Source organism: Raphanus sativus, chromosome 8, assembly GCF_000801105.2.
Source record: "Raphanus sativus cultivar WK10039 chromosome 8, ASM80110v3, whole genome shotgun sequence".
In the NCBI taxonomy this organism is placed as follows: Eukaryota; Viridiplantae; Streptophyta; class Magnoliopsida; order Brassicales; family Brassicaceae; genus Raphanus; species Raphanus sativus.
Genome location: NC_079518.1, coordinates 2986458 through 3110474, shown reverse-complemented (window position 1 = coordinate 3110474; position 124017 = coordinate 2986458). Strand labels below are relative to the sequence as shown.

General features: G+C 35.8%; 24 protein-coding genes, 5 non-coding genes and 3 pseudogenes across 34 annotated transcripts; 14 read left to right on the top strand and 18 right to left on the bottom strand.

Moving 5' to 3' along the window:
- Positions 1 to 44: 44 nt before the first annotated feature.
- LOC130499217 (D-3-phosphoglycerate dehydrogenase 2, chloroplastic-like) lies at positions 45 to 3238 on the bottom strand. Its single transcript, XM_056993251.1, has 2 exons — positions 2562 to 3238; positions 45 to 796 (listed from the first exon to the last, which is right to left on the bottom strand). The coding sequence occupies exons 1-2, from the start codon at positions 3181 to 3183 to the stop codon at positions 291 to 293; spliced, it is 1128 nt and encodes a 375-aa protein (XP_056849231.1). The 5' UTR covers positions 3184 to 3238; the 3' UTR covers positions 45 to 290.
- Positions 3239 to 5155: 1917 nt separating this feature from the next.
- On the top strand, positions 5156 to 9901 carry LOC108819563 (serine/threonine protein phosphatase 2A 55 kDa regulatory subunit B beta isoform). Its single transcript, XM_018592625.2, has 14 exons — positions 5156 to 5612; positions 6190 to 6293; positions 6402 to 6497; positions 6598 to 6717; positions 6873 to 7058; positions 7375 to 7466; positions 7689 to 7807; positions 7972 to 8095; positions 8290 to 8413; positions 8517 to 8585; positions 8669 to 8760; positions 8849 to 8926; positions 9028 to 9095; positions 9184 to 9901. Exons 1-14 carry the CDS (start codon positions 5489 to 5491, stop codon positions 9318 to 9320), a joined length of 1533 nt encoding a protein of 510 aa, XP_018448127.1. The 5' UTR covers positions 5156 to 5488; the 3' UTR covers positions 9321 to 9901.
- Positions 9902 to 10955: 1054 nt separating this feature from the next.
- Positions 10956 to 12343, top strand: LOC130498383 (inorganic pyrophosphatase 2-like). Its single transcript, XM_056991713.1, has 4 exons — positions 10956 to 11192; positions 11295 to 11416; positions 11515 to 11716; positions 11841 to 12343. Exons 1-4 carry the CDS (start codon positions 11046 to 11048, stop codon positions 12228 to 12230), a joined length of 861 nt encoding a protein of 286 aa, XP_056847693.1. The 5' UTR covers positions 10956 to 11045; the 3' UTR covers positions 12231 to 12343.
- An 806-nt stretch (positions 12344 to 13149) lies between these two features.
- Positions 13150 to 18739, top strand: LOC108820978 (protein NUCLEOLAR FACTOR 1). The gene is made up of 24 exons (XM_018594023.2): positions 13150 to 13484; positions 13563 to 13695; positions 13844 to 13959; positions 14125 to 14284; positions 14392 to 14536; positions 14623 to 14746; positions 14834 to 14934; positions 15051 to 15182; positions 15278 to 15358; positions 15570 to 15760; positions 15860 to 15932; positions 16021 to 16080; positions 16279 to 16317; positions 16402 to 16490; positions 16594 to 16658; positions 16793 to 16839; positions 17089 to 17148; positions 17214 to 17285; positions 17401 to 17430; positions 17569 to 17663; positions 17761 to 17866; positions 17962 to 18024; positions 18113 to 18187; positions 18477 to 18739. The coding sequence occupies exons 1-24, from the start codon at positions 13361 to 13363 to the stop codon at positions 18549 to 18551; spliced, it is 2256 nt and encodes a 751-aa protein (XP_018449525.1). The 5' UTR covers positions 13150 to 13360; the 3' UTR covers positions 18552 to 18739.
- Positions 18740 to 19297: 558 nt separating this feature from the next.
- TRNAV-AAC (transfer RNA valine (anticodon AAC)) lies at positions 19298 to 19371 on the top strand. The gene has a single exon. It is a non-coding gene; the product is annotated as a tRNA-Val (tRNA).
- Positions 19372 to 19446: 75 nt separating this feature from the next.
- Positions 19447 to 19520, top strand: TRNAV-AAC (transfer RNA valine (anticodon AAC)). The gene has a single exon. It is a non-coding gene; the product is annotated as a tRNA-Val (tRNA).
- Positions 19521 to 19675: 155 nt separating this feature from the next.
- TRNAV-AAC (transfer RNA valine (anticodon AAC)) lies at positions 19676 to 19749 on the top strand. Its single transcript has one exon. It is a non-coding gene; the product is annotated as a tRNA-Val (tRNA).
- Positions 19750 to 24617: 4868 nt separating this feature from the next.
- LOC108820702 (NDR1/HIN1-like protein 13) lies at positions 24618 to 25582 on the bottom strand (annotated as a pseudogene).
- Positions 25583 to 27279: 1697 nt separating this feature from the next.
- LOC108819693 (disease resistance protein TAO1-like) lies at positions 27280 to 30984 on the bottom strand. Its single transcript, XM_018592743.2, has 4 exons — positions 30403 to 30984; positions 29170 to 30253; positions 28517 to 28828; positions 27280 to 28398 (listed from the first exon to the last, which is right to left on the bottom strand). The coding sequence occupies exons 1-4, from the start codon at positions 30858 to 30860 to the stop codon at positions 27280 to 27282; spliced, it is 2973 nt and encodes a 990-aa protein (XP_018448245.2). The 5' UTR covers positions 30861 to 30984.
- Positions 30985 to 34951: 3967 nt separating this feature from the next.
- Positions 34952 to 35033, bottom strand: TRNAS-AGA (transfer RNA serine (anticodon AGA)). Its single transcript has one exon. It is a non-coding gene; the product is annotated as a tRNA-Ser (tRNA).
- A 2916-nt stretch (positions 35034 to 37949) lies between these two features.
- On the bottom strand, positions 37950 to 41251 carry LOC108822345 (protein phosphatase 2C 7). 3 transcript variants are annotated; one of them, XR_008937222.1, is made up of 6 exons: positions 40073 to 41251; positions 39591 to 39947; positions 39406 to 39511; positions 38976 to 39316; positions 38436 to 38727; positions 37950 to 38208 (listed from the first exon to the last, which is right to left on the bottom strand). XR_008937222.1 is itself a non-coding variant. In XM_056991597.1 (5 exons), exons 1-4 carry the CDS (start codon positions 40745 to 40747, stop codon positions 38982 to 38984), a joined length of 1473 nt encoding a protein of 490 aa, XP_056847577.1. In that variant the 5' UTR covers positions 40748 to 41251; the 3' UTR covers positions 38298 to 38727; positions 38976 to 38981. The 3 variants fall into 3 exon arrangements, 2 of the variants coding, with proteins under 2 accessions (XP_056847577.1, XP_018450894.1); XM_056991597.1 differs by lacking the exon at positions 37950 to 38208 and having other exon boundaries at positions 38298 to 38727; XM_018595392.2 differs by lacking the exons at positions 37950 to 38208; positions 38436 to 38727 and having other exon boundaries at positions 38741 to 39316; positions 40073 to 41249.
- On the bottom strand, positions 38415 to 38496 carry TRNAS-AGA (transfer RNA serine (anticodon AGA)). The gene has a single exon. It is a non-coding gene; the product is annotated as a tRNA-Ser (tRNA).
- Positions 41252 to 41514: 263 nt separating the features above from the next.
- Positions 41515 to 44784, top strand: LOC108822344 (U-box domain-containing protein 35). The gene is made up of 8 exons (XM_018595391.2): positions 41515 to 41987; positions 42060 to 42160; positions 42237 to 42358; positions 42458 to 42676; positions 42750 to 43002; positions 43091 to 43168; positions 43251 to 44001; positions 44084 to 44784. The coding sequence occupies exons 1-8, from the start codon at positions 41828 to 41830 to the stop codon at positions 44518 to 44520; spliced, it is 2121 nt and encodes a 706-aa protein (XP_018450893.1). The 5' UTR covers positions 41515 to 41827; the 3' UTR covers positions 44521 to 44784.
- Positions 44785 to 45349: 565 nt separating this feature from the next.
- Positions 45350 to 46095, bottom strand: LOC108822347 (mitochondrial import inner membrane translocase subunit TIM23-1). Its single transcript, XM_018595396.2, has one exon. The coding sequence runs from the start codon at positions 46048 to 46050 to the stop codon at positions 45490 to 45492; it is 561 nt and encodes a 186-aa protein (XP_018450898.1). The 5' UTR covers positions 46051 to 46095; the 3' UTR covers positions 45350 to 45489.
- Positions 46096 to 46265: 170 nt separating this feature from the next.
- On the top strand, positions 46266 to 48557 carry LOC108822346 (telomere repeat-binding factor 4). 2 transcript variants are annotated; one of them, XM_018595394.2, is made up of 6 exons: positions 46266 to 46569; positions 47143 to 47369; positions 47495 to 47579; positions 47691 to 47777; positions 47915 to 48203; positions 48296 to 48557. In XM_018595394.2, the coding sequence occupies exons 1-6, from the start codon at positions 46420 to 46422 to the stop codon at positions 48325 to 48327; spliced, it is 870 nt and encodes a 289-aa protein (XP_018450896.1). In that variant the 5' UTR covers positions 46266 to 46419; the 3' UTR covers positions 48328 to 48557. The 2 variants fall into 2 exon arrangements, with proteins under 2 accessions (XP_018450896.1, XP_018450895.1); XM_018595393.2 differs by having other exon boundaries at positions 47691 to 47798.
- A 1048-nt stretch (positions 48558 to 49605) lies between these two features.
- On the bottom strand, positions 49606 to 51710 carry LOC108819692 (developmentally-regulated G-protein 1-like; annotated as a pseudogene).
- A 716-nt stretch (positions 51711 to 52426) lies between these two features.
- On the bottom strand, positions 52427 to 52876 carry LOC108821243 (uncharacterized). The gene has a single exon (XM_018594290.2). It carries the CDS (start codon positions 52874 to 52876, stop codon positions 52427 to 52429), a length of 450 nt encoding a protein of 149 aa, XP_018449792.1.
- Positions 52877 to 54339: 1463 nt separating this feature from the next.
- Positions 54340 to 54789, top strand: LOC130498773 (uncharacterized). Its single transcript, XM_056992369.1, has one exon. It carries the CDS (start codon positions 54340 to 54342, stop codon positions 54787 to 54789), a length of 450 nt encoding a protein of 149 aa, XP_056848349.1.
- Positions 54790 to 57436: 2647 nt separating this feature from the next.
- LOC108820719 (uncharacterized) lies at positions 57437 to 59180 on the bottom strand. Its single transcript, XM_018593727.2, has 4 exons — positions 58311 to 59180; positions 58142 to 58231; positions 57755 to 57822; positions 57437 to 57610 (listed from the first exon to the last, which is right to left on the bottom strand). Exons 1-4 carry the CDS (start codon positions 59043 to 59045, stop codon positions 57499 to 57501), a joined length of 1005 nt encoding a protein of 334 aa, XP_018449229.1. The 5' UTR covers positions 59046 to 59180; the 3' UTR covers positions 57437 to 57498.
- Positions 59181 to 60827: 1647 nt separating this feature from the next.
- LOC108822761 (lipoxygenase 3, chloroplastic) lies at positions 60828 to 65088 on the bottom strand. Its single transcript, XM_018595920.2, has 8 exons — positions 64563 to 65088; positions 64142 to 64422; positions 63667 to 63904; positions 63069 to 63398; positions 62525 to 62718; positions 62132 to 62433; positions 61765 to 62031; positions 60828 to 61669 (listed from the first exon to the last, which is right to left on the bottom strand). The coding sequence occupies exons 1-8, from the start codon at positions 64951 to 64953 to the stop codon at positions 60913 to 60915; spliced, it is 2760 nt and encodes a 919-aa protein (XP_018451422.1). The 5' UTR covers positions 64954 to 65088; the 3' UTR covers positions 60828 to 60912.
- Positions 65089 to 72838: 7750 nt separating this feature from the next.
- On the top strand, positions 72839 to 74034 carry LOC108831448 (probable nucleoside diphosphate kinase 5). 3 transcript variants are annotated; one of them, XM_018604997.2, is made up of 5 exons: positions 72839 to 72992; positions 73143 to 73352; positions 73432 to 73539; positions 73670 to 73779; positions 73868 to 74034. In XM_018604997.2, the coding sequence occupies exons 1-5, from the start codon at positions 72922 to 72924 to the stop codon at positions 73900 to 73902; spliced, it is 534 nt and encodes a 177-aa protein (XP_018460499.1). In that variant the 5' UTR covers positions 72839 to 72921; the 3' UTR covers positions 73903 to 74034. The 3 variants fall into 3 exon arrangements, with proteins under 3 accessions (XP_018460499.1, XP_018460498.1, XP_018460500.1); XM_018604996.2 differs by having other exon boundaries at positions 73649 to 73779; XM_018604998.2 differs by having other exon boundaries at positions 72860 to 72992; positions 73151 to 73352; positions 73649 to 73779.
- Positions 74035 to 78116: 4082 nt separating this feature from the next.
- On the top strand, positions 78117 to 79781 carry LOC108821627 (protein LAZY 2-like). Its single transcript, XM_018594626.2, has 5 exons — positions 78117 to 78219; positions 78430 to 79025; positions 79100 to 79286; positions 79367 to 79434; positions 79526 to 79781. The coding sequence occupies exons 1-4, from the start codon at positions 78153 to 78155 to the stop codon at positions 79384 to 79386; spliced, it is 870 nt and encodes a 289-aa protein (XP_018450128.2). The 5' UTR covers positions 78117 to 78152; the 3' UTR covers positions 79387 to 79434; positions 79526 to 79781.
- Positions 79782 to 82576: 2795 nt separating this feature from the next.
- LOC108819691 (protein TIFY 11A-like) lies at positions 82577 to 84296 on the top strand. Its single transcript, XM_018592741.2, has 4 exons — positions 82577 to 83026; positions 83328 to 83433; positions 83512 to 83808; positions 83938 to 84296. The coding sequence occupies exons 1-4, from the start codon at positions 82855 to 82857 to the stop codon at positions 84143 to 84145; spliced, it is 783 nt and encodes a 260-aa protein (XP_018448243.2). The 5' UTR covers positions 82577 to 82854; the 3' UTR covers positions 84146 to 84296.
- Positions 84297 to 89501: 5205 nt separating this feature from the next.
- LOC130498705 (COP1-interacting protein 7-like) lies at positions 89502 to 93655 on the bottom strand (annotated as a pseudogene).
- Positions 93656 to 96407: 2752 nt separating this feature from the next.
- LOC108821537 (auxin-responsive protein SAUR77-like) lies at positions 96408 to 97172 on the bottom strand. The gene has a single exon (XM_018594544.2). The coding sequence runs from the start codon at positions 97079 to 97081 to the stop codon at positions 96680 to 96682; it is 402 nt and encodes a 133-aa protein (XP_018450046.2). The 5' UTR covers positions 97082 to 97172; the 3' UTR covers positions 96408 to 96679.
- A 1438-nt stretch (positions 97173 to 98610) lies between these two features.
- Positions 98611 to 99072, bottom strand: LOC130498890 (alanine aminotransferase 2, mitochondrial-like). The gene is made up of 2 exons (XM_056992671.1): positions 98825 to 99072; positions 98611 to 98727 (listed from the first exon to the last, which is right to left on the bottom strand). The coding sequence occupies exons 1-2, from the start codon at positions 98966 to 98968 to the stop codon at positions 98611 to 98613; spliced, it is 261 nt and encodes an 86-aa protein (XP_056848651.1). The 5' UTR covers positions 98969 to 99072.
- Positions 99073 to 100220: 1148 nt separating this feature from the next.
- Positions 100221 to 103583, bottom strand: LOC108823135 (alanine aminotransferase 1, mitochondrial). Its single transcript, XM_018596406.2, has 14 exons — positions 103281 to 103583; positions 102854 to 102904; positions 102706 to 102756; positions 102566 to 102631; positions 102421 to 102482; positions 102231 to 102309; positions 102049 to 102153; positions 101850 to 101960; positions 101629 to 101766; positions 101340 to 101535; positions 101097 to 101251; positions 100938 to 101012; positions 100651 to 100854; positions 100221 to 100548 (listed from the first exon to the last, which is right to left on the bottom strand). The coding sequence occupies exons 1-14, from the start codon at positions 103500 to 103502 to the stop codon at positions 100432 to 100434; spliced, it is 1632 nt and encodes a 543-aa protein (XP_018451908.1). The 5' UTR covers positions 103503 to 103583; the 3' UTR covers positions 100221 to 100431.
- Positions 103584 to 104132: 549 nt separating this feature from the next.
- LOC108818783 (O-fucosyltransferase 5-like) lies at positions 104133 to 106465 on the top strand. Its single transcript, XM_018591718.2, has 3 exons — positions 104133 to 105480; positions 105733 to 105982; positions 106187 to 106465. The coding sequence occupies exons 1-3, from the start codon at positions 104234 to 104236 to the stop codon at positions 106361 to 106363; spliced, it is 1674 nt and encodes a 557-aa protein (XP_018447220.2). The 5' UTR covers positions 104133 to 104233; the 3' UTR covers positions 106364 to 106465.
- Positions 106466 to 106556: 91 nt separating this feature from the next.
- Positions 106557 to 111458, bottom strand: LOC108818782 (ATPase 10, plasma membrane-type). The gene is made up of 21 exons (XM_018591716.2): positions 111228 to 111458; positions 111017 to 111136; positions 110823 to 110921; positions 110606 to 110743; positions 110385 to 110519; positions 110125 to 110304; positions 109842 to 110048; positions 109632 to 109751; positions 109442 to 109561; positions 109239 to 109361; positions 109048 to 109152; positions 108822 to 108966; positions 108557 to 108718; positions 108221 to 108459; positions 108110 to 108142; positions 107941 to 108022; positions 107678 to 107838; positions 107433 to 107606; positions 107159 to 107341; positions 106927 to 107069; positions 106557 to 106825 (listed from the first exon to the last, which is right to left on the bottom strand). Exons 1-21 carry the CDS (start codon positions 111291 to 111293, stop codon positions 106729 to 106731), a joined length of 2832 nt encoding a protein of 943 aa, XP_018447218.1. The 5' UTR covers positions 111294 to 111458; the 3' UTR covers positions 106557 to 106728.
- A 509-nt stretch (positions 111459 to 111967) lies between these two features.
- On the bottom strand, positions 111968 to 113415 carry LOC108822461 (CASP-like protein 2A1). The gene is made up of 3 exons (XM_018595548.2): positions 113088 to 113415; positions 112495 to 112615; positions 111968 to 112393 (listed from the first exon to the last, which is right to left on the bottom strand). Exons 1-3 carry the CDS (start codon positions 113303 to 113305, stop codon positions 112118 to 112120), a joined length of 615 nt encoding a protein of 204 aa, XP_018451050.1. The 5' UTR covers positions 113306 to 113415; the 3' UTR covers positions 111968 to 112117.
- A 1451-nt stretch (positions 113416 to 114866) lies between these two features.
- LOC108822460 (glutathione S-transferase U26) lies at positions 114867 to 116189 on the bottom strand. Its single transcript, XM_018595547.2, has 2 exons — positions 115743 to 116189; positions 114867 to 115395 (listed from the first exon to the last, which is right to left on the bottom strand). The coding sequence occupies exons 1-2, from the start codon at positions 116055 to 116057 to the stop codon at positions 115051 to 115053; spliced, it is 660 nt and encodes a 219-aa protein (XP_018451049.1). The 5' UTR covers positions 116058 to 116189; the 3' UTR covers positions 114867 to 115050.
- A 269-nt stretch (positions 116190 to 116458) lies between these two features.
- On the top strand, positions 116459 to 117934 carry LOC130498772 (uncharacterized). Its single transcript, XM_056992367.1, has one exon. It carries the CDS (start codon positions 116459 to 116461, stop codon positions 117932 to 117934), a length of 1476 nt encoding a protein of 491 aa, XP_056848347.1.
- The last annotated feature ends 6083 nt before the right edge of the window (positions 117935 to 124017 follow it).

The window sequence follows — 124017 nt, the reverse complement described above, 5'->3', positions numbered from 1 at the left end:
TTCTCGGTCTTTGGCTCGGTAATCGGTTAGTTAGGTTTTCCAATAAAAATTATAAACCAAATTTCGAACTGAATTAACTAAAATATCAAACCGAATTAATCAAACTAATCGAAATCAATTTACTTGACTTTAAACCAACATATTGAAACCAAAAACTTTGGTTAGTTTTGGTAAAAAGAAATTAAAAATCGAACTACCTGAATACCAAACCAAATCGAACCAAACTTTTTCTGGTTTAATTCAGTATGATTTTGGTCGAACTAAATTACCCGAAAACTGAACCGGCATGCCTAAGTGTATGTATATACCTGTGCCTCTTTGGTGCTAGCTCCGAGATGAGGTGTGACTGTAACATTCTCATGTTGAATCAATCTACTCTCTTTCGATGGTGGCTCCTCACAGAACACATCCAACGCTGCCTGGGCCACAACTCCCGAGTCAAGAGCCCTAACTAACGCATCCTCATCGATGACGCCGCCTCTAGCTACATTAACGAGACGAACACCCTTCTTCATCTTGGAGAAGGTTTCGTCGTTGAAAACCTTCTTCGTGGCGGGAGTTAAGGGCATGTGCAGGGAGATGAAGTCGGCGGTGGAGATAGCTTGGTCGAAAGAGACGAGTTCGACGCCGAGAGCTCTGGCTCTGTCTGCTGGAGCGTAAGGGTCGTGGGAGATAACGTTCATGCCGAGTCCCTTGGCTCGCCTCGCTACCTCTGTTCCGACTTTTCCGAAGCCCATTATGGCTAATGTTTTTCCGACGAGTGATACTCCGACGTACTTGCTCCTCTCCCATTTTCCTGGAAAGAAAAAATGTGAACTTTCAGTAACGTATTCGACACGTCATCTATCACTCCACAGAGAAGATTGTAAAGCTCAAGTCAACTTAAATTTACACACCACAAGTCAATTTTAAGATTTTTTTTTTTTACTTTTTGTCAAGATTATTATTTTTACTTGTTTTGGTGGGGTACTTTTTCGTTACTTTTTGTTTTTAACTTTGAAAAAAAGAGTTATTGTGATGTACTTGTTCACTCTATTTTATGTCACGGTCGGATGTTAATGCTTTACCAGAATCAAATAATTGAATATGGACAATTATAATGCATGATTAATTTTCAAAGCCCCACTTGTTGTGCAGTGTTGTTAAATCTACGATTATCATATTATCTAAGCATCAGAGAAAAAGGTGTATTATTGATCAAAGAATATTCTTCCGCCACTCTCCACGCCGAATCAATTTAGGTGATTAAAAATGGGTAATAAAGCAATAATAAGTATAGATAATGGTAAGAAGAAAAAAAAGGACCAAAAAGTTATATATTGCCATAATGTTCCAAATTCCAAAATGAGTGGAAGTCATGAGTTGTGACATAAAGGTGAAAAAGAAAATACAGTATCAGGTAAGTGAATGATTGCTTCAACTTAATCATGTTTTGGGACTAAAAAAAGCAAAGGAGACTCCAATAATCTTTGGTGAATGCTAAGAGACTGAGAGAAACCAAAATGAGTAAATAAGACTGACCATATGAGAGAGGTTCTTAGTGGCCCCAATCATTTTAACTCAGGGGCCAGACTATCATTTTTATAGTAACCGGGACCAAATTTTACTGTTGACAGTTCTTATGTCTTGTCGGGTTAAATTTCATTTGTCAAGTTGCCACACTGACCACCTATCTTAAAATAAATCATACATACACCAATGGTAAACCTAGCCATGACCCATGAGAAAAGTCACGTTTGATATTTTGTTCTACTTTTTTTTTCTTTTTTCTTGTTCAGAGATATTTTGTTCTACTTACGTGAATGAATTTTATGCTTGTTTTTGCTACAATGACTTTTCTACTACAACACAACGACAGATTACCACTTAGTTGAAAGTTTCAATTCACCAATAATTACAAAAGACACACTAAAATTGTCTACTATTCAAAAGGTGGACCATGGTTGCTCAAGATCTGATGACGCCCTCCACAATGAAATATAATATACTTATTTTATATTTTTAAATTTAAACCGATATAGTAAACCACTGCTTCGCAGTTACTACCGAACCAACAAAGTTAATTAATCAGAGTATGATCAGAAAGTTATTCAATTAACATAACTATGTTGTTCAAATCTTGATCTAGTTCGTATATATTTTCACCAATATGCTGCTCAAGATCTGATGACGGCTCCATAATTAAATACAACTATATTAATCTAATTTTTAATCGAAATAGTAAACAATTATTTTCCCAATTATTAATGAACCACCCTAAGTAAATTAAGGAAAGTATGAACATAGAACTATTCAACTAACTTTTATTTGTATACATGTTAAAATCTAGATCTTATTCAAGTTTTTACCAGTGCAGTTCTAAGCGTACTTTCACTTTGCCTCCCTATTTCAAAGAATTAATATACACAAGTTTCGTGATCTCTAAATTATCAAAAAAATATTTAAATTAAATTATACTAAACTGTTTATAATCCTTAAAATTCTCAGCCCTAATCTTTACTAGAATCTCTATATCATAACTTTTAGAAAAAGTGAATTGTTTTTTTTTGTCTTGAACATACCGGCTTTAATGGAAGCGTCAGCCTGAGCGACGTTTCGTGCCATGGAAGCAAGCAAAGCGATACCGTGTTCAGCTGCAGCCACCGTGTTAGCCGTTGGCGCATTAACCACCAGACAACCGTGCTCCGTCGCAGCTTGCAGATCAACATTGTCGATCCCAACTCCGGCTCTTCCCACCACCTTCAACCTCCCCTTCGCCGCCTCGAACACTTCCCTCGTCACTTTCGTTCCGCTTCTCACGATCAGCGCGTCGCTCTCCGCCACTTTCTTCTTCAGATCCTCCGGCGAAAGCTCGTAAGAGCAGTCCACGTCGCCGAATTCACGGAGGAGGCTCACCCCGGCTTCTCCTAGCTTCTCGGCGACGAGGATCCTCGGCTTTGGAAGCGAAGCTAGATCCTCCTGGTCAGATCCGTAGGCAGAGAGTTTCTGATCCTCAGTTAACGTCGTTTGCTCGACGGTTCTCAAGGCGTTAGTCGCCGTTAGCTTGACGTTCGGTGTGTAACGGAGCTCTGGTAACAGAGAGTGACGACGGAGGGCGGCGAGTTTTGGTACTGGTGATGGACGTGGAGACGTCCACCGTGAGTTAACGGCTTTGAGCGTTGAACAAGAGGACGAAAGTGCCATGATTTACTTTTCTTTTTTTACTTTGTTTGCTTTGTGTGAGAGTGTGGCGAACCTAAACGTGCGTATTAATAGACATGTTATGGATAAATTTTCATATTTTTGTTTTTACTCTGCGGTCAAAATTATAAACAAGGCTACCAAAACAAATGTATATTCTTTTGGATTGTTTATTTGGTAAGATAGTATATAAAACGAGAAGCACATGCACCAAGTATGGCGTCAGTCATTTGTCTATATTGCATCGTTGTCTCAGAAAAAAATATTTATATAAGGATATAAGTAAAACACTACTAATTGGTAATTACTATTGTACTATATAAATAGGGAATTGTTAGGTAATGAAAAGCTATTTTAGTATAAGTGTGATAAACTTTGTAATTAATCAATTGATCTAACACGTGAAAATAGAATTATTCAATATGATTTTGGCACTATAATACATTGTCGTCTATATTATTACTTTAACGGTTAGGTATCTATCGCCATGTGCATCCTCAATAATCTAATTTAAATAACTGTCGACCAATCTTTTTCGATGATTCCCCACTAACATCACTGAATTTTCAAAAGCACCTTTAAACCAATTCTTTATAAATTTTCTTTTTGCAGTAAAAACTAGATTCGAACTCCCATTTTACATAGTCATATTACTACACTATACACTAAATTATTTAATTCTTTGATAAGAAGATCTTGCAATAAACATAGACTTCTAAGACTTTGACTGATCCAACGACACACCAATGATCAGTCCGATGAGATTATACCTTAAGTCGGAAACCCTCCAATGGGCAACATCACTAGTCCAGACTTCACAACTCAAAACTCTAAATACCGTAAATGTAAATACCGTTTGAAATTTCCGAACGCAAATAATTCGTAAACTCGAGCGAGCATCATTTCACTTCTTTCAACCCCTCAACACAATGAATAGCTAATTCCTTTATATATTTTTATACCTAACCGACATATAGCTTGCAATAACTTTCAGATACTTTGGCAAGAATGACAAGAATAGATGAATCTCTCCTGCGACTGCGAGCTAGTCCTCTTGCTGATGCCAATAAGCTTGCATTTGTTGGTTGATATATATAGATGATGACTTGATGAGTGTCACATGTGAGTTAGATACCTAATAGTAGTCCTTGTTTTACACCATTTTCTTACAAATGAATCGGTTAAGATATGTAAATCAGGATATTATAGGGCTTCTTTGAATCTGGGAGAGATCAGTCCAAGTTTCTCCCGCATATGAGGCAGGGGGACGTTTTAAACTAGGAAGCTGTGAACACATTTCCTAAATCAAAATGGACCGACTGGTTCTGCTGTTCGGTTATATCCGGTTTAGCAGAGTCACTGAGTACCAATTTTCCTTTCAAGTGTCATTTTTCTATTCACCATCCAAAAATAAAATAAAATAAATTTTATATTACTGGTTTGAGTACTAAGACTTCTAGATTCGTCTGATTAGTATTGGTTTTATACATTACATAAATATAAACTGGTTAAATTATCTTTACATTACATATGTAATCTTTTTTTTTCGTGACAACATTTTTTTTTGTGACGACATTACATATTTAATCATCAATAGAAATTATGTAAGAGAAATGTTATATTGTAAGTAAATGCTCATAGCATCTCCTATTATAATTTTGTTTATCATAATCACAATGTTCTTTGCATAAAGCAAACACAATGTGCAATGGAATCTTATTTAGGATAATAGGCAAAATGAATTAGTTATAAACATTACTAGTGATATTTATATACATCCACCCATCATAATAATAATATAACAGTGGCAAGCGCACCTCCACAACAGACCAATGACATGCGAGATTATATGTCACCGTTCACTCGTATTTACTGATGGAATAAAACAATGTCACCGCCTGTAACTCTAACGATAACCTCGCTAATCAGGACAAGAACATTATAGTATTAGACATAAAGCTTATACGATTTGTTCCTTCGTGTTGGTCCCGAAGAAAGAAAGAAAAAAAAGATCGTAATTCCGATTTTATCCTTCTAGAGAAAGAGAGAGAGACAAAGGTGAAGGCGTTTTCTTCTTCTTCTTCGTTCCTCCATTTTCTACGAAATCAATCATCGATCAAAAGTGGTTTCAATCGATGAGTCAAAACTATGGAATGGAAATGGAATGTGAATCGATGGATTTGGTGATATGGTGATGACGCGATCTTCTTCTCGGTGATTGAGATTTGGAAGCTCAGATTCTTTTTTTTTTTTGTTTTGTTTTCTCGAAGCTCGGAGTTTTTACTTTTATTTTTTAATAAGAAGAAACATGAACGGTGGTGGTGACGGTGGTGCTTCCTCGGCCGCTACTAGTGGTGGCCCTCCTCCGTCTCTAGAGTGGAGATTCTCTCAGGTCTTCGGCGAGCGAACCGCTGGAGAAGAAGTCCAGGAAGGTAATAATAAATACACTAATAATAGTTTGCGTTAGGGATATGAGTTTTAGATCCGGAGAGTATTTCAGGATTTGATTTGTGGTTTTGGATCTGATCTGCTGCTTAGTCTGTGTCATTGATTGAATCTCTCTGTGACTTTAGGTTCCTAAGTTTTTTTTTTGTTTTGTTTTAATTGCGCTGTTAGTAAGGTTTGTAGCAATGCCATAGCCATGGATTGGATACTGTTTCCACTGATTAGAATGCTTTCTCACCTCTGCAAAACAGCAGAGGAAAAAGCATATGAGTGTGGGAAGTGTCAATTGTTGTAAATTGAATTGAATTTTTTTTTTTTTTTAAATTGAGTTGGTTTAAAGTACTTCTCCTGGAGTATTATTAGTGCAACGAGGTGGTTTTCAGATGCACTTTCAATATGATACATATTTAGTCTGGTGTGGTGTCTCTCAACATTTTTTTTCATGTTATTGTACGAACTCTTCGAGCTGCAGTTTATGGTTTTTAATGTGTTCAGCTCCCTACAGTTTAGTCATTCATTATTTATGAAAATGATCTTGTTTGCATACTTTTTTTTGTTCCGCAGTTGACATTATTTCAGCCATTGAATTTGATAAAAGTGGAGACCATCTTGCAACTGGTGACCGTGGGGGCCGAGTGGTTCTTTTTGAAAGGACTGATAATAAAGATGTGCTGTTCCTTTTCTCTTCTGCAAGATTTCATTTTCACTTCAATCGTCTTTCAAAAAAAAAATGTTTTGCGCTCTAATGCATATTCTTGTGCGATGTTATTTTCCAGCATGGTGGGTCCAGGAGAGATGCTGAGCAGATGGACTACACAGTTAGGCATCCTGAGTTTCGATATAAAACAGAGTTTCAGAGTCATGAACCAGAGGTATACATTTACGAACCCATGTTCACCAGATTTCACTTCTGCATAGTTCTGTTGCTAGTGTAGTGATGTAAAATAATCTCGGTCTTCAATCGCTTTTCAGTTCGACTATCTCAAGAGTTTGGAAATAGAGGAGAAAATCAACAAAATCAGGTGGTGTCAGCCAGCAAATGGTGCATTGTTTCTGCTTTCCACAAATGATAAAACCATCAAATATTGGAAGGTAAGACATCTGGATTGGCTCTTTTATCTTGTTTGGAAATATTATAGGTGTTGCATCGCATGTGAAGGTGGTCTAGAAACTGTTGGTTATACTCTGTACTAAACAAAAAAAGATGAAGAGTTCTTAAACCCCCTCACTCATTTTTGATTGAACAGGTACAAGAGAAGAAGATCAAGAAAATTAGTGAAATGAATATTGATCCGTCGAAAACTCCAGGTCAACCAAGTTCAAGTAGCCCTCCTCTACTAGTTGCTAATGGAGTAGATGCCGATCCAGCACATGGCTACATGAGCAATTTTTCCTTCCCGCCAGGAGGGATCCCATCTCTGCGTTTGCCTGTGGTATGCAAATTTTTTTCCCCTTTTTTGGTGTCAAATGAAGTTTTTTAGTTTCAGAATTTTTGAAAACAACGTTCATATAGATATCCATTAGCTTTTCTCCAGTAAAAAGAGTTGATCTAGTAAATCTATTTGATTGCTTTGTACTTTTTGAGACTGGAAGATGTGCATATTTTCTTACTACTCGAGTTGTGAAATGTAGGGAGTTTACTACTTGTCCATCCTTCCTTTTGTTTGTAACTAAAGCTCAGTACCAAATTTGTGACATGTATTAGTCATTTGATACTTGTCTTGGAATAATGGGTCGTTCTATATTTAGGTGACTAGCCTGGAGACGAGCCTTGTGGCTAGATGCCGAAGAGTGTATGCACATGCTCATGATTACCATATTAATTCAATCTCAAATAGCAGGTATTCCTTTCCCTAAGTTCGATATATATATTTATAACCACATTTCGACTGTCTTTCTCCTTTTGATTTTCCTTTATATTACATGTTTTTGTTACGTCTTGTCGTGCTACCATTCTCATTATTGAGTTTAGTTGATATTAACTTTCACAACTTGTACATACATGCCTCACAGTGCATTGTTTTCTTTCATTACGATAATGTATGTTCCCCTATATTTTGAAGCGATGGAGAAACCTTCATTTCGGCTGACGATCTGCGCGTAAATCTCTGGAATTTGGAAATCAGCAACCAGAGCTTCAACATTGTCGATGTTAAGCCCACAAACATGGAGGACTTGACTGGTATGCTTTCTGTTCATGTTTTGCTAGAAGTTATGTTTTGTATTGTCTTAACATTGATGCATATGTTAACAACCTCCTTATTTTGAAGTTCTCTTCGTTTCACGTTTACTGTATAAGACATATGCTTGTTGAGCATATTTTTAAATACTACATGGTCTCTGCAGAGGTTATTACATCGGCTGAGTTCCATCCAATCCATTGTAATATGCTCGCATATAGCAGCTCAAAAGGCTCCATCCGTTTGATTGATATGCGGCAATCAGCTCTGTGCGATTCTCATACTAAATTGTAAGCTCTGTTCTCCTCATCCTTTTCGAGTCTTTCCATATGTAAGCTAACCTCATGTGAAATTCTAAGTAAACGAGATAGGAATAAGTAGGTTTGCTTCCCATGTTTCTCTCAACTTGTCACTAATGACTTGGAAGTGAAGACTATTAGGCTAAAAGTTTCAGACCACTGACCATTGTTACTTCATATCACAGATTTGAAGAACCGGAAGCACCTGGTTCGAGATCATTTTTCACAGAGATAATTGCCTCAATTTCAGATATTAAATTTTCAAAGGATGGGAGATACATACTTAGTCGCGATTACATGACCCTCAAGGTTTGAAAATCATCTGATTCCCTTGTGTATAGATTTTTTGTTTTTGGGCCAATGTAGTGTGATCCTTTAGTGTTTCTGATATCTACACTTTCTGACGTTTCAGCTGTGGGACATAAACATGGATTCTGGCCCGGTTGCATCTTACCAGGTTCATGAACATCTGAGACCCAAGGTAAGCATTTCTCTCTGTAGGCACCTCTCGTTTGATGATTATGTCTTGAAAACTAACAATATTATGTTTTTACCCGGTTGCAGTTGTGCGATCTATATGAAAATGACTCCATCTTCGATAAGTTCGAGTGTTGTCTGAGTGGTGATGGACTGAGGGTAGCAACAGGCTCTTACAGGTTTGCTTGTCTTCTGGTCAATTCCAATACTATTCTTATCTTATATAAGAGATGAACAAATGACTAAACTTATTGTGCTTGAAACCAGCAATCTATTCCGTGTATTTGGAGCTTCTAAAGGAAGTACTGAAGCTGCAACTTTGGAAGCTAGCAAAAACCCGATGAGGTAAACCGAAAGACATAGAACCTTGATAGTTTAAACCCCAAGTCATAGAAGTTTATATATTGACGACTTGTAAATTTTTTTGCATCGATGGTTTATATTAGGAGGCAAATCCAGACACCTGCAAGACCTTCCAGAGCTATTAGCAGCATGACACGTATGGTTAGACGAGGTTAGTTGGTGGTAGTTAACACAAGACTTATTCCAGCTTTTACTGTTTTTTTTTCTTCTGGAGTGAAAAATTGTGTGATTGGACGCAGGATCAGAGAGTCCAGGAGCAGAGGCGAATGGGAACGGATATGACTTCACAAATAAGTTGCTGCATATGGCTTGGCACCCAACAGAGAACTCAATTGCTTGTGCAGCAGCAAACAGCTTGTACATGTATTATGCATGAACTGGAGAGAGAGATGGAAGAAGAAAAAAGAACATGGAACCAGCTTGCTCCAAATTTAACTTTCCTTTTCTCATTTTTTTTCAGACGCTCTCTCTTTCTCTCTCGCTTTCTTTTAACTACCAAAGTGATTATGTAACCAGAAAAAAAGGTGTAGTAGTAACAGAGTTATGCTGGGTCCAAGACCAAAGCCTGACCAGTCACTGCAACGAAGTTCATGGAAGAAGCAACAGTATATTAGACGGTAAAAAATGTTGGGTTGGGGAAGAAAAGAAGAATGAGACCTTTTTACCGTGAGGGTAATTTTCTCAAAATATCTGTCCTACTTAGGTTGTCTTTTTAGTTTCGGATCTATTGCACTTTTTTAAGAAGAAACAGCTTATGGTTAGTGGGATTTTCTTTTTTTTTTAGTATGAGACGATGGGAAGGGTTTGTGTTTCAAATTTGTTTATTGATTCTTTTGTCATATCTTTTTCTTCCTGAACACACCTTATGCTCTCTCTCTATGCCTCTTTTTCAATTGTATTTTCAGACACCCTGATGAGATTTTTACCGTTGCCCACAATAAAAAAAAAAGTTGTATCCTTGTATCTTATATATACTACAGTAGTTTTCTAAAGACGTGAGGAAGTGGAATAAACGGAAGAGTGTTTGCTGATAGCTTCTGATAAATTCCAGAATATAATGAATATTTAATATCCACATACAGTGTTGTGTTGTCATGTTAAGGCTTGGTGATCGGCTGAGATTGCTTTCAAATTTTAGAATATAATTAATTGAAGAAATCAAATTGATGAATATTTGAAAGATGTGGCCACCAAATAAAGATGATGATCCTAACCTTAACTCCAAGAATATTCCTTTTATCTTAGATTTGTCACTCAATATTCTCATCCCTACTCGCTAGTGCATTCTGATGAAATTCCCATCGTTAGTTATTTGCTAAATTCAATGTTTTATGGTTTAATCCTACCGATTCATAACTTTGTCGACAAAGCATGTGACCTAATCGATAAAGCCACCCACTAACCATGCAAAATTCTTGTTTCATTCAAAATTTGTATCAGTTTTATAAAATGGTTTTGCCTAAAAAGAACGTTATTTCGGAAAATATAAAATAAAATGTAAATGAGATTTTTCATCAAAAATAATTCATATATAAAAATGTAACCCCTCAATAATGAAATGTTATCCATATCAATCAAAGAAATGAAAAAACAAATATGCATTGTGTACACTTTTTTGGTTGAGTTCTGAAACATTTTGTAAAAATATTTCTTTCCTATTAATAAAACGAAATTTGAGAAACGGATTAATAAGTGGAATATTCTTTTGATCTCATTCTCGTGTCTTCTCATCTGCCTAAAATCCCACTTTAAACAAACTTTTAATAAGCCAAACTAAATTAAATAATATTAACACCCAACAAAATAAAACCAAGAGGCGTCAAACACCGTCGGATCAGCGCACCTAGTCAACATCTGACCTAAACCATCGTCAGATCCAACGGTTAATAAAAATAAGAACCAAATACCAATTCTTCTTAGCACATTACCGTCATAGTAATATTCCAATGGCATCTTCTGAGAAAATCCATATCCGTTTCTCTCTTCTCCACTTGTATATAAACCACATTCATCTTCTCCACATTCAATATAATAATCATACAGATACCTAACAAAGTTTAAGGTTTCTCACAAGAGTGTCTTTCTCTGTTTTGTCGGAAAAATGGCTGACAAGAACAACATTGTCATCGTATTCGATTTCGACAAGACGATCATCGACGTGGATAGTGATAACTGGGTCGTCGATGAGCTTGGCTTCACCGAGTTGTTCGAACAGCTTCTCCCCACAATGCCTTGGAACTCTCTCATGGTTTGTTCATCATCTAACTCTCTCCTCTGTTAGGGCATTTACCGTGTTGGTCAAGATTCTCGAAATTTAAGCGAAAACATATTTGCTTTTTCTACGTAACAGGATCGTATGATGAAAGAGCTTCATGATCACGGTAAAACCATTGAAGAAATCAAACAAGTCTTGAGAAGGATCCCTATTCATCCTCGTGTCATCCCTGCCATTAAGTCCGCTCATGCCTTAGGGTAAATCTAAATTTTAAAATTAATTAATTTAATTAGAGATTAAAATACACACAGTAATGATAATCAATTATGATCTTGGTTATATACTTATATTCCAGGTGCGAGCTGAGAATAGTGAGTGATGCCAACACGTTCTTCATCGAAACGATCGTTGAACATCTCGGGATTAGTGAGTATTTCTCAGAGATTAACACAAACCCTGGACATGTAGATGAACAAGGAAGGTTAAGAATCTCTCCTTACCATGACTTCACCAAATCTTCACATGGTTGCTCTCGTTGCCCTCCTAACATGTGCAAGGTACTCTTTACATGAACCTTTTGTTACTATCAACACATGTCATGTGCTGAATCTATATGGATGTACTTGTCTTTGTGTTTCTAATGTTATAACTAATATTTTTTTTTTTGTTATATAATTATAGAGTTTAATAATTGAGAGGATTCAAACTTCTTTTACTAAAGAAGGAAAGAAGATGAAGATGGTATATCTAGGAGATGGTGCTGGTGATTACTGTCCGAGTCTTCGACTCAAAGGTGAAGATTACATGATGCCAAGGAAGAATTTCCCGGTTTGGGATTTGATTAGTCAAAATCCCACCTTGGTTAAGGCTACGGTTAGAGATTGGACCGATGGTGAAGCTATGGAGAGGATATTAATGGGAATTATCAACGAGATTATATCATCGGAAGAAGAGGAGGAGGAGAAAGAGAAGGTGTTGATGAGCTCTGATCATCGCAAGATATCTGTTGGGATTGTTCATGAACCTTTGTTGCCTCTTTCTCTTCCGGTTCCTCTACATCTAGTCAAGTGATCATTGATGAAGAGAACAAAGAATCTAAGACGTTTTTTTTTTGTTTTGAAATATATAATGTTACTCTTCATGCAATCGAGAGAAAATGTATAAGATAAGATACCTAAAGTTGATTATAGTGGTTCATGCACGTAAATGCAAGTATTTTTCTTTTCACTGGCCTTGCTTCGGAATCTTAACATAACCATTTAGTTATATATTGATCATGTTGGAGATTATATCATTCTTTAAGCCTAGAACACATAACGGAGTTAGTTATATTTTATACTACCAAATTACAGAGCCTAAAAATGTTTAAAGGATGGAGAAATCTTGAACTGATGAGAAGAAAATAATATATAGAAATATCAAAGATGAAGGTTATGGAACATTATAAAATTAAGATAAAGATAATTTCGAAGTTCAAAAAAAAAATTATCTAGAGAAATGTATAAAGATTTGAGAATACTCTGAGAATAGTGAATGAATGTTAATTAGGAAGAAAATAACAATGGTATTTTGATAGCGATGATGATTTTGATGATAAGAGATTTTCGCAATGAACTCTCGGCGGAGACAGTCGGAGTTGGTGAGGCGGTGGCTGGTTCTCTGTATGTTTGACGCGTGGCTTTACACGTGCAGGTTGATTTGAGAGATAAGCTGAGCTGTTGCACTCATCTGGGTTGTATCTTGGGCCTTGTTTTATTATAAACTTGTATCTGCTTGTACTAAAATTGGCTTTAGAGCCTTTTAATGAAATTATCAGTCGACAAAAAAAAAAAAGAAGAGATTTTCGCAATGAGAAGTTTTGGGTTAGAGATAATCGAGTGAGTGAGGGAGTGTGACACCGAGCAAAATAGTATATGTTTGGTTTGTTGTTCTAAGCCTATGATTTATTTCGATTGGTTAGGGTCCGGTTACGCTCAACCGAGAGTGTAAGTAAAAAGTTTTTAACTGTTTTTTTAACCAGTGTAAAACTCTCGATAAACCCTAAACCCAAAAGAGCTTTTTCACGGCGTTAGTATAATTGTTCCTCCTACGAAAAGAAAAAAAAAACACCGTCGTCTTGTTCGATTTCACAGCGCCTCTCCTCGAAACCCTAGTTTCGGCGGCAATCATCAATCGACTCTCAGCTTCGCCTGTAATCTCAGATGGCTCCAACAAAGTCCAACGTACTGTCGAAGAGGCACAAACCACATGAGAAATTCGATAAGAAACGAGATACGAAGAAGGCTAAACTTGCTGAGAAGGCGGTTCCAACAGAGGAGGATCTAGGTAATGTTTTTTAGCTCTTGCAAGTAGCTCTATATCGTTGTCAACAACTCAAAATCAACTATTCTGGGGGTATTGTAGATTCGTCTGAAGAAGAAGACACTATTGAGGAAGAACCAGAAGCAGTGGTTTACAGAAAACCGACAACGTACGATAATTTGCTGGCGTCTCTCGGTTCGTCTAACAAAGCTGTTGCTGATATGAACAAAAGAAGGTACCTTTTTATCGAATCTTAAGCTGTTTGGTTGATTTGTTACTCTTTGTAACTGTGTTTATATGTCATGTCTTTAGGTGAATTTGCATTTTGAACTTTTTCAGTTTTACTTTGGTAAAATTTTATCCTTTTAAAATCATTTTAACAGGCAGAGAGAGGAGGAAGGCAAAAGTGACACAGAAGGAGAGGAAGATGAGGAAGAGGATGATGACAGTGGGTCTGAGGATCAAATCTCTACAGACGAAGAGAATGATGAGATTCAAGGTAACTTTTCTTTGAAAGTTATTGTTGGTTTCTCTCATTTATGCCCACTTGTGACGAGGTTTTGGATATAGTCCTGTAAACTTGAATATTGTTTCAACTCACTTTTAGTTTTCTCATCTCTGGCAAATTGATCTCAATCATACTTCTTTGTCTTGTTAAATAAAGGAGACGATCAGGAAAGTCTCGGAGGTCTTACTGACAACACAGAGAAGGAGAACGATGATAATCATAGCAAGGAAGAAGATTCTGACGATTATGAAACTGATGAGGAGCTTGATTTGAATACCAATGGCCAACCTTTAGTAGATGCTTCTTCATCTACTAGGTATATTTAATTTTAGATTGTGGCTTCTCTAAAAGTTTCTTACAGTTTGTCCTGCTTGTTTAATCCAGTGCAGTTTTAAAATTCATGCATGTGTTGTTTTTGTTCAGTGCATTTAGTGAGCACCTTAGTCACACATTATCAAGTGAACAAGTGAAAACCTTACCCGAAGGCAAGTGGAAATTTAAATGGGAAGCACCGGCCATTGACATGCCAAATTGCAAGTGGAAAGGAACTAGACAAAATTTCTTCGATGTATGTGTTCACAGAAATATATGGTTGCAATATTCGCCTTCCAAACTTGGGAATTATCAGTAACATTAAAAACTTAATTTTTGCAGGGTGTTCAGAGTGATGCACCTTATGACCTCAAGCCGAAGTTATTCAAGCACTGGCTTCAACTATACCAGAAATCTGGTGGAAAAGATTTTGACTCATCTAAAAGAAGAAGATTCTTCTCCATCTGTACGTATTATATTTTAACATTTATAATGTATCTCGTTCATGTTTATTTTATGGCTCTGTCGTTGATCATAGTATTTTCTTTTGTAGGCAACAGCTACCTGGATATTTTGCATTCTAACAAGAGACCCTTTTACAATAAAGGCCGTGAAGAAGACTCAAGTGCCATGGACGCTTATCTTATGCATTCTGTGCGTGCATACTCGTATTCCTTTTTCTTAAGATCATTTTATTGAGGTTTTCTGTTACTTTTCAATCCACGTCACATTTCTCCAAGTTTTATTGAAGTCATTTTGTCTTTATGCAGTTGAATCACATTTTTAAAACGAGAGATCTTGTGAAGAAGAATGAGAGTAAAATTGCAAAGCATCGAGAGACGTCTGAACAAGAAATTCTTTCTGATGATGGATTTCTTGACCAAGGATTTACTCGTCCAAAGGTGACCCCTTCTCGTTTCCTTCTGCAGTTGCTTTGTGTGTAAATATGTCTGTTGCTCGTATTTGACAGTTGGCCTTACGATTCTTGTATATCCAGGTTTTGATTCTACTACCGATGAGGAGTATTGCCTTTCGCGTTGTCAAGAGACTCATACAACTAACTCCAGAGGCTCAAAGGGTACATAAATTTATGAAATTCAGTCATTTAATTTTTAATTGGCATCTGCTTTGTGACTGCGTTTCCTTATTCTGTGATACTTGACTTGACTTCTCACACGGATGAGTCATATAATGTAGAAAAAAAGGTTGCTCCGCGTTGATATTGTCTCGGTTGCTGATTATGTCTTGAGCTGCTATTGTTCTCTTCAAATACTATTCATTGCTTTCAGGTTAAGGTAGAACATCTTGACCGGTTTAATGCCGAGTTCGGATGTGAAGACGAATCCGATGACGATGATGAGAAGACATCCAAAAATGGGAAATCGACAGCCCACAAGTCTTCAAAACCTTCTGATTGGCAAGCCCTTTTTGGTGAGAAGAACAGTGATGATGAGTTTATGCTAGGCATTAAGCATACTAGGTATTTCTTTTGCATACATCCTCTTCAAAATTGCAGTAAGTTCTTCTGCTTGTAAATAATTGCAGTTACCTGAGACTTGAATTCTACTGTCGCTTTCAGAAAGAGCATTAGGCTGTATGGTGATTTCTATTCCTCGGACATGATTATTGCTTCCCCTCTCAAGTTACATATGGTATCTACCCTTACCAATCTTTTTGTGAGATGATTTACTTGTGTAAATTTTCTTGATTCAGTCTCTTTATCAATTTTACTCTTTCTAGGCCATTGGTCAAGCAGAAGAAAACAAGGAAAGGGATGTCGATTATCTCTCCTCCATTGAGGTAATTTCGTTTATCATTGATTGAATGAGATACATTTAATAGATATCAGATGATTGATGCCAATATACTTTCAGTTACATAGTCTACTATTGTTTTATCTCTTAAACCTGGTCTATCACGGCCTGTAGTTGCAAATATTTGAAATTGTATTCTGTATCTCCTTATTAACTTATATTTCTTTAATTTACATGTGGATAGGTTTTGGTTATCGATCATGCAGACATAATATCTATGCAGGTTGGTTTTGTTGTAAATGTATAGACTTTGCGAAGATGGATTATTGTATCTTAATTTCTTATATTCTTTATTATAATGTTTCAGAATTGGTCGTTCCTTACTACAGTCGTCGACCACATAAATAGATTGCCATCAAAGCAGCATGGTACCAATGTCATGCGGATCCGGCCGTTGTATGTAGTTCTTCGACTTCAAGTTTTTCTATCTATTACGGTTTATGTGTGGTTGCAGAGCCCAACTCTGGCAGAATCTTAAACTATATCGTCCTATGTTTAGGTATTTGGATGGACAGGCACGGTTCTACCGACAGTCAATAATTCTAAGTTCCTATTTAACCCCAGGTATTGCTCTGCCCACTGCCTTCTTTCACATGTGGCTAAATTCTTCGTTTTTGCTATATTTTCATAAAATTCTGGAGTGTGGTGATTATTGAAGTTTCATAACTCTTACTAACCCAAAGAATATTTAATTTCAGAGATGAATGGTCTATTCAATCGCCAATGCTTGAACTATAAAGGAAAGGTAGGCATCCGTTTCTTAGCGTGTTTTCCATATATATATATATACATGCATTTCTGGTATGTTTTCGTTGCTAATGTTATGAGGGTATTAAATGATTGATGGATTGCTATAGGCTAAGATTACTACTCTGATTTGAATTGAATTATCAAGTCTTTTCCAAACCAAGACTCTAGATATTAGTTAATCTCTCTTTCAGTGTTAGCTTTGAATTAAAACTGTCCCATCACATTTATAGTTGAATTGATGCAGGTGAAGCTGGCGTGTGAATACAAAGGTGTTCTCGAGAAAGTGTTGCTCCCTGTCCGTCAGGTATAATCCCATCTTGCTTACACTTGAAAGTTCTGGACATCTTATCTCTTTAGTCTATGTTGCAGATTTATGAAAGATTTGATGCAGACTCCATGACCCAAGCAGACGATGCACGTCTTGAATATTTTACCAAAAAGGTAGTTTTGATTATTTGCTTAGTAACCTCATTTTCATGGATAAAATATTTGATATTTTTTTTGTTGTATTTCTGCTAAATGAATCTTTGCTGATTCTTTTCTTTTTTTTGTTCAGATATTCCCGAAGATCAAAGATTCTTTTCAGGTACTCCCTTCATTCAGAGGCTGTTTGCCATACAAAAAAAAAATAGAATGAACAACAATACAGTTGCTCAGAATAAAAACCTTGTTGCTATCACTTAAGTTTGAGAGCCTGATTGTCGTATTTTAATCCTGTTTCTAGGGAGGAGTAATGATCTTTATCCCTTCTTACTTCGATTTCGTAAGGCTCAGAAACTATCTGAAGTCGCAGAATGCCTCTTTCTGTCTTCTTGGAGAGTAAGACCATTTCCTTCCTTGTACCAAAGTTTGCTGTTTCATTGCTATCTAGATTTCTTTCATCGGTTGGTAGCGTAATCCTTACTCTTGTTTTCAGCTACACAAAGAATGCAGACATATCCCGTGCACGAGAATGGTTTTTCGCAGGGAGCCGGAAGATCATGCTTTACACTGAGAGGGCATACTTCTATCGGAGATACAAGGTTTTTTCCCCTTCTTCTTAATATGTATTGTAATCTCTGATTAGGTTCTATGATACAAACACAGTTCTGATCAATGTCGGCTTATGGTTTTTCAGATCCGTGGCATAAAGAACTTGATATTCTACTCTCTTCCGGAGCGGAAGGAGTTTTACCCTGAGGTAAGAGCATCTTAATCGAACTAGTTGCAACACAACTCTTATCAGGAGAAAGACAGTCGGATGCTCATCATTGTAGCTTTAACTGCAGATTGTGAACATGCTTGATGAAGGATCGTATGACATGATGTCCACTGCACTTTTTTCTCGTTTTGATCTGCTTAAGGTACTTACACAATTCTCATTTTCAATCCTGTGATGGTTCTTACACACTTGAGAGTCATACTTAGCCATTTTGTATCCACTCCATAACAACGCTTAGAGGTCTATCACAGAGAAAGTTTATGTAGTCTGGTTCTGTCTTTTCTTAAGTAAAACTCTTAACTGGTTTGCTTTCATCAGTTTCTTAGATATAAAGTGTTTTTTTTTTAACTCTAGTTAGAGTTAGCTGCTACTCTCAGTAGCAGTAATGTGATGAGCGAGTTGTAATGGAAGTATTGTGATGTTATTTGCAGATGGAAAGGATCGTAGGGACTGCTTCCGCAAAAAGAATGATCAGTTCTGATAAGAGCATCTTTGCTTTCTGTTAAGGAGTCGAGAATGTTCAAGCATCCCAAGCCTCTTTTTTTTTGTTTTTTTTGGTTCCATTAGAAATTCAAATGGTGATCCCAATTTAGTATAAACACAAATGTTGCTATTTATTTTGTTGATCTCAAACTCCCCAGTTTTGTATGGTCAGATATACAGTGAGCCGATTTAAACCAGTTTTCATAATCAATATTGCCTCCTTTTTCATATAAACTTAAATGGTTGAAGTAATAATCTTGGCAATTATTTTTTTTAACTTGAAATATATACCTTTTGATGAAGTATTAAAGGTGAAATTAAACAACTAATCACCCTCAAGATGTTAAAAATCTAAAACGCCATGACTTATCTATAAGCCTTCAAGAAAAACAGATACCAAGGTTCGGTTAGGAGATTAGTAGCTCCTTTTATTTGTTGTCTCAACAGGGCAGCATTGTGGCGTCCAATCTACGAGAGCCATATTAACTATCTTCAAAGCTTCCCAATATCTTTGCAGGGATGCCAAAATGCCTTGCACAACTACAAGAGCAATCTCAATAGTCATGACAAACATAAAGTAGGATGGCATCAAAGAATCATTTGTAAAAGCAACGATATAGATTCCAACTACATCCACAAACCGGAAATACAGTTTTCCTCATCTCCTCCCACCAGGACCGGAAGCAAATTGCTTAATTACTTATATGAGATTGTTTCCCTCTAACGTCAAATGAGATTGTTTATTGCATTAGCTTATGAATCCAGCAAGGGTTTCGTGGTGTAGTCGGTTATCACGTCAGTCTAACACACTGAAGGTCTCCAGTTCGAACCTGGACGAAGCCATCGTTTTATTTTCTCTTTAAACACCATTTTCGACCATTTTTGACTTGTTTTGCATTAACTTATCAATTATATAAAGGTTTCGTGGTGTAGTCGGTTATCACGTCAGTCTAACACACTGAAGGTCTCCAGTTCGAACCAGGACGAAGCCATCATTTTATTTTTTTACTTAAACATTACGAAAATAATCAAATTTCGTATTATTAACAAAAGGTAATCGCCGTTGCCGGAGATCGAACCCGGGTCACCCGCGTGACAGGCGGGAATACTTACCACTATAGTACAACGACCTTGTTAATTACACAAAGGTTTCGTGGTGTAGTCGTTTATCACGTCAGTCTAACACACTGAAGGTCTCCAGTTCGAACCTGGACGAAGCCATCATTTTATTTTTTTACTTGAACATTACGAAAATAATCAAATTTCGTATTATTAACAAAAGGTAATCGCCGTTGCCGGGGATCGCACCCGGGTCACCCGCGTGACAGGCGGGAATACTTACCACTATACTACAACGACCTTGTTGTTTGCTAAGTAGACTTGATTCTTATTTTCAAAACAGTAAGAGTTTCTCTGTATTAATCTGAGAATCAGGTTATGTATGATCACCATACTGGAAAGTCAAGAGGGTTTGGTTTTGAAACCTATCTGACTGAAGATTCTGTAGACAGACTTTTCTCCGATGGAAAAAGTTCATGAGCTCAGTGACCAACAGTTAACCCTCTCTTTTACTTATGCTTTCAAATTTAATCTAAAGGACCGTAAGCGATCTCAAGCACTTACAATGACTAATAGGTCGATATAAAAAAAGGATGAAACAAAGAGAACCTGAAGAGATAACAGCTTTAGCTAATTAGCTCCTATGGTGCTAGTGGAAAGTACGATCAGGAAGATATTGTTATGGTGGGAAAGCAAATGAGGATAACAAAATGTATTCCGATAATGGGGATTGTAATGGTTTTGTAGCTTATGCCGTCTGCGTTAGTCTTAATCCAAGTAACTTGATGGTTCACCCTTGACGTTGCATGTATGTTTTAATTCAACCAGCCCTTGATAATGAAGCTCTAATTATCATATTTGTTACATATGTTTACAATAAGTTAGTGTGAAAATGAATTTACGTCTATAGAAACACCAAGCCTTTGTGACTGACTATCTCAAAAGTCAGCTTGGACATCTTATAACATGTGGTGGTCACTGGTCACATGGTTCCGAAAGTTCTGTGGCTATGTGGCAACTATCATTTTGATTCCAAACACTTATTGACCTTATCAAGACTATATTTTTCTATATTTTGATTCTACTTATTTATCAGCTTCTTGCTATCTAATATTTCAATAGTTTATTTTTCTTGCTCTATTTCTGTGTAGAGATTTTTACCGAAATTTCTTAGTTTCTTATGAATAAAAGAAACTTAGTCAGTTTTAATGTAGTTGAAATTTTGGAATAGTGTATTGTTAACCGATTAAACCAACCAAATAAGAAGATCTTCTAGTGCTTCATTTTTTAATTAATTTGTTGAAAAGGAACAAATTCAATCACATGTTAGTCATCGTTTTACACCATAACACCTATTTTTTTCTTTTGTCGTTGATAATTACATGACACCTGATTTTGAATCATTTGTGTCTTTGCTTTTTCTTGTTTAAGTTGAATCGAAAAAGAAAAAATATAAACATTTCACCGACACCTTCTAGACCTTAAGCAAATTTGAACCCAAACTTTGTTAATAAATCCACTACAAGAAAACACGCAGATACTGAGGGACTTTTTCTTCAGTATGTCGTCAGAATAATCGTATTCCAACGACATACCGAAGAAAAAGGTCCTCGAAAAAAATTCCTCGAAATTTCATTTTCCCTCGAAATTTTCTGATGGAATTTCGAGGAACAGTAATTCCGAGGAAATTGTGAGGACGAGGGTTCGTCACAAAAATCCTCAAAATTTTTCTAGGGACGTGGTCGTCGAAATATTCTGACGGAACCTTTTTCTCGGAATTTTCAAAAAAATAAACAAAAAAAAAATATTAATTTTTTAATGAAATTCGAAAATATAAAATATAAAATAAAAATTGAAATTGAAAATATATTAGATAATATTATTCAAAATTGTACAAATTAAAATATATTAAAAATTAGTTTTAATAAATAAAAGTTTTAAAAATCCAAAAATAGTTTTTAATCACAAAAATATAAATATATAAAAAAATAGTTTAATAATTACTATATATAGTTTTTAGTATACATGATTTATACATATATATATTTATATTTATAAAAAATTACAAATCGTTTTATAAATATAGAAAAAGGTTTTTAAATATTTTTTAAAATTTATAAAAAACGTTTTATTATTACTGTAAACTTTAAAAAACGTTTTAATATATATATAAATAGTTTAATAATTACAAAAATAATTTAAATACATAAAAAAGAGTTTAAATATATAAAAATAGTTTAGTAATTACAAAAACGTTTAAAAAATCATATACACATTTTTAAAAATCAAAAAACGTTTTAAAAAATCAAAAAACGTTTTAAAACATGAAAAACGTTTTGAATTTTAACCAAAGACAAAATAAATCGGAAAAATAAAACAACAATTTCATAATTACAAAAAAATTTTAATATATATAAAATAGTTTAATAATTAAAAATAGTTTAAATATATAAAAAATAGTTTAAATAAGTACAAAATAGTTTTAATATATAAAAAATAGTTTTAAAAATCAGAAAAAATGTTTTAAAAATTCAAAAAAGTTTTAAAAAATCATATACACATTTTTAAAAATAAAAAAAAAACATTTTTAAAAAATCAAAAACGTTTTAAAAAATCATATACACATTTTTAAAAATCAAAAAACGTTTTAAAAAATCAAAAAACATTTTAAAACATGAAAAACGTTTTGAATTTACCCAAAACACAAAAGAACTAAAAAAATATATAACAACAATCCAAACTTGAAAATCCTAAGCTATCCATTCAATCCTAGAATTTTTCCTCCTAACAATCTAAATTTCGAGATCTAACATCCAAAGAATCGATCTATGAAGAGAGAAAGAGAAGAGAGATGAACTTACATGATAGGAAGAGAGGAGAGGAAGAGAGGAGAGGAAGAGAGGGGATTTGCCGCGCGAGAGGAAGAGAGGAGAGGAAGGAGGCCGCGCAAGAGAGGAGAGGAAGAGAGGAGAGGCAGAGAGAAATGGGAAGAGAAAACGTAAAACCTAATTTATGAGACGTCCGACGGATACTGTCCGTCGGAATTTCCTCACAAAATTAATAAGGTTCCTCGAAATTTCCTCGAAATCTTCTATCTAATTTTCGCGAAACGTTTGGCGGCTAGGATTGTCGGGTTAATGAAAAATATTCCGAGGAAAGCAGGTTCCTCGAAATTTCCTCACAATATTGTGAGGAATTTTGAGGAAACAAGGTTTGAAAGCAGGTTCCTCGAAATTTCCTCACAATATTGTGAGGAAATTCCGAGAAAACAGGGTTTGGGGTTTTGAAAACATCGATTTTTTTCCTCTATGTCATTTCTTATACAAATGTAATCATACTAATGAGGTTTCTTTGTATAGATGATCATAAACAATGAAATAATAACACAATTACAAAAATAATTGTAAGTATTCCCTTTAAACGTTTTATTAAAATGTATAAGTGTTTCTCTTATGTTGTGTGGTTTCCGTTCAATCCGCAAAACATTATTTTCGGTTTAAAAACCCTAAAGTTTGACTTCATAATCTTCCTAAGACACTTAATGAAGGTTATATACGTGTTATTCAATCCGCAAAACGTTGTTTTTCGGTTTAAACCCCTTATTCCTCGAAATTCTCTCGGAATATTGTGAGAAAATTTCGAGGAAACAGGGTTTGAAAGCAGGTTCCTCGAAATTTCCTCACAATATTGTGAGGAAATTTCGAGGAAACAGGGTTTGGGGTTTGAAAACATCGATTTTTTCCTCTATGTCATTTGTTATACAAATGTAATTCATACTAATGAGGTTTCTTTGTATAGATGATCATAAACAATGAAATAACACAATAAGAAATAATTGTAAGTATTCCCTTTAACGTTTATTAAAATGTATAAGTGTTTCTCTTATGTTGTGTGGTTTCCGTTCAATCCGCAAAACATTATTTTCGGTTTAAAAAACTAAAGTTTGACTTCATAATCTGCCTAAGACACTTAAATGAAGGTTATATACGTGTTATTCAAATCCGCAAAATGTTGTTTTCGATTTAAAACCCCTTATTCCTCGAAATTCCCTCGGAATATTGTGAGGAATTTCTAGGAAATACCGAAAATCATTTGTTTCGTCGAAATTTCCTCGAAATATTTCGAAGGTATTTTCGACGAACAAGAGTTTTAAATCAAACCCCTCAACCGTAAAGGGACATTCCAAAGAAATTTCGAGGAAACCCATATTGTTTCTCGGTATTCCCTCAAAAAATACCGAGAAAATGTGTCTTCCTCGCATTTCCTCGAATTTTTTCGAGGAAATACCGAGGAAACCATATTTCTTGGTTCCTCGGTATTTCCTCGATTTTCGTCAGAAAATTCCGAGGAACTCATTTTCCCTCGGTATGTCCTTCAGAATACCGATGTTTTCTTGTAGTGATCAACAATACACAAAGACTTTGTCATTTGAACCCAAACCTTCTAGACCTTCTAGACCTGACGCAAATTTGAACCCAAACTTCGTTAATAAATCACAATACACGAAGACTTTGTCATTTGCCAGCATGCAGCAGACCATGAGATTAATATGCAAGTAACATTCATAATAATTCATAGGTTCTTAGACCATCATTTTGGTGTCCCTTCTCTCTCTCTCTTAACTAAGGACTCTTTTTTTTTGTTCGATAGAGAATAAGGTCTAGCCCTTAAATAAGGGCTTTTCCATTCTCTTTTTTCTCGGTCTCCGTATTTTTTTCCTTACGGGCTTTGCTAAGGACTTTCCAATATTGATGCTTAGAGTATGTACCACATGGTAGCTTAATTAATTGATCCAGCTAACAGAGAAAAAACTGCAGCTAGCTTAATTGTCTATTTATAGATTAATTGACCAAAGCACTTGCACTACTAGTGGTTCAACCTCACACGCATTACTATACTAGTACAATATTAATTGCATTTCATCATCACTGGTAAATGGTAATGACCAATTGTTACTATAATCAATGATTCAACATTTTACTTTTTTGTATAAGCGGATCAACATCTTTTTTCTCGAACAAACAACAATATTCGGACCGAACACAATGTATATATCTTCATTTACATAAACAAAAAAAATAAATTCTTACCGGAAAATCGAAAAAAAAACTGTATATGAAATCAAATTAAAAAGAAATGAAACAATGGATTTATATAACACAAAAAAATGGAATGTAGATTTTCACATTGCTCACCCCAGACGATTTAAAAAGTGAATTTCCAGACCTTGAACCTGAGATCAACCTTACACTTAGCGGCTGTGGTAACAGCCGTCGTCGCCTTCTTCCCCGTCGGAGTCCGTCGCTCTAATCCCTTCACAAGTAACCTGATCCCCGACTTAGGTGTTTTCACAGAGCCATCTTCACTGTCACCTTCGTGTTCATAACAATCTTAACCGCCACTCCTATCTTCGCCTTTAAATCTCCCTTGAGCTTACTCGCCGACAGCTCATCAAGATCTCCCGGAGGACTCCCGACAGTAGATTTCAACAGAGTCGTGTTCTTCTTACCGTGCACAAACGAAGCGATCGAGCCTTTACCGATGACGACGTCATCGTCTCCGGGGGAGACTCTGTAGACCGTGACGTCGGTGGCGTCGTAGCTGAAACCGACGTTTTTGTTCGCGGTTCTTGGCCACGACGGAGAGGGATATGGCAGTGGCGAGGCGCGTGGCGGAGGTGAGGTTGAGAGAGGAGACTTTGAAGGACGAGACTGGTGAAGCTCGGCCGCTGAGGACGGTAGATGAGGTATACGACGGCGGATGCGGCGGCGACGAGGAGGAGTAAGAGGATGATCACGAAAATCGTCCAGCAGCAGCAGCAGCGGCAGCCATCCACGGCTGTGCGTGCGGCGGTGGCGTGGGGCTGGTGGACGGTAGGCGGGGCGGTTTGCGCTGTAGAGCTGAGCTTTAGTCGCGGGGAAAGTTGGGTTGGCGTTGCTCCACCGCCGACAACGCCGGGAGGTTTAGAGGCTGGGTAGACTCTGTCATCTGTCATGTCGGATTAGATGAAAATATGATTAGTGGAACAATATGGGTAAGGTTTAGGAGAGCGTGTTTCTTTTATAAGAGGGTGATTTACAGTGAACGTTTAAGCTTTAAGCTTCTCTTAATAGCTGATTAGTGGGGAGAAAAGGAGTTTTGATGATAGTGTGGAGAATGAGAGAGGAAGGAAGCCAAAGAAACAGCGACGGAGACTGACAAAAGAGAGTGACAGCTCAACGCGGGAAAGAGAGCTTACACGCGTCACACCAGCGCGTATATACACGACGTGGAATAAACGGTGCAAAATCACGAGAGTCCAGTTGTTCTTTGCTAAGCATTTTCGCAAAAAAAAAAACTCCGACTAGTTATTATTCATGATATTGATCCGTTTGGAAAATTTATTCTATCTAGTAGGTAATATTAGTGCATATATGAATATATACATTTTCCCAGTTGACGAAAATATATATTTTTGTTTTAAAGATATATAACACTAAACAAGAAGACTGAGATATGTTTTAGTCAAAAATAATAATAATTGAGATAAGTAGTTTTTTGAGTTAAAACGTGAAATCGTACACCAAACATAATTTCCTTTGTATTGAAGCAAAGATATATGAAAGTTCCTTTGAAATAAAAAAGGGTAACAGATGCTGAGTCCCTTTCCATTTTGAATCTGATCTAAAACAATCAAATTCATATAATCAAGCATGTTTTTTTTTTGAGTAAAATATAATCAAGCAATGTTAAAAATAAATTTATACAACTAGATTTATTTAGATATAAAAACGTGACGAAAAAAAAAAAATTCCTTTAATACATAAATTATTTTTATTTCATACTTTCCCCACTAGTAAAAAGAAGCATTTGTCACTACATTTCCACGAAATAATACTTGAACGCCGTAGGTTGGTTTGACTTTTAATTATGACTTTTTAGAATAATGTGAGTTTCAACGAAAAGCTGTGTGAGCAAACAAAAACATAGTAGATCAGGACAAGGCGCGTGAAGCCGGTGGTGGAGCGTGGTCGAGGTGGTAACCAACTAGTCCATAACTATTAAAGGTCCTCAGTTGATAATCAACGGTCACATTTTTATTTTCCTGAAATTAGGCTACTTGATAACACACAACACGGTTCAGTGTAAGAGAAAGCCCTACATGTTCATTGGTTAATTTCTTCCCTGCAAGCAAGCAGAGAGATTGCCTAAAGAGTTGCAGCCTTGCACAACTCATATCGGATCACTATGGTTAATACATAATTTGTTGCTACTCTTCCCAAGTTGTCAGTGTAGAAACTAATGAAATTAATCTTTCAATAACTCTTCTGGTTCAGTAACTGAAACAATAAAGTGTTAATGAAACACTCATACACCTCCTTTGGAGTTTCTTACAACCTCCGATACAAGAAAATCATTAGTAATGTAGTTGCGGTGAGAGGATCGGTTATCACCAGAAGCAGAACACAGAGAAACCAAGCCAATATGCACAGGAAGAAGTTCCACAGCATGACTTTAAACGCCCCAAGAAGATTGACAAGTGACTACAAGTCGCATGTTTATCCTCACTCCGTGTTGTTGTTTCACGGAAAGAAGTACAAAGCACATACTGGAACTAAAGAAAAAGGAGATTAAACTTTAATTGCATATACTATATATAGAGAGAAGATAAGATTTTGTTTACCTCTTGACTGCGTTTTCCCAGCTGGAAACCTAGTGGAATGTACTATAGTCCTTCCCCCTGGGGCAAGGGCTAAGATCTAGGGTGATCAATAGAAGCTCCGCCAGATAGGAATAAGTTTTTAGAGACTTGCAGCCATGTGCATTTATGCACTTGAGACTCAGTGGAAGCATTGTCAGTGATTCGAGGTTGTTGCAGTAATTGAGGTTGAGAGTTACCAAGGAGGTCAGGTAGTATATTGGTATTATCTTGAAATCTTGCCTGCTGAGATCTAAATACGTCAACTTGGTGCATTGCTTAAGCTCATTTGGTAATGACTTAATTTTCTTGCAGTTGTCAAGCCAAAGCTCAACCAGATTGTATGGTCCTTGTCCTTGATCTTTCTTCACCAGAGTTCGTAGGTTGGTGCAGTCAGAAAGAGTTAGACTCTCCACCTGAGATAGTCGTGGCAATACTTCAAGGCTGCGGCAGTTGGCAAGCGTCAAATGCTTCAACTTGGTAAGGCGACTCATTGTTGTAGGTAACCTCTTAAACATATTCCCACTGAGGTCCAGTTTCTCTAGGACTTGCATGTGGTCAATGTCGTCTGGGATCTTCTTGATGTTTAGGTTGATGAGATTTAACTCCTGTAACCAGGGAAACCTTGAAAAGCTATTACATTTGAAATCACCACCGTACTCGCTCCACTCAAACCGCAAGATGTCCAGTGATTTAAAACCGTAGGGAGGTCGCTTGAGCTCCAGTTCATGAGAGACGTGCTCAGAAACAAAAGATAGATACTCTGCAGATCCTTCAAGAAGCTCCAAGTAGATTTGTAAGTTGCCGCTGATTGATGGGTCTGTAAGAGAGCATCCCTGAGTATTACCCACAAACGGCTCCGTGCCAAAGAAAAACATGTGGACTGATCTAAGGCACATGCTTGTTCTGTCTTTAGATTCTGATATACTGATTTTCAGCTTTTCAAGCCCATCACAGTTGGACACATCAATTTTCTGCAGTCTAGATAGTTTGCATATGGATTGTGGAATCTGTTCCAAGGAGCTGCAACCTTTCAGTATCAACTCCTCTAGATACTTTGCTTCCTTAAGAATTGGAAGTTTTTTTAGATCCTTAGACCCGGTCAAATCTAGTTTCACCAGATTCACAAGTTTCTGAAAAGTATGAGACACAACACACATGGAAATGTTAATTAATATGTTATTACAAGAAAGCAAATTTAAAAAATAATTATATATATGAAAGGGGAGTAGAAAAGTAGAGGATATATACCGGTGTGCCACTCCAAAGGGTTTTGAGCTTACTGTTACATAGCTTAAGCTCAACAAGACAATCTGGACTGATACTGGTAGGCAAGGTTGTAAAAGGATATGCATCCCAATGTAGTAACCTAAGCTTATGTACACTCAAATAGTCCTCTAGAATCATATCTTCCTTCTCAGGTTCTAAACCTCTCTGTTGCTTAGAGTTGTATATCTTAAGAAAACTGAGATTATGCATCGGCTTGAAAACATCCCAGTTGATGTGAATTCCAGCTGGCATTTCACAAACATCTAGCACCACGCCTTCAATTAAGTGCTTACTCTGACATATGATCAATGTTCAAGAAATGTTAGGCGGTGGTTAAGTTTAATATAGAGGACATATGATTCTGAAGAGACCGATTTTTTTTTAAATAATTTTTTAGAACATTGTTATGGTCATTTTTTAGAAAAAAAAATTAACTAAAAAAAATCGATTTGAAAAAATCTTTCCGTTCAAACACGATTTGTCGACTAGTCAGATGCGTAAGCTCCGCCTAAACAAAATTTTAGAACATTGCATATGATAGATAGTGACGTTTATCGGTAACAAGAGGAATGGTGGCAGAGCCTAGCCAAACCAAAAAGGAAAGAAAAAGAATTAAGAACATTGCTTGTACTTACTGTATTGGTTACAAGTACTGGACGGATGTCGTCATGGTGCCACAAGATACGTTGCTGAGAAGGGCTGTTCTCTGAATCTTGACGCACAATATGTTTCCCCATCTGCTCGAACAAACGGTGCATAGATATATGCTCATCGACAGACACATTGATGAGAGACTTTTCCTCTAAAACTTTCATCCCTACTTCACCTTGTTGAAGAAGTTTCCTGACTCGTTGGACAGGTTCTCCATTAAAAAGGCATGCTACATGAAGAAAAGCAATCTTACCAACTTTATCCAAACCATCATAGCTACTTTTCAAGGCCGCCATGGTTTTCTCGAGAGGAGCTTCCTCAAATGATCTCAAAGCATGTTGCCACTCCTCTTCTTTCTTCTTGTTAACGAGATAAGTGCCGAAATCCTTAAGGGCGATGGGAAGACCTTGAGCAAGCTCAGAGACCCTCTTTGAAAGATCGTTGTAGCAGCCAGCACTAGGTTTTTCGTCTAGAAAAGCATATCGCTGAAAGATCTGGAGACCCTTATCATCCTTCAAGCACTCAACTTTGTACAGGGCACATGAGGAGTTGAGCAAGCTCTTGTCTCGCGTTGTTATGATGATTCGGCTCCCTGGTCCAAACCAACTAGGCTCTTTTGCCAAGGCATCCAGCTGTTTCACATCGTCCACGTCATCAATAACAATTAGAGATTTTAGGTTTACGAGCCTTGACTTGATACAAGAAGCTCCCTGAGCAAGGTTCAGTGACTTGAAATCTTTTTTCCGAAGGATGTCGGAAAGAAGCTGTTTATGTAGGTCTAAGGTACCCTGTCCTCTCACCTTTTCCAAGAAACAGTGATGAGTCTTGAAACGGTGTTTATGCTTTTCATAAAGATTCTTGGCTATGGTTGTTTTGCCAATGCCTGGCATTCCCCATATTCCTACCATACGAACCTCACTGGTCGTAAACGTCATGTCCAAGAGATGTTCTATTTGGTCCATGTCAGCTTCCATGCCAACAATATTCCCAAGGTCCATTGGCAACATAGACAACAACTTGTCTGAAACAAGTTCAACAACTTCCTCAACCATCGTGGCGTCGTCTTTGCTAACAAGATCAGTAAAAAACAACAACAATAAGGATTTATTCAAAAAAAAAAAACAACAATAAGGATCCTTTTTTTTTGTTAGGTAACAATTTGATAGTATGTGATATAATCCATCTCTATTTCTTTATTCAAGGGAAAAAAGGCTTACAATTTTCTTGACTCATTGGCTTGTGTGTTTGCGATTTTCTGAAGGGCGTCTTTCCAGCTGGGAATCCTGGGACTTTGGTTGTGGCATATTAAAGAGAAACTTCTTTTATAATTTCTAACATCAGAGATATCCACGTCGTAGAAAATGGGAAAGGCATCAACCTTTTTCTCCGATTCAAGCTTCATTATCATTCGAAGCTCTTCCAAACACCATTTTGAAGTAGCGTAGTTCTTTGAGATAACCACAATGGCAAACCTCGATGTGTTGATGGCTTCACGGAGTCTTTCGGGAAAGCGGTCTCCGGGTTCCAGCGTTTCATCGTCTTTGAAAGTTCGTATTCCTTGTCTGACAAGTTCTTTGTGCAAATGGCTAACGATGTTTTTACGGGTGTCTGCACCTCGGAAACTGAGGAAGACATCGTATTTGAATTGACGACGGGAAGGACCGCACCCCGACATTTGCTCTCAGTTTTGATCACCGATCTCTCTTTCTCTCTGGACAACAAACCAATCAAAAGTGTGAAATGATGTTTAGGAAAACCCACACTTCAAACTCTTCCAAGTCAGGGTATTCATCTCGATATCATTTTTCTACTGTGAGTTTACATCTCTGCCATGTTAGACAAATTATAAAGGCCTAATTATTCAAGATTACCCCAAATTAGAATACTCGATCCATTTTATTTTACCAGTTGTTATAGGTTTGTGCATACAAATTATGAAAACATTTATTTTATAATATTTTAATAAAAATATTATTATAACAACATTTTAACCAATAAAAAAGTAAAATATCATATGAAATCAATAAACTTTACAACGATAATTAAATTGAAACAAAATGAATAATTATTAAGGGAATCTCTCCATGAGTTCACTCTTCTTTTGTTTACTACAACTTGTACCGTGTCACGTGCAATGTTAGCAAAATCTTTTACGTAAGATCGACAAAATTTATATTTGATTCGACACTTTTTGTTTCTTTTGGTAAATCTGACAAAATTTATATTTGTATTTAAAAAGTATAATCAGATACTAATATTAAATATCTGTTAAAATGATAAATTATAAATCCTAAAAAAATAAAAAGATATATCTAACCAAATATTTGTATATACGCACACATATATTTATTTTTATTTCTATATTTCTACATTATTTTATTTATTAAATTAATAATTTAATTATTAAATTATGAAAATAAAATATTTTATTGTTTTATAATAAAACATTGTTGTTTGACATTAATTTTTACTTTAAAAATAAATAAAATCCATTTATAAAAAATTCGTCAAATTATGTAAGATAGCAAATAAATACAAATCATAAAAATATTTATCCGGACCACAAAGACTTTCTAAATCAAAAATATTCGATTTACCTACATTCCTAAATCTAAATATCCTATTCAATTATCAAATATTGTTATTTTTTCAATAACTGCCTGGTATTTGCTTATTTACTTATTTACTTATTACTCGTACTTGCTCAAAAATACTTGTTATCCGCTACAAAATTCTTATTATTGGTTAAAAAATACTTAGTGATAGTTAAAATTTATTTTGTTTCAAGTAATTGCGAGTAATCAAATATTTTATAAATGCGTATTTGATTTGTATAAATAACAAGTGCAGTCAAATAACTTGCAAGCAGGAGTTTTTCTCCAGAGTATTAGATAAAATAAAGGTTAATTTGTGAACTAGCTATATTTAGAGAATAAATTAAGTCAATGACATTGATTTTGACATAATGTACAAACTAGTATTTAACACCTTTTTGTCCCGGTAATACCTCTAATAGTAATAAGTAACAGGTTACATATGGATAGAGTGAATAACATCGATATATTTTTATTCACCACGTACTTAATTATAATAGATAGTAAAAGGAATAAATAACATAGAAAACTCTTTAATAAATAATGTATTCCATATCAGCGAAATAGTATAGGATTCAAGATTCATTCACAACCACAAAATACTAAATCTAACCCCATTAAATACTAAACCATATCAACTAATCATTAAATCTTACATGGAATAAACTCTAATCCAATATTAACCCTAATCTTCCATAAACTAAATTCAAATTTCTAAATCCTAGTAAGATGTATTACCATTCTACATAAGACATATAGAATAGAAAACATGAAAATGTAGTTGAAATCTAGATATCATCTTAACATATTTCTCAAATGTTGATATGGCTATGCCTTCATGGAAGGTGGTAATGCTTGTCCTAATGTCAACTTCAATCGTACATAAACTAAACCCTATTAACTAATCACTAAACCCTATTAACTAATCACTAAACCCTATTTGAAAATATAAACCCTAATCCAAGGTTAATCCCAATTTTATAAACTAAACCGTAGCCACTAATCACTAAACCCTACATGAAAATATAAACCCTAATCCAATGTCAACTCCAATCTTTTATAAACTAAATACCCAAATTTCAAAATATCGGTAAATGCATTTCAACTATACACGAGCATATAGAATAGAAAAGATGACAAATGATATAGCACAAAATTCTATTCCATTTACGTTCAACATATTCTTCTCCTTTACAAAATCATATACACACTAATATAAACACATATATACACTGATACAGAACTCATATCACTAGAATATGAAACAACAAAGAACAAGATTGAATCTTTTTTTCGAATGAAATATAACATAGTAATAATACATTATATATTAATAAACATAGCAAATAAGAACATAGCCAAATTTGAAAAAAAAATACAATCTATTCCATTTCACAAAATAGAACAGAAATACATTCATTGTTTATTTCCTTCGGAAACTTACGAGTTTTCAAGTTTCGTCTTCGCTCAATAACAAATCTTGGATTGGGAAGATGGATGCACGGAGTCGCAACGCCGTCGGCCGGGGTGATGGTCCTCGCCCGTTTAAGGTGGAGGCGTATTGGCTCAGGTAATGCTCCCGGCGCCTTGCTGTAACTGCGGCAGCGCCCTGGTTATTTCAGAAACAGAGAAAATTGGGATTTTGAGAGAAGTTCTCCGATCACAAAATATTCCCAGAACTCAGTCGGTGGTGATGATGTGGATCTAATCTATGAATGAATTCTTGCCTTTCGTAAAAAGTTAAGAAGAGTTACAAAGGAGGAAGATGTGGATGTTGAAGTGTCACAAATTATTTGACATGAATAATTATTAACTTTTTTTTATCTGCAGGTTTCACCGGTCAAGAGAAAGGACATTATAGTATTAACTATTAATATGTATATATAACGGAATGTATAGATCTGTTAGGGAAAATAGTTAGAAAGTGAATTATGTACTTTTTCATAGTCATATGACCCAATTTCCCATAAAATAAATACTTGGTTTCTAACGAGGCAAGTACAAGTATTAAATCAAACTAATACTCAAACGAACCAAGGCAAATAGCAAATACTTAAAATTTTGCAAGTACTTACCTTGTTCCTAGTCGTAGCGATACAAAATATATAAAGAACACAGAAAGTCAAGGAATCCGGAATAAGATTTTTGTGTTTCTCCTTCCGGAAGATTTAGATGAAAGTTTGTTTAACCTCCCACCATATTTTTTTGGTTTCTAAACCTCCCACCATCTTTATTTTATACCAGTCGTACAAAGACAAACGTGCACATGCTTATGACAATTTATCACACATTTCGATGCCTTATTTTAGTTTGGTCATATCTAACGAATTAAATCATCTCGCACGTAGTTACGAGATCCAATCTCTACTATTCTTTTTAGTTTTACCAAACATGTGCGGGATCCAATCTCTACTGCAACGCAGAAGATTTAAATATTCTATTTGTATGACTTACCTTTTCATTAATTCATTGACAAATTTACAGTTAATTATTCACAAATAACAGTTGCAAACTCGACCGGGTTCAACCAAGAAGCCAACAGCTTGTCTAACGTGCTTTAGTTCATCCCAAGCCCAACTAGCAAACAAGAACAAAACGCAGAGAGACTGAGAGAGCATCTTGTAATAAGCAAACTTGTTGGGAAAGTCCAGAGAGGATTTGAGACATACTATTACCTCTTCAGTTGCATCACGGCAACAGTGTTCAAGCCCTGTTTTACATCCTCTCTCCATTGCTAAACGAGCAGCATTTACGTCTTAAAGAAGGCTACACGATTAACCAAAAAAAGAAGAGGAAAAACATGTGGACATGACCAATGCAGAGACATGAGAGCTGCAACTGTAGCACATTTACCTGTATATATATTTTTTTTGACATCAGCGCATGTACCTGTTAAACAGTTAAACACTGATAAATGAATATTGGTTGGTTGTGTTCAGAGAAAAAAAAAAGATAAATGAACATATCTGCCAGAACACTCTAGAAATTAACAGCTAATTAAAGGCACACTGCTGCAGTTTTAGAAGCTTCAAACTTTGTGTAACAAACACATTTCAGATTTGGCTGACATTTTAAATTTTACAACGTTAGTTGGCCCTTCTCAAGTGGCCGTTTAGACCTATGGTCTCTTTTCTAGGTAAGCAGTGAGGGGAAAGAGGACAAATTAAAATAACGTCAGCGGCAGGATTCGAACCTGCGCGGGCAAAACCCACATGATTTCTAGTCATGCCCGATAACCACTCCGGCACGCCCACTTTTGATTTTTCTAACCATCACATATTTTTATTCCTGATCTCTGTGATGAGTTCGTGACCTCCAGTGAATTGATGAATGGAAGCATGAAAGCATATCCTCTCTCGGGTCAATATCTTCTTCACTGATAGTTTTTTTGCAAAAGTATATGATCCTTGGACTGTGTCCTGATTATGGCTTTGATATTGCTAGCAGCAACAAATGACGTTCATTATGAACCATTCTCAAAGCCGTGGAAAGAAGCAAGACTTGGTTGGCGATATCACCATTGGTTCAAACCCTATTCGTTTGGTTGCCGCAGGTTTCAGCGTCGGCGTCAGCGTCGGCGTCGGCGTCAGCAGCTACGTCAAACTCGTTTATCTGATGTTTGTTTCATAGACGCTGACGCCGACGCAGATTATTGTTCGTTTCGAAAACGAAGGAAGTTGACGCCGACGCTGACGCCGACGCAGGAAGCATAATTAAATACCGTTCGTTTGACAGACGCTGCGGCTATTATCATTTTATTCATATATTATTTTTAAAAATTTGTAACATTGTCTTTTAAATAAATAAAATGTATTTTAAATATATTTACATCCACAAAAATATTATGTTTACTTGGTAATATTTTTTTGGTCAAATATACAAATATAACAATATTTTTGTCATAAAACTAAATCATACATTTAATTTTCGAAATTAGCACCTCAAACAAATAAGGCAAATATATGTTACAGATATAAGAAACATGTAGTTTAAATTTGTAAAATTATATTTTAAATAAATAAAATATAGTTTAAATATATCTATATCTATCCAAATATTATAATTTATTGGTAATAAATTTTTAGTCAAATTTACAAATTTAACAACTCATTTTTATCATAAATGAGAGAGCTCAAGGTCTTTGTCGGAGTTGAAGATGAGAGAGCTCGAGGTCTTCGTCGGAGATGGAAATGAGAGAGCTCGAGCCGTGGAGATGGGAGAGCTCGTGGCTGCGTGAGATGGAGATGGGAGAGCTCGAGGTCTGCCTGAGATGGAGATGAGAGAGCTCGAGGTTGCGTCAGGGATGAGAGAGAGCTGCGTCTTGCGTCAATTAGGTTAAGGTTTTTATGTAAATACTTAAATGTTTTAAGGACAAAATGGTAAATTATGTAGATAGACGCAGAATTTAAGTCTCAGCCGCTGATTTTATCGGCGTCCAAATTTTATTAACGCATTGACGCAGCGTCTAGACGCAGCCGCAGCCGCAGGTGTCTGCGTCAACCAAACGAACAAACTTTGTGAAAAATAGCCGCTGTCGCAGCCGCTGCCGCCCTGCGTCAACCAAACGAACAGCACTTCAGTGAAAGAGAGGCATACCAAAGGTAGAGGTGAAGAAAAGATCGGGTTGATGGAAGCCAAATCAGGTTTGATGAACACGCTGTCATTGTTGTGGACATTAAAGAACACAAAGAAGAAGTATGTGAAGTGGTTATCACAACAGCCGACTGGTATAGTTTGCCACACAGCCGCACAACTTTCATAACATGTGACCACCATCACCACCACATCCAATATCACACAACATATCCATCTACATTTATAAATAACCCAAAAAACTACAATGAAATTTCTTATTCTTATTCATAACATACACATTCAAGTCCATGAGAAAAAGAAATGGACTTTAGCTATGCATCATCATCACCATCAACGCACTTCACTTCTTATTTGTACGTAAACTTGTGGAAATAAAAAAAAAAAAGTAAGAAAATATAATAGTGTAAGAGATCGAGCGTACACTGTTTCAAGATCTGATCTTTATCTTCCTTTGAGCTTTCAGATCCACCACAATGATCGAGATATTGTCTCTGCTTCCCTTTTGAAGAGCGAGCTTCGAGAGATAATCAGCAGCTGCTTGGCAAGCCTGGTCTTCGCCGTTGCCTCTACCTCCAGCGGGGTTCTCATCTTCCTCGGTGTTTTTGAACATCCACTACCTCCTGGCACTTGGGAAAAAGAAATCAGTGGAACCTAGAATCCGATTGATGTTTCCTTGGTTACTGTGGAATATATGGAAAAGTAGAAACTTGTTCTGTTTTGAACATCGAAGTGTTGATGCAGATACCACAGTGTTCAAAGCTCAAGATGAATCATCGGTATGGCTTCAGATAAATGGTTTCATCCCCGCTGATGCTCCAGCAGTAGTAGTGGAAGTGAGTCAAAAGAGATCATGGGAGAAGCCACCACTCAATACCGTTAAATGTAACATAGGCTCTGCTTGGTCAGCAAGTAATGGGAAAGCAGGGGCGGCGTGGATCCTACGGAACTCAGAAGGACGCGCAATGCTTCATAGCAGAAGGTCATTTGTTGGTATACGGTCCCAACTAGAAGCTGATCTAACTGCTATGGTATGGGCTGCAGAAGCTCTATGTGACATAAAGGCGAAGACGGTTCTTATGGAAACATCAATGCTTCACTGGCGAGGTGAATTTTCTCCATCTATGCTTCATTATACCCTCCAGCCCCTATGGAGAAAGTTGAGAAGAGCTTTGGATCATCTAGAGATAAATATAATTACAGTGATCCACAAAGAGTGCAATATGGTGGCCACGTCAATCGCTACTAGTGCCCTGCAAAGTTCAATGGCAACAGTCTTATGTGGCGGAAAATGGGCCTACTTGGCTACAATCTCTTATCACAAAGGAAACAACATGTACTGCCTAATGAGTTTGCTATGAACTATCTCGGAGCTCATGATAGCCACCGAGCAAGAAGATCTTGAATCTTTCTCCCTGTGTGTTAGGGAAGTCGATGCCTATTGGTGTCTTATTTATTTGCCATGTTTTGTTTTGTTTCCCAAACTATTTTGGTTGGTGGTTGGAGAAACTATTTTGGTTGGTGGTTGGAGAAATTTATCGTAATGACAAAAAGAAAAGACGGTGACAGATAAAAAGAAAATAAAAAATGTTAGAATTATTGAGGGAATATCTTCACGTGTGTGCAGCTGTGAATTTTAGTTTACTACAGTCTCCCATTAATACTTATAAAAAAAAATAGTCTCCCATTAATTAAGAATGAGTTTTGTTACTCCTCGGTAGATGAGAGTTTGTTTAACCAAAGATTCCTACAGTCTCCAATGATTCCTCGGTAGCTGTGAATATCTTCACGTGTGTGCAGCTGTGAATTTTAGTTTACTACATTCTCCAATGATTCCTTCATAAGAATGAGTTTTGTTACTCCTCGGTAGATGAGAGTTTGTTTAACCAAAGAAATACACATGCATGCTTATGATAATTTGTCACATGTACATCTTACACATGCTAGAAAAGATATACGGAATGATCCGAGACCCCACGTATTTTTTTTTCACACGTAGTATTAAACTCCGTATAAGGTGATCTATAGGACATAAAAAATAACGTGAGCGGCAGGATTCGAACCTGCGCGGGCAAAGCCCACATGATTTCTAGTCATGCCCGATAACCACTCCGGCACGCCCACTTTTGATTTTTCTAACCGTCACAAGCTTTTATTCTGCATCTATGTGATGATTTCGTGACTCAGAACTTGCTCTGAACTCCTCCAGTGGATTGATGAATGGGGAAAGCATGAAAGCATCCTCTCTCGGGTCAATATCTTCTTCACTGATAGTTTTGCAAAGTATATAATTGCCACACAGCCACAGAACTTTCATAACATGTGACCACCATCACCACCACATCCAATATCCATCTACATTTATAAATAACCCAAAAACTACAATGAAATTTCTTATATTCTTCTTATACATAACAAACATACACATTCAAGTCCATGAGAAAAAGAAATGGACTTTAGCTATATGCATCATCATTCATCACCATCAAGGCCTTAATTCTTCTATCCACCCAGCACTTCACTTCTTATTTGTACGTAAACTTGTGGAAATTTAAAAATAAAAAATAGTAAGAAATTATAATAGTGTAAGAGCTCGAGCGTACATTGTTTCAAGACCTGGTCTTTAACTTCCTTTGAGCTTTCAGATCCACCACAATGATCGAGATATTGTCTCTGCTTCCCTTTTGAAGAGCGAGCTTCGAGAGATAATCAGCAGCGGCTTGGCAAGCCTGGTCTTCCCCTACACCTCTCTCAGCTAAAGGCAACGCTCCATTCCTCTTGTGCCACAATAAGATCCGTCTCCTCGCAAACTCACAAGCCTCTTGATTACTCATCACGTCCCAAAGCCCATCGCTGGCCAGTATCAAACACTCGTCTTCTCTTGCTCGTGGCATAAACGTCACTTCAGGATCCGGTATCACATATGGCTCCAGATATTGATCACCTGAACAAAAAAGATGCAGAGTAAACCTTCTTAGTGTTTTTGTATAGACTGCGACAGAGTAAACCTTCTTAGTATCAACGTTGACCTACCAATGGACCTGGACATGGCTAGAACGCCAGAGACACGAGCGCCTTGCCATTGTATAACTTTCCCTCCAGCTCTCTCTATCCTTGCATACTCGTCCTCTCTATCTGGCTGCAAAAAGTAACAGAGAGTATAGGAAAAGTAAGAAACTTTTCTCAAGATCATATTTTGAGTGAGGATTGTTTTTTACTTTGTGATCAACTGACAAAGGCATAGACTCTTTGCCACGTAGCAAAACCGCTCTCGAATCACCACAGTTCGAGACTATTATATGCGACGAGCAAACCAAAGCAACCACGGCGGTTGATCCCACGGTTTCAGGAGAAACAGCCTCGAGAACCATCTCATCAGGAGAGCCAACAACAGGTCTGTTGATTTTCCCTTTGACTTCATCATCCACCTTTAGGAAACAATCGAAAAACACTTTCTCCCACAGCACCTGCCTACCTTCCCCAGTGTTGTTCCTCTCGCACAACAACTCTTCTTTAATCCATTCGATCTCTTCAGCCAAAGCAAAATGGATCCTGTCGTGACAATAGTCAGCAACCTGCAACAAGAATCCCATTTTCCACCAAAGGCGTCATATATCACATAACAACCTGCAAGGCAACAAAACATAACTAACATAGTATCTTTGTGTTCAAACTCTCTCTATTTGCTAAAAGCATATACCTGGAGGCCTCCGTGGCCATCATATACACCGAAGAAGTGACTAGTGAGGTGCGTGAGACTCGGACTCATCCCTTCATGATCTCCTCCCATAAGCATTTTAATAGGTATTTTCAGAAAACGAGGTAGCGCTCTCACGGCATCCTCCATCTCTGATCTATCACCGCAGATCGAAACTGTTCCCCAGAGAGGTATACAATCCAGCTCGTAGACGCTCCTGCTTCCTCCTCCTCTTGCAACGTTGTGATTCTCTTCGGGGAACCTAATGACTACTACCTCTGATGAAGAAGCTGCCACCACCTCCTCCATGTTCACGTCGTGATTCAGGCTCGTGATAAGGACTTCTGCAGTGGGAACCTGATCTATGGTTGTCTCGTTTAGGATGATAGCCGTGGCGAGAACACGCCCGTTATCTGGTAAACTAATCTCAGACCTAGCGTCCACAACTATTAGACCCTCGCTTATTATAGTCGCGTCAGATACTACTAATACGTCTTCTTCCATCATATACTCAACCTCTCCGTTACTAAAGCTTTGAACTTTCTGATCGGATAGCATGTCAACTGCATCAGTAACGTTCTCTAGCTCGGTGATATCCAAAGAAGACGAGATTCCAGAGTCACACATAGTGTTGGCTAAACTCAAAGTTAGTGCAACTGCTGGTGAAATCTCTTCCATTAGTTCCTATGCTTTGCTTCCCACACGTTAACGGCTAATCTTCATCCTCTTCTTCTTCATGATACTACAACATCCAATTCAGCTATCCACAGCAACCAAAACGCCGTTCTTGACACTAACTTTAGCCAAAGAGTAGCAAAATCAAGAAGAAGTGAGTACCTCTGGGTCACAGATCTGATGGATCTAAAGCAACAGATCCTCTGTATCTCGTGGTTGATGATCTCACCTAATCAGAAGGACCAGACACTCAATCTCTTCTAACACAATCCCTAATTAGAAACCCCCAAAGTTTCAACCTTTTACAAGAGAGGGACACAAAGCTCAAAACTTTATCCAAAAAACAAAAACAGAGGATCAGGTGAAACAGAGAGGGTTTCAATCAACGAGGTGAACCACACAAACAAAACCTAAAAAGTCTAAAACTTTATCTTTGTCTTTCCAAAACGAAACATGAACTCTCCTGGATCTGATGGATGGGTTTACCTAGACTAAAAGAAAAAAACTATAAACAGAAAAGAAAAATGTAACTAAATTGTTTTTGTGACAACGACTTTGCTATTACTAACACGTTGATCCAATCAATTATAAAATTAGTTAAAACTTCCGTTATTCTTTTATTTTTCATCTATTCAATAATGGTAACTGGTAAGGTAGACGCCGCGTGTCCCTTCCTCTTAAAGGTCAAGACTTAATTTCTCAAAATATTTAATTTTGCATATATAAAGACTTTCAGTGACAAAAAAAAACACGATATGTCTTCAACTAATTTTTTTTCAGGATATGAGATAGAATCTTCCAAAAATACGATAAGTCTTCCCTAATTTTTTTTCTCTCTCTTCTGTTTCATATAAGCTGTTAAGCTGTTATGAAATTTTCTAGAATTAGTAAACTGCAAACACCATTAAAAGCTTCAAAAGAAAAAATTAAACAAACAAAACAGTTCAAGTCTGTTTCGTCTCCTCTAATTCTTCTCTTCTTAATCTCAATCTGAGAATGCAAGTCTTCGTATTGTTTTCTTGAGACCCAAGTTTCATACGTTACCTTTCTCTTCAGGTTGAAAGAAGACAAAAACAAATAATAATGGCTGGAAGAAGAGTAATAAAAGGAAAAGACAGCAATGGTGTTACCGTCATAGCCATTGACAAAGACAAGAACAGCCAACACGCTTTGAAGTGGGCCCTTGAGCATCTCATTGTCGATTCATCAAACTGTATCCTCCTCCATGTTCAAACCAAATTGAGTAATCACCTCCTCCTCCTCATCAATCATCATCTATCATTTATCAATCTAATGAAAAGTTTCTTTAAAACAGGAATTGGTGAAGGAGGAGAGAACACAGAAGCACCACATGACAACCAAGAAGAGGCTCAAAAGTTCTTCCTTCCCTTCAGAGGATTCTGTGCTCGTAAAGGGGTTAGAGAATTCAATCCCTCTTTCTCCTAAACAACATTCACATTATTACTTATACAGTATATATGTTTTTAATCAGATTAGGGCAAAGGAGGTGCTTCTTCACGATATTGACATCGCAAGTGCAATTGTTGACTACATCAATAACAACTCCATTTCAAATATAGTCATTGGAGCCTCTGCAAGAAACACATTCCTCAAGTATCTATCTTTTCTCTCTCATTTAACATGACTTTAAATCTCAAACTTAGCTTCCATGAATTGCTTTTAAACTCTTATGTAATGGTGGTCTTAAATCAGGAAGTTTAAGAGCGTAGATATGCCAGCGACTCTACTCAAAACAACTCCAGATACATGTTCTGTCTTCGTCGTGACTAAAGAGAAGCTCTTAACAAGCAGACCAGCGAGTAGGCCTCACACACCTCAGCACAATCCCCAGCCTTCAAAACAACAACAACCATTTATGTCTATGTCGTCTGATCCTGGCCCCGCAAGCTTCGTTTCCACTGCATCTGGAAGGTGAAGTTTCCATCATCTTTTATGTCTGGTGACTGAGAATACTGATGAATCATTGTTTTTTTCTTTTTGCTAGGTCATCTTCTGCATCAAACGGAGACTTTTCTCGACCTGCAACAACTCAGTACAAGCCTTCTCATAACATGAGTTCTCCAGGAGAGTTTAGCAACGAGTTTTCTTCCAACCGTCACAGTGTTGAATCAAATGGGAGTTTCTACAGCATCCTAGGAAGATCCACCGATGGAGGAAGCTCCCACTCTTCAACATCCATGGTTAGTAGTATTCTCACCGGTGAAAGCCTATCTGGGGGAAGTATTACTGAACAAGAGGTAAAAAGAACGTTTTCAGAAAAGTAGATTTGATGTTTCAGAATGTAAAGTGCTGATGTTTGTGTTCTCTGTTCTTACATATGCTCAGAATCAGAATCTTGAACTAGAGGTGAGGAGATTGAGACTCGAACTGCAACAGTTTAATGCTACCATGGCCCGAGAAACTGTAAGATACTTACTACCATGTTTTCTTGAAAACATTCTACAGATGTTTGACTAATACTAGACACTTGAATGAATGCTTGTAGGCCCCTGCCGCTGAATCTGAAAAGCTGGAGGAAGCAAAGGTAGCAAGAGAGATGCTTAAGGAGCTGTCTGAGATGGATAAGCAGAAAACACAGAGCGCGCTCCAAGCAGCTGAAATGGCACAACGTCTTGAGGAAATAGAGAAGCAGAAGAGAAGACTTGTGGAGATGCAGGCCAGGTTCAACGAACAGAGCATGGCCAACAACGTATCATATAGACGGTACAGCATTAAGGATGTGGAAGATGCAACTGATGGCTTTTCAGATGCGTTAAAGATTGGGGAAGGAGGGTATGGACCTGTGTTTAAAGCCGTTATTGAAAACACTTCCGTTGCCATCAAAATCTTGAAGTCAGATGTCTCACAAGGCCTGAAGCAGTTCCAACAAGAGGTTGAGGTACTAAGCTGCATGAGACACCCTAACATGGTGATTCTCCTCGGTGCTTGTCCCGAGTACGGCTGCCTTGTGTATGAGTACATGGAAAACGGAACGTTAGAAGACCGTCTCTTCTGCAGAGACAATACTCCACCGTTGTCTTGGAGAGCAAGGTTCAGAATCGCTGCAGAGATTGCCACAGGGCTTCTCTTCCTTCACCAGGCCAAACCTGAGCCGCTGGTGCATAGAGATTTGAAGCCAGCAAACATCTTGCTAGACAGACATCTCAATAGCAAAATCAGCGACGTTGGTTTAGCTCGGCTGGTACCTCCCGCTGTTGCTGATAGCTTCACCCATTACCACATGACTGCTGCTGCTGGTAATACTTTCATTTCTACATTTAAACTAAACCAAATCTAATCTTTTGCATTTCTTTAACAATGGACCAATTGTTGAAACAGGTACGTTCTGCTACATTGACCCTGAGTACCAGCAAACGGGAATGCTTGGAGTGAAGTCTGACTTGTACTCATTTGGTGTGGTGCTTCTGCAAATCCTCACGGCGATGCCAGCAATGGGTTTAAGCCATAGAGTAGAGCAAGGGATTGAGAAAAATAGACTGAGAGAAGTTCTTGATCCCAGAGTATCAGACTGGCCTGAAGAAGAGACGCTGGTGCTAGCTCAGCTGGCTTTGCAGTGCTGCGAGTTGAGGAAAAAAGATAGACCTGATCTTGCTACTGTTCTGTTGCCCGCACTGAGCAAGCTAAGAGAGTTTGCAACAGAGGACCATGGCTCTGATAGAACGTTCTCTGTGTCACGTGCTCACAACTCAGTTCCTCGTTCACCAATATCTTCCTCACCGGTTGGCTTCTTAGAACCTGCAGTAACAGATTACTAAACTAAACGTTGGCTATCTCTGAGATCAGCGATGAACTTGCTCAACTTAAGCATCCGATGCAATCCCCATGCCAACCAGAAGAAGGCGATCTTGATGATCATAAACAAGCCAAGAGGAATGAAGTTGTTGTTGGTCTTTTAATGATTTGTGCTTCACCAAAAGTTTATTGTTGATCTCACATAGTGTCGAAGTTCCTATCTTCTGTATATGAAATTCTTTATTGTTTGGTCTCTCGTCCTTGCAAAAATCAAGTCACCTCCTCTATGGCACGTAGAATCTTTCAGAGCAAATGCATACAGAGAAATTTAGTAGGAAGCTCTTTAATTTGGAAATTGTTGGATAAGATAGTTGTAAAGAAGATGTAAGTAGTTAGTTACACACACAAAACCAGAACTTTGAAAGAGAGAAAACTGACAGAGTTACACCAGTAATATTAGCTCTGACAAGACAATTTGTCAATTCGAGACAAGACCAGCTAGATATATATTTGGGTCTTGGGAGACAGCAGAAGGTTCATAATAACAGCTCCCCAATTATATCATGAAACATGTAATGGAACCTAGGACTCAGATAAGATACTGTGTAATACTTTCACGTTTCAAGATCAATGAACAAATCACAGACCATATTAAAGCCAAGCTCTTTTTAAAAAAAAACTTAGCAGCTAGTAGAGAGATGAGATTTGCCAATAAAAGCAATGTGAAGGTTTTCAAAGATGAAATATAATGATTTGTTCAAAAAAAAAAAAAAAAAATATAATGAAGAATGGCAGAGATTTCACCTCTGAAACATCCTCTGACAAGAACCAAATCATAAACAAGAACCAAAATGTAAAACCTTATCATCATATAATATATAAAATAAGTTTCCGCAGGTTATTTTATGCAATAATGAAATTGATCAAGAATGCTACCGCTAGAAACAATCAAAAGCTATGATTTTTATTATCTCCCCCCAACGGCCACCAGCTCATATGTAAGCATACCGCTTCAAAACCCTCTTCCCCACCACAAACGCACCAGACGCCATCCCTCCAAGCACACCCGCCACAGCCGCAGCTCTCACCCCACGCGCCGCCCTAAACACAGCCCCAGTCCCAATCCCCGCCACCACCTTCGTCCACGCGTCATCCCTATCCGTATACGCCACGACACCACTCTCAATCCCCGCGTAGATCAAACCCACAACCCCAACCTTACACCCCAGCGACCGTCCCGCGTGACCAGACGAGTTCAGGATCCTGTTCACCTTCAGCTTCGCCGTGTCTCCGTACTCGAAGCTCCCGACGCCGGAGAAGAACCCCGCCGCGGCTCCGGCGAGAGATCCGCCGAGGTAGCCCGTGCCAGTGTAGAAGGAGAGATTCTCTCCCCAAGATCGGCGCTTTTTGAGGGACTCTTCGGTGAAGAGGTACTCCGGGGAGGTGGGGAGCTTGTAGAGGTGATGCGCTTTGATCGGGACGTCGAAGTGCTGGTAAGGGTTGTAAAGTCGCGTGCTTTCGTCGGAGGAGGTGTGATGATGATCCGTCGCCATTGTCTTAAGGGTTTAGATGTGTGGAGAGATGTTTTATGAATTTTTTTTGTAGGGTTTTTAAAGAACTTTGTGTCTAAATTCGAATTTGACCCCTAATGTTTTATTTATAACATTTAAACCCAAATAATCTTTGCGTTTTTTGTTATTTCCATTTTTGGCCCCCGTGGTTTTCAGATCTTTATACGATACGCATCTTAAATTGGAAAACTTACCATAAGAACCAATTTGTAAAAAGTCACGATTTTGTTTGGATTTTTTGGGATATTCTGGGGGAACGAAGGAAGTAGCTTTTGTGGGGGAGCAAGGTCGGCGGAAGAGTCGCTGATTCGATTGTGTTTGTTAAGATTACACAGACGAAGGTGGGAATAGATGGGGAACCAGAAGCTTAAGTGGACGGAGGAGGAAGAGGAGGCGCTGCTCGCCGGTGTTAGGAAGCATGGCCCTGGTAAATGGAAGAATATTCTCCGAGATGCTGAGTTTGCTGGTCAGCTCTCTCAGCGATCCAACATCGACTTAAAGGTAGTCTTCTCTGATTACTTCTGATTTATTGTGTTCGTGGCACATTGGTAATGAAAAATTGAAACTATTAAGAGTTTTTTTGAATTTGAGTTTCTAGTGGACAGATTGTCTGCTCTGTTTCTTATGTAGCGTCTGAGATTCATAAAGTGTTGTCCGATTATATATATTTTGTTGTCTATGCTTTGCTGGCTACCTGCTAATCAATCTATCTACTGTCTTGAGATAAGGTCTTTGAACTTACCCGAGATTGGGCTGATTGATTGATTCGGTATAATTGCATTATATGTCAAAGTGCAAGTAATGCTGCAATACGTTTGTCTTAAATCTAGCTAATGGTTTTAAAACCACTAGAAGCTGTGGATTTAGGTCTAAAGGCAAGTGATTGGCGCCTCTTTTAGTTCTGTTTCCGGTTTTGGTTGCCTAAGGCTAAAAGTCAGGTTAAAAGCAGGTGAATTTAGGTTAAAAGACGGGGGAATTTTCTGATTTGATTATTACCAGTGTGTGTGTGCCTCTGTTATTTGGTAACCTATGACCAAGAATTTTAAGCATTCGATGTTTTATATCTTTTTGTAGGATAAATGGCGTAATTTAAGTGTTGCCCCTGATATTCAAGGGTCAAAGGATAAGGTACGGACACCAAAAATCAAAGCTGCTGCTTTTCAGCTGGCGGCAGTTGCAGCTGCCAGTAGTCCATCTCCTAGTTCCAGCCATTCTCCAGTTCCTCCCCTTCCTCGTAGTGTATCTGATTTGAGCATTGATGATAGTGTTAATTTCACGGTTGATGCAAAGAATGCTCCCAGGTTTGTTTTTGTTTTTTTCTCTCCTAGCCACCACTTAATTCCTCTGTTTGATTCTCAAGTGATGTAGATTGCTTAGTCTACTTGCATTGGTGACGATTCTGATGAGATAATGTTTTTTTACTAAGGTATGATGGGATGATATTCGAAGCTCTTTCATCGTTGACGGATGCTAACGGATCTGATGTCACTGCAATTTTCAACTTCATCGTGGTTAGACATTTTTTTCCCAGCTCCATTAGGTTATTCGTTATTATTGTCTTAGCAGCTAACCTGTACTGATGTAACGATCACGCTCATGATAATGGTTTGGTATGTGTATAGCAAAAAGGACATGAAGTGCCACCAAACTTTAAAAGGATCCTCGGTTCAAGATTGAGGAGGCTTGCTTCTCAGGGCAAACTTGAAAAGGTTAGCCAGTTAAAATCAGGAGTAAGTCTTGACAGCCTTGCTTTGAACAAGAGCTTTCTTTTTTTCCATCTGTGTTGATTTCTGCCTGCCTTTTCTGTGTTTTGGTTTTTGTAACAATGCAACAATACACACGACAGACGCAGAACTTCTACAAGATGAATGGTCATAGCTTCATGGCAATGAGAACGCCACTTGCTGCGAGACCAAAAGAGGTGAATGTGAAACCCCGGCAGGCAAACAGTCAAGGACCCACGGTTTCGCAGGAGAAGTTTGATCACGCTGCAGGAACCGCAGCGTTTAAGTTCGTGGAGGTTGACGAAAAATTAGAGACGCTCAATGCAGCTGTAGAAGAGAGAGATAGGATGATAGAACTGGCAGAACAAGCTGAGTTGATTCTACTATTAGCAGAAGAGTTGCACAAAGAATGTAATTAACATCTCTTCTCGGTGATTCTTCAATTTCTAAAAATCTCAAAGGACTTTTGGTGTCTGATTCTTTTAAGATTTGTCTTGTTGCAGGTTCTCAGGGAAAGATTGTTGCTTTGAATTGAGATTTGAGGGAACAAAAGAAGCAGCATAGAGTTTGAGTCTTTTGAGTTTCATCAGACTATGTTGTGGTATATATACTAATAGTAATAGGCTATTAGATTGCATTCTCTTGTTTCTTTTTGCTATACCAAATTGTTTAGACAAAAATAAACATTTAACTTTCTTTCAGTGTATTAATCTCTTGTGTAAGATTTTGACTCAAGTAGTTTAAATTCTTTTGATTTGCAACACATTTTCCGAACCAATAATAACAATCAAAAACCATGAGAAAACATGTTTCAATTAGAAAAAAATTGTGTAGTGTTCCTTTATGATACGAATAAAAATAATCAAGAATATCATACAACACAGAGATCATGAATAAAAATAATCAAGAATCGGACACCAAAATTCTTTTAAGATTTTTAAAAACTGAAAAATCACTGAGAAGAATACATTTTTGTGCAACTCTTCTGCTAACAGAAGATTGTGACTTTGAATTAAGGTTTGACGGAACAAAGAAGAATCATAGAGTCGAGTCTTTGGAGTTTCATCAGATTCTGTTGTGATTGGTGACAAATCTCCCTACAGCAGCAGGAGAAGATATGAAGGGGCTGAAGGGATGTATGCAATGTCCAGGTTCCTGAGCCTCAAGATCATCTAAGATTTTTCTACAATGGACTCCTAACAGCAGTCACTCAGGTAGTCTTTAGAGGTGTTGAGTACTTGAGCAGAAGAAATCTTTGGTTTGTGCAGAGATGCAATGCAGTGGCTACTACTGTCTAGAATAGAGCTGCTGGTTTTGCTAGGCAAGTGATTGGTGAGGAATCTCCCTAATCATTTCTACTTTTAAAAGAAAAGTACGGTAACTTCAAAGACAATATTTCATTTCAGTTCCTTTTTCTAGGCGGATTTGTAAAAAAACAAACACATAAAATTTTGTGAAAATATGGTACATATACTTATTGTATTCATCAAAAAGTAAAATAGTTCGAAAACTTATATTGTGAGAGAAGTCAACAATGATTCAGATACATCATAGTACATCTTTCTCAGCTGAAATCATCCATGACTACGATTTAACTTTTCTTTCAGTGTTACACTCTCTTGTGTAAGATTTTGACTCGAGTAGTTTAAAGTTTTTGATTTACAAAACATTCTCTGAAGTATTAATAACAATCAAGAATTTCTGTCATAAAAACAAAACTATGTATATAATTTTGTTTCTAATACAAATAGAAATAATTTAGAAATATATAATAATTTCAAAGACAATGTTTCATTTCATTTCATCTCTCTGGACAATACTTGCCAAAAATCAAAAACATAATTTTGTGAAAAAGATACATAGGAACTAACTTATTGTATTCTTCAAAAGATAAAATGGCTTGAATATGGGGATCACTCATCAACTGAGTTTATTGCTTAAGAGGAGCTTTCTTCTCTCTGTCCGCAATTCTAGCAGGGGCATTTGAGTGTGACTTGAACCGTCATCTTCCTCCTTCATCTCTCTCCTACAGATTTCAAAATCAACAGTATAAGTCTAGATAGTTTCATCATCATGGTACAGAGATTATATATATATATATATATATATATATATATTTTTTTTTTTTAATAGAATGTTAAATTTTATTGAAAAAGAAAAGACCTTATTTACACCAAGTGTCCTTTTTTATCTCCATCTACTATCTCAACTTTCTAGAACAGATTAAAAACACTCTATAATTTTCTATCTTGTTTCAAACCAGAATTTCATTCCTTCTCCAATCTTTCTGTCTCCCTTCCTTTGTATAATCGTTAGCCTATTTCTCATATTTTTCTCGATCAGTTTAATCATCAGAGCAGCTGGTACCTCATCTTCTCCATGCTTGAAAAATATATTTGATGATAAATAACTTCACCTTCCTTATAGTAGAATCTCCCATTATTCTCCTTATCCATTCCAGCTAACCGTATACCTTTCGAGCAACACCCCTTTCATTAATTTCTCCCAAACTTGAGCAGAGTAACTACAATCGAAGAAGAGGTACAGAGAATATATTTGTATAAACTTGAGCCATTAGTTTATGTCGATGGAAATATTTCCGTTATGTACCTTTTTCTTGACAACCTGAACAACATCTTCGTCTTCAAGATGTTGAGATAGACCACAATTTTGAGGATTGTGCCTTGCGCTTGTGCCCCCACACAAGGGCATACTTCATATCCTTCACCAGAGTCATGTGGACGTGGTTACAAAAGTCTTCAACCATGCACCCACCTCGATCCTGATAAATCAGAAAGTAATCAAAGATATAAATCACTGATATGGACAAGTTTGAAAGGTATATTGCAATGAGGGGACAAATAAATACACTTGCAGATGAGAGGACAAAAGGCTCATCGTAATCTGGTTGCTGGTCTAGAGGCTTCGAGTAAACTCTCACAAGGCCCATTTCGTCCCACATCCTTGCAAGTAGCCTGTCTAAGTTTAGCTGTTTCAAGCAACGGTCATTCACTGTTAGACCAGTGAGGACAAAGAACGCACAAGGAAAAACTTAAATAGGACCGAATTATAATAGACTGGTCCTTTCGATATGATTTAACTTGCCTTTAGTTGCAGCTAATAACAATGGAATTTAGCTGCCGTGCTAGTCTATCCAAATCATCAACTCCAACAACATCTATTTTGTTGTAGACATAAATACACTTAATATATTTGCGGTTGCTTTCAACGACATCGATACAGTTATCCACTGTGGCATTCTCACGAAACAGCACCTGCAATACTCATCACTAAATTCATTTAGACGTCTGTAAGAAAACTACCATTATAACGCTTTAAAAAGCCGACAAATGCCAGAAATATTTCAGAATTTTACTTGTGAGTTGTGACACTTGAACTAGACATGAAAAGGCGCGAGAAGCTTGTCTGAAACTACTGATACATGATTGAAGTTGGAACCTCGTACCTCAACATTGTGGATTTTATATTCATGCAGGATTTGATAACATAGCTTCTCATCAATGTGAGTCAAGGGTGCCGTAGTGTTGAAAGAGATTCCACCAGTTTTCTTCTTTTTAAAGTAATATCTATTGTACGGAAAAAGAAAACAAAGGAAAAATGCAAAATCAATCTTCTTATCTATGTGAGTCAAGGGTGCCTGGCATGTATATCCACAGAGGATCAAACCTTTATGTTGGGACATGGTTAAAATTCTTGATCTGTTGAACATTGTGTAGAAGTTAAATGAAATAGTTGGACCCTGATGTGGAAAACTGTCTCTATCTTCTTATCTACTTTTATAATACTTGATTTGCAGATGACTTCATTTTCATGTAGCTTCTTCATCCATATTAGAGCCCAGTGATATGTATTACTCCACCAAGGTCTGTACATCTTGAGCTCTGTTTCATTTTCCATTGTGGGTGGCTGTTATTGTTACTCAAGTTGATGTTCTCTGGGTTATAATTTACGCAGAGAAAAATTTGCCTACAATTCTTGGATTTTCAAGTGAGGATAAACACCAAGCAAAAAAAAAAACGTACGTGATTACGCTCCATGAACATAATATCCATGAATCTGTTGATTCCAAGATAACTTACAGAAGAAAAAAAACAAAGCGTCTGCTAGATATTATTTGCAGGTACCAACTGATCTCCACAAGAAACGACTTGCAATGGTAAGCTAAATTGTATCCATTACATTATTCCCTGTAACAGTCAAAATTATGGATCTCTCAAGTTTCATTTAATTTTGCGTGCTGTGGCTGCTAAGTTCTCATATAGATAGTTGTGTCTTTGTTACAAACGAAAGTCCATAGTTTTTTTTTTCATATAGATAGTTTTCCTGGCTTTGATGTGTTATTAGGTAAGGTCAATATATAAAAAGGTAAGTAACATTACATGGCCAACGGGTAAGCAATATTACATGGCCATCTATGGAGAGGCTGATAACATTATCAAATTGAAGTGGGAAAACAAATTCTAGTATAAATCATAAGCACAAAGTGAGAGAACAAGATGTAAATCATTCTAACCTTTTATGTTTCAGAAGCAACATATCACATTCAAGTGAGAAAATAGCTAAAAAAAACATTCGTGGGCATCAACAAAATTAACAAAGAAAACTATTAATGTTTAGAATCTCTTAGAGCACTTAAAGAGATTAGCTTTCTCAAAGCTCTCATCTCTTTGTTTCTTTGCACGAAAGACCTCGAGGTCCTTTTCTAACTTTTCGAAAGAAGTTTCCCACACGGCGTTAACCGGCTGATAGTAATCAGGGTGAGAATACATACAATTGAACAGCATCAACGCTGTTTGCTTGCACTTAGAGCTACGAGGTCCTTCACAATCCATCAGAGCGTTAAAAGCATCTTTGCAACAACCTCCTCTCATGAACTCCATATACCTAGCTTCTGCGGCCTCATCAGTTGATGATTCTCCCGCTCTCGGTGGGAACAAGCCATAGAGGTTCTTCATCAACAACTCTGCATTAGCTGTCATCGGATATGGCCAATCACTGAAATCATCCGGTTTCTCTTGCTCCGGTTTTTCCGGCGGAATTTGGATGGATGACGCGATCCCCATTCAGCGATTCAGGATGCCAACAGAAGAACGATATGGAGAGGTTGATGAGATTTTGTTTTTTCAGTGATCTATTTCACAAATTGCTTTTTATATATATATATATATATATAGATGCAGCTAAGAGAACATGGGCCTTTAGTGGGCTTGCGGTTTGAAGTTTTCTGGACTGTTGAGGATTTCTGGGCTTGCGGCTTGAGCAACTTTGATATGAGTCACTCTAATATTCCTTTAATATTTTAAGCAACTTTGATATGACTCTATATTCCTTTAATATTTTGAGACAACCTTGTTGCCTCTCTCTCAAGTAACACAATGGCAACAATATTTACATCTGGAGAAACCTGCACCAGAGACTAGACATCAATATATGTATCAAAGCCACTGCTTCATTCCTTTAAAGTAGAAACTTATAAGAGAACTTTGTTGTCAAAACCCTTTAGAGTTCACAGTGGTAGAGCTCGCGGCAAAATTGATATGAGAAACCTTTTACTTCGAATGCTATCTGAAAACATGACTCCCGTTTTTATATAACAAGTTTTACAAATGAAATAGTTATTACAAAATCTTTTTCCTTGGCCGATAAAATATTTATTACTGTGTCGGCCGGAAGCCCATACTTCTTCTTCTTGTGTCCAGGGCCGGTACTGGTTCCAGAACACAAAGCGACATATCAATATGAATGGTTCTTTGCTATACAATGGCTTCTAATTTATTCATTTATTTATTTAAATCTTAGCTCTTTTCTAGGCTGATCTACCTCAGTTTACTTTTCTCAACTATACATTAGTCAGTTTTATATCATGTATATTATCTGTTCCATTAAAATTTTCACAAATAAAAAACCAATCCCCAAAACTATTGATTTATCATCAACTGTGATGTCTTCATGTCTCTGCACTCTCTTACATTTGCATAGAGATGCTCATGCTCACGGTAAGGGCCACGTAGCTCATATCGCATGTATAATTTTAACTTATTCCTATCTTCATATGATTTGAAGAATGAAATCTTTTGACACGATTTTGTTTTTCTTCACAATTTCTTCTTTCATAAGCTCTGACATACACTTCTGATATTTTCAAGAAAATTTAGAGTGCATACTCCAAAATAACAATTCCACAAATCTGTTTTACAAATTGTAATCCTAATGTATAAAAATATGCGCCTATGCGATTATATTGGGTCTAGTTAATAAATAACGTGATTTCAGATTCTATTATCAAGATAAACCCTTTTCAGAAAAAAGGTTTGGGCTTTTAGTTCAGAGAACTTCAAGCTATAAGCCCACTAAAGGCCCAATATTCCAAAATAGTCGGCAAAACCGGAAGGGTTGTTCTCTCTACGCCTAGTTCTCTTAGCTGCATATCTATAAATATAGAACAATTTGTGAAATAGATCACTGAAAAAACAAAATCTCATCAACCTCTCCATATCGTTCTTCTGTTGGCATCCTGAATCGCTGAATGGGGATCGCGTCATCCATCCAAATTCCGCCGGCAAAACCGGAGCAAGAGAAACCGGAAGATTATAGTGATTGGCCATATCCGGTGAGAGCTCAGGGAGAATTATTGATGAAGAACATCCATGGATTGTTCCCATCGAGAGAGGGGGAATCATCAACTGATGAAGCCGTAGAAGCTAGATATTTCGAGTTCTTGAGAAGAGGTGGCTGCAAAGATGTGGCTAACGCTCTGGAACATTGTGAAGAACCTCGTAGCACTAAGTGTAAGCAAATCGCCGGGATGTTGTTCAATTGTATGTATTCTCACCATGATTACTATCAACCGGTTATAGCTCTATGGGAAACTTTCTACAAACAGTTAGCCGAAGACCTAGACGCCTTTCATGCGAAGAAACAAAGAGATGAGAGCTATGAGAAAGCTAATCTCTTTAAAGGTTTCAAGAGATTTTAAGTTTGTTTTAATAGTAGTTTCCTTTGTTGATGCCCATGAATACTATTTCCTCCTTACTTGAATGATTTACATCTTGTTCTTTCACTTTGTGCTTATGATTTATATTAGAACTAGTGTTAGGCCCATACTGCGTACGGGTAAAAATTTCTTTTAGTTTCATATCAAAATTAAGATGTATTAACACTATATTTATTAGTGTTTCAAAAAAAAAAAAGTGTGTCAAAAAAAAAAAAATAACACTATATTTATTATTGTGTTTTGTGCCTGATGATGCCTCTCTCAAGTAGGAAACAATATTTACGTCTGGAGAAACCTGCACCAGAGACTAGACATCAATATACGTATCAAAACCACTGCTTCAATCCTTTAAAGTAGAAACTTATAAGAGTGCTTTGTTGTCAAAACCTTTTAGAGTTCACAGTGGTAGAGCTCGCGGCAGAATTGATATGAGAGACCTTTTACTTCGAATGCTATCTGAAAACATGACTCCCGTTTTTATACAACAAGTTTTACAAATTAAATAGTCATTATAATATCTTTTTTTCCCCTGGACAAATTAACAATATACAACTGCCATTTTACGTTAGATATATAGAGAAGCTTACTCAAAACGGAAGTAACTTGAGCCAATCACAGTATTCATCATTGGAGCTTGAGCCGAGTCACAATATTAGGCAATGTCTCCATGTGACATGTTCCTCCTGTTCTCCGGTCTCCTCCCCTGTTTCATACAACGAAGCACAATGAAACTAAACTGAAAAATGAAGTGAAATATATACAAGTCTAGAATCCAGAGATCCACATACCTCCTATAGATCCCCAAGGTAATACAAATCCTTCTCATTATCAAACTACTATCATCCACCAAAAGTTTAATAACGAGACTACTGAAGTTGAAATCTTGCAGATATTCCCATTGACCGTGAACACTATCTTACTCGAACACATACTTAAACAACAATCAAACAGGGAGAGTAATCAATTACGTTGATCAAACTCTGACTCAAGACTCAAATCTTATGCAATCAATCAAAAACACCCAAACTGATAATATCACAAAGATTCTGAAGCAATAATGGAAATCAAAATCAATAAACTAAACAAGATTCTTTATCTAAGTAAAGAGTAAGTAATAAACATTCTGAGCACACTTGCATAAACATGACGTTATTGACGTGATGGGTTTCACAAATCAGACAAAGTCAAAGCGATCATAGCCACTACCTGAATGACATAATAAAATTACATTTTTTCTGAAAAATGGTTCATATTGATAACGTAATATCTATTATCTGCAATATTACGTTATTATCTTTATTAAATAGACCAATACAAACGCATAGCGCAGGTTTTATTAAGATTATTTGCTCTGATTTCTTATGTCTTCTACAATTTGTAAAACAGATTTGTGTTAGTATGTGGTTGAGATGTTTATCTGTAACATTTAACTCAAAATTTTCATGAAAACTTCAGACAAATGTATGTCGATCGCCAGAGATTATAAAAGAAGAAATATGTCAAATTTGCCTTTTTAAGATTATATGAAGATGGAGATATGTTAAACTTATTTATGCGATATGCGCAGATATGTGACTTACCTTGAGCGTGAGCATGAGTATGACTAGGCCTGGGCACGGATCGGATATCCGGGTTTTTGAAGGTATTTGTGATTTGCTTCGAATGTTACGGATATCTAATTTTCCGATTTGCTTTGATTCGGAAAAATACGGATATTCGGAAAAACGGATATCCGGAAAATAAATAGATATTTGCGGATATTTGCGGATACTTACGGATATCTCATTTGTTTTGATTAATACAAATAATCTTAAAAATTTGATACAAATATTTTTTGGAAAATATTGTTTTTTGCATGATATAAAGGATAAAAATTAAAAGATACAATGAATCTACATATTTTGTAAAATTTTAAACTTAATTAACAATTATAATAACACAAAACTGAAGAAAAAAATTATAATTGTCATAAATGTTTTTTTCTTTTTATGTAATATTTTTATATAAGTAATAATATGAATAGAATCTGTCAAATCATATGTTAGAATAATAATTTTATACAATTAAAATTTTAAATATAATCAAAATATACATGTATTTATATATTGACGGATCGGATCGGATATTCGCTTCCCAAAATTTTAGTATTTGTGATTTGCTTCGATATTAACGGATATTGAATTTTAGTATTTGCTTTGCTTCGAAAGCTTACGGATATTCGGAATTTTCGGATCGAATAGTAACGGATAACGAATCGAATCAAATTTCACGGATAAAATGCCCACCCCTAAGTATGACCCTTATATATAATATACATGATTTAAAGTGACTGGTGTATAGTTAAGAAAGATTTTTGAGATAGATATTTGTAAGATAAAAATCAGATCACATAGAGTAGTGAAGTCAAATTGGAGTGAAGTCACATGGAGTGAAGTCAAATTGTATGTATTATATATAATTTTAAAATATTATAGGCAAACAAAAGGAAGTTATTTTCAATAGTTGGAGGAGTTTATCTTTGTAATATTAGTTGTCCCCTTTCTTAAATAATGAAAGTTTAAGTACTTCGATGAGTTTCATGTATGTGTTTCCTAATTTAATGCATTTGATGTTAAAAGATAACGACAAATATATAAACCAGCTGACATATAGATAGTTGGTAGAGTTAGAAGTGTATTACAAAATTAAAAATCAAACGTTTAAGACAAACGATGTAATCAAATTATTAAGAGTAGTTGGTGCTTCAACGTTAACAGCATGTCCAATTTCCTTGATAATCTCTAGTCTTGAATTTTGCAGATGCCTGCGAAAAGATATATATATATATATATATATATATATATACACAAATATGATTAAATTACACAAACTAATTTCCCCACAAATTATATTAAAAAATGTTTGATTCATGCCTCTCAACGGCCATATGATTCGATAATGCGTTTACCTTTGCAGCCGATAACCATGCTCCAATGGAAATACCTTGTCCTTGTCTCCCCAAACGATTAACGTTTTCTAAAATTATAATATCAAATTAGTGATCAAGTTTTTTTTGTTTATTCATAAGATTCGAGTAAAGGATCTTGATCCATATCGTCTTCTATAAACAAAAGAAAATGAAGGCAAACAAACAAGAATAGTGTGTCCACTACACTTTACTCAGACAATTTGTATCTCATATTATTTTCTTTCTATAAAGTATCAGCTATCCATCATGCCTACTCATTAATATTTATCTTGATACTAAAGTTTTATCATTAGTGAGGTCTCTCTGAAAAGCAGTAAAAAATCAATTTACTAATCAAGGTTAGTTGATTGAGTGAAGAATTATTACCTGTGATATTACAGGCAACTCTGCTTCTTCTCTTTCCAACAAGTTCTTAGCTAGCTCAAGAAGCTCCTGCCTATTTTTCTCATACATTACCTGTAACATAAGCAACAAGTTAATCAAAGACATGTCCAGTTTCAAAAAAAAATATTTAAACAGAAAAGGAAAGACTTACAGCTATGAATTGGGAGAGGATAAAACCTGGTACCCAATCAACAAACGTTAAACCGGTGTTCGTTGAGATCTTAACCAACATCCTTAGATCCATCGGAGTTTTCGGAACAAGCATCTTGGAACAGTCACCACCGTGTTTCCTCATCTCTGCAGTCTTCTGCTGCTGAGTAAACCCCACTCCGCTGCTCACGATCACCAGCTTCTCCATCATCTCCGGCCACAACTCCGCCATTTTATACGCCACGAATCCACCGTAGCTGATCGAGTACACCGAGATCCTTCCCCCTCCTCCTCTTCCGTTGCAGCAGCCTAGTTTTCTCAACCCTCCGACGATGCTCCTCGCCTGAATCTCAACGCTCCGATCCGCATTCTTCGTGTGAGATTTCCCGAAGAAGACCAAATCGGGGATGAACAGGTTAAAGGACTTGGAGAGATCGGAGACTTGGTGAACGAACTGCCATTTGGAGTTTCCTCCGTATCCGTGTAGCATGACGAGATTCGGACGCGAGATTCTCCGGTGGCCGGAGATCCAGAAATGGACGGTGGTTTCTCCGTCGTCTAGATCGACCGTTACGGGTCGGAGATCGCAGAAAACCATGAAATACAGAGATAGAAACGAATCGGCGATCTTGATTAGTATCGGGAAATTGAGGAGACACGAGATTAGGCTTTGAAAGAGAGTGAGGGCGATTGAGAGGTAACGACGAAAGAGATGGACGTGTTTCATGGACGCCATCTTTTTAGTTCAGAGGAAGTGGTGTGGGTCTGGTGCGGTGTGGGAGAGTGGTTTTAAATTTGAAATGTTTCTTCACCGGTTCGGTTATTTCCGGTTTAGGTTTGTATATAATAGACTTTGCCTCTGCTTCAAACGTGGCTAAGGTGCATGTTAAGTGTTTCGACATCTAAATTTAGGATCCATGTGCTCAGTTTTTTGTTCTATTGATGAATTAGAAAATTTATTAATAAATCAAACATAAATTTTAAAGAAAAATACGAAAATAGAAGAAAATCTACTTTGAGCTTATTATTACATGAGCTTTGAAAAAGGATGCATGTCTTCTGTTTCTAGGGAAAATGGCTTATTTCCCTACGAACTAGTTGTTTCCGCCTTTTTCACACACAAACTTTTAAGTCATACCAAAAACCACACGAACAACAGAAATATTGCTTATTTTCTTATGAACTAGTTATTTCTAGGTTTTTCACACACAAATCTTTAAACTTTGCCAAAAACCACATGAACTAAGCTATTTTTTTAATTACATACACAAACTATCAATTTTAAGCTAATTCCCCTAAAATCGTAAATTGTGTTATTCAAACATTAACTTAGTTTATGACAGATGTATAGCCGGTTTAATTTGGGTTGATAAAAAAGGATAATACATCATTTTTTCTTTTTTTTTTCTTTTTGTCAACTGCTCTTCTTCTTAAAAAATTGTCTTACTTTTCATCATCAATTGAGAATAAAATTTATTATCTTGTAGAAGATTAAACGTTTTACATGATGCATAAAGAAAAAAGAGCAGTAACACAGCGGATTGGTAAACTAGTAGTTGCTGCTCTTCTTTCTTTATGCATCATGTAAAACATTTAATTTTCTACAAAATAATAAATTTTATTTCCAATTGAGAATAAATCTTCTACAAGTTAATGTTTAAATAACACAATTTACGATTTTATAGGAATTAGTTTAAAATTGATAGTTTGTGTATGTAATTAAAAAAATAGCATAGTTCATGTGGTTTTTGGCAAAGTTTAAAGATTTGTGTGTGAAAAAGTTGGAAATAATTAATTCATAAAAGAATAAGCAATATTTCCGTTGTTCGTGTGGTTTTTGGCATGGCTTAAAAATTCGTGCGTGAAAAAAAAATGAACAACTAGTTCGTAGGGGAATAAGTCATTTTCCCTATGTTTCTATATATATTGATTACTCGCGTGAGAGCTACTTGGTCCGCACATGGACTTATTATACAATTGTACTTTATATGTCGTTTTTGTCTTCTTCTCTACGTCTACCAACTAGCTCAACTTGATTAGGTCGTTGGCTTACTAATTTTTCTTTTTGGCATCAAATAAAAATACTAATTAAGTTGATAATTCTGCATCGTTGAATCAGAATCAACCAAACACAACATTGTTTTGTACATTCAATTTTTCTAGCCAACTTAAGTTCCTAAAGTTCAAAATAAAACTTAAGGTTCCTATGTATCGATCCACCAATGAAATAGTGTGCGACCCAAGTTAGGTCAGAACCCAAGAAGTAATGCGAAACTTCAGGTCCAGCTTAAGGTTGAAACAGAGCCACTTTTAAGTTATCTATGAAATGAGCCCAAATCATGATCCATCATCGCAACGTAAAGCATATAGTATTTTAATTTTTCAGTTTCATACGTTTCCTGGTCTTCTTTGGCTATAATTAACCTGACATGCATAAATCCATTGTCTTAATACATTTCAAAATATTACGAATATGAATTTGAATCTAGCTTCGAAAACATATATCTGCAATTTCAAATGTACCAATATTATATAATTTTATTTCTTTTTCAAAAAATCATATATAACAGATTTCTACATTTTCCCCAATATTTAATCTCATTCTATATAGATACACTATTAGGTACACCTCTGCACGTAACACCAGGCTCAGAACTCGGAACCAACAACTCATAAGGCAAAACTCCAGCTCCACACCTGTTTCTACGGTCAGGATCTTGGTTTCTTTTCTCAATCTCCTTTTCTATCCTCCCGATCTCCGCCGCAAATCCATAAAACGCATCAACAATCTCTGCATCTCCGGTCCAAGTGGATGGTTGTTGTCTCTCCCCAATGTACTCCTCATCCGGCGAATGCGTTGACAAAGTATCAACCACCGCCATAAACTTCGACGTTTGCAACAAACTCGGCATCGACGAAAAATAAAATTTCTCCGGATCCGAGATGAAACTTGCGTACTCCGGATCCGACACGTCAGGGATTAACCGTCTCATCAGCGGAGGTCGGTTCGGGACGTAACCGCCGTATGGATACTGTCCGAAATTTAGAGCGGCGTGTTGAGCGGAGGCGAGCCAGACTAATGTGGTGAGGATTGAGACGAGGTCATCGACCGTGTTTAACTCTGGCCACCACTCGGCGTCGCGGAGGTCAGCGTGGCCGACGTTGATTGACTCCGAGTACCATGATTGGAGTTCTGTGTCTCTCTGGATTGAGTTCTGATTTGGGTAGTAACGTTCCACGTAAGTTCGGACCCATGTTTGGATTGCAGACCATATTAAAAGACCGTCGTTGGCGTATGGATAGTCTTCGACTAGGAGTTTAAGACCATGTGGTTGTGTTGGGTCAGGAACTGCCATTCCTCTGAAAAACAATACAAAACGATCGATATTAGATATCATAGAATGAAAACATATAAATTGTGTTATAAATATTCACAAATAGTATAGCTACGATACCTTCTAATGAGATCAGCAGGGAGGCCTTCCATGTCGAATCGCCAACTGCTTTTGTATGCCGCGGAGCTCATTTCCAAGCCGTATTGGCCAGCAGTGAAGCCTCCTTCGATCACACCGTCTGCACTGATCAACGATTGTCTAGCCAGTGCATTGATTTCCAACGTGTACCTCATGTGCGGATCCAATAGTTTGAATATCGGATGCATAGCGCTCAATTGCCTATGTGCAGCTATTATAAACGGTTCCAAGCATGCATGGGTTCGTAACCTTTACAACAACAAAAGATCGATAAAAACATGTCAATAACTCCATATTCACTACTTGTTACATAAATGCCTATAATAACTTTATTTTGAGTACTACTAACCAGTGGTTGACAAGTTGGTGAACTCCAGCATCGTTAGAGCTAACATGTGCTTTAGCGAGCTGCCACACCCAGTTAGAGGTTGCATCGACAGGAGGCGTAACCACACGTTTGGACCGGTGCTTGGAACCATGGGAAGGGAGGCTTAGCTCGATGGCTACGGGCTTAAGTGTTCCAAGACTAGTCAAGAAGAATATGGTTCGAGTAGCATATGCTTTGCGTCCGTCTAGAGAATTTATCCGGTCTAGGAACGGTAAGAATATGTCATGGTAATCCAACATAAACAATCTGTTCTCTTCCAACGCCTGATGAAAGAATTAAACAAAAATTAGTTGATCAAATTTCACATTTAGTAATTATTCGGGTGATTCGGATTTGTTTATAGTATAAACGTACTCGCTGAACGGATAAGCCGTCAAGATGTCCGATGATGTGGTCGGAAGTGAGAGCTGAGTGTTGTGGACCGTAGATTTTGGGGTCGAGATTACTGACCGGTGGGAAAGTCTTGACTCTCTCAATGTTGACTGGATTGATTCCAGCTATGGCTTGACGTGCGAACTCGTCATCTCGTAGCCATGCGTTTTTATCCTCTGCATTCGTTAAAAAAATTTAACTACTTAATAACACTGTTGTACTAAACATGTTATGATTTTGAATTAATCAAAGGCAAACGCGCTTTCTATTATTGACAAACTAATACTATAAATGGCATGAGCGTTATTAACGAGTTAAGAAAAGCACGTGAAACATGTTTTCGTTTATGTACTCTTTTATTTCTGCATTTCAACTAAAATGATTGTTTCTTACTTTTTGGTGGGACGATACTTTTATTATGGTCCCGACATTCAAAAACCAACAATGGCCACAGAAATATTAAAGTTCATTTTCTATTAAAAACAAAATTTGATGTTAAATACTCTTATGAATTAAGTGAGCTTACTGGATAATATTTTGGGAGTGTCGTATTTGAGGAGTCCTTTCGAAGATTCTTGGAGGGTATTAACGATGCCCTTAGGCAGAGGGAACTTGTTAAAAATCTCATCTTGAAACCCTAACTTGAGTAGCAAGCCTTCTTTATATAGATCATCAATCTCTCCAAAGTCGGAAAAGTCCTCAGCTAAAATACTAGCTTTAAGCGACGGGACAAGGTGGTGTAACACCGCTTTTAACCTCCCTGCGGCGAAAGTGTCCTGCTTAGTCTCTTCAAATTGCTCGTCTCGTGGCACGTACATAGGTAATGGCTTTTCCACTCGGCTCTCCGCTTCTTTATCTACCAACAATGCAGATAATACATCAGATACATTTTAGAAGAACCAGTCATGGACATGGCTAAATGAAACACTGGTTCTAGAACTTCAAAAACTTTGGAGTCAATATATATAAAAATAGGTCTCCAATTTGTATTAATTTTTTTAATTAGAATCGTTACTAACTTGCTTAATTATCGTCTCAAAATTTCAGGATCGGCATGATATCATAACACCCAAAACATATACTATTAGAGATATTGTTTTTAAGACTGTTGTTATGAATTGTACCAGTATCAGTTGGCTGGCGACCGGTGCGACACCGTCTAGGGTAAGGCCTCTCTTTGCCACCGAGCTTCGGACGAGCGAGTTCGGATGACTTGTCGGGATTTCCAAGATCGTTGTAGACATCAAAGTCATAGATTCTATCTGATAACTTCCTGACTCCAGTCCCATCTCCTCTTAGACTCGTCAACTCTTTCCCCCTTAGTTTTCTTAATCCTTCAGGTGTCTCACTCGGCAAAAACGGCTGCACACAAATTAACACAGCTTGATTTTTAATAATTTATAACCACAACATTATTTATATAGTTAAAAGCTGGCTAATAAGTATTACTATATGGACCCACCCGACATAAATATTGTAGAAGATTTTGAAACTGATTAGTATATGTAATTAATTCGTTGGAGATCGAAAATGACGTGACTTAAATGGTCTGGGACCATATTTAATTATGTATGAGTCAGATATATTTTAATAAATTACCTGATTTGTGAAGAAGATTCGTTTCTCAGGGTGATCGTTTTGGGACTGAACCCAAGAGTTGCATGGAAAGTGAACAGGGCCAAGTGCGAAACCTTCAATGGTTATGCACTCTAGAAAAAACTCTTTCTGGTGTTTATTCATGATGGTGATGGCTCCCGGCGTGCCAAAGGCTGCGTCCACCGTGAACTCCGCCGTGTAATGAACCCTCTCGGCCTTGGTTTTCGATTTCTTTGACCAATCCTTTAAAACCGCCGCGTTGCTCTTCTTAGGCAAATTCGTTTCTGTTTGAATCAAAGATTGGATATATGAGATAATACATTTTAATTACACGATGTTAAAAAGTTTCTATTTTTAGAAAGTTTTCCCGAGTGCTCTGTTTTGTAACCGAGTTATAAAAAAAACAAAGAAGAAAGTGACTTACTTGGATCAAGTTCGGTGCTAATAAGCTCCAAGACGATGTTCCGACCGATCTTGTCACCAAAAGCATCCAAGTGCTTAACAAGAGTCTCCTTAAAATCCTCCTTGTTCTTGTTCCTCACTGTAACCACAGCTCTCACCTTGAATTTGACCGCGGCTTTCTCCTCCTCCTCTCTCTTTCTGTCTCCGGTGGTTGTGCTAAAACGCAGCGTTTTCACTAAATCTTCGCTTATGGCGGAAACGACGCCAGATTTGGACGTTCTTGGTCTCCGATCAAAAGGCTTGACCGAGAATTGCGTTGTATGTGTCTTCTTCTTGAAATGCGACGCCGAGAAAATAAGTGATGGCCTTTCTGAAATCAGAGGATGACCCATTATCTCTTTACCTAACGCCATCACGATGATGTAATCAATTAGTATTAATTTGAATGAATTGTGAGCTGTTTAATTTGTGGTATGGTGTTGGCAAAGAAGAAAGAAGCTGTCGAGAGTTTATTGCTTGTTTGTACGTTCTGCTTACTAACAATCGGCAAGTGAAAGATATATATATATACAGAGAGAGAGAAAGAGAGCTAGAAGGAACTCTTGTGCCGTCCACTCGTTTTAGTTCATTGGTCTATTGTCTACGAAAGGTCGTTTTTATTTCTTTTTTTCTTTCAAAAAATGTGAACTCTCAACACATATTTCACTTGATCTAGATTTTTTTTTTTCTTTGTCAACAATATAGTTTTCATATTAAGTGATTAGTTGATTACTTTTATGGTTGCGATGTTTACATTTTTAATGGTATCATGATAAATGTCTCTCTTTTAAATGTTAGAAAACGTATTGTTATGACTTACGAGATGAAGATAATACAATATATTAGCGTGAAAAAGAACATTACGTTGTATTTACGTGGCGTATAGCAGCAGTATTATTTACAGGACTGATTGTCTGATTGGTAACCACGTAGTGTGAGTACACATTATTTATCGCAAAATAGTAAATATTTAGTTGTAACGAAAGTGGTATATTCAAGTTTTTGTACCACATTTTTCACTGTTAGCTTTTTTCTTCGTCTAGTTATTTTAATACTTTTACTACTCCCTGTTTAAAAATACTTGTATCTTTATGTTACCAGTTGGATTCATGACTACTTGTCCAATCCGAATCCACACTGTTATTTGAAATTTAAGAAAATGATCGGATAAGAGGGTTTTAAAAGGGGTATGATTAAAACTACAATATATAGCTGAAGATTAAAGTATATATTTCATGTGTTTTATTTTATTATTAATCTAAACATAAAATTTTAAGAAAGAATCTATAAGTTAAATATTTGAATATATTTTTTTTTTTAAATTGAATATTGTTATTTACGAATCAATTATTTTGTATTATCCGACATACATGTGAAAACACCTTTATGTGAATAATAATCACGTAAAATGTGCAAATTTCAAACGTAAAATGTGTAGTTCTGTTTTTTTTGTTATTGCTAATATGATTTTTTCATATAGTTAATTAGAAGATCCCCACATGAAAACACCTACTGAAATATAGAGCTACAGGCGGCTATTTTTACTGTTTAAAACATACTACATACAATACCTAACCAGTAACCACGATTGAAATTGCAATAGTAGGATTTGCAATAGTAGTTCTGTTAATCTCAAAATGAATCATTTCCGTAAATTAATTTATCAAGAAAAATATTACTCGTTATTCATCTTTTTATTAAGTTCTTTAACTTGTATTATGAACATAGGTGGCTATGTTAAAAAAACATTGGTGGCTAACTGGCTATGTTAAAAAAAAACATAGTTGGCTATGTTTACTAAACAAAAGAAAAACGTGCAGGTAAATTGAGTCAAACGAATGTTCAAAAATAATTTTTGAGTCAAACTGAGTTCCGAGTATGACACGACGCGTAGTTAGGAGGAGGCAAGGAAGCGAAGGAGAAGCTCCGATCAAAATGTCTAAATGACTATTTTACCCTCATATCTCCGGAAATGTATTCTATTTCAAAATAAGACTAAGATCGAATGATAAATGTCATGTGTAACTATTTTTTTCTTTAAAGTTTGATTGTCAGACCATTAGCATAATTATTATGCTCATTGTTATCCAATCAATATTTATCACAAAAACATTTACAAAATACTAATATTTTCCAAATGTTTTTTAGTCAATGCTCTCAAATGAAACTTAATTTGATAGAAAATTTATAATTAAAATATATAAATTTTTAAAAAATAATTATATATAACTAATTTATTTTATTTAATAATATAAATATGTTCATAATAAAAATATATTTTAAAAAATAAAAGTTATGATTAAATATTTTAAATTTTTTAAAAAGAAAACTATTTTACATTTAAAATATAATTTAGTTTATATAGTTACACATATCATTATTAAAAAACATAAAATAATTATATTTATATATATTATATATTATAAAATAAAAATATCTATACTATTTAGAAATAAATAAATTATATGGCATATATTAATTTTTATGATAATCTTATATATAAATCATTTACTGTTTACAAATTAATAAAAATGATAATTTATATCTAAGCTATATATAATTAATTTATTTTATTTAATAATATCAAAAAATATATTATATCCAAAAATAAATTTTACATTTTTAGTGATAGTATTTCACATTTAAAATTTAATATATATAATTAAATAAGATTCATTATTTTAACAACAAATATATTTATTAATATATATTACAATTTAATATATATATTTTAAAATAAATATATTATATACTAAATTTTATGGTAGTTTTAAAATTGTATATTGCTATTTCTCTATCAATCACTTTATTAAAAAAATCAATGAGAATCTACTACTTCTACAAAATACTTCTACTGCTTCTTGATCAGTTGTACCAATCGAGACCTTAAGAAACCATTTATTCCTTTTATTCTTTATAAATAATTATATTTAGCTTTATTTAAACATTAACCACTATATTAGAGCAATTATCAACAAGTAAAAAAATTAACCCTATATTAATATATGTTATATAACCTTAGTTTTTCTTTTAAATATACATTAACCACTACGTTAGGATAATTCTATGTTATATAACTGTATATAAATTACTTTTAACATATAAGAAAAAGTTATATAAAAATGTTAGATATTTACAGAAACATGTTAAATATTTACAGAAACAAAAAAGTTATGAATCAATATTATATCTGCGGATCAAAATTTAGAAAGTATAAATATAATTATAAAAAACGGGTATAAAAACATATGATTACAAAGAACCGATCATATATTAAATTTGACCTTTAAATTACTTAATTTATAAAATAGATTTTGATTAATATTATAATCAAGTAGATTAAAAATATAAAAATTAACATTTTTTATTTCTCTAAAATTTAGGCTTTAGATTTTTAGCTTTAGCTTTAGTTTATTTTGATATAAATAATTTTCAGAGCACTAAATAAAATCTCTAGAGAAAGTGATGTTTAAAGCTAATATATTTCTTTTTAAAATATTTTGGTTTTAGATTCAATTTTGAAAATAAAAGCATGATTACTTAAAAAAAAAAGTTGTAGAAATTAAAATGGCTGTCCACGGTTCCTACTGTCTCTACTAATCACCCCCTAAATGTTAGGGTTATCGTCCGGAGAAAGTTGACCATGGCCTTTTATTTTATTATTACTATAAAGTGTAACATAAGCCAGGAGAAGTAAATAAATAATTCGACAAATGACCTTTGAAGATCGGTTGGTAACAGTTTCGAGAAAGAATTAAAGGAAAAATGGGTCTGACAGTTTTTAATAGTTTTTCACACACAAAATTATTCTGAAAGAAAAATTTATCAACAAATACACGGGACATAAATGTACTAGATGCATAAAAGAAGTACTATATGCTCAAAATGAAACTTCTATTATTTTATAAAACACTGTTAATTGTTTTTTTTGTAAACTTAATAATCAAAATTTTGAATTCAATATATTGATTATTGAGGCAAACTCCCACTTCTAGCACACCAGTATAGAGTGATGGACAGTGGACTAATTGATTCAGTGTATCGGTTAGTTTTCTTTAGGTTGAAATTACTACATAACATAAAATATAATTTACTTTAGCAGGATAAAAACAAAACTTCTGTCTAAAACTATAAACCAATTATGAATTAAATATAACGTCTAAGTATGAGACATATTTCTATTTGGTTTCCCACCAACAATGAAGTATGCATCAACTGAACTAATAACCAATTTTAAGAAGAGTCAATTGGTTAATAATACAAAAGAACCTACATATTAGCAATCTAATACTTTGGTGTCTAAGAATCAAAGTAACATCTTATGAGATTTAGAGTATCTACCTAATTAGGTAGAAAGTTTAATGTATATGGTGCAAATTCTCTTTTTAAAAAATCGTTTCTAAGGCCAGTTTTTTTTTTTAAATCGTTTTAGAACTGTTTTTACTATTTAAAGAATGTACAACCAGGGGCAAAGCCAGGTACAGTACAAGACTATGGGGGCATGTGCAAGACTAATTTTTTCAGTTCTTGATCATTCTACAAGGTAAATTAAAAATAAATTATCAGAATTATATTCATTCATTCATTTTATAAGTTTTGTGAACCCACTAAAATCTACATCTAGATTCGCCACTGTGTACAACTCAGCTTAGATAGTGTTCATAATTTGTAAATCATGTAAACGTTGATCTTTTATGTAATTCTACGGTTGAGTGACTACTGGATCGGAGGACAAGAAGACGGTGATATCATAGAAAAAAAAACAGTTTTGACACCAAAAGAAATATATTTTCTTAACCAAGTTGTCTTGGTCTAGTAGTAAAGTGACTTCGGCTGGAGCTTCCGTACTGAATTCGATTTCGTTTAACTAACGTTAAATTGCAAGAATACGTGGATTGCCGTTTTTTTCAGAGGAACTAGTCTTTGAGCCTAAAAAACCTTTAGGATCATCTATGGTTAATAAAAAAATATATATATATTTTCCCATTCTCCATTCTTAATTTAACCGTTGAGAAAACGCTTCTTTATAAATATATAAAGTAAAAAAAATTCAGTAGTTTCAGATCCATCTTTGGAGAATTTTTTTTTTTTATAAACTCTATCGGCTGATCCGGTCGGTTTCAGGAGGAATGCATTTAGTGCTATAGAGTGGACTGGGTACTACACTGCTTAACCAGAGTTTAGAATACCTTCCGACTAATGTCAGGGGGTGAACCGATCATCTGTTATGATCCACCATATAAACCACTTGGACGAAAGCCCAAACCCAAAAGGACCAAGTGATGACAATTTAGTTCCAGCGAAAATCAAACCCAAAATTAGTGTGGATACACACCAAACCCCAAAAGATTGTCACTAGTTTATCACCATTTGGTTCTTTGGATAATTTTTTAGAGAACCAACTTATTAAAATCGAATCTTCATGTTCTTAATTCGTGAATCCCAAAACACTACATCTGTAAACCGTTAAAATTGCATTTTCTGTTAAACTCAGAATCACATTGTTTTATATCATATTGGCTGACAAAAAGTCTCATGGACACAACAACATAGAATAATTTTATAATTATCTATTACAAATCTCATATATATTTTGATTATATTAAAACAAATTATTAATGCGTGTCTGTGTGAATTATGCAATGGTTCGAACTTTGAACTTTGCGAACATTTTATATCTTCTTTAAATAATTTGTTTGACTTAATTGTAACACGTCAACATTTTTGTATTTTACTTCGTTTCAGATTTACCAACAACACGTCAAACTCACCACATTCGTCAAAGAAATTAAACAAGAATAACCAATAAAGTCAAATAAATATTCAACACAATTTTAAAATGTTTAATTAACTACAGTATTAAAGAGGTTTTAATTTGATTTCGCGAGACTCGTTTTGACATTATTGAGTTGGTCTAACTTTCAACGTGGAGGTACGTACGTATACAACGTGGAGCATGCTGCATGCATATATCCAATAATCATTTCTTGTCATATACCCATATAAATCTAAAATTTATGACGTAATAGTACCTCAACCTCTTGTTGTTAATTTGTTTAAAAAACAGAATAATAAACACTAGTTTACGTGAAAACAAGGGATTGAAACATCATTTATCATTTATTAAAGTACAAACACCTGTTTTCACGTTTTAGCAAAAAAAAAAACCTGTTTTCACGTAGAGTTACCATTTGAACTTATTTGTTTATGAAACATTTGCCTATAAGTCTTTTTTTACTTAACTTTTACTAAATTGTAGACCTCCAAAAATTTTCAGGGGTGGCGTTGAGAGTATGCTTTAAGTTTATACTTAATAAGATATAACAAAAGTTTTTTTTTTGAAAAAAGATATAACAAAAGTTTTTTCTTTTTTTGTAAAAAGGCATAGTAACAAAAGTTGGTTCTTGAATTATAGAATAACTTAGATAATTGATCTTTACTGTGTCAATTACATATAAACAATTTTGCTGTCGTTATTTTTTAATGTCGCCCTAACCCCGTTAAAATAGCAGCTTCGTTGTAGCAATTTTCAATAGCAAGTGTTATCATATTATTAAAACCCTAATTACTTTTGAAATACAAAAAGGTAGACGACGTTAGGAGAAATTGAGTGCAACATTCATAATGGGAACGATCAGAAAACGTATCTATTCAGGTCTATTTTGATGGGCAGAAAAGCTAATCGCGCAGCTTCTTGACGGATTATCTAGCCACCTCCTTTATAATCTTGCACCGTCCAACAAAATTACCGCTCAAGTAAATAAGATATTGATGTAAACTGAAATAATAATAATCCAGTAACTACAAGATTCACTATGAGCTGAGGATAATAATATTTTTCATAATGGTTTTAGTTTTAGTTGTCGATACACTCTAAATTGCTAAATATTCAATATTTTGGATACCTAAGAGATTGCTCCAAAAAAAAGCATACCTAAGAGATCAGACTGATTTATAACTGATATTTCATGGTAACTTTAAAGAAAATTTTGAAAATTTACCAACAGTTTATATATTATATAACAATTATAAATGAACATGTCAAAATGTCAACTTTATTGTCAGCGTGTATATAGTGACAATAATATAGGCGATGTGATGTAGAAACAAAATAAAAATCCACAAATTTTTTTAATCAAAAACAAATCCATAAAAATCAATTACTTGTGCCTAATTTCAGTTGAAAACATTTCATAGATAGTACTTCTATATTTACGTATGTATTCAATCTAACATCCCAGAATAACTAATAAATAAGCTCTGCATTCTCAAAAAAAAAGGCTCTGCGTTCTAACATCGAGCTGTATAACTGTTCATTTAAATATAATATATGATATGGTATACAAGAAAACTGATCTTTTTAGTTAATACGTATTTGCAGTGCACCGTCCAACCAACACATATATGTGTCTTGGGTATCAGGCAGAAATAAGAATTCGATCAAGAGATGTTTTTTTCAAGTGTCAACGAATCCAAGTAAATTATAGTTACATGTCAATATCATTTTAGTGGTTTATTTTTTAAAAGCCTAAATTGTGAGGTCCGATTTTGGTGGACCTTTGGAATTTGAATGCTACACGAATGAGACGTCTGTGTAAATTTCGGCCCATGAATGCATCCAATCTAGGGGTCATGTGCGTCTTCCACCGTCCAAGTTTTATTTAACATTTTTACCTTTTCATAATTAGTTAATTTTTAACACTTGCGCTTAACCACTCTGAACTAAATTCTAGCTGAGTCTGGTTTCTCTCAAACTTATGGTACACCACTCGGTTGCTTTCGTTCTTCCCTAATGATCGCTCTTTGGCTCGTTGCCTCGGTGTTAAACTCATCTTTCACCTTAGCCACTTCTCCTATGGCTTCTCTCCTCTCTGAAGTCCATCAAATGATGAGCAATCGCATCTTTCATTTTAAACAACAGGTGTAAGCTCTCCTTGTCTTCTTGAGGTGTACTTTCATTGTGTGAGTGGTGCTTTGTAATTTCAGGTTTATTCTATTATTTTTAATAAACTGTTGTTGAATATAAATAATTATATAAAGTTACATATTTTGCTGTAGCACCATAGCTTAATAGTTTAAAAGTTCTTAAAAGTTCATACATTTTTATTAACTTTTTTTTTTTTGAAAAAGTGCAAAAATATGCATAAGACACTATAGCCTTGTTATCTAAAAGGATATGTTGGTGGGCTTAATTTTAAATAGGCTAAAACCGGCCCAAATCGAGAAAACAGACTGATTGTAATAAGGAGATTCAACCGTGATTTGAGTAAATTAAAAAGCGCGTTTTAGAGTTCAACGCGCCTTGACAGCCACCGCGCGTTTCTGAACTCCGATCAAGTTCGATGTCAGGATTCGCACCTCACATAGTGTTCCTCCTCGTTCTTGTCTCTGTCTCCTTGTCGCCGTCCGTCAGGTGAGCTAGAAAAGCTAGGCGGCAATTTCCGTTTGAACTCTATTTGATTGGATTGGATCTGGGAGTTGGGTTTTAGATCCAATTGAAAAAACTATGTAAATTAGGGTTTTGTTTACTTGATTGGACTTTTGATGAGCTAAAACTGTTTAGGTGTTTAGGTAAAGAGAGAACACTGGGTATGATAAAGCCAGATGGAGTCTCTGGTAACTACACCGAGGAGATCAAAATGATCATCGTCGATTCCGGTTTCAGTATTGTCAATGAGAGGCTTACTCAGCTTGACAAGGAGACAGCTTCCGCGTTTTACGAAGAGCACTCGTCGAGGAGCTTTTTTCCTGATCTTGTTTCTTACATGACAAGGTGAAGCATGTTTTGGTGTGCATCTTTGCTTTTTGTCTGCTTTTTGCTAAATCCGTGTGAACTACTGTTTTGAAACAAGTGGTCCGGTGTTGGCGATGGTGTTGGAGAAGAGAGACGCGGTTTCTGATTGGCGTGGTTTAATCGGGCCTACGGATGCTCAAAAGGCTAAGATATCTCATCCTCACAGGTTTGTTTTTTTTTTTCTCTTTCTATTTCGTAAGCTGTATCATTTGAAGATTGTTCGTTGACTTGTTATGACTCATTAGGTTTGCTCTTCTATCATGTATACTGTATAGCTCTTTGTCTTGTTCTTACAGCATCAGAGCATTATGTGGTAAGGACTCGCAAAGAAACTGTGTGCACGGCTCCGATTCAACATCATCAGCTGAGAGAGAGATAAAGTTTTTCTTCGAGGATGTTGTTTCAGGTTTAGTACTGTCTTATTACACTTTCTTTGGTTCTGTGTTATTTGTTTAGAATCACTGACCAAACCAAATCAATTCTGATGTTTGCAGATGACATCGCTTCCCACCAACATGATGAACTTTAGAAAACACAAAAACGTGTTCTCTTTGTAATCTTGTAACTGTTGTTTAATCTATATAGTCTCACATATACTGTTTCATAACAAATGTTCATTAATTTCGAGTGAACTTTATGAATTTTGGGAACAGTTGTATTATTACCACCCAGATTACATAGAATTAGACATCCGATGCTTTTGTTTTCCGTGGCTATTTGTTCTGGATAACTCAGGCCTAGCCCAGGTATTAGGATGAGATGTGCAAAGGCCTATTATTTTTTATATTTGATTAATTTGTAGAAGAGAAGAAGAGAACAAAAAGCGTAGAAAGGGAAAAAAAATAAGAGAAGAAGAAAACATTCCTCAAATAGAATGCCTCGTTCCGTCGCGGGCGAGACGCGTGGTGTTTTAGGGCGGCAGATGCAAGACACGTGGTTCGGTTGTGTCGGTACTGGTTTGGCTCGTGTAAAGTCCGGTTTATTAGGGTTGGAGTAAATTGGTGTTGGTTTGACTTGGTTTGTTTTTGAATTACATGTTGTTTGGACCGGGTATTTGAGTCGGAATCATGTATTTGGGCTTGGCCCGTTTTATATATAAATCTCAATTTGTGACAAAAAAAAAAGAATGCCTCGTCCCTAACAGTTCCTCACGTCCTTTCTTCCATCGTTCTTCGGTCCTCGTGCATTTGTCATCTCGGTATGTTTCTCTCTTTGCCTCCCTATCTTATAACCTTTGTAATGTAATTGACGAATTGAATGGAGAATAGGGTATAGGCCAACACTACTGGTTCGTTTTTCTTGGGAAATTTTAGTTTTTAGATGTCTAACACTTGAGAAATTTGTACTAACAAATGTAATACATTTTGGAATACAATAATATATGCAAAAAGGTAAAAAGTTGTTTTGGCCGCTATATCACTAAAATGTGGGCACATTCTTTTTATCAAATTATCCAGAATTAATTTAACATTTGTTTAAAATTAATGATATACTTACAGTTTAGAAAATCATTTCTGATATCTTGCAAGTAATTATAAATCACGATGAAATATTATATTTTTAATATAATTTCCGGTATAGTGCACTGGCTGTTAAATAAAGATGGTGCTTGCGGTTCAAGAGACTGCATGGGCCAGGAGTGGTGGCCGCCGGTTTACGTTCCAATGACTTTATTCAACAACATGATATCTGTATAATTTGATACTCTAATATCTTGTTGGTACTTAACCGATAACTTTATTCTGTCTATTTAACGTCTAGTCGCATGCTGACGAATCGCGTGACGACTGGGCATCCATTAACAACAACATGATGAATTTCAAATATATAAATCTCTATTTCCAAGTTTCTCTAAAGTAAAAGGAATTAGAATCTAGATGTCTAACACGTGTACAGGTTGAAAATCATAAAAGACATCTTAAGAACTCCCTAGATTTTGTGTTAATCACATTTCACAAGAGTTTGGGCAACGTATTAACTGGTTGAACCACATATTAATCACTTCTAGAGTGGTCCCTAATCCTAATTATTGTCCCAATGTCCCCACTCATTCTTAACTTAGTACATTATTAAGGGTGTGTGTGCGCGTGTCAGTGTGATGCCACTATAAACATTCGGTTTAACGTCCAACTTTTTATTCAGTGATTCTCGGGTTTGCTAAAGTAAGTATAAATAGAAGTATACTTAGTAATTAAATAAAAAAATTCTAGAACGTAGAAGACAAAGTTTCATGGAGACCCAAGGAAATGTTTCCCAATCCATAAAACCAGTGATGTTAGTTCATTTGGTAACATGCAATTCTATCACCTTTTTTTTTTAAATAAAAGCAATTCTATTACTTTGACAATCATTTTTATTTGATTTATTTACATACCCTGTAAGCAAGTAGAAAGCCTATTTTGACTGGTCCATATAGGTGGGAGTATTATTTTAAAAGAATATTTTCATGTCGTTGGTGCAAGAGTTAAGAAATATAGGACACTTGCCCTTATATATAGAAAATAAAAGAGTTAAAGGGAACATTGCAGAGCTCTTTACATGGATTTTCGTTATTTTTTCTTTCTTTCTGACTCTTTCTATTAGATCTTTATGCACTTTTTGAAAACAACTTTAGCACTTTACAGATTTTTAATAGTTTTCCCATAATATCTAACACTATTGCGGATATATAATTGATCAATAATACATTGTGTAGTAGACATGTCTAAACTTGGACTTAACCGGCTTGTCTTTATTATATATTGTTTGACGTTTGTTTTGTAAGCTATGAGTTACGAGACTGAACTGACACCAATTTATTTGTCTAGGTTAAATGCAGCTTACTATAAGTATATATATATACATACTTTCCGTAACCAGCACTCGTCCTAAAGGATACGAGCATGTAAATGAACTATGACTGACTTAAATATTCATATGATTTGAATAGCAACATGTAGTCATGTATAATGGTCTCCATTACCATCAAGGAAGTAATTTCGTTACGTTTCAAAGTGTGCAAATACTTTGTAATTCGTATGGGCTCATAATTTAGTCACTTCGCCTTGAGTTTTGGTCGGGACCCTTTCTCCGTTGGTGGATTTGAGGAAAATCTTTGCCAACCTGCTCACGTCCAAATATGTGAATGTGATGGCTAGATGCATTACGTAAATAAGCTATAATTACATGTCTATAAATAATATTCTATATCCGTTTCTAATTGTAAGTAATTTTATCTAAAAACACAAATATTTAGAAAGTTGTTATTTAAATAAATATTATTTAATCAATTATAAAAAATTTAACATTATTTCATTGGTCACACAGTATCTAATAAATGAAAAAGTGTATTAAAATATGTAAACTACGTATATTGTGAAACAATTTTTTTTTGCTAAAACTATCTACATTTGAAAACAAAAAGAATATCGACTAAACATACAATTACATAAATAAAATATAAAACTTTGAGACACGAGAACACAGGCTTAATTTTTTGCCTCACCTATAAAATGAGTTAATTATTAATTTTGTAATACTACTTTCGATAACTATGATTAATTCTCTTTTATATGGTAATAAAATCTAGAACTTTGGGACCAGATAACATAAGTTAATTTCCTTGTCTCATCTATAAACTAAGTTAATTAATCCATCCGTAAACTAAGTTAATTACTCTATCAATTTCATAAAAAAATTCACTTAAACATATTCCACGTAGATTAAAAAAATAATAAAATATACTAATATATTCTTATTTATTATATAATTATTAAAACAAAATGATTTAACTAAATTTTTATCAGTTATTTAAAAGTAAAAATAAAGATTTGATTTTAGAAAAGAATAACAAAAAAAAAGTTTGAAGCAAAAAATAAAAAATGACATTATTTATGAAACAGAGCTAATATTAATTTTGAAACACTTCTTTCGATAAGTAAGGTTAATTATCCTTTATATCTACTCTTTTGCATATGCCCATATGAATAGTGGTCGGATTAGCAACGTGCCCAATTATGTAAACTAGACACAAGTTTATAAGTAATTTATTATTTAACAAAACTTGAGGAGAACCCATTCCGTGTCACCGTACTAACCATTCAATGTAATGCATGTCTAGGGATTCAATTATTTCTCGTTCTTAGAACTTTGACTGGTAAAACATATCGAAAACTAGTCTAACTTCTATATATCGTCAAGGTTGCTCCACGCCCACAGTGTATGATGAGCCGAGATCAAAGCCGTGACGTTCTCTCCAATACACGGGCTTAAACTTAATTAAGCTTTTTCTAAAAAAACGAATTAATGTTAATCTGTGGGCCGTAGTAAAATGTAGAAGAATGTTGGTGGACTCGTTGGTTACGTGGGGATATGTGCTTTAGTATGAGTGAGCTTGTGAGTTGTATAAAGTAGCAACAGTGAGATGATATCTGAACACAAGATTACAAAGAACAGTTTAAAAGTTTTATTTTTTAAAAACTTGAAACCCTCTCGTTTAAATAGTCAAACTTGGAACTTGAACAACATCAAATTCATCAATCTTAGTCCAACTTGTCTAAGACTCTCTCCCAATTTATCTCTATAATAACCAATAGCAATTCACAAGTAACTTAATACATATATACATTCAATCTCTTTTGTCACAGAAGATCATTAAAAAACATGAAGGTCAGTTTTGTGGTCCTTTGAATTTAGTATATGATATACATAATACATGATACCATGTTTTCATTGATTTGTTTTATTTTTTCATTTGGTTTCTAAATTTTTTTTCCTTGATGTATTCAGTTCTTAGGATGGATGCTGAACAAGCAAAATGCAAAACATGGGGATTATAACAGAACAAGCACTTCCTCCGCTTCTTCTCGTAAGAACTTACTTTCATAAATCTTAACTTCAAGATTCTGTTGTCTGCTAGGGATATGTGCAGCCAATCCACCAGGATTCTTGTCTCTTTAATATTTGTTGTCCTAATTAAATCTTGATTTCGGACCTTATTTAACAAAGATTCTTGTCTTTTCTTCTTCTTATTTGATTGGTGGTCATCTGATTTTTGTTTCTTGAATATTGTTTTTAGATCATGTGAAGCAAGAGGCAAGAGAGGAGTTTAGCGACTGGCCTCACGCGCTGCTTGCTATTGGAACGTTTGGTTCAACAAGCAACGGTGTGAGCCAAAACGAAAGCAATAATGTTGATGAAGAGATAGAACCAGAGAAGAAATCTATCTCGCATTCCGAGCAAGAAGAAGAGACTTCTTCCTCTGATGACATTGAAGATTTTACTCCGGAGGAGGCCAAGAAGTTGCAAAAGGAGTTGATGAAAATTTTATCAAGAACTAAGAAAAGGAAGTCTGATGTGAATAGAGAGCTCATGAAAAATCTTCCTTTGGATAGGTTCTTGAACTGCCCATCGAGTTTAGATGTGGAGAGGCGAATCAGCAATGCACTCTGCGCTGTTGTGGATTCATCTGAAGAGAGTGAAGATATGGAGCGAACAATTAATGTTATTCTTGGTAGATGCAAAGAGATTTCTATCGAAAGCAAGAAGAGGACAGACATAAGCAAGACGTCTGTCTCATATCTTTTCAAGAAGATCTTTGTATGTGCAGATGGGTTTTCTACATCCCCGAGCCCTAGCTTGAGAGACACGCTTCAAGAATCAAGAATGGAGAAGGTAAAAAAGAGTATATATAATTTTATTCAAATATATAATATTTTGGTTGTCTCTAATCAAATATCAATTTACAGTTGTTGAAGATGATGCTACATAAAAAGATTAATGCTCAGTCCTCGTCGAAACCAACAACATCATCAACAACAGAGAGATGCTTGCAAGGCAAGAAAAAACTCTCTTTGAAGAGTGAAGAAGAAGAAGAAACCAACGAAAGAAGAAGTAGTAGCGATGGACATAAATGGGTCAAAACAGATTCGGACTGTGAGTTTTCATCAGATCCTCATTAAATTTAGTAATATCATAAACAAATAAGAGCTGATTCTATCTTGTTTTGATTACAGTCATAGTTCTTGAGATCTGATGCAACCTTCGTCCTTCAAACCCTTGCAAGAATGTATTCAGCGTACAGGTAATTAAGACTTAACAAGACAATCTCTTAACGTTCTATGTTTCTCTTATCTAAAGCTTATGTGAGATGTTTTATTTGATCATTTATGCAGATTCAAACTCAGAGAATAATGAAACAAGTCTTGTTTTAGATGATTTTTTTAATGCATCTGCACGTGTATGTATGAATACCTTCTTGTTTTTTTGCATGATTTGATATGTGGGCATTTGGGCCCATAGAAGCAAACATGTTCTTGAAACATATATACATGTGTGTATGTAAGTGATCATTTGTGTAATGTTAAGGTGGACAACCTTAAGTTTTAAAGATGAACTAGATTTTGACCCGCGCTTCTGAAGCGCGGGATATTTTACGATGAAAAATTTTATTAAAAATTTAACAAACATTTTGGTAATTTTTAAAGAGTGTGTATTTAAAATATTTTTGTATTTAAATCAGTATTTTTAAATTCAACCCGATTGTGATTGTACTGGTTAATTCGGAGATCTGACAATTCAATTTATGTTTTTAAAATATTCAATTAAAAAATCACTAAAACCCGAGACTAACCGATTGAACTGATGGATGACCGATATGTAATCTAATTGGATTTAAATTGTAATAGTTTCATAATTTGTAATCTTATAATCGAAATTTTAAAGTTCACTATTTTGCAATTTATGAAATTATGACGTTTCTACAAAATTTTAAAGAGAAAATGATAGATATAAAATAACTAAGATTAATTATTGTATTATTTGGAAACATTGATAGTAGTATAAAAAATATATTGTTTGGAAACATTGATAGTAGTATAAAGAAATAAGTATATTATTTGGAAACATTGATAGTATTATAAAGAAATAAGTATATTGTTTGGAAACATGGATAGTAGTATAAAGAAAGGAACATTAGTGATTTAATGTATGTTTAACTATAAAGTATAAAGATGTATTTAATTTAAAAACTTACAAAATAAATGTTAGGTCCAACAGAATATTTCTGTTTTAATAAGATAGATATTTCTTCTTCAACATTACGTTCTTTTGTGCGTTTAGTTAAGTTATTTGTAGTACTTCTTCTAGTTTCTTCTCGGTGTACTATATATATATATATATATATATATATGTTAGAGGTCCCAATCAATTACCAAAAAATATGAAGATTTTCTCAGGATGAGGAGAAAACCATAAGTCCATAACCTCTTGATAACTTCCCCGTTCTCCTCGATTAGTAGTAGTAAGTGCTTTCAAAATAAAACAATGAATTCATAAACTAAACTATCTCTTTAGCACTAAAACATTGGTGTATAATTTTTTTGACTTGCTTTCTCAGAAGTTCTTTTTTTTTGTCACTTTAATAATTCCATAATAAAAATAAAAAGGCGGGGGGGGGGGGGGGGGGGGGGGGGTAAGGCCCAAATAACCCGATCGTTAGCCCACTAAGGGTTGCAAAACAGAGAGACGAAGGGCCGATTTGGCCAGAGAATCCGACAAAGTGTTTTCGGTTCTTGCAAAGTGAGAGAAAGAGATAGAGGTGAATCCAGATGAGATTGAGCGGATGTCAGTGATGATTCCGATCAACTCTTTCCTCTGGTTCGATCCATTAATTGCTCCGATGAGCGTTGAACAGTCTGAGAAGACTTTGATGTGGGAGAAGCCCTGGTCTCTTGCCGATCCGAGAGCTGTTACTACCGCTAATGCTTCCGCAACGAAAGGGGAAGAGATGTAAGCTTGTGATATCGATCCTTCGATTGGAGCCGAGATAGAGGGGCCTGTGAAGTTCCACGCCAAGCCCGTTCTGTTGCGCTCTTTACTCCAAGCTGCATCTGTCTTGTATGTGATCGCTCCAACCTGCATATTCTGTGATGCTCTGATCCTATCTTGGTTTCCAATCCTTCTTGGTAAGGCTGTAGCTGTTACTTCTTTTCCTTGCGCTTTGTTCCACTCCAAAGCTAAGCGTATTGCTCTTGTTGCAGTTTCCTCGGCGATGAGGAGTTTATTCTCGATAACCAAAGTGTTCCTCGTGAGCCATAAAGATCAAAGGATCCAAGGGAGAATATGTAACAGCTAGTTATGGCTATTTCGGCCCAAAGTTTGGAATCACACTTCCGAAGAATCTCAAACATACGGAACTGAAAGTTTCAGCCCAAGCCATTTTATATACATTGCTAACAAAAACGTAAAGAAATTCTGAGAGCCACAACTTCCTAGGAATCTCGGAAGAAAGAAATTCAAAAATACAATCGAAAGATCAATCAAGCTCCACATCATGAAGGTCCCAGCGACCATACTTTTATTCTCTCTTTTTAGAAAAATATCATTTTACCTGAACACGTTTTTTCTAACGAGTCGTAATCATGAAGCAACGTATTGATTATTGCATCCGTGAAAGGGGCAGTTAGGTCAATTAATCCCTTTAGCCATTAGTTTTGTTTTTCTTGACTAATCGTATTAGGTGGGATCAAAAGATTTGCCTTCTCTCGTGGGGAAAAATGCAAATCACACATTACTGTCGCGAGTGCTTCGTATGATATTGCGCGACTTGTCCTAATCATAACAGATGACTCTATTTAACTCACGTGTTTTTTTAATCTTCTGTCGGGTCTCAGACAAGTGCCATACTTTTGAATTTTTTTCACACGGAACTCCGGAAATTACGAGACAGAGCCCCCACACGGCCCACGTACTATTCTATTCGAGTTTCCATTAAAGTTTAACTTTTTTTGTACGACCGTTAAAGTTTACTAACAAGTTCTTGTAACGCATGAAAAGTCCCATGAATATGAGTTCTAACTACGATAATGCCACAACGATAGCTTAGGCTGAGCTCTTGTGGAATGGCAGTTTCGTAGTTATAAACATCTTTGGGGTTTCTTTATGAATATGTAGCAGATTGGCTAACGGCGTTTGATAACGTGGTCGTCGGTGTGTAACTCTTTACGCTCAAGGAAAACGTGCGGGAAATTCTAATTGAAAAAAAAACATTTGTTTAGTCTAAAATCTGACCGTCCAATATCCATAAACAGATATTCTGTACCAAACTAAACAAAAACATGTGAGCATATTTAAATAAAAAGATAGGCGACAGATTTGTTATACCAAACTTTTAACAATAAATAACTAGCGATGGATTACTACCATTAACTTTGTTATTGTTATGAAATTTCCTCTCTCTTTCACACGAGGAATATTTATTTATTGCCAAATATCTGAATTTTCATTTATGAATAAAAAGTAGAATTACCACATACTGAAAAAAAGAAGAATAAGAAAATAAAAACAAAAATAAAATATCATTTTCATTTTTATTTATTTATTTGAGGCTATTAAAAGCCACAGAAAATGAGTTTATAAAACACATGAGCGAGCTCGACGAATCCCACTTGTATTTTTTTCTTTCGAAAAAGGGCAATCCCACTTGTATTCTTTCTTCCACAATATGTTGAGAAATGAAGATGGTAAGGCACAACCGCCGGAGAAGTTTAACTTTACCCGGAGATGTAGTTTGCTCAGCCGTTACTTGAAGGAGAAGGGTAGTTTCGGGAATATAGATCTTGGATTAGTCCGAAAGCCGGAGGATCTAGGGTTACCTGGAAACTCTGATCAACAAGGTACTTTATATGTTCCTAGCTCTCACGTCCGTCACTTGTAATAGTAAAGTCTGTTCTTCATTCAAAAAAAAGAAGTAAAGTCTGTTTTTTATTTATTCATTTGCAAGTCAGTTCCTTAAAAACTTAAAACTCGAATTAACTCCTTTTGTAATATGTAACCAGGAAAAGAAATAAGAAGATAATTTAGTTGATTTCGGAAACTGATACGGTTCATGAATCGCAAAAAATAATAATTATTTTTGTAGAGTTTATTCGCTTGATTCCAATAAAGCTGACAATAGTGTTTATTCTCTTTATTCAGACAAACAAAATGTGATGCACAAGGCAAATTCGGAAATCAAAGCCCTTAACGTCTTAGGCGAACCCTCTAGCTTATCTGGAGGCAAAGCCAAAGCTACCAATATCAGGTGAGGTCTATAATAATAACACTTGTTGCTATTCCGGTTTTAAATGGGGTTTTTCTGAAACCGGATTTTGGTTTACAGTGAACCATCAGATCCGGGAAGTTCCCAGCTGACAATCTTCTTTGGAGGAAAAGTTTTAGTATACAATGAGTTTCCTTCAGACAAAGCTAAAGAGATAATACAAGTAGCAAAACAGGCCAAGCCTGTTACTGAAGTTAATGTCCAAAACAACAACAAAAGCAACATGGTTCTTCCTGATCTCAACGAGCCCTCAGATTCTGCGGATGTCAATCAACAGCAGCAACAACAAAACCAGCTCGTGGAACGTATAGCACGTAGAGCTTCCTTACATCGATTCTTTGCTAAACGTAAAGACAGGTAAACTTAACTTGACTTGTTCAAAATATTATTTGACAACTATAAGTGCTCCAACATTATCCTAGTATTCAATCAAAACCACGATAGATAGTCACGTGATAATTTTCATTATTTATTTTTTCATCACAGAGCTGTGGCTAGAGCTCCATACCAAGTTAACCAAAACGCTGGTTCTCATCACTATCCTCCCAAGCCAGATAATGTACCTGGTCAACAGCTAGAGCAGGGACAGTCGTCACAACGACCAGCTCAACCCAAACCAGAATGTGATAAAGATATGTTAATGGAAGTTAAGGAAGAAGGCCAATGTTCGAAAGATCTCGAACTTAGGCTATAATCAAATTTTGTTAAATATTTGTAAGAAACTTAAACTTAAGATTATCGTCTGACTTATTTCAAGTTATTTTTGCTTTGTACTAAAGTTTGTAATCATTTTTAACTTGAATATTTATAAATGCAATAGTAAATTTAGATGCAATTTATAACAATTTGATTTGCAAATTATAGTGAAGTTTAAATTTGGTCTTTCGAAGCAAGTTATAACATTTTGATTGACAATTATACTCTAAACAAGATCTAATTTGGATAATGTAACTGTGGCTTTTATTATAGCGAAATTCATTTTGTAAATTACATCAGTTACATGAGATTGTAGCGAATTATATTACAATTTTTTTGGCATCGACTTCAATTTTATCAGTTTTGCCAGTTAGAATTACCTAACCTAATTTATGATGGATAAATTATGTCTTGTTGGAGTGAAAATGCAAATGAGAGAGTGACTTTGCTTACAGTATTTTTGTAAGCCGTAAAGCTTCAAAAGGTTGTTGACTTCTCTTGTGATATACTGTTTTCGGGTTTTTCATAGTGGATTTTGATTTTTGAGTGCGTGATGTGATTTGATCAGTTTAGTAAATGTTTATCTCTTCGACATTTCTGGTCCCTTTTATATTCTCTTAGTTTACTATAAAAAAACTTCTCCACAAGATATCATAACAGTGCTGTAATAATGCATACCAACGTAGAATTTCATACTAAATATATCTCATTTATTTAACGAAGATGCATGCCTGATCGGATTCATTTATTTAGATCTTCATACCAAAAGAAATTATAGATTTCTAGTAATTACATAAGACCAGTCAATCATTATAGTAAAATATATTACTTAAGAGTTACTTAAAATTATTTATAGAAATAATTTAGGAATTTGAATTACTTTATAAAATTTTAATATTATGTTTCACTATTATATTCTTATATAATTGAATATAATAAATTTGTAAATAACATATTTTAAAAATAAATTCACACGACATTCCAAGGTTGGAGAGATAATGTGACAATCTATACTATTATTTGCGAAATGATTTTTTGCAACGAAGCTCTCACGTTAAAAGTTAGAGCGGTTAATGTCGTTATTACCCTTAATGATTTTATATATAACTTATTATATAATTAAAAACGAAGTTTATATTTACATTAACAATATTATGTTTATATGTTATATTAGATTATAATTAATGTTGTCAAAATATATAAAGATAATTTTTATATATATTGTGTTGTTATCTGAAAGTAGTATTTGTAAAAAAAATTAAAGTTAAAAAAAAATTTTAAGTTAATATATTGTGTTTTTATCAGAAAATAATATTTGTAAAAAAATTAAAGTTAAAAACGAATTTTAAGTTAATAATATTATATTTATGTGCTATATAGATTATAAATTAATTAATATTGTAAAAAATAAAAGATAATTCTTACATATATTAATTTGTTATCTGAAAATAATATTTTTTAATTTTAAAAGTTTAAGTTAATAATATTATATTTATATGTTATATTATAATATAAATTAATATTTTCAAAAAAGATAATTCTTACATATATTTTGTTGTTATCTGAAAATAATATTTTTTAATTAAAAAGTTGAAAAAATAAAATATAAAAACAATTTACAATTACATATTATTCAATCAAAAACATTTGTATAAATTTATTTTCTAAAATATTTCAAATATGTGAGTGTTTTTTAAATTCCAACACAATAATAAATGTATTTACTTTTTATGGAAACTTTTTATCATACATAAAATTTTGATGCTTAATTTAATTTTTGATAACATAAATAATAACTTATTATTATAATTTTGAAATAATAAATATTTAAAATATAATTATGCCCGCATATTTAGTCATGCTCTCCATAGTTATAGGTTTAGTCATATATTATGTTTAATTATTAATATTAATTACTAAATAATTTTGGTGGTTTAACTGATAAGTTATCATTATCTTAAAATAAATAAAATATGCTAAAGATAATATCATAACCAAACTTATACTATAATTTAGTAATATTAAAATATTACATATATATATTATTTATATTTTGATTTAGTAACTATATTTAATATATATATATATATATATATATCACATAAGATAGAATAATAATTTATATTTTACGATATATTTCTGTTATAAAAGTTAAAAATAAGATATAGAACAATTTATCTATATTTATACTATTATTTGTGAATTTATTATATAGTTAAAACCGAATTTATATTAATGATATTTTTTTAAATAAGATAATTCTTAGATATTGTGTTGTTATCGTAAATTAAATATTTATATCTATACTATTGTTTGAGAAGTGAATTTGTTTATTTGTCATGTTCTCCATAATTACAGGTTTAATCATATTTTATGCTTAATTATTAATATTAATTACTAAATAATTTTAGCAATATTAAACTCACTCTATTTTAATATATATATATATATAAGATTGAATAATAGTTTATCTTTTACGATAATTTTTAAGACAGTTAAAATTACTTATTGTGATGATTTCGAAAAAAGTCGGCAGAAGAATCAAAATTATTTATACTATTATTTGTAAAATAATTATTTTCTCTCACGTTTAAATTTAAAGCGTTGAAAATATTTATTATTCTTGATAAATAATTAGGTTATATTTGTTTATATATAATTACCCATAGTTGTTTTTTTTTTGTCACGAACCCATAGTTGTTTTTTAAAAATCATTAGTTTGGTATTCATCATTACCTAAAAGATTCTATATTATATTATCTAAAAATATTTTATATCATATATTTTAAAAATAAATATAATTTATGTATATATGAATATTTAAGTTTATATTACATAACAAAAACATTTTATTAAAATAAAAAATATTTAATATAAAAATTAATATTTAGTTAATTATTAAATATTTCAAAAACATGAGAGTCTTTTAATTCTAAGGTTTTTGAATTGATAGTATATCTCTTCGTGTTGTGCAAAAAAAAAAGTATATTTCTTCGTAATTTTTCTAAACTATTAAGCTCGTAAGTGCGGGCAAAACACCTAGTAACATTTAAAAACATAAAAACGAGTAAATTAACATATAGGAGTATTTCTTGCTCTTCTAATTACAATAAAAGTACCACAAATCAAGAAGCTTCTATTTTTCAAACAGTGATTATATCAAAAGCTTAAAATATATTAGTTTTCCTCTCTCATAATACAGTATGATATTAAGATAAAAATAAGGAAAACATAATGCGATTTGAGCAAAAAATAAGAAAAATTAATGATATGTTGTTAATTATTCTTTCTGCATCTATGCCTTTTGAAGAGTGAACCTGAAATGTAGAACATCATAATTTACATACACCTAAAAGTCATCAATATTTGTAAGAAATCTGAAAGATGTGAATCTGTACCATCCATTCCTGTAGGAATGATAAACTGATTTTGATGTTTTCATCCTCATTATTCATCTGGAAGATATCTATCGTCTTTAAAGCATCATCATTTGGAAAGGATGGCTTGAGATCTTCCAAGCCAATAAACCTTCCACAACAAGAAAGAACTTCAACCACGGTTTGTAATTTCCAACGTATATATAAAATACATGCATAATGTGAAACTTACTGTAAAATAACAGTCGCCACATTCTTAAATATCTTTTCTGCTTCATTTCTTGCTTCAGAATCACATTTTATTGTAGCAACTACACCTTTTTCTTTTCCAAACATCAATTTGTTCCTCTGCCATGCTGATAGATGAAGAGGACTCAGATCATCAAACTTCAGTGCTGCATTGTGTGGCAAGTATGGACTGATTTCCATGGTTGGAGGAGCCGACAGAACTTCATCTAAATACTCATCTAAATACTTATACTGAGCCTAGCTTTAGTTTATTAAATGCTTTGTAATCGTTTTCTTCTGGATCCTTTCTTATAACATTTTATGCCATCTTCTTCTTGAAACTTATTTTAATTATGGTTCTGTTTCAATATCATTGTTTCCGTCATTGTGAGGACATATTTTATGCTTTATTTTCAAATTATGGATAATGATGAGTCTAACTTATTTTGTGTATGACATAAGCTTTGTGATGGTTTCTTTGGGGGGTGGTCTTTTCTTATACCCTTTATTATTGAGATGATACTGAGAAACAAATGGAAGAAAAATAAAATAACTTTGAGGAAAAAGAATAAGAAAAATAAATGAAACCGATGTTCATTGTTATTGCATATCTCAATAGAAAGTATTAGGGAAACAAAAATACACTAAAATGAACGTTAAGCAGTTTTGTAACTTGAATATATCAAAAACTTAAATATTAGATTAATATTAAAACTGTGATAGTCACAATCCTATAGTTTTACAACGTATTTGTTTTAGTTGGTTTGAAAAAAAAACATTTTTCTCAATGTATTTGTTGTTCATCATGCATCCTTTTGATGTTAGAGATGAACTTTTGCTCATGTTTTATTTTCAAATTATTGTATATAGTGAGTCTAATAATGCTTTGTTAGTCCAATAAATCTATATAAATGAAAACCCTGTTCGGCGATTACTATATTGTTCCTCTTTTTTCAGAGTGTTGAGTCTGTTGCATGAACATGTATGACTCTCGTAGAACATGTTCATCGAGCTACACACAGGGTAAAGCTAGTGTATAAGGATAGGGTAACATGTATAATTACTTCATAATCAAAATATGTTTTATCTCATACAAATATCAAAGAAATCGACAATAATGTACACAAATCAAATCAAGTAGTTCTCTTCACCACAACAAACTATGTACTTGTGTGTATAAAGTTAAACATAAGAGTTTAGTTTTCTTCATTTTTCATGTTATCTTGGCGTCGAGTCGTTTCTTTTGCTACGCAATATAAATACAGTGAAACATTTATAAATTAATAATGTTGGGACTATATCAAAATTATAATTTTTATTAATTTATAGAGATTATTAATTTATCGAGACACTAATTGAACCAAAAACTCAATTTGGCACTATGAAATTATATTAATTTATAAAAATACTAATTTATAGATTATTAATTTAAAGAGGTTGTACTGTAGTGAGAAGAATGATCTCTTACAGTCTCTAGCTTTCACTTTAAAACTCCCTAAACACACAGAGCCTATTGTCAGAGGACTTTCATGAACCATTCAAGGCAACAAAAGAAATATAAAATGTTTGTTAATACTTGTTCATCATCGTCACCTTCAGATGTAGTTACAGAGACCAAATCCATCAGACTATCCACAGTACAAGTTTTCTTTCCAGACTTAAGCAAATGTTAGATCCCTTTAGCTAAATCTTTCTGAGAACGGAGTGGAGAAGAGTTAGAAAACAGTGACATGACTCTGAGATATCAAGGAAAGAGTATCAATCATAACTTATATGATTCACTCAATCACTATAATCACTCCATCATATATTCTTCTTAATGATTATATGATCTTCACATTTATTGTTTGATTCATATAGTTCTACTATATAAAGCTATGTAACTCTCTTCATATCAGTAACACAATTCATACATTTTTCATAAGTTATTATGGTATCAGAGCAGGTTATTTTTGTGAGTTTTGATCCACCGATCAAACTCAAGATAAACACGTTTCCGTAGCTTTTATTTAGAATTGCACGTTTTTTGGTTTTCTTCTTCTTTTACTTCAAGTTTTCTTAATCTTTTGGTTCTCATTTGTTACTTTTCTTTTTATCAAAGCCAAAGTGCTTCTTGTAGTGATTAATAAAGCCAACGTTCCATTTCTTCTGCATCTCGAGTCCAGGTGTGCACACGTCTACTTTCTTGATATGTGGTCAAATCATTTATGACTCCATCAAGCTATATGCTTCCACACGACTAGCGTCCGTGTCTAAATCAATCCAAGCTACAAGTCTGTCTCACCGTATGGTTCAAACGCAAGGCTTCTTCTTATCTCTTATCATATTTTCTTAAAGATGTCAATCTCAAGCCGCTGCTTCCGCTATCTTGGCTTCATCACCCCCTTGAGCTTGAAGGGGCGTATCAAGGAAAGAGTATCAATTATAACTCATATGATTCACTCAATCACTATAATCACTCCATCATATATTCTTCTTAATGATTATATGATCTTCACATTTATTGTTTGATTCATATAGTTCTACTATATAAAGCTATGTAACTCTCTTCATATCAATAACACAATTCATACATTTCTCATAAGTTATTATGAGATGCTGTTGTTGTTACCCATTTCTTTCTCATTCTTGAACTCCAAGAAGCAGGACTTCCCATGGGAGGAGAATCATCAGCATCTGAATACTCGTGCGGATAAGAGAATGCGTGTTGCAAGCTTGAGTTACACGAGAGAGGAATCTCACTAGGTGAATCCATTAAAGATCCAACGTAAGTTGAAGGTAGAGCATTAACTAGATTTTCATCTTTGTCACTAAGTGAAGGTTTTTCATCAATAATATAAATATCACTAAGTGAAGGTTTTTCATCAACTACTAGAGTTTCCATTTCTCCTAGCTTCCTCTTCTTCTTTGACATGATTCTCCACAACTTGTTTCTCTTCTTCTTCTGCCATTTCATCAAAATCATCAGCCTTCAAGTTCTCTGGCACATCACTCAATGCCACTGCCTTGCTTCTGGTTCATCTCTTTGTTCACCACATCATCAGAGTCTAGAGTTGTCAACTCTGTGAACTCTATGTTCGTAGAGAAGATTTTCCCAAGTGATCTTGGTCTTCTTGTCTTAACAGGAGATGGTATCTCCTCCTTTGTAGTCTTCTTATTACTTCTACTTCCTACCTGTGTTCGCATCACAGGAGCATTTCTGACAGCTAAAGAAGATGTTTTTGTGTTTTCTTTCATAAGATCAGAGAAATTAGGAACAGAAGGTTGACTAATCTCTGTTGTTCTTCTCATGATGGTAATTGATGGTTTTGAGACTCTGGAGCTCCGGTTTGGTGATGGAGCCTTTCTAACTTGGGAGCTTCTAGAAACACTCTTTCCAATAGATTCTTTGTCTTTCACGTCTTCTTCTTCGCTCTGTAATGAGTTTACCAAATAATAAGGCAAGGTTTTGTTATCTTCATCATATGAACTAAAATGTTTTAGATTACCTGAAGCTTTTTCATATTTGACCGAGAGTTAAAAGATCTGAGTTTCTCTGCACGTTGGCGTGTATTTGATACTGAATCATGTTTCTTCTCAGAAGCAGCAGAGAACTTAGCCTTCATCTCGGTTCTACTTCTCTCCAGAGCTTCTTGCATTGACTTCAACTTGGTTTCTTTAGAACTCCATTCTTCTCTCAGTTTTGCATCCCTTTTCTTCATATACATCTCGTATAACTTCCCTTTGCAATCATCTGAGTAACTTAATTCAGCTACATTCCGACTCATTACAACATTCTTGTTGTCTTTTTCATCACCACCTCGTTTATCCCCTTGCCTAGACATTCTTGCTCTATGCGTTTGATTCACAGACGTTGCACGAGCTCTTCTACTGTTGATCTTCCCAGCTGAATCTGCATTCACAAGATCATCCTCTGCACCAAATGATTGCTGTTGTGCCACATTATGGGGCTTGGATGCATAGCTCTCTTCTTCTTCTCTCTGCCTTGAATCATCACCATCAGACTGGTTTTGAGAATCATCACCATCAACACCCTTTTTACTGTCTACTTCAGACTCTCTTGGCACTATGGCATCAGGGTTACCAGAACATGGTGTACTCGAGGGACCTTCTTGCTTGCCACTACCGTCAAAACTCATGTCACTGACAACACTCCATCTTCTTAAGACCGATTTCTCAGGGATCACAGGAGCAGCTGATGAGACATCAGAAGAAAGCCTCCTCGGTTCTGTGGATTTAGCAACAACCACAGGTTTGTGTCCTGAATTTTCAGTCTTTTTGCTCTCAAAGAGATTAATCCTATCTTGCACGCTGAGTCTCCTTGTATGTTGTTGACTGGTCTTAACAGTAGATGATTCATCCAAACTCTCCTCTTCATCTTCTTTACTACTTTGAATTTGACTGATGTTTGTTTTACTGACTGATGTCAAGTGCTTCGTGACTAGGTCTGGTCTTCTTTCACATAATGACATATATTTTCCACATGCTTCACTGATAATATAGAAACAATATTCAGATCACAAGTTAAAAAAAAAAAATACAATTGCATAAAGAGAAACACCAAAAAGCAAAACAAGAAGTGCTTACGATAAAGGATGTGCACCGAATGTATCAGCAAAACGATGGAGATGAGAAACAGTTTGAGGATCAAAACCATTAGTTGAGGCGTGAGCAATAGATGTAGTTAAGTCCTTTGTAATAGCATCAAGTCTTAAATCTATAGCTCTTAGCAGCTCCTTCCTGTACATTATACACAAAGAAAAGCTAGTCAGCAACACGCACTTTGACACTACAATACAAAAGCAGAGAGGTTAACTTACTTCGTTGCATCCGTTACATCTCCATCATCTGAAACATGGAAAAAAGAATATTACGAACCAAGTTTGATAGTAAAATTAAAAAAAAAAACTTTGTGGAACAAATGAGGAAGTTAAACAGACCCTGAGAATATAATATTCGAGCTGCTTCCAACTGTGACATCTCCGAATCAAATGTATTCACTCTTTCCAAAACTTCTGGACCGTTAACATACTGAACAAACCTGAAAAAAAAAGTCCAAGAGATTATACATACTAAGCTACTTGTAACTTTAATGCTAAAAGACAAAAGCAAAACGTTTCTCTATGAAAACCTCTCGAGTGTTCTTCTTGTGAACCAATATTTGCCATTGTGGTTTTTTTCTACTTCCGCTCTAAAGAATGATTGTGTTGCGAGAACACTCAGATGATTCACGAATGGTTCGATCAATCCTGAAGCCAGTTTCTCTGTTTCTCCATTACTCGATACAAATAATTCGCATCTGTTAAAACACACCACAAGTCATACAAGTTTTTAACATGTAAAAGCATGCATTGTCATTCATACAGAACACATATATCAGTAGGAGAATGAGATTCACTCACCGTGAATGTTTTTGCGAAAGCTCAAAGATAGCGTAGTCAAGAACAGTATCATCCTTCATTGTTCACACTAGTGAAAAGCTCTCTCTTTCTCCTATACCAGAATGTGAATCATTAAGAGATCATAAGAATTTTATGAGACTAATACAGTAAGCAATTAAATGTATAGCAATAAAGAGAAACAAGAGTTCAGTTCAACGATAATACTTATCGATGACAACTAATTCACTATCAAACCATAGAAATTGTATACAACCGTATGAGTGTCTGCATACCTGTCGTTGCTAGAATGTTTTTCTTTTTTTTTTTGCAATAAAAATTGCAATAAAAATGGCAATCTTTCTCGTTGCCCAAGTTGAAGAAGAACTTTCTTTTTTTTTTTGTTCAAAGAAGAAGAACTTTCTTCTTTTTTATTTCTCTATAAGCGATCTACTAGATATAGAATGTAAAGCTCTAGAGAGAGAGAGAGAGAGAATTTGCTTCTGACAACTTTCAACTTCTTTTTATTTTCCTTGGCGTAACAGTCTGTGTAACGAATGAGAAAATACAAATGACGCAAGAGTCGAGAAGAAGATACCAAAACCCGTTATTATTTTTACCGAATTACCCTCCTGTCCGGTTCGGACCCTGTTGTCCCATTTTTTGTTTTTCCAAATTATCATTAGTTAGTTTTTCCAAATTGTCCGGTTCGGTTCTCTATGGTTTAATTTTAGTTGTTAAAAAAAGAACTCTATGGTATTATTAAATTAATAGTTTTGATCGGCCAGTGGAACTCTCTCAACGCATCCGGTTTAAGTAATTTGAGATTTGGTATTGGAGGTGGTTTAGTAGGATGGGGGGCAATCTTGTAAGATGGACTTGGTAGAAGAGATGTGGTCAAGGGCTCCTCTACTATGTGGACCAAACATCCTATGAACGAATTTTAACGGTAATAAATTTTATTTTGGGAAACAAAATATAAATATGTTGAGTAGAGACAACGAGTCATATATACACAATTTAAAAAAAATCAACCTCATATCTTCTTACTTTTTCTAAGATTATTCCTTTTTTACTAAACATTTTCTAAGATATTATTCTTTTTTTTTTTGCTAAAACAAGATAGTATTCTTGTAAAGGTGCATTGTGTCATCAACATATAAGAATACCATAATAGTTGTTTTGAGTATTTACTGATGTTTATTCATTGTGTAGCTAATAATATAAAGTCTTCTTTTCATTGATCAATATCATAGAAATAGTACATTATGTGTAATATTCAACTTCCTTTGATTTTCATGGAATAATTATTAACAAAACACGTTATGTGAACGCGTAATAATATTCTTCACTTTGAAAAAAGTATTTTTCTTCACATGCAAGCAATATTAAAGATCCAAAATATAGTTCCTTCATGCCAAATTGAGTGTACTTTCATGGTTTTCAATTAAATACGCTACAACATTTAATCAAATGTGACAAAAGTCCTTAAATAGTAAAATCATATAACATCATATTAAACCTCTTGTTTGTATTTTGTAGTAAGTAACTAAAGTATACTTTGAAAATATTATGTCGTCCCTATTTACTACAAAAGGAGCCTTAAGTGAACAAGATGCGTCTACACTGTCGGTATGACATAAGCTTGAGCACATGCGACATGTTCCTCTCATTCTGCATCCTATTTCCTCTCATTCTGCATCCTATTTTTCCATCCTTTTGTCCCATGTGTCTTCGTCAATGATTAATATCTTTCTTTATTAATCTTCATGCGGAAACTAATATAATCGAGTTCTTTAACTTTGACGAATGATTGATCAAAATCAGCTTAATTGATTGCGTATAACAATTAACAAACATGGATATTTCATCTATTGCGGATAGGCATACCAAGTCTGATAGTAAAACCAAACCGGTTTAAATAAATAAAACATCACTAAACCACAGGAGGGAAGTATATATAACATAAAATGATAAATTTTGTAATATATAAATATGATACTCAAATGCATGAAAAAGATTCTTACTAAACTATTTATTATCATCAGATTATTACTCTCTCTGTAAACCGAAAGAGAGATTTAAATTGATTTAGATTTACCAAACCAAACACTTTACCGCCTTTTTTCCCTATCAGTGGACTCAACAAACGAAGTCGGGTGGTTTAGTGGGTCTCACAATCCACAGAAACAAGCGCACCATCAAGCGACTATGCACAGAAAAAGGGAAATATTAACCAATGAGTAGTTCCAACGGTGTAGATTGGACAGTAAAGAAAAACAGCTGTACTGGCTGGCCCCTACCATCTGACTAGCTGGTGATTACAACGTGTGTCTCTATCAAGAGGAGAAAAATAGATAGTGCAAGATCGTCAGGGTTCAACGAGGCGTTGTCAATGTGTAACTTCATTTATGTGTATGTTCATGATGGAAACACGTTCAGTTCTCTTAAATTCTTCGATTCTCACCAGTCTTGTAACGGGCCTCTATTTTGCACGTCGTCAGCATATCATACGCGGCGTTTCATGATATAATGGGCTTATTTGGCCCAAGTGTTTCAGTACAGCCTTATAGCACCCCGAGATGCGGGACTAGTCCTCCATTTTTCTTTTTGCTTTCCAAAACTTGACTATTATTTTATTTTTTGGAAAAAATATGTCAATACTCATCATGAGATAGTCAAAATGAACGATAAAATTTCACGTTTTAAATACGATACTTTTCGTATGCGTTTAACTATGGAAATAGGAAAAAGATGAAGAAAATCTGCATAGTCTACCATGAGAGGATATGAGCTATATATAAGATTTACATATATATGGGGGATTTATTATGATAATGGAATTAAAAGCATTCGACGTTTATAAAGCCAATTGATATATATATATATATATGTTTAGCGAAGGTTTCGAATAGTTACGCCATATACTTAAAACGAATTAATATCGTAAATATTTGGAGTTCTTTGAGAACCCTATATACCACCTAACAATGATAATCGACTTTGTACGCAATTAAAATGAGTTCAGATGCACTAAAGTTATAGAATTATAGCCTATGGAATACACTGTCATTTTCTTAGATCCTGGTCCAATTGTGACTACAGTACCTTTTGATTCATTTATCTGATCATATGTGACGCCATTATTATATCAAGGTGCAAGATAAATAGTACTATTTTATTTCGCATGTGTTGTATATACTAGTAATATTTATGGAATCCATCTTCCGTGACAGGCTGTGCGTGTAATTGGGGTGGTCCTGCGGCGAGGCTGCGCGTCATGTGGCGGCGCATTGTGTTATTTTGAAACTAAAGAACACATGCAAATATATATAGTACGACGTATATGTATATAAAAGGCAGCAAAAGGTTATTAAAACATAAAATTTTATTACTGATTGAATTAGAGTTTATAGTATGATTAGGGAAGATTTCCTCTGAATGATTAGAAAACAAAAGCGAAGTAAATGTTTTGGGGATCGCAATGGAGCATGTAGGATCAAATAAAATACTATATATTAAGAAAAATAAGTATAATTAATATCGCCGTCAATAAGTGTAGAACTCAGCTAACTCCTGGACGGATCCTATTTTGCGATCATCATCATCATCGTCATGATCGGAGCAACTGTCTCCGAGAATCCATAATAAGTGCTCGAACATTACGACTTCACAAGCTACTACGACTGTTTTCTGATCATGGCGTTCTTCGATGAATCTCGATGATCGATCAAGTAGTTCTTGGACAAGCGGATGGTTGATGACGTGGGAACTAAGCATGTAAGGTCTCCGAGACTTCCCGACGTAGACCAGTTGAAGATCGTCGCAGTTTGAGACCTTGGTGGTGGCCGCCGAGGAGGTGGATTCGGTGGTTGAGTGGTGGTTCTTGGTGAATGAAGGCCATTTCTTTATGATCGACTTGAGCCTTGTTAGCTTCCCGATTTTAGCCATTAGTAAAGTATAAACCTTAGGTTTTGAGAAATGTTGGAGGTGATTACCAACAAAAAAATATATTGGAGGTTTTTAAAACAAACAAAATAAGTTATCAAGTATTTGTCTTGAAGATTATGAAGCTACGTTCGTTTGTATTTATACTGAGAGATGGATAGAGAAAGCTGAACAGCTAATAAAGACAAGGGTACATAATCCGTAAAACTAGTGTCTCCTTGCTATATTTTCGTTTATGTATATTAGTATATAACGTATTGTATGTGTGCAAAAACATGCATGTTGATATGTGCATACGTATGTATGCTAGTGGGTTGGACAAAATCACCTGTATATGTGTTGTTGTCTAATGATCAGATCAAGGGTGATCGATGATTTGTTGATAAAGATTACATAATATGCACACAACGTTGAATTGTAAACACAAACCCTTGTCCTTGTAGGCAATGGAGGTGTTATAATATTCCAACTTTATTGATTCAGCTTTTATTGTTTTGTTAAAATCCAATCTCATCTAATTGAATCTTTAATTAATAGTGAAGGAAATAGTTGTATTTTCATTTATAAAAGATCAGCAGCTTTTAATTTTGGTAGGCAAGTCAACAGCCAACAAAATCAAAATATTAAATTGAAACAAATAAATAAAATCAAATACTCTGAACAAACAAGTTAGTTGCAAGAGCAAATAAGCCAGTTGGGATGCTGTTGTTTTTAAAGAGTGCATTTTACACTTATGTTTTTTTTTGTAATAGACCATTTCTTCATCTTTAATTCAAAATTCCATTAATCCAGAAACTTCATGGTCCATAAATGTTGGACCGTTTACATCATGTCATCATAACAAATTTAACTAAGTCCACTCGATCATATATTTTTAATCAAATTTGTATGAAAACAAAACTGAAATACGAAAAAGCATGCAATGGTTCAAGTTCAACAATGGTTTAATATGTGTTTTTAAGAAGACCTTAATCGCATTTAAAAACCTCTCAATACAACTTTATCCTCTCACAAAAGCTCTAACAGATGCTCTCACATCTTACATAGTTTCTGTAAACACAATGTCGATGGAAAAGAAACGGGATAGGTTTTCTTTGCTTATTATAACTCAAGATTAATCATATCTTTAAAAAGAGGTCTTAAGAAAAAACTGACTACTACCCCCTGGTTAAATACTTCTAAGTGCTGGGTTCGATTTTTGTCCTTGCGTTTTCTATATTTATTCCTTTTTCATCAAAAAAGAAAAAGAAAAACTGAATCCCTTAGAGCACCTCCATCCCAAGGTTTTTAAGGAGTTTATAAGGGATGGAAGAGCCCGGTGGAACCCGTTTTTTTTAAAACTCTCTGCTCTCTCACCTCTAAAACCTTCTATTTAAGAGTTGCCTCTTGCACTGTTGCGCGGGTCCCGTGCATACGTGGCGACCCGCGATTGGTTGTTTTTGTTTTTTGTTTTTTTTTTTTAAAAATCGGAAGAAAATTAAAAAAAAAAAAATTTAAGAACCCCAATTGGAGTTTCAGCAATGGAGGTGCTCTTAGTTGACGAACTCATCCATGAATTTCTTGTGGAACTCAGTGAGACGGTTTACGATTGAAGGAATCTTATCTTCTTGAGGAAGTATAGTGCACCTGAAATGCCATGTGCCAGGTACCTACATCAAACCGACAAATATACATAAAGATTAATAACAACAGTAAGTGAAGTTAGTGTTCGCTTACTTGGAGAAAAAGACATTCACAGTTTCCAACCTGTCTAAAGCCAGAGCCAGGGACCACGACTATTCCAGTAGCGTTTAAAAGGCGTTTGCAGTAAAACGCGTCTGGTTCTGTCTTTGCAGCTTCTGCAGCTGCGATGACCTTTTGTGGAAGGTTAATGCAAGGGAATAGATACATAGCTCCTGCTCTGTTGCATGTCACACCCTCTAACCAGAGCCGTGCTAACCATGTATTTAGAAAAACATTTGCCCTAGGCCCTCGATTATACAAAACTTTTTAAGGCTCCGATTATATAAAGTGAACTGTATCATAGCTGTTTTTATTTTAAGTATCAAAACTTATTGTTATTAACCCAAGTTCGAATGACTTAATCCATTCTTGTTTTCTTAGGTTTTTTTTTTGTTTGATTGAATTCAAGCTTTTATGGAAAGCCATCATATTTTAAACTGAAAATAAATTACCAACAGAAAAAGAAGATTTGAATCCAAAGTAAATAAAAAAAAGTAATCAGTTCAATCTTTTGAATTTAAAAACAATTTTTTATGGTAGATTTTTCAAAAGACTATAAATAAAAATTTAAATAATTTAAACATGTTTTCACTGAATTATTATAGTTTTTGATCAATCATTGAATATATTGTCGTTGTTTAGTTTTCGTCCAGAATCATCATTTTTTTTACACAGTTGTGTTTTTTTTGTTATTAGTAATAATATAAAATTTATAGGCTATATTTTTGTTTTCATTCTTTTATATTGTTTTAAAACTTGATTAAATATGTATGAAGATTTTTATGGAAAGGCCTCGGTTTTAAAATTTGCCTTAGGTCTCTAGAAACCTTCATACGGCACTGCCTCTAACTACTTACTATATATTAGCTAGAATTTCATAATAATTGTGGCAACTATACAAGTAGTGGCAATGCTCCTGAGAACTGTTATTGTATGTATCATATAAAACAAAAATAAAAATTTGGATCTGAAATGAAATAAAATATGATTATATTAATGATAGCTATTTGTCTAAATGTTTTAATTATTTTATATATGGATATTATAAGACATTAATAATTAGTATAGTATTTTATTAGAATATAAAATTTTATATAAAAATATGAAATTATTATATCGATTTCGATAAATTGTGTTTATTAATTGTTTTATATAGTATATAGATATAAAAATAATTAATCAGACATTAGTACATTTTCTATAATTTTGATAATTAATTACTATAAACTATTACTTGTAATATCATTTAAATTATTTGGTAAATGATATTAATTAGTTCTAAATTTCTCTTTTATTTTATATCAAATTAAAATAATTGAAAATTAAAATTCTTTAACCAATCAAATTATAACATTTTTTTTTCTTAAACTCTCTCTGTAATTATAACAAACCGGTATATTTTAGAATATGGAAAAGCATGCAGTATTCAACAATGTTTTAATATTATGGTCTGCAGAAGAACATTGCGTTTAGTTTAATCAGTCTGTAAGAACTCAATAAAACTTCTTGCTCGCACAAAAGCTCTAACTGATGCTCACGTCTTAGTAAGCACAATGTCTACGGAAAAGAAACGGCATGCGTCTCCTTTGCTTATTATCATATCTTTGAGAGGTCTTAAGAATCAGAATCCCTTAGTCGCGGAACTCATCCATGAAGCTCTTGTGGAACTCAGTGAGACGGTTTACGATTGCAGGAATCTTATCTTCTTGAGGAAGTATAGTGCACCGGAAATGCCATGTGCCAGGTACCTACATCAAACCGACAAAACACACACACATACAAGATTAATAACAATAGCAAGTGAAGTTCTTGTTCGGTTATTTGGAGAAGAGACTTTGTCAATCTCAAACCTGTCTAAAGCCAGAACCAGGGACTACAACTATTCCAGTAGCGTTTAAAAGGCGTTTGCAGTAGAAAGCGTCTGGTGCTGTCTTTGCAGCTTCTGCAGCTGCAATCGCCTTTTGTGGAAGGTTGATGCAAGGGAATAGATACATAGCTCCTTCTGCTCTGTTGCATGTCACACCCTCCAACTTGTTCAGAGCTTCTTCAAGGGTCTGCACAGTTAGAGCTCAAAAGCATTAAGATTTAAGACCATAACTAACTGTGTATCATAGTAACTTCTCTGTGAATGGCTAACCTTTGCACGTTTTGCTAAAGATGAGAGGATTCCCTCTTTCTCTGCTATGTATGAATCATAGGAGTCGTCACCAGGCTGATCAAGTTTCATAAAAGCTGTTAACCGCTAGAAACCAAGCTTAAACCAAACCAGCTGTTAAGGTAATACATATCTTTTTACCTTGGGAGGGCTCATGACTAGGCTGGCCAAAATTTGTCCAGAGATGTTGGAGCAAAGATTCACAGAAGCCAGTTTGTATATCTGTTCTCTTACATCAGAGGTGAATCCAGTCACTTCCATGTAACCACCTCTCTTCCCACACTCTCCGTAGTACCCTATTGAAAGAAAATTTGAATCCATTTTTGAGACCATAGAAACGATCATAAGCTTATCAATAAACTAGGACACAAGTTATTTTCACACCTTTGGAGATAGACTGGAATGAGACTAAGCAGATATCCTTCTCACCGTAGCCCATAGACCGGGCTACTTTCTTGAAAGAGTGGAACTTTTTGTCAGGGACGTACACATTTTCCTGATAAACCTCGTCCGCTAAAAGAACTAATCCCTCTTTCTTACAGAAATCAACAATCTCACGCTGGTTTTCTTCCGCAAGAACCTTTAACCAGAAAAAGAACATGCCAATATTCAGACAAAATGTAAAATTTGGATTGGAGTAGTTTTGTGGTTTAGTCTTAAAGATCCAGCTTACCTGTCCTGTCGGGTTGCCAGGGTTGATGACCGCCAAGGCTCTTACAGTGATGCCCTTCGACCTAGCCTCCTCAAGTTGCTTCTTCAGCTCAGAGATTTCAAGGCCCCATCCTGATGCTTCGTCAAGGTAGTATGGAACCTACCAGAAGAAGATGACAGCAATCAGAAGAAAGAAGGTATGCACCAAATGATATCTTCATCAGACAGACATAAGGAACATACCAGACTTCCGCCATGAAGAGCAATGGAAGCTGAGTACAATGGGTACTGAGGGATAGGGCAAAGGATTCCATCTTTCTCTGAACTTATGAGAAGTTGCATCATCATGTGAACCTAGAACGAGAGAAACATTACTATCACTACAAAAAAACAACTTGTTTTATAAAATTTTATTAGTGGAGGGAAGTTTGATGATGGTTACCCCAGGGCTTGCACCATCTGTCATGAAAATATCATTAGGATCAGCAGGGAAACCATCACGGGCTTCGATCCCAGCAGCAATTGCATCACGTAGTCCCTTGATACCCTGAGACAAAAGCATAAGACTAAGAAACGGAACCATTCACTGAGAGACGCTGTTTAAGATTGTCAATGTCACAAAACCTGGCTGTGGCTGTAAGCACCGGTAGCTTTCCCAGGAATCTGGTCCAGAATCTTCCAAGCACGGTCAATAGAATCGGAACTGATAGACATTGCAACATCCATTGTTAAATAAATTCTTAACCACCATAAGAAAAAAAAAGCCTGAATAGTAGGGAGGTTAGAATATATAAACAAACCACTTGTTTGATACCTGAACAAACCATGTGTTGCACTCTCGTCCAACAACGCTGTGTGGGAACACAAAGCAAGAACCTGAGACATACATGCTACAGGTTAACTCACGGACTAACATATGTAACAAATCAGAACACCATCAAAAGCTCACTTATTTTTACCTCTCTGAAAAATGTTATCGGCTGCTGGCCTAGAGATTGCGGATTTCCGATATTACAGTAGATAATCTGCCAAAAAGCTAAGTTAGATACAAGTTTGACGGCATTAAAAAAAAAGATTATAACCGAGGATTATAACGTACCTCATCGAAGGGATAAGCATCCTTGTTAATCTTTAAATCTTCTTGCAACCTCTGTAATAAGACGAGAGCAGAAAGTAAAATGAGAAAAAAACAGTCCCAATCAACTTAAGAAGAATGCAACTTAGGACAAAGTTGCTTGCTTTTTTACCTGAGCAATGTTAACAATTTCTCCACGGACAGCATACTCACATTTCAGAACCTTACACAACCCCAAAAAAAAAAATTGTTTTTAAGTAAAGAGCCCAAATAAAAAAAGTATAGAACTATAGCTGTAGATAAAAAACTATTCAATTCCAGAGTATGACTCTATGAGCATGCTCATGTCTAACAGATTGGGAAGCATCAAACAATCAATAAATTAATTCACAAAGATGGAATCTAGAAAGGAACAGAGATACTTAAAAGCAATTAGAAAAAAAAGTCTCAACTAATATAATACATAACAAATACATAACAAAGATAAAATCATCTAAAGTGTTAGTGCATGCTCAACAAAACCCTACGAATAGATAACACAAACAAAAAGCAACCGCAGCTATTGGTTGAGAAAAGGCGAGAAAAACAAGGACGGCTACCTTAGGATTGATGGAGTCAAGAGTAACGGGAAGAGAGGAGGATGATGAATCAGAGCCAGACATGTCGGAAGACGAAGAAAAGAGACGGGGCGACGAAAGAACAGGAGCAGAATCGGACGCAGCAGCTAAAGAGAGAAGGCGGAGGCTTTTGTGATTAGGAAGAGGACGACGACGAGTCTGATCAATTAGATTTTTAGCTTGGCTGATAACGAATCTCCGCATCTCTGTGTCAGCCTTTTTATAATTTTACTTGGTGCTCAATCCAATCTATGGTTTTTGGGCTCAAAAAGACGAAACTTCTCCTTCTTTATTTCCCTGTTTTTGACCATTTACTTTATTGCGTCCACCGATTTCGAATTTTTTTATGGAATACTTTTATTTTCAACGAATATTTTTACCTTCTTCTTTCTAGATATCAAACTACATTATAATAATGGAAAAGTATTCAAGTTATATATATTGTGTTTTCCACAATGGGTAAGCCAAATTCTAATGCATGTCTTGCTAGATAAATTTCAGTGGTCTAATACAACAATTCAACATTAATCAACTTCTGGTGGAATCTCTGTATTAAGACAAAACCATGTGCTTTTCTGTCCATTATAAAAGGTATTGGGCCATTATAGGCCCGTATTACGGCTGTCGCTTTTCTGGCCCAACAAGGTTTTGATTCGCTGTGTTTTTTCTTTTACCGCGTGTTGTGTTGCGATATCGAATCGAAGAAGCAAACCGGAATGAATTGTTAGAAGGTTCAGCTAAACCATCCCAAGTTTGGCTATTTTCGAGAAACCTCAAGAGAAACAGAACAATTCTACCTCGATAAAATTTCGTGTTTTTTCAGTTGTACTACTTATTCTCTTTCGAAGAAGCCCATGTGTGTTTTGTTTTGTCTCATCGACCAAATATATTAGTTTAATAGTAGCGTTATATCTCCCTCTCTCTCTCTCTCGACGATGGACCGCGACTCGTCGGACGACGACGCGGACCACCGGAACTTAATCCCACGGAACGACATCAGAGACAACAACAATCTACGCCGCCGTGAAGACGATCTTCAGTCCGTGACCACCACCGCCATGGCCACTAACAGGACAACCGGCGGTGGCAACAATACTCCGAGATCGACCTTCCAGATCGAGGAAACCTTGTCCCGATCCCGGAACCATCGAAAAAACCTCGTCATCGTCGCCGCCGTATCTCTAACTCTTCTCCTCCTCGGCGTTTTCTTCTTCTTATTCACTGATACTCCTCGTAGCAGCTTTAAGCTTGATCCACTCTCGGTTCGAGCCAAGGAATCTGAGCTACGCGCTCTGTATCTTCTAAAGCAGCAACAGCTCGCGCTCGTCTCCCTCTTGAACCGTAACTCCTCTAACACGATTGATGAATCTTCTCTAGTAATAGACAATGCTATTTCACTGAGTAAAGAGATCGAAGAGGTGCTTCTATCACCACACAGGACAGGAAACTCCTCCTCAGTCTCTGGTCTTGGTACTTCAGACACTAGTATTTACTTATGTAAGAAAGTAGATCAGAGCTTGTCGGAGAGGAGAACGATCGAGTGGAAACCGAGACCAGACAAGTTCCTTTTCGCGATCTGTCTCTCGGGACAGATGAGCAACCACTTGATCTGCTTAGAGAAACACATGTTCTTCGCCGCGTTGCTGGACCGAGTCCTCGTGATCCCGAGCCCTAAGTTTGATTACCAGTACGATAGAGTGATAGACATAGATCGGATCAACACTTGCTTGGGAAGAACCGTCGTCGTTTCTTTCGATCAGTTCAAGAACAAGACTGCTCGTATCGATAGGTTTATTTGTTACTTCTCGTCGCCGCAGCCTTGTTACGTGGACGAGGAGCATGTTGATAAGCTCAAGGGGTTGTTGGGGGTTACTATTGGTGGTGGTGGGAAGCTTGAGTCTCCTTGGAGCGAGGATATAAAGAAGCCGAGTAAGAGGAGTTCTGGAGAGGTGGTGGAGAAGTTTAAGTCTGAGGAGGGTGTGATTGCGATTGGGGATGTTTTCTATGCTGATTTGGAGAGGGATTGGGTGATGCAGCCTGGTGGACCTATTAACCACAAATGCAAGACGCTGATTGAACCGAGTAGGCTCATTCTGTTGACGGCGCAGCGGTTCATCCAGACGTTCTTGGGGAAGAATTTTATTGCTCTCCATCTCCGTAGACATGGCTTCCTCAAGTTCTGGTGAGGTCTTTTTTTGCATGTGACTCTTTTTAAGTTACATGAACTTGTCATAGCTAACACTTGATTGATTGCGATACTAGAATACTATTTGGTTCTGTTTTGTCAGTTAGTAAATATATATCTTCATTCATCTAGCAGTTTGATATGTTCTTTACTTAGATACTTCTGTTTAGCAATTAAATGTTTGAGCTAAGGGACTAGGTTAGGATACCACAAGCTGGCTCTGTCTGATGAAATGATTTATATGGGCAGCAATGCGAAATCGCCAAGTTGCTTTTATCCGATACCACAAGCTGCAGACTGCATAAGTCGGATAGTGGAAAGAGCCAATGCTCCAGTGATCTACCTTTCAACAGATGCTGCTGAGAGTGAAACCGGTTTGCTTCAGACACTAGTAGTCGTTGATGGAAAAGTGGTTCCGCTTGTCAAACGTCCACCTCGCAACTCAGCGGAAAAGTGGGACTCGTTGTTGTATAGACATGGTATAGAGGATGACTCTCAGGTAAACCAATGATGCCCCCACTTATGAACCAACTACTTTGTTCTGTAGAAATCACTCGAAACCCTGTCTCCAGTCTGATATTTAACACCTGTAAAATCTAATGGGACTCTATGATCTTCTAACGGTCTTTGTTCGATAATGTATGACAAGACTCTCTTCTCTCTCGTATTCACTTGCTTTGTGGTTGGTTTTTGGGATATGCAGGTGGATGCTATGTTGGATAAGACGATATGTGCAATGTCGAGTGTCTTCATCGGAGCATCGGGTTCTACTTTTACAGAGGATATTTTGCGTCTAAGGAAAGACTGGGGAACTTCATCTACGTGCGATGAGTATCTCTGTCGAGGTGAAGAACCAAACTTCATAGCAGAAGATGAATAAAAGAAAAAGTAAACACATTCGTTTAACTTTTTTTCTTTTTTATCTCTGTTCTGAATCCGTTCTTATTTTTTTACATGTATTATAATAGTTCCTTTAGTGTCAGATTCTTTTGATTATTTTCGACAAGATATAGAGTTTCTTCCTTTGAGAATCACTGGTTCTGTCGGTACTGCTTGATAGATTCTGAAACAAGTAACTAGAATGTAGCGTAGATTGTGGACAGAATTGCGAAAGAACGACAAAGGGGTATGTTTGAGTTATGCTGTCACCAGAAAGCGACACTACGTTACCAACTACATAGATCATACTAATACTCTAGTTTTTGTTCTTTACTCCTCGTTGACGAGTACTCAAGAGAAAGTAGTTTAGACAGTATGAGCTGCACGGATCATCTTTGAGTCAATTTGTTTGAGCTTGATCACTGATTCTAAATGCCTTGACACTGAGTGTCCCTCTATGAGCCTATCAGATGAACAATAACAAAGATTGTTTTGTATGGATCAGAGATGGTTCTGGTGGTGGTAAATGAAACGGAAGAGAAAACTCAAAAAGTGGTATAGAACCTGGCAATTTCTGCACGCCTTCTGGTTTGTTCAGCGATCCAAGAAGGTCGACAACCACTTCCACTGAGTTCTTCTGCTGAATGGCTTCTCTGAGTGATGCTTACATTGGCTGTTCCTTCATCTTTCTTATAAGTAAAAGCTGTCTACAAGACAAAAAAAAAACAAACAGTCTTTGTCTTTCAAGAGAGTATTAAGTCTTGAGTAACAAGCAGAGGACAAGACATGCACCAACCTTACGGTCTATTACGAGGTTCCAAGCATCTCCACTCAATGCGTAATAGAAGACGAACTTGATAACATCTAGCGGTACGTAAAATATCAGACTGTATAGCCATATAACACCTGCCCATCCCCATCCAATGCCGGTGATGTTAGCAAAGCTGATTTTGGCATAGACTGCAATTAATGTGGCTGTCTGTGTACATGAAACACACAAGTCAGCATCAAAAAGAGTCTATGTATGCAATGTGTGATGGAAAGGGTCATCAACGGTGAAGTGTTCTTACAAGTTGAGCAACAAGGAAAGCAAAGACCAGGAGAGTCCCGGGACGTTCTAGGAATGACCAGATTCTGCTACGTGTTACGAATATGAGTGCTTGGCTTATGATGCTCACTTGGAGATACACAGCGGATGAGACTTGTTCACTGTTGGTGCAGATTGATTTTACATGGAAGTGTTTCTGCAGCGTAAAAAAAGATCAAGAGATGGTTACATATATGCATTCTTCTCGGTAAGCTAAGTGGAATATACCTCAAAGAAGGTGGTAGAGACAATGAGCCAGTAGAACAGGACTGTGACCATTGCTAGGTATGTTCCAATGACAATTCCTGTCGCAAATATCTGGTTGAGCTTCCAACTTTCAGGTGTAGGAGAGGGTCTAACTCTATCTTTAGATATAGTCATGATGGTCCCTGGTGCATATATAGGAGATCAACAAGAGCACTTGAGAGTATTAAGAACTAGTTTTTAAAAACATCAACATGAAGAAGCTAATGAGAGGATCATGAGGTTACCATCATTGAGTATTGCGATTATCAGAACCATGAAGGGTGGAAATTCATATTCCCATATCAATGCTAAAAGTGTAAAACCAAGCTGCATGAAACAATGATAAGACTATAAAGGTCAAGTAGATGTAACTTAAACTAACATGAGACAGATCATGTTTATGAAGTTCCTCACCACTATTCTTATGGTGATTGAGACTGCATATACCTGCAGATTCATTCATTAAACTACTTGAAAAGTTTAGATTCTTTAGCATATATGTGGAATCAGATGATGGTACTTAACTGTATAGTTCTTCATCCGCTGGAAAATGGCTCTGCTAGTCAACACAGCACTGATTATTACACTTAAGCCAGGCTCAGTTAGTACTATATCAGCAGAACTTCTTGCAGCATCTGTTGCATCCGCCACAGCTATTCCTATGTCAGCTTTTTTGAGAGCAGGAGCATCATTCACACCATCTCCGGTCATTCCAACCACATGCTGCTTTTCTTGTAAGATCTTTACAATCTCATACTTATGTTCTGAAACATAGAGAAACAAAATAGTAAAGATTGGGATTAGGAATAAGAGCACGTCTCAAACTCTGTAGATATTAGCGTTGTGGTTTTGATTATTGACCAGGGAACACTCCAGCAAACCCATCTGCCATTTCAATTAGCTCATCCACTGGAATGGCTTCATGCTCATCGTTTCTATGGCCTAACAAAGAGGAAGAAGGATACATATTGGTTCCCATACCAAGACGTCTTCCTGTCTCCTTTGCTATCGCCAACTGATCACCTGAAAGTTTTATAGCACACCATCAGAGAGTGTCTGCTCCTCTGCTTTAGAAACAAACAAACAAGCAAGCAAGCAAGCTCTAGAGTAAGGTATTCAGACTTACCGGTGATCATCTTAACACAAACTCCAAGGTTAAGAGCTCTAAGGATGGTTTCACCACTGTCATGCCTTGGTGGATCAAACAGTGGTAACAACCCACAGAACTTCCATGGTCCTCCAGGACTATTACTGCTTCTTTCTGGAACTTCCTAGAAAAAAGATGACTCAATGAATTGGAGTAACTAAGGTCATGTTAAAACCAAATCAAGAAAACAGGGCAGAGATGTTACCTGATAAGCAACCGCAAGAGACCTCAAACCTTTCTCTGCAAATCTATTGATAATGGCATAAACTCTTTGCGCAATCACATTGTTATCTTGACACAAGCTTAGAACCTATATGTAATACACCCGAGTCGGTGATGGTACTTCTTTCATGTAGAGTCAGTTTGGTAAGTACCAAGAATAGGATGATACTTAACTTGTTCAGGAGCTCCTTTGGTAGCGCGATACCATTTCCCATCAGAATCAATATATGTTATTGCAGTACGTTTGTTCACAGGATTGAACGGCAGGAAATGAACTTCTTTAATGTTTGCACGAGCCTACAGATAAACAACCTTTTGTATGAAGAAAAAACTTCTAAGAAGGTGACAAGTAATCTTGTAAAAGAGAGTTCACGTACCTCTCTAGGATCAGCAAGCATGCTAATAATTGCTGTATCTATAGCGTCCTGATTCTCTAGCCGTGAAGCTCGTCCTGCAAGCAACAAGACTGTGTCCTTGTCCATATAGTCAGCAAAAACCTGTGTAGATGGATTAGCACATTTAAACATGGAGGCAAATGTACTTGAACTGTATGAGGTGTATTGGTACCTCAATGAGATTTCTATCAACGGAAAGACTGTTCAAGGTAAGTGTTCCAGTTTTGTCGCAGCAGAGGACATCCATCCCAGCCATTTCCTCTATTGCGGTCATCCTTTTTGTAATGGCACCCTTTCATAAACAAGAAGAAGCATTAGATTCATCTCTGTTTGCTCTAATTCTAGTTAATACTAAAGAGAGAAAAGACAGTGAGATCTGTACCTGTTGTGAAAGTCGGTGAGAGCCAATGGCAAGTGTGACAGAGAGTACAGTGGGCATGGCGATGGGTATGCCTCCAATAAGCAGTACAAGAAGATTATTGATCCCAACTCTGTAGGAGCGGTGTTGTATAGGGAACATGACAATGATTTCAAGAACCATTCCAACAGCTATGGAGCAGATGCAGAAGTTCCCAATTGATGTCAGAACCTAGAAAGAAAACATGATATGTTCTTGCAAGCTGCAGAATGTATTTCACCACTTTTAAGAGAAAGAAAGAAAGAACCTGCTGAAGATGTCCAGTTACATCTGTGCTGTCCACCAAACATGCTGTTTTACCAAAGAAAGTGCTAGAACCAGTGGCTATCACAACAGCTTCTATTTCACCTTGCTTACAAGTAGAGCCAGAGAAGACTTTCTCACCCTTCTTCTTGGTCACCGGTAGTGATTCCCCGGTCAGCACTGACTGCATAAATAGATGTGAAGCTCAGAAACAGTCTTTAAAAACAGCACTAAAAGAAAAAGAGATTCATATTCTGTGCATACCTGATCAATCTTCAAGGGGTCTCCATCAAGAAGGCGAGCATCTGCAGGAATGATATCTCCAAGCTTTATACTAATTATATCACCAGGTACCAAAATAGAGGCTTCTTGCTCTTGCCACTGTCCATCTCTAAGAACCTATAAGCAGAGATCTTAATCAGATTTTAAGGTAATATGGAAACGACAGTGCAGAATCAAAAATCATATAAGGTGAAGAAACAGACTCTTGTTTTTAGAGCCAAGCGAGCCATAAGAGCAGCAGCAGCATTCCCAGCATTGTTCTCTTCAAAGAAGCTGATTGTTGCGTTGATCAGTAAAAGACAAACGATGCCAACAAAGTCTTCCCAGTCAGGACCCTGTCTCTGTAAAACCAGTTTCACCATGAGTTTCAAGGTGTGTCTTGATAAAATAAAGAAGAAACATAAACACTGAGTGTCTTACTTCACTATTTGCAAGGGCGATGGCTATCAATGCTGCAGCCTCCATAACCCATGACAAAGGATTCCACATAAATCCTAGGAACTTCAGAAACTTGTTCTCCTGTATCATTTTTTTTAAACGTCATTAGCACAAAATATCAGAGCTCAAAATAGCAGGAACATTATGGAGACACTTTGAAGGTGAGCTGTTTATACCTGTTTCTCTTCAAGTCTGTTAAGACCAAATATCTTCAATCTTTCTTCAGCATCTCCAGATAAAAGACCTCCAGGAGAAGTTCTTAGGTGTTCAAAAATCTCCTCCAATGGCAGTAGACCCTGCCAAGTTCAAGCGTCAACCCTTCTTTTTTATTACCACTATGAAGCCAAGAATTAAGAGTAAAAAGTTAAAGGAAACACACAATCATACCAAGTCAATTCCTTCTCTGTTGAAAGTGTCAGGATCCAGCAGTGGCTTGTCTAAATCCTCAGCCATGTTTTAAAGCTTCAATGGCCGGCCACTGTCAAACTTCAAAAATCTAGGATCCAGGGTTTGATTCAAACCATGGAACTAATGAAAAGAAAACCACAGAACATAAGAATGGTGACAGCATATGATATGATGAAACGAAGCTACTAATATCTTTTTCTTCGAGAATGCTACTTGAGGAACATTAGTGTGAAACAGGAAAACTTAAAAAAAGGGGTTAGCGAATATTGAAACCACCTTTCCATGGTTGACCAGTTGGTATGGAGTTAGGGGAAGATGAGATTCTTCTGCAAGTCGCATTTGGTAAGGCCATTATTTAGATCAAGCGTCAGTGTCTGTGGAAAGCAGATGGGAACTAGGAAGAGGTAGTAGTAGTAGTGGGAACAGAGAAGTGTGGTTGATCTAACGGTCACTCCTCTCACTCTCAGTCAGAAGTGTGGTTGACAAGGGACTTACTACCTGATTCTTTGGGCCTGGATTGTTTATATGGGCTGGTCAGATAGAGATAGAGAGACGGAGAAAAAACTAAAAATAATAATAGTATTGGGCTCAATAGCAAAAGCCCATTTATCATAATTCTGAATCAGACAACTTTCATTGGGTTTATTATATCAATCAGTATAGCCGGTGTGTGATTCTCATGATAGGATAAACGCAAGCACGTGCAAGAAAAGACCAAACACAAGACAAAAGCATGTCTTCCATGATCATTTTTAAAAAAAAAAAAGATAATTGTAGAAACATGTAAACATGCCAAATTAGAGAGGTCTTAAATAAAAGCTATGGATTAATTTCCGAAGGCTGCAACCGTCTTAAATAAAAGCTATGGATTAATTTCCGAAGTCTGCAACTTCGACGCTTTTGTTGGAGTCAACGATTGCTGGAGGATCAAAGCGAGTAAAGAGCTTGTAAGAGGAGATTAGAGAGAGAACCACATATAAGCAAACCACGACGAACGTGATTATGACAGAAGCAGTGGCTCTATGGCAGAAACTGCCAAAGGAACTGCACGCATCGCTCCACGTAATGGCATCGTCTCCTTTGTAGGCCAAGTACAGAACTTCAGTAGACACAGCTCCAGCAGCAAGAACCACGTAGGTCAGAATCTGAAATGACCACGTTATTAAATTAATTAGTAACTATTAAGAGCGGGTCATTTGATAAATATATAACCGAATTAATGTATAATCAGGATATAATATGAGACCTGGTCGAGACAGAAGAAGGTCCAAACACGAGGCATTGTGGAAGAAGAACCAGGCATGGCAGAAATGGCTGCTGAGAGAAGAGAGTAGCCTGCACATATTCCATTTGCGTGCACCAAGTACCTAATCGTAATTAAGGTTCATTATTATTACCATCACCAATCATTCATTACTTTTTTAGTCCAATAGCATAACCATTTAATCCTTCTGATGAATCAAACCTTAACTTAAATAATCAACACATGTAACTTGACTAATGCGTGCACCAAGTACCTAATCGTAATTAAGGTTCATATAACCATAACTAACCATTCATTGTTTTTTTTTTGTCCATAGCATTAATCTTTCTGAATGAAACCCTAACTTAAATAATCAACACATGTAACTTGACTAATACGTCTCTTCATACTTTGGTATGTATGTAATTAATTAAAGCACGGTTTGTTTGGTTTAACGGTCCAAATTAGTTAATAAATCTGTAACTAATTAACCATGTCACAATCCCTAATCGTGAATACTAAATAGTGAGCTGTAACTCAAAAATGTTAAAGATTATAAATTAATAAAATTATATATCTATGTATGGATAAGATACCTGAAAGCAGAGAGGTTGGAGTAAGAAACTGAGCCGAACTCATTATCCTGAGAGTCTTTAAGCATGATAACAAGCGCCGCAAGGCAAAGACCCACCGGAGCTAACCGGAGCATTGTCTCGGCGGTTCGGATTCCCGTACTACCATCCTCCCATTTCTCCGTCGCAGCACCACCGGAAACGCCGTTGCTAGTCTTGTGATGATCATCGCTCTTGTCCATTTTCTTCTTCGATTTTTTTGTTGTTCCTATCTCTTTCTCTTGTTGCGGTTGCTGAGGGAGAACTGTGGTTATAAACAAGTGGTGGTGAATTTAGTGTGTGAAATTAAAATGGGATAAAAGAAAGTGTTGGATCGATAGGGTTGGTGAATGCATTTAATTTCGATATTCATGACAATCATGTCGCACTTCCCTAGACGGAACATTTAAAGGTTTCTCAATTGACAACAACGCTAGACATGTGAAGATAAATCGCTCCACTACGATCTAAGCTAAGTCATTGGGATTATTATTCTACAACTCTATAATCAAATTCACTGTAATATTTTGTGTAGATACGACGTTATAAGAATAATTTCTATTAAAAAAAGAAATTTGTTATCCATCTCTTTTATTTTAACGCTTCAGTCTTAAGAAAGCTACTAAATTACTACTAATGCATAATAAAGCATCGTATTTACTAACAGAAAATCATAGTTACGTTTCTTACTATATGGTCTACGGACTGAGTTAGGAAACCGGTTAGCATTTATATCAAAGAACTCTATCTAGGTTTGAACTTTGAAGTTAATATTTCTTCGTTTATATATTTCAAAAACGTAAATCATGTTTATAGAATATTTATATTTGGAGCTGTTCCAATCTCGTGACCGACACTACGTCCTGGAACATTTGTTTGCTTGTAGAGAGAGTAAATGTATAGATCGAGTAGGTAATACCATAATGGTGTTTTTTCAAAAAAAAAAAAATACCGTAATGGTGTTGTTATGTTTTTCCATAGTATATTAAGGTTTACTTGGTTTGTTGACCCCTTTAATGAAAGCAACTAACTTTTTTTTTTTTTTTGGTCAAACAATGAAAGCAACTAACTATGAATAATAGCCCGCTGTGATTTTTGGTTGAACAAATAAATACTCTGGCTGCAAAGTTTTTTTTTCCACTCTGCCTCCAAATTTCCATAAGCATAAGCCTTGGTTAACAGCATAACCCATATTCCCTCTAAACATTTTGATTTTTTTTATCATTATCTGATAAATATTTGGGAGCAAATAGTTTTAAAATCAAAACATCATGCTGTGTGTTGTTGACTTGTTGTTAATTAATAAATATTTATATTCCATTATAAACAGCAGAACAAGTAATTGACTTGTTAAATTCAACTATGTATTGTAATTGGAAATGGATCAATTATTGGCTATGGGGTGTCAGTTTTAGATGATATTGACATAATTGATAGAGGAAAATATATCAAATATGCAAATTATTTCGTGTTAGGCACGAAAGGAGGAACAAGTCCTCTAACGAATATGTATGGTTCATGGTTTTTCTTGTTTTAGTTTTACAGATATATATTTTTAAAAAATCATGTACTTAATGATTTTTGAGTTGTTTGAATTGAATAAATAAATCTTGCATATTTTGCTCTTGTTATTTTTTGCTCTTTATATTTTATGGGTTCAATTTAGTTATTTATTGAATATATAGCCAAAACAATTAATTTGATAAAATCAAAAGTCATTCAGAATTTTAAATCGGTTTTCTTGATTTGATGACAATATTTAGATATTCAATTCAAACATTTATTTATTATGGATTTTCATGCTTTTAGAAGCTAGAAAGTACACAAACAAAGAAAATACAGGAGAGAAAATACAAATTTCACATAAGAACAGAACATAATGGTCTTGATACGGAACCATTTTCTTTCCTTGTGTGTTCAGACCAAGTAAGGCAAACATCAAAAGCATCTACTCGGCTCCAAACTTCTTCCTGAGGGCATAAGCATACTCAATAATCTTGTCAGAATCAGCTAATGCCTTAACCACGCTCTCTCTTTCTAAACACCTCTTGGTCCACTCAGTCAGCTTTGGGAACTCTGTTTCGAAACTAAACTCACCAAACTTCTCCATAGCTTTGAACCAGCTGTAATAACCCATCAACGCGATGTCTAGGAACCCAAACACTTCCCCACCGTAGTAAGTTTTGTCTCCAAGCTCTGTTTCAAGTGTCTTGAAATGTTCAATCAGTTCTTTCTTGGCTGCAACTTGATCTTCTCCCTTTGTTCCCCATATTTTCCATGCTGGGTCGTAAAGCTGAACACACACACACACAGCAAGAATCAAACAAAGTCATTAACAATCAGATTTTTTATTCTTCTTTACGATGCATTTGTAAATGTAAACCAAAGGGGAACAGATTTTTTTTTTTGGAGAAAGATACAAGTTCTTAAATCTTTACACATCAATCAAGAAAGCCTAGTAAAGAAAACATCTAAAACTTAGATTATATTTAAATCAATCTGATCAAAGAGTTTTTATAAAAAATATATATATTTCAACTGAACCGGTCCTAAAATTTTGATACAAAAATTTAGGGACTAAACCAATGTTTTATTGGGCTATATCAGAACAGACCATGTATTTCAAAAGAGATCGTTTACCTTTTTGTCGATGAAATCTGCCCAGAACCTTGCTTGAGCTTTCTGGTAAGGATCAGAGGGGAGTATTGGGTATGTATCGGACCAAACCTCGTCGATGTACTCGAGCTGGATTAGAGATTCACAGATCGGTTTACCTTTGTGGATGAGAACCGGAATCTTCTTATGAATTGGATTCATCTCGATGAGTAAAGGAGTCTTAGTCCATGGATCTGTCTCGATGTACTCATAACTCACTCCTTTCTCAGCCAAAGCCATCTTCGTCCTCATCCCGAACATGCTTGGCCAAAAATCAAGAAGAACCAATTCGTCCGCCATTGTTTTAAGATCAACAACTGTTATCAACTTCGCACTTATTAGTATTAATGTCTTTCTTGAATATGTGGAAGTAGAATGAAGATAAAGAGATTGGTGCGCATAGTGAAAGAGTGAAAAAGCTCGTTAGTGAGATAAAGAAGAGTGAGAAAGTTGCTCTCTAGAGACCCCAAGTGGGATATAGCTGTGTGTCAGTAGAAAGAGTCTTTGTTACGTTTCCTTGTGAGTGGAGGTGGTTGAAACACGTTGGGTTTATTAAATTTTATCCTCTTATTGCAACTTTCAAGTACTTTTGGGTAAAATTAAAGATATTCTGAGTGTTTTTTGCTGTGTTCTTCAGAAACTCAAGTCTTGTGTTTGGCAAGTTTCTTTCGTGGTTTCTAAGATTTTATCAGTTTTTAAGCATGTCTGTGGCTATGGATAGAGCTTTAATGGCTCTAACACTGGAGGAGGAAGAAGAACCGTTTATCATGCCAGATCTACCAGAGTTTACTTCGGTGGAAGAAAATCGTCTGAGTCTTATGGGAAGAATCTTAAACCCGGATTACCAGCGTATGCCGGGTCTCATCATAACGATGCCTCGCAAGTGGGGAAAAGAGGGGAAAGTCAGAGGAGTAGCTCTTTCTCAGGAGAGATTTCAGTTCATCTTCCAGACAGAACATGACCTGTTAGATGTTTTGGAGAAAGGAGTTCACACGTATAAGGAATGGGTCATTGTACTGGAGCGATGGGTGGAAAACCCTCCTGACGACTATCTGCAGTTCATTCCATTGTGGGTGAGGATAAGCAATATTCCAGTAAACTACTACACTACTGGAGCATTGACGACGCTGGGAGATATGGTGGGGAAAGTCATTGTCGTGGCTTTTGATCCTACAAAGGCCATTACTCAGGACTTTGTTAGAGTTCAGGTTCGATTCAACGTTGCGCATCCGCTGAGAATGGCTAGAGTCCTGAACGTCAAAGGGAAAGAAGTAACCATTCACTTCAATTATGAAAGAGTGCAAAAGAGGTGCCATGAATGTCAATGCTTGAATCATGAGAAGCCCAAGTGTCCCCTGATGATAAAGAAGCGACAGGATGAGGCTCAAGCAAGAAGACAGAAGGTGATGGAGAGATTACCAATTGATGTTGGGAAGCTGAACCTAGAGGATCCTCTGTATGGGGTTTTGGAAGAGACACAAATGGGGATAGATCCAGGTTCCGGAAGGCCCAAGATAGCCAAAGAAGTCCTTGATGAGATGCGAAGGTACATGATGGCAGATACTGGTGAAGATAGAGCCATCAAAGTGGACAAACTCAGGACTACGGTCAGGGAGGCAGAGGCAGATCCAGTTGCTCAAAGGTCTGTCCTTCGTCTGGAGACAGTGCCGATAATTACTCGTGATCTCAACAAGGGTAAAGGGCCGGTTTTTGAGTATGGGGACAAAGTTCAGAAGAGAGTGGAGTTTGATTTGAATGTCAACCCAAATAAACTTATGGCTGGAGCTTTCAAGGCTTTCAACTCTTACAGTGTAACCAGTGCACCTCTTCTTCTTCTCGGCTCGGAGGCATCGGATGAAAGCAGCGTTGCAAGTGAGCAGCGAACCCCTTCTGTAAGTTCAACGGTTTTCCGGGCAGGCTCTTTGGAACCTGGAATTTCCGGAACGATCAGAAGAAGGTTTGCTCCTCGTAGACGTCCTCCCAAAGGAGTGAGAAAAGCAAATGCTGCGATCTCCAAGATCAAGAACCAAGAGGACCTTGAAGACAGGAGGGAAGGGAAGCAAGAGATTGGAAGTAGGAAGAGAAAGAAAGTAGAGCAGGAAGATGGAGGCAGGTCAACAATGAAGGCTCAGTGCCTTAAGGCAGTCCCGAATGAGGGACAGCCCAATCCCCAATGAGCATTATGAGTTGGAATTGTCAGGGTTTGGGGCGGCCTCAAGGCCTGACAATTCAACGTCTGCGGGAGATGCGTAAGAAACATTTTCCGGAGATTCTGTTCTTGATGGAAACGAAGAAGCCTCGAGATATTTTGGTTGATACTAAGGTCTGGTTGGGCTATGACCGTGTATATACTGTTAGTCCGGATGGGTACAGCGGGGGGTTGGCTCTGTTTTGTAAGAAGAACATAAAAATCGATGTAAAATATGCTGATAAAAATCTTTTGGACTGTCTAGTGCAGTATGGTGATAATACCTTCTTCTTGTCTTGTATATATGGGATTCCAGGAAGTGAAGGTCGTAATATTGTGTGGGAGCGTTTAACACGTATTGGTGTAAATAGAAAAGAACCATGGTGTCTTATTGGTGATTTTAATGAGATACTGTGTAATGAGGAGAAGACTGGTGGTCCAAGACGTTCTGATGCATCCTTCATGCCTTTTGCGGATATGCTTAAAAGTTGTGGAATGGAAGAGTTAATAAGCAAAGGCGACAAGCTTACTTGGGGAGGTATGCGTTGGAAAAAATGGATTCAATGTGCACTGGATAGATGTTTTGGGAATCAAGCATGGCATGATCTGTTTCCAGGTTGTAATCAAACCTTTTTGGAGAAGCGAGGGTCAGATCATAGGCCGGTTTGGATGAATTTCTGTGCTACTCAGGAATCTTTTAAAGGACAATTCAGGTTTGACAAAAAACTGCTGATGCAACCTGAGATCAATAATCAGATAAGGAGTGCCTGGACATCAAATTCAAATGGGAGAAATCTTTCTGTTTCGCAGAGAATTAAAAGATGCAGATCGGCTATAAGTTGCTGGAAAAAACAGAGAGTTTTCAATGCACAAGATAAGATTCAGTTACTGCAGAAGAGACTGGAATGGATGCAGTCAAGATCATATCCTTGTTTTTTCATGATTAACATCATTAAGAAGGATTTGATCAAGGCTTACAAGGAGGAGGAGTTATTCTGGCAACAAAAGTCCAGAGATAAATGGTTAGTCTATGGAGATCGCAGCTCCAAATTCTTCCACGACTCAGTCAAAACGAACCGATCAAGAAACCAGCTTTCTAGGCTGAAGGACAAACATGGCAGTTTGCAGTGGTCAGAAGGAGCCAAGGCGGAAGTGGCGATAGACTATTTTACAGAGCTGTTCAGATCGTCAAATCCACGTTCTTATGAGCCTGTGTTACAGAGTATGGTTCCCAGAGTTTCTGAGGAGATGAATGATGCGCTCATCAGACCAGTTTCAAGAGATGAAGTTAGAGAGGCAATTTTCTCTATCAAAGCAGATAGTGCGCCAGGCCCCGATGGCATGACGGGACGGTTTTTTCAGAAGTATTGGAGCATAATAGGGGATCAGGTCACTAAAGAGGTTCAAGAGGTCTTTCAATCCAGATCCATGCCTAGAGACTGGAATTTTACTTACCTCTGTCTTTTGCCAAAGATCAACGATGCGGAACTGATGAAAGATCTTAGACCTATTAGTCTTTGTTCCGTTTTGTATAAAACGGTTTCTAAGATTATGGTCAGAAGACTCCAACCTTTTTTACAAGACATTGTCTCCGTCAATCAATCTGCTTTCGTCAGGGACAGACTCATCTCTGATAATATAGTCATTGCTCATGAAGCGGTGCACGCGTTGAAAGCACATCCTTCGATTGCAAGCGAGTATATGGCAGTGAAAACTGACATGTCCAAGGCATATGACCGCGTTGAATGGAGCTATTTGAGGAGTGTATTGTTGGCTATCGGGTTCTCTCCAACATGGGTTGATTTAGTGATGATGTGTGTCTCAACGGTGACCTTTGCGGTGTTGATTAACGATCATCCTTTTGGACTGATTCATCCTCACAGGGGATTACGCCAAGGTGATCCACTATCACCTTTCCTGTTTGTTCTGTGCACGGAGGGTCTCACTCATTTGCTAAACGTGGCGGAACGGAATGGTTTGATCCATGGGATGAGTTTTGTAGAAGAAGGTCCAGCAATAAACCACTTGTTGTTTGCTGATGACAGCCTGTTCATTTGTAGAACGCTTCAGGTGGAAGTATCGGCTCTTAAAAAAATCCTCTCGTTCTATGAAGATGCAACAGGGCAAACCATAAACTTGGAGAAATCATCGATAACCTTTGGTGATAAAGTGAGTGGTGATTCAAGGGACATTATTCAGAACCTTTTGGAGATTTTTACCGAGGGAGGAGCAAGTAAATATCTTGGATTACCGGAGTGTTTCTCGGGCTCTAAAGTGGATCTATTCTCTTATCTTAAGGATAGAACACAAGGAAGATTGGAGGTGTGGTACTATCGCCATCTATCTCAGGGAGGCAAAGAGGTCTTACTGAAATCAACAGGATCTTCATTACCAGTGTACGCCATGTCATGTTTTAAACTGCCAAAAACAGTCATCGCAAAACTCACGAGTATGATGTCTGCCTTTTGGTGGGGAACTGATGCACATCAGAGGAAAATTCATTGGGTTGGATGGGATCGTATGTGCTTACCAAAAAAGCAGGGAGGCTTGGGCTTCCGAGATTTAGAGGTCTTCAATCAAGCAATGCTGGCTAAACAAGCATGGAAAATATTATCTCAACCAGAAGGCTTAATTGCGAGGTTTCTAAGAAGTAGATACTTCCCTGGAGGAGATTTCTTGTCGGCAGTGTTAGAAGACAGGCCTTCTTATGCGTGGAGAAGTTTGCTTTATGGAAGAGACCTCTTGATCAAAGGTCTCAAACATAGAGTGGGCAATGGGAAAAATACAAGAGTCTGGATTGATAAGTGGATCGAGGATCCAGTAGAAGGAATGAGAGTCCCTTGGATTAAAAACTACCGGTTTGATGTTAATCTTAGGGCCAGTGCTCTGATTAATGTATCCACTCGGAGATGGGATTTAGATGCGCTGAATGAAGTTTTTGTTCCTGGTGATGTGGAGATTATTTTAAAAAATCAACCAGTGGTCTCTAGAGACGACTTTCACGTTTGGAAATTCAATCGAAGTGGTCAGTTCTCCGTCAAGTCCGCATATTGGCTAGCCTCCTCCAAAAAAACTATGGCGTTGCATCCGGAGGTGCTTTCTCAGCCTTCGGTAAATTGTTTGAAGGAGCAAGTTTGGAAGGTTGGTACGGCGCAAAAGATTAGAGTGTTCTTGTGGAAAGCTCTAAGCGAGGCGCTCCCTGTTGCGGATCTGATCAGGTTGAGAGGCTTGAAAGTGGATGAAAGGTGTCAGGTCTGTGGTCTCCAAGGAGAATCGATTAATCACATTCTGTTTGAGTGTACGGTGGCGAGACAAGTATGGGCTTCTTCGGGAATCCCGACTCCCGAGTTTGGCTTTCACCAGACCTCAATTTTTGAAAATGTAAGTTATCTGTTGGGTCTGAAGCAGAAACGGAGTTTTCCTACTCACATCACTCGGGTGTGGCCTTGGATTGTGTGGATGCTATGGAAGGCTAGAAATGAATTCTTGTTCCAGGGGAGAGATATAGTTCCGGCAGAGATTGTTATCAAGGCATATCGAGAGGCTGAGGAATGGGTTGAGGCGCAAGTAATAGAAAATGAGATGATCAATGCAGAGAGCGCCAACCTGAAACCGGAAAAAGCCAAGTGGAAGCCACCGGAGAAAGGGTGGAAAATGTGTAATGTGGGTTTTGATTGGAACAATGAAAAAAGTCTAGCAGGTGGGGGTTGGGTAGTGCGCAACGAGAGAGGAGTTGTCCAATGTCACAGTAGAAGAGCTTTTAGCAATATTCGGTCTGTTGATGAGGCTAAGCTTGCGGTGATATTGTGGACACTTGAAAGCATGAAGAGTCATAGGATGACTAAAATTATTGTTGCAGGGGAGTTTGGAGATTTTTTTGGAGCAGTTGAACGGCCTCAAGCGTGGCCATCTTTCTGTTTTCAGGCAGGAGAGATTGAGATGGGAAGATCTCTAATTGTTGACTGTAGGTTTTTGGTGGTTAGAAAAGAAGCTAACAGAGGAGCTACTTTCATTGCACAAAGTGTCACGAAACAGGGGTTGGTAAGATCGTACGTTCAGTGTGGTCATCCTTCTTGGCTTTTTGAGTTCTTTGTAAATGAAAGTCGTGGCCTTTGAGCCTTGTTTATGGGCTTCTGATATCAGAGTAGTCTGATCTAGTTCTCCCCTTGTTTGGGTGGAGTTGTATTGGTTTTTGGTTGTCTAGATCAACGTATAGGTCATATGGATGATCTGGTTGTACATTAGGTGTATTGTAAAAGCTTAATCAATATTATGAATGGAATTTCAAGGGAAAAAAAAAAAAGAGATTGGTGCTCTGGTCTTTATAGAGTAACCACGAAACTAGGGTGCTACACGTAACATCACATAATTAATTATTCAATATTTCAAATTTATTTTTTCCTTATATAATATGTGGACTAGTAGATGTTCACGTTTACACCATGATCTTAAATATTATTTTCTTAATATTTCCCCGATTCAGTCGAGATATGATATCTTTTTATTATTATCTGTCAACTAACTTCTCGATTCGGATGGAGATATCACTGTATTATTGAGAATTTTAAAATAATACCAGTACAGTAGTACGTTCTCTTTTTATTATCGGAGAGTGTATTTTTCTTTTCTTTTTACTTAAAGCAAGGCTATATAGTTTGACTTATAATGATCATTAAACCATTGATTTGGTATTAAATAAAACGTGGCATTTGTCTGGGTCTTTTTCTAGTGCTACTCCAGCTGCCTGCATGTGTTCTTTAATTGAACTTTTTTTTGGTAAAAGTGTTGTTTAATTATGTACTTGAACATTGTTATAACTTATACGGTTGAACCAAACAAATAGTAAAAAGCTACTCCATCCGTTTCATATTAAGTGTCGTTTTAGAGAATTTTTTTCGTTGCAAAATAAGTGTCGTTTTAGAGTTTCAATGCAAAATTTATTAACTTTATTCTCCATTCTATTTTTCTATTGGTTGAATTGTATCGGTAATGATGTTTTTATATTGAAAATATGCAAAATTAAATGTTTTCTTAATCCGTGTGCACAAGTCTAAAACGACACTTATAATGAAACAGAGGGAGTATTATACTTTGTATCGGCAAATATTTTAAATTTTGATATTGTTGAAGCTCGGCCTTTAACAACAACTAGACTTTTTTGACATGCGCGCCTTTTGCGAGTATATTTTTTTCAAAAATACTTTGTTATTATTTATTTTTCATGTTATTATCAAATATCATATATGTGTCATCATACGATTAATCATATTTTATATGTATCATCGTATAAGTAATTATATAATTAATAATATTTTATGTGTATCATCATATATCTTCTAGAATATATTTGCAAAGTGATTTTGCCACATGTCTTCTCTATAATCAATTTCACAAAACAAATATGACATGGCTAATGAAATTGATGACATGGCTTCCGGAAAAAATATGACATGGATAATTTCATTTAATGTTGACTTATATTTTTGGCAAACTTATTAGAATATGGTAATAATTCATATATTGCATTTAATATTGATATTTCTTTTTGATAATTTTTTAAAAATATAGTAATAGCTCATACATCATCCATAAAATATGGATAATTTCATTTAATGTTGATTTATATTTTTGGCAAACTTATTAGAATATAGTAATAATTCATATATTAGATTTAATATTGATATTTGTTTTGGTAAATTTTTTTTTAAATATACTAATAGCTCATACATCATCTATAAAATAAATATATTCATACATAACATTTCAAATTTCGAAATATTATTCTTTTGTATAATAATACAATTTGTATTACTAAATCTTTCAAAAATTTCTACAATTTTATAAAATTTAAATATCTAATCGTAAGATCATTAGTTTCTTATATATCTACAAATTTTTAAAATATTATGTAGGCTGATTTTTGATAATTATACAATTTTATATCATTTTATTAGTTTTATACAAATTGATTTGATATATATCAAATATATATTAAATATTAATAAAAATAGTAAAATCTATAATATTTAATAAAAATAAATAAATATAAGTTAGATTTAAAATTTTTTTACT

What these genes read in the sequence shown, in the direction of transcription:
- LOC108821627 (XM_018594626.2), top strand. Translation starts at nt 78,153, where the DNA reads ATGCTGAACAAGCAAAATGCAAAACATGGGGATTATAACAGAACAAGC. An exon ending in AAGAATCAAGAATGGAGAAG is followed by an intron (nt 79,026 to 79,099) that starts GTAAAAAAGAGT and finishes ATCAATTTACAG; the next exon opens with TTGTTGAAGATGATGCTACA. An exon ending in GGTCAAAACAGATTCGGACT is followed by an intron (nt 79,287 to 79,366) that starts GTGAGTTTTCAT and finishes TTTTGATTACAG; the next exon opens with TCATAGTTCTTGAGATCTGA.
- LOC130499217 (XM_056993251.1), bottom strand. Translation starts at nt 3,183, where the DNA reads ATGGCACTTTCGTCCTCTTGTTCAACGCTCAAAGCCGTTAACTCACGG. An exon ending in TGACGCTTCCATTAAAGCCG is followed by an intron (nt 797 to 2,561) that starts GTATGTTCAAGA and finishes TTTTCTTTCCAG; the next exon opens with GAAAATGGGAGAGGAGCAAG.
- LOC108821243 (XM_018594290.2), bottom strand. Translation starts at nt 52,876, where the DNA reads ATGGGGATCGCGTCATCCATCCAAATTCCGCCGGAAAAACCGGAGCAA.
- LOC130498890 (XM_056992671.1), bottom strand. Translation starts at nt 98,968, where the DNA reads ATGTATCTATTCCCTTGCATTAACCTTCCACAAAAGGTCATCGCAGCT. An exon ending in CTGGCTCTGGCTTTAGACAG is followed by an intron (nt 98,728 to 98,824) that starts GTTGGAAACTGT and finishes GGTTTGATGTAG; the next exon opens with GTACCTGGCACATGGCATTT.
- LOC108822345 (XM_056991597.1), bottom strand. Translation starts at nt 40,747, where the DNA reads ATGGAAGAGATTTCACCAGCAGTTGCACTAACTTTGAGTTTAGCCAAC. An exon ending in CTTTGTCAGTTGATCACAAA is followed by an intron (nt 39,512 to 39,590) that starts GTAAAAAACAAT and finishes TACTTTTTGCAG; the next exon opens with CCAGATAGAGAGGACGAGTA. An exon ending in AGCCATGTCCAGGTCCATTG is followed by an intron (nt 39,317 to 39,405) that starts GTAGGTCAACGT and finishes TTTTTTGTTCAG; the next exon opens with GTGATCAATATCTGGAGCCA.
- LOC108820978 (XM_018594023.2), top strand. Translation starts at nt 13,361, where the DNA reads ATGGCTCCAACAAAGTCCAACGTACTGTCGAAGAGGCACAAACCACAT. An exon ending in GCTGATATGAACAAAAGAAG is followed by an intron (nt 13,696 to 13,843) that starts GTACCTTTTTAT and finishes TCATTTTAACAG; the next exon opens with GCAGAGAGAGGAGGAAGGCA. An exon ending in TGTTGCTCCCTGTCCGTCAG is followed by an intron (nt 17,149 to 17,213) that starts GTATAATCCCAT and finishes TCTATGTTGCAG; the next exon opens with ATTTATGAAAGATTTGATGC.
- LOC108819693 (XM_018592743.2), bottom strand. Translation starts at nt 30,860, where the DNA reads ATGTCGGGGTGCGGTCCTTCCCGTCGTCAATTCAAATACGATGTCTTC. An exon ending in GCCAATGAGTCAAGAAAATT is followed by an intron (nt 30,254 to 30,402) that starts GTAAGCCTTTTT and finishes TGATCTTGTTAG; the next exon opens with CAAAGACGACGCCACGATGG. An exon ending in CAGTACTTGTAACCAATACA is followed by an intron (nt 28,829 to 29,169) that starts GTAAGTACAAGC and finishes ATCATATGTCAG; the next exon opens with AGTAAGCACTTAATTGAAGG.
- LOC108820719 (XM_018593727.2), bottom strand. Translation starts at nt 59,045, where the DNA reads ATGGCGTCCATGAAACACGTCCATCTCTTTCGTCGTTACCTCTCAATC. An exon ending in AGTTGCCTGTAATATCACAG is followed by an intron (nt 57,823 to 58,141) that starts GTAATAATTCTT and finishes TTATAATTTTAG; the next exon opens with AAAACGTTAATCGTTTGGGG. An exon ending in CATGGTTATCGGCTGCAAAG is followed by an intron (nt 57,611 to 57,754) that starts GTAAACGCATTA and finishes ATCTTTTCGCAG; the next exon opens with GCATCTGCAAAATTCAAGAC.
- LOC108822344 (XM_018595391.2), top strand. Translation starts at nt 41,828, where the DNA reads ATGGCTGGAAGAAGAGTAATAAAAGGAAAAGACAGCAATGGTGTTACC. An exon ending in GTTTCCACTGCATCTGGAAG is followed by an intron (nt 42,677 to 42,749) that starts GTGAAGTTTCCA and finishes TCTTTTTGCTAG; the next exon opens with GTCATCTTCTGCATCAAACG. An exon ending in CTACCATGGCCCGAGAAACT is followed by an intron (nt 43,169 to 43,250) that starts GTAAGATACTTA and finishes GAATGCTTGTAG; the next exon opens with GCCCCTGCCGCTGAATCTGA.
- LOC108822761 (XM_018595920.2), bottom strand. Translation starts at nt 64,953, where the DNA reads ATGGCGTTAGGTAAAGAGATAATGGGTCATCCTCTGATTTCAGAAAGG. An exon ending in GAATCTTCTTCACAAATCAG is followed by an intron (nt 63,905 to 64,141) that starts GTAATTTATTAA and finishes ATTTGTGTGCAG; the next exon opens with CCGTTTTTGCCGAGTGAGAC. An exon ending in CACCAACTTGTCAACCACTG is followed by an intron (nt 62,032 to 62,131) that starts GTTAGTAGTACT and finishes GTTGTTGTAAAG; the next exon opens with GTTACGAACCCATGCATGCT.
- LOC130498773 (XM_056992369.1), top strand. Translation starts at nt 54,340, where the DNA reads ATGGGGATCGCGTCATCCATCCAAATTCCGCCGGCAAAACCGGAGCAA.
- LOC130498772 (XM_056992367.1), top strand. Translation starts at nt 116,459, where the DNA reads ATGTCTGTGGCTATGGATAGAGCTTTAATGGCTCTAACACTGGAGGAG.
- LOC108831448 (XM_018604996.2), top strand. Translation starts at nt 72,922, where the DNA reads ATGTCAGGATTCGCACCTCACATAGTGTTCCTCCTCGTTCTTGTCTCT. An exon ending in TCCTTGTCGCCGTCCGTCAG is followed by an intron (nt 72,993 to 73,142) that starts GTGAGCTAGAAA and finishes AAAACTGTTTAG; the next exon opens with GTGTTTAGGTAAAGAGAGAA. An exon ending in CTTGTTTCTTACATGACAAG is followed by an intron (nt 73,353 to 73,431) that starts GTGAAGCATGTT and finishes TTTTGAAACAAG; the next exon opens with TGGTCCGGTGTTGGCGATGG.
- LOC108818782 (XM_018591716.2), bottom strand. Translation starts at nt 111,293, where the DNA reads ATGGCTGAGGATTTAGACAAGCCACTGCTGGATCCTGACACTTTCAAC. An exon ending in CTCTTGCGGTTGCTTATCAG is followed by an intron (nt 108,967 to 109,047) that starts GTAACATCTCTG and finishes TCTTTTTTCTAG; the next exon opens with GAAGTTCCAGAAAGAAGCAG. An exon ending in AGGCGTGCAGAAATTGCCAG is followed by an intron (nt 106,826 to 106,926) that starts GTTCTATACCAC and finishes TTCATCTGATAG; the next exon opens with GCTCATAGAGGGACACTCAG.
- LOC108822346 (XM_018595393.2), top strand. Translation starts at nt 46,420, where the DNA reads ATGGGGAACCAGAAGCTTAAGTGGACGGAGGAGGAAGAGGAGGCGCTG. An exon ending in GATGCAAAGAATGCTCCCAG is followed by an intron (nt 47,370 to 47,494) that starts GTTTGTTTTTGT and finishes TTTTTTACTAAG; the next exon opens with GTATGATGGGATGATATTCG. An exon ending in TTAGCCAGTTAAAATCAGGA is followed by an intron (nt 47,799 to 47,914) that starts GTAAGTCTTGAC and finishes TACACACGACAG; the next exon opens with ACGCAGAACTTCTACAAGAT.
- LOC108819691 (XM_018592741.2), top strand. Translation starts at nt 82,855, where the DNA reads ATGTTGAGAAATGAAGATGGTAAGGCACAACCGCCGGAGAAGTTTAAC. An exon ending in GCCAAAGCTACCAATATCAG is followed by an intron (nt 83,434 to 83,511) that starts GTGAGGTCTATA and finishes TTTGGTTTACAG; the next exon opens with TGAACCATCAGATCCGGGAA. An exon ending in TTTGCTAAACGTAAAGACAG is followed by an intron (nt 83,809 to 83,937) that starts GTAAACTTAACT and finishes TTTTCATCACAG; the next exon opens with AGCTGTGGCTAGAGCTCCAT.
- LOC108821537 (XM_018594544.2), bottom strand. Translation starts at nt 97,081, where the DNA reads ATGGCTAAAATCGGGAAGCTAACAAGGCTCAAGTCGATCATAAAGAAA.
- LOC108822347 (XM_018595396.2), bottom strand. Translation starts at nt 46,050, where the DNA reads ATGGCGACGGATCATCATCACACCTCCTCCGACGAAAGCACGCGACTT.
- LOC108819563 (XM_018592625.2), top strand. Translation starts at nt 5,489, where the DNA reads ATGAACGGTGGTGGTGACGGTGGTGCTTCCTCGGCCGCTACTAGTGGT. An exon ending in AAACATGGAGGACTTGACTG is followed by an intron (nt 7,808 to 7,971) that starts GTATGCTTTCTG and finishes TGGTCTCTGCAG; the next exon opens with AGGTTATTACATCGGCTGAG. An exon ending in GTAGCAACAGGCTCTTACAG is followed by an intron (nt 8,761 to 8,848) that starts GTTTGCTTGTCT and finishes GCTTGAAACCAG; the next exon opens with CAATCTATTCCGTGTATTTG.
- LOC108822460 (XM_018595547.2), bottom strand. Translation starts at nt 116,057, where the DNA reads ATGGCGGACGAATTGGTTCTTCTTGATTTTTGGCCAAGCATGTTCGGG. An exon ending in CAGATTTCATCGACAAAAAG is followed by an intron (nt 115,396 to 115,742) that starts GTAAACGATCTC and finishes GTGTGTGTTCAG; the next exon opens with CTTTACGACCCAGCATGGAA.
- LOC108823135 (XM_018596406.2), bottom strand. Translation starts at nt 103,502, where the DNA reads ATGCGGAGATTCGTTATCAGCCAAGCTAAAAATCTAATTGATCAGACT. An exon ending in GCAACACATGGTTTGTTCAG is followed by an intron (nt 102,310 to 102,420) that starts GTATCAAACAAG and finishes AATGTCTATCAG; the next exon opens with TTCCGATTCTATTGACCGTG. An exon ending in CAGATGGTGCAAGCCCTGGG is followed by an intron (nt 101,961 to 102,048) that starts GTAACCATCATC and finishes CTCTCGTTCTAG; the next exon opens with GTTCACATGATGATGCAACT.
- LOC108818783 (XM_018591718.2), top strand. Translation starts at nt 104,234, where the DNA reads ATGGACCGCGACTCGTCGGACGACGACGCGGACCACCGGAACTTAATC. An exon ending in CATGGCTTCCTCAAGTTCTG is followed by an intron (nt 105,481 to 105,732) that starts GTGAGGTCTTTT and finishes TTATATGGGCAG; the next exon opens with CAATGCGAAATCGCCAAGTT. An exon ending in GTATAGAGGATGACTCTCAG is followed by an intron (nt 105,983 to 106,186) that starts GTAAACCAATGA and finishes TGGGATATGCAG; the next exon opens with GTGGATGCTATGTTGGATAA.
- LOC130498383 (XM_056991713.1), top strand. Translation starts at nt 11,046, where the DNA reads ATGGCTGACAAGAACAACATTGTCATCGTATTCGATTTCGACAAGACG. An exon ending in TGCCTTGGAACTCTCTCATG is followed by an intron (nt 11,193 to 11,294) that starts GTTTGTTCATCA and finishes TCTACGTAACAG; the next exon opens with GATCGTATGATGAAAGAGCT. An exon ending in GCCCTCCTAACATGTGCAAG is followed by an intron (nt 11,717 to 11,840) that starts GTACTCTTTACA and finishes ATATAATTATAG; the next exon opens with AGTTTAATAATTGAGAGGAT.
- LOC108822461 (XM_018595548.2), bottom strand. Translation starts at nt 113,305, where the DNA reads ATGGACAAGAGCGATGATCATCACAAGACTAGCAACGGCGTTTCCGGT. An exon ending in TCCAACCTCTCTGCTTTCAG is followed by an intron (nt 112,616 to 113,087) that starts GTATCTTATCCA and finishes AATTACGATTAG; the next exon opens with GTACTTGGTGCACGCAAATG. An exon ending in CCTTCTTCTGTCTCGACCAG is followed by an intron (nt 112,394 to 112,494) that starts GTCTCATATTAT and finishes TGGTCATTTCAG; the next exon opens with ATTCTGACCTACGTGGTTCT.